General features: G+C 43.1%; 1 protein-coding gene across 2 annotated transcripts; it reads right to left on the bottom strand.

The window, feature by feature from the left end:
• Nucleotides 1-25,125: 25,125 nt before the first annotated feature.
• On the bottom strand, nt 25,126-132,438 carry LOC117518538 (voltage-dependent R-type calcium channel subunit alpha-1E-like). 2 transcript variants are annotated; one of them, XM_034179686.1, is made up of 42 exons: nt 132,273-132,438; nt 121,854-122,044; nt 107,091-107,194; nt 102,509-102,624; nt 102,204-102,257; nt 92,709-92,801; nt 92,364-92,573; nt 92,101-92,213; nt 91,863-91,975; nt 87,758-87,889; nt 87,328-87,397; nt 86,573-86,690; nt 85,204-85,271; nt 84,006-84,097; nt 75,226-76,152; nt 71,158-71,402; nt 70,607-70,718; nt 68,683-68,812; nt 68,189-68,248; nt 67,925-68,031; nt 66,161-66,172; nt 65,912-66,008; nt 63,155-63,315; nt 62,186-62,323; nt 59,552-59,753; nt 59,145-59,309; nt 55,916-56,026; nt 55,752-55,832; nt 55,490-55,675; nt 55,123-55,214; nt 52,328-52,502; nt 52,036-52,163; nt 37,903-37,999; nt 35,461-35,566; nt 35,232-35,339; nt 34,967-35,067; nt 29,938-30,044; nt 29,582-29,750; nt 29,213-29,341; nt 28,881-29,028; nt 27,355-27,524; nt 25,126-26,093 (listed from the first exon to the last, which is right to left on the bottom strand). In XM_034179686.1, exons 1-42 carry the CDS (start codon nt 132,403-132,405, stop codon nt 25,539-25,541), a joined length of 6,426 nt encoding a protein of 2,141 aa, XP_034035577.1. In that variant the 5' UTR covers nt 132,406-132,438; the 3' UTR covers nt 25,126-25,538. The 2 variants fall into 2 exon arrangements, with proteins under 2 accessions (XP_034035577.1, XP_034035578.1); XM_034179687.1 differs by having other exon boundaries at nt 75,226-75,999.
• Nucleotides 132,439-144,179: the final 11,741 nt, after the last annotated feature.

Raw genomic sequence — 144,179 nt, 5'->3', positions numbered from 1 at the left:
GTTTAAAATACAAAACAGGTGTTACAGCCAGCAAGTTATTGGTCTGGATCAGGACAGCCCCTGAGGGACTACCAGAACACCATAGAAACACCTCACATAGCGTTTGTCAGGGTTACATGGGTAACTCTCAAGGTCAAGGTCGGGAAAGTACCCCGCTAGACTTAGTACTAAGAAAATATCCAGGAAAATGCATTAAGGCCAACCAATGTATGAAACAGTGGCACAAAAGGTCACATGGGGGCAGGCAATGGCCTTTGAAGGGATCATTTGATCCGGTGATGTGTGAAGCAGTTGCGGTAGAAATACAGAAAAAAGAAATTAAAGATCAGCAGAAGAACATAAATAACAACAAAAAACGCACTGAAGAAAAGAAGTTTTGGCCTTGTTCAAGCAGGAAGCACAGAGGCTACAGCAGAAAAGAGAAAAAATGACAGAGGAAAGATCCAAAGACACTAAAGCCAGTGCACCGAGCTGGGAAGCAGAGCCACCCCCATATAAACATCATGATATGGGAAAGACAGCTGGACAATTTGTATTAGGAACTCATGAAGAGGACCAAGGCATGGATGTGGAGGGCAAATTCACACTGACACTAAAAGCTCGAGAGCCACAAGGAGACAGGTCCTCAGTCTGTCAAATGGATCATACAAGGTCTCCAAGTCCGAAAGTAAGTGGTCGCTCACCACGACCAGCAGGGGGGGCCACAAATAACAGTGACACAGAGGCAGACGAGGATAAAGAGAGAGACCTGAAGTCTCCGCCTGCACATCGAGGTCCACTGAAAACCGTCCCCTCCCACCATAAGTCAGCCGACTGGACCTTCACAGGCTATAGAGGCTCCGAAGAGTGGCACAAGAGCTTCTGTGACACACTGGATCTGGCCAGAAGAGATAATGAAGAACTAGCTGAGCAGCTTCAGCTAGCAAAGGAAAGAATACAAAGACATAGGGACGCCGAGGAAAGAAGAATATTACAACAATCAACGCCCAATCAAGGGAATCACATTATAGAGCCACCCACCCGAAAAATTTCTGGTGAGATCGTCATTGAGAGTGCAAAAGAGGCCCGACTCAGGCAAAGACAACAATGTGTAGCCAAAGACATAGCGGCTTTAGAACAGAATATAACCGACTGGATGGACTGCCTGGAACCAGTCAGTCGCACTCGATCTGGAAGACAGTATGGAGCCCGCACAGAAGAAGAGGAGGATGAAGACCTCATATGCCCATTGGTGGTTAGAAATGGTCATCATGTGTATACCCCATGGAGCTGGACAGACATGGTGGGGCTGGCCAACAGGCTGCCAGACATCACCCAAGGAGCTGGGAGATGGATAACTGCCTTAGAAGAAGGCACTGCAGGGGTAACCTTGTCTTTAGGTGACATAAAAGCCTTGCTAATGCATGTAATGGGAAAACATGACACTGAAGAATTAGCAGGAAAGGTTGGACTAACACAGATGATGGGCACAAATCAACATGATGAAGTCCCCTTTAATCGCTATAGAAACTCCATGTGGGAAGGACTGAGAAGAAAGTACCCTGAGGTATTGGATCCCTCTAAATTGGATGATGAGGAGTGGACACCTGAAGAGTGCCCAAAGAAGTTCCTGCACCGATTCCAGAAGAGATGGGCGGAGGAAACAGGAAATGCATGGAACCATTCTCCAGCAACTGAAATCCTGTTTAAAATAACTGTAAAAAAGGCTCTACCAGATGAGGTTCAGAAAGCCCTAGATGGAGTCATGGGACTATCAAAAATGAATTGGGCTTTATACTCTGAGCATATTTGTCACCATCTTGAAATCTACAAGAAAGAAAAACAAAAAGAAGAAGATGCAGCAAAATCCCTGACGAAAAAATTGGTGCAGATGCAGTTGGGAGAGCTAACCAAAGTCAAGAAAGAAAAAACAAAGACCCAGGCACCAATGATGACCCCTGTTCCTTCTGAGCCGGCAAGCCTAGGCCCTACGGCAAACACTGCTGCCACCATACAGGCACCTGTGGTAACAGCCACACAGAGCCCCCAGGGAGCAGCAGGGAGCACTGCTGCAGGAGAAGTCTCGGCACCAGTGGAGCATCACTATCACTACCATAGCACTGGCACACCCAGAAATGGACCCACCTACAGTCATGGGTGGAGAGGAGAGTCACGGAACTTTCAAGGTCAAAGAGGAGGGTGGCGAAGAGGATCTCGCCAACCTTCATTTGGAAGCAGATTCCAAAACTCAGCTCCCAGGAACAGTCAAGCGGGACCGCCTAGGGGATCAACCCTCTAATGAGTGTTGGAGCTGTGGACAACCTGGACATCGAATGAGAAATTGTCCGGCCCGACCTTGGGTTGGACCCTCTGCCTATTGGCAATAGGGGGGCCTAGAGAAGACAGAGGGGGAAACGGTGGCATTGGCTATTTCGATGATACCTAAGGAAGAGCCAACCGTCACCGTTAATATACAAAACAGAGATTTCCCTTTCATGGTGGATACAGGGGCAACATACTCTTGCATAGGGAAAATGGGCGCTCATCTCCCCCTCTCTGGGTCTGTAATTAAGACCATCGGCTTCTCTGGGAAAACTCAAATAATACCTTTTACACGCCCACTTCCTGTAACGATTGCAGGAAAAACAATTGAAGCACCCCTGTTATACTCACAAAATACACCTGTGAATTTGCTGGGAAGAGACATTTTATGTAAGCTACAAACCCAGATAGTGTGTACCCATCAAGGACTGCAAATACACTTTCCTGACGAAGCACTCACCAACATTATGGTGCTTATGGACATGGAAAACAAGGTCCGACCTGTGCAACCCATGGTATACTGGCTGAAGTTACAACCAGAAAATTCAAATCTTCAACTGGAATGGGAAAAATGGAAGCCCTGGGCAGAACAACACTATGAAGCAGTATATACACCTAGTTTACCTTTACATGTCACCCTGATGTTCGATGCCAAACAAGAACAAACTGACTATGCATGCTGCTGGGATGTATTGATGAATCAACGGCTGTTTCACATAACCACCGCAGAAATTTATTTAGGCCCCCAAGGGGCCGCAGCTTCTGTCAAGCTAACTTCAGCTGAACAACAATGGTATCAAGTGCCGAATGCCACGCCTCATGTGACCCTTTTAGTCTCAGAAAAGTACGAATCCCATGACCTAGGTCCAATGGTAAAGACAGCCTCAGAAGTTGAAGAATGGCAAAACATGGAAAGTCCACAAGTACATCTGTCAAAAGACCAGCAGTTTATACAAATTAATTTAAAAGTAAATGATGAGGCTATAGCTCAAAAAGTGGAGCTCAATCCTAGACCAGAGGGACAAATGGTGTTATTGACCCAACAAGAGAAATTGTTAGAGCAAATACCACCAGTGGTGTGGTCCAAAAGCAAAACAGATGTAGGACTAGTAAAAACAGCCTTACCAGTAAAAATAAATGTAAAACCGGGAGCAAAACTGCCTCACCAAAGGCAGTATCCATTAAAACCTCAGGCTATTGAAGGCATAAAACCAGTAATTAAGGGACTAATGGCAGCTGGAGTTTTAATAAAAACTGCAAGCCCATGCAATACTCCTATCTACCCTATCCCTAAAAACAATACCAAAGAGTATCGGCTGGTACATGATCTGCGTCCTATCAATGCAATAATAGAAATGGATGCACCTATAGTACCTGATCCGCATACTATACTATCAAGCATCCCTGCTGGAGCAAAATGGTACACAGTAATAGATCTGTGTTCAGCCTATTTCAGTGTGCCTGTGCACCCAGACTCACAACATTTGTTTGCATTCACATTTCTGGGACAACAGCTAACGTATACACGGCTACCTCAGGGACTGAACCTGTCCCCAGCCATCTTTAACAAAGTCCTGGCTGAAGATTTACAACACCTTGACATACCCAGTACATTGGTGCAATATATGGATGATCTCCTTATTGCATCAGAGACTCAAGAACAGTGTGAAAAAGATTCATTAATTGTATTGCATGCATTGGCAGATGGAGGTCATAAAGTAAGTAAGGACAAATTGCAGTTCTGCAAACAAGTAGAATACTTGGGAAGACAGTTGTGTGGGACCACGCGATGTATAGCCCCAAGCCAAGTGGAGGCTATAATCAAGGCTCCCAAACTCCAAACAGTGGGACAGATGCTTTCATTCCTTGGGATGGCAGGGTACAGTCGGCCGTGGATTTGTGATTATGCTATAAAAACTGCACCTTTGCGTGCCATGATTAGAGCAGTGGGGCAAACAAGCAATGCAGCTCTCCTCGTCTGGACAGATGAGGCAACGGGAGCTTTTGAGGCCCTAAAAACAGACATGCAATCTGCTCCCGCGTTAGGTAACCCAGATTATGGGAAACCTTTCCATTTGTATGTTACTGAAAAAGCTGGTTATGCTTGTGCTGTACTAATGCAGGAAACAAATGAAGGAAAACAACCATTGGCCTATTATAGTACAAAGCTTGACAACATTGAAACAGGATTGCCACCATGCTATCAGGGTCTAGCAGCAGCTGCCTTTGCATTTCAAAAAGCATCATCCATAATCATGGGACATGCAGTAACGTTGTACACGTCGCATCAGTTACATGCCCTGCTAACCAGTCAACGTTTTGTCTTAACACAAGCTAGACGCACTGGATATGAAGTTGTGTTGTCCGCTCCAGAAATAACAATACAACGTTGTCACACGGTGAATCCTGCCACCAAATTGACCACACCGTTAGATGGTACTCCACATAACTGTGTGGCAGAGACAGAGAAATTTTTGAGAGCCAGAGAACATTTGTATAATCACGCCATAGATGCAGATCTAACCCTGTTCATGGATGGCTCATGCTTTCGGGATGCCGCGGGATTGCATGCGGGTATGGGGATTGTTAAACTAAACACGGATGGCGAGACCTTTGAATTACTGGAGTCCCAAGGAATTGATCAGCCTTGTTCAGCCCAACTGGCAGAAATCAAAGCCTTAACTATGGCTTGCCAGATAGCTAAAGATCAACGTGTTAATATCTACACAGACTCAGCCTACGCTTATGGCGTATGTCATGTACATGCAAACATTTGGAAACAAAGGGGATTCCTGAGAGCAGATGGCACCCCTGTCACTCATGGAGAAGCAATTTCCCAACTGTTACAAGCTCTCCAATTACCGTCTGAGGTAGCCATCATTAAATGTGCAGGTCATCAAAAGAATAATAACATCATAGCTCAAGGTAACAACCTAGCAGATGACGCAGCTCGCAAAGGAGCACAAGGGGAAAATATGTTTCCCCTGCTAACCATCCAAGATTGTGCCCCACTGGTTTCACTTGATGCACTGATAGTGGCTCAAAGTAGGGCCAGTGGAGAAGAAAAACGAATGTGGGTTAAACGAGGCGCTATTGAGACACGCAGTCAGGGGCCAGCGGACAAGCTGTGGCGCAGTAGTCATGGACATTTTGTGTTACCCACCAATTTATTACGACATGCAATCATTTGGGCCCACGGACCCGATCATTGTTCGCGAGTCCAAATTATGAACAAACTAAAAGCTGTCTGGTGGTCACCATATATGGCAGCTACAGTGGACCGTTTGTTGAATGAGTGTGAGGTATGTGCACAGTACAATGTCCGGAAATCATTCACAGCCCCTTTAGCCCACATTCCGGTCCCTGATGGGCCATTCAGACATCTTATGATGGATTTCATAGACAGGGAGCTGAAAACCGAGTTAAACGAATGAGATATGTTTTGGTAGTGATATGCAGATTCAGCCGATGGATTGAGGCAGTAGCCTCTGCAAATCAAGACCATAAAACGGTAGCCAAATTCTTGTGCCGAGATGTCTTTCCAAGATTTGGCATTCCAGATACTATCTCATCTGACAACGGTAGGGCTTTTGTAGCCAAGGTTACACAAGAAACATTCAAACAATTGGGTATCAAACAGAAGTTTGGGTGTGTTTATCACCCTCAATCAAATGGGGCGGTGGAACGGGCTAATGGCATTTTAAAGAACAAACTAGCAAAAATCATAGCAGACAGCAATGGCAAACTAACCTGGCTGGATGCGTTGCCGCTTGCTTTATTGTCAATGCGCTCACAAACTAACCGACTAACCCATTTGACACCATTTGGAGCTCTTACAGGTCGGCCGATGCCTATTCCATACCTGAGAGGACCCTACGAAGGACCATCGCTGGAGCAGCTACAAGACGAATGGCATAATTATCTGAGACAGTTAACCCAAATACACAAAACTATCTTTTTGCAGGTCAAAGGTGCTACAGAAGACAGAGAAGCAGAGATTCCACTCGAAAATCAGAGCATCCAGCCTGGTGATCTGGTTTACGTCAAAGTGTTCAAAAAGAAGTGGGACAGGCCCCGCCGAGAAGGTCCTTTTAAAGTTATTCTTGCCTCACGTACAGCAGTCAAAGTAGACGGTAAGGACACTTGGTTTCATTTAAACCACTGCTGTAGGGTTGGTGGCCCAGCGCCCCTGCGGCCTCGGCAAGCTCGTCTTGGCAGAGCCGCCGGGCCAAGGGGGGAAGCAAGAGAAGCCAGAGACCCTACAGCAGCACCGAGGGACGGCCACGCCTCCCTGCAGCCAGAAGAAGCACCGAGGGAAGGCCATGCCTCCCTGCAGCCAGGCGAACACCGGCCAAGGCGCTCACAGAGACTGATTGAACAAAGACGACGCACAGCTTCAGAGAGTAGTGGATCCCTGCCAGATAGAGCAGCGACAGACTCAGATGCAGACTCAGAAACAACTGGAGATGCAGGCCAACAGACAGACAGAAATACAGACCGACAGATAGACAGGCCACAGGAGACATCAGACTCGGACAGCAACTTAGTAGATTTACCGACAGAAGAACCACAGGAAGTACAACCCAGACAAAGCACAGATACACCACACATCCCTAGTGACAGCTCATCTAGTGACGGCTCACTCAGTAGCACATCTAGTAGCACATCTCAACAGTCATCAGAGCAATGATTAAGGAATTATTCAAGGGATTGACAATACTACTGGTGGTCAGTATGGGAGAAAATAGACATCCAAAACATACAACGGACTGTGCCGTGGCCATGGCCGCAATAGCAGCTAAACAAGGCATTCCAAACACAGGAAAAACATATAATTTGGTATACATTAAATCAAAAGCCTACAAGAACATAGGAATACAGGGAAAGCTGGGGGATTACATATTAGGCGAAGCCATTAGCATCAAATGTGAAGAGGAGGGAACACTAAACATAGAGGTAATTTGTGATAAAAGAGGATGCAGGGAAACCAAGCAAGACGTAACTGTTACAGTACATGAAGCCACAAAATGGGTAAAAATCAAACCAAGGAAAAAGAGGACAATTAGAAGCCTAGAAACAAGCAGTCACTTAGGGAGATGGGATCCCAGTACAGACCTAGCCCGTACACAAGGGTTGAAGACAAATCTATTTCACCAATGGTTGAAATTTTCGGCTAGGCAGATCAGTGAAAAGCCTTGCATAGCCTGTCACCGGAAAGGTGTGATACCTCAGGCTAAACCCCTACCTGATATCAACAACTGTTATAGGAGTCCCCAACATAACTCAGATCAAGCAGAATGCTATACACAATGTGTTATGAAAATGGCAGTAGGTGATGAAAAATATGCTGCCGACAGTAAACTTTGTCCAGTGCCTCTAAGTACAGAAGGAACCGTTCCACCTATGATTAAAATAGAGAAAGGGATGATACACCCATTCTGTATAGCTAAAGGCTTAGTAGCACAATACATAAGCGATTGGCAGGTAGGGACGACCCAGTCAAAACACCACATACAGTGTATGCAAAAGCAGCAAGAATACAAACCGGCCAAAACAGCATGGAACATTACCGTCTGTCACACCCTGCCAGCAGCAGGCATACAGTGTGAACAAATAGTACCGGCCACAGGGGGGTCTGTAATTGGACTGAATCTCACCCATGCTTCATGGGTATCTACTCCAAATTTAGCTAAGGGAACGGTACCCTTAGCTGACATCTTTTGGATATGCGGACAAAAAAGGAAACTCCTGTCATCGCTGTCCCCGAATTGGAAAGGCCTTTGTGCTCCTGTGATGCTCACAGGAGCAATAACAGTAATTGAAATGCCAAATGCAATACAACCCATGCCACAGAAACTTCGTAAGAAAAGAGGAATAATGACGTTTAAAACAGACTACAACATCACAGTAAGAAACGGGATACCAGAAGGGATACCCCGACAGTTAGAAGCCATAGTCAGTAGCAGAGTTAAAGCAGATGAAGACGCGGATAAATGGGGATGGGCATTGGCTCTGTTCGGGGTTACTCCAAAAATCCGTTCTAGGTTCCAGGAGGTGCAGTGGATTAATTACTTGTGGTATAATCAGCAAAGATACCTGAACTGGACATTGGCAGCAGTAGGAGCCTTAACCGAACAACTGCACGCCACCTCGCTAATGACAATGCAAAATAGATTAGCTATCGAGATGATGATGGCTGATGAACAAAGAGTTTGTATTATGATCAAAGCCACCGAATGTTGCACAGCTATTCCCATGCGTACAGGGGAAGATGGAAATTTGACAGAGCTCTTAATCACACTTGAAGAGATGCAACAGGAACTGTTAAGTAACTCCATAGGAGGGAGAAATGAAACGGACGATTCTGGATACATTGTAGGGAATGGAATGAATATTGGCCCACTGTTTTCACTGTTTGGGGCTCTAAGGAGAGGGTGGATATCATGGAAAGACTGGTTATATCAGATAGGTGTAATCTTGGCACTAACAGGGGTGGCGGTCTTGCTGGTAATATGTTGTGGTATTCCCTTGATAAAATTTCTGGTCAATAAATTGATTTCATCCACAGTAGGACAGCTCCCACTGTTAGCCATCCGAGCCCTAGAAGAAAGCACAAACGAAACAGACAGAGAACCAGAATATATGGAAATGGATGAAATACCAATTATCCTCCCCGACAGCCCCCAGCTCCCTAATATTGTGGCGTACACCCCAGATAGGGAGGACTGGGACGGACCGTGCTTGGTGATATTGTAGACGAGGAAGAAGACATGCACGCACATTTACATTCACACACATGCACCTACAAAAATGAGGGATAGGATAGACAATATCTGAAAGAATGACATGGAGCTGTAATAATGAACGTATATGTATATTACTAGGACACAGGAGTATGGCTGAGAGACCAGACTCCCCTGATCAGGGACCTATGCCTGATCTGCCTCTATGAAGTCTGATTGGACTCTCAGAACTGTTTGGAGAAGAGGATATACAGGAGGGATGGTCGAGCCATGATTGGTCGCCACAGCCGCCATCCATCCAGCAGCTAAACCAGTTGGCAACAGAAGGATCTTCATCGTTCCAGCACCTGGCGATGACGGCTTCACAGAATCTGCCTGCAGCAAGAGTCGGCCCGAGGACTCCACCATCACCTGAAGGACCCTTTGGACTCAGGAACACACCCCTTCCGCAGATGCCATGGAGACAGTCACATGTGCCAGTGGCAACGATACCCTCCAGGGGAGGCAGCCAAGGTCGGCCATATGCAGCAACTGCCCGAGTGCATCCTAGACCCAATTCACTGCTAGGACCTGTCCCCAGCTTTCCAACCCCCAAGGCAGGAGAGATATTCCGATCAGCCCAGTACCTCTGGAGGAGGATCAGAAGGGGTGGACCTTAGTCGAACTCACCGACCAGGACAGAGGGGAGCTTTGTACAGGCTGCTAAATGCCCAGAGTGTCCCAGCCACTTGCCCGAGCGACATCAGCAATACTCCCCCCACACACGAAATGCCTTCCCCCTTGTACTTCCTGTCCCCTGGACTGCACAACCTTAATCTGGTCATGGTCACCCCACTGGACATGGCAATCTTGGTTCGAGAGCTTCGTCTTCCACAAGAGTCTGTTCCAAAAACCTTGGAGCAGCTCCTGCCCCTCACAAATCACATTCCCCATGAGCTATTTGAGGAAATCATGCCACAACTGAGTCAGACAGCTGCATACCTGTTAAGGATACACCGTGACAATGCCAACATCTCTTGTGCTCAGGAGGGCCTCCATACTCAACTGTGTGGTCTTCAGTCTAGTATGGACATGCTAGCCAGCATGATGGAGCATATGGAAAGGGAGCAGCTAGGACTGGCCACCACCACCCTGAATGTGGGCAAGAATTCTCTGGGGGCCCTGTACAACCTGGCCAAGCAGCACAAGGAGCTGGAAAGATCCATCAGAGAACTGCACGACTGTCTGAAAGCCAGAATTCCTGATCCTTCCCCCAGTACCCCTGAAAGGCCAACCTCCCCATATTCCCCAACTTCTCCCAAAACTTCAGACGCTGAGTAAATGCTGAGGAGCGCGGACTGACGTAATGGCACTGAACACGGACTATGATCTTGGTTCTTGAGTTGAATTGCGGACTGGTTTCAGAAATCTGAGTGTAAATAAAAACAAAGAAGGATATATGTTAGTAACGAAGGTCGGGTAAATGTCTGTCCTTACCATCATCTGCGTAACACAGATAAAGCTAAATGCGTACACATAGATATCACATTGCAAAGTTATAAAAAGGGGACCCTTACACGGCGTGTTTGTAGATTTAGTAGTAAAGATGCACCATAGGGACCCCTTTTTCTTAAATTATAGCATGCCTCAAGAGACATGCATCGCCTAAATTTGGCATCTGGCCAAAAAGGGCATTAGAAAACAAGCTGAAAAAGAAGAAAAACAAAGTGGAAAATGTTGAGAAATGGCCTATAATGAAAACCATTATATGATTGACCAAGGCAAATGACTTAAGGACGGACATGAAGGGAAACCATTTATGGTGTTTATCATTTAACGAGACATAGCTGCGCTAACCTTAGAATAGTTTCTTGATTGGTTGACTAAATAGTGGTAACGTAGGGGTTATTTGATGCATTTAAGTAATAAATGTGTGACTCTTTAACAAAATAATATGTAGAACCAAGTATAATGGGTTGGAGCCTCTGGTTGAGTGAGACAATAGATGCCAGAAGATGATTGGTTGCACTGATGTCAATGTAAAGCCTTTACTTTGCCATGATTAAGAGGTTGCTGTAACTTGTTTTATGTGGCCATTTTAAGTGCCTTGAATTACACCAAAACTCAATGTTTGAATGTCACCTTGCGTTGATATAATCCAGCTAATTGATCACCTTGTGCCTTAGTATGTAGGTTCACCTGCACTTCAATATATTTACCGTGTGAAGTAACACTGATATTCATATCCGCACCAGAGTTATCAGTAAGTCGAGTGATGTGTTTTTCTTTTTTTATTATTGCAATGCACAAATGAAGATGTCTTGTCAGTAAACAACCCAAGAGTATAGTTGAAGTAATGGGACTCTTTCGAGTCCCAGAGGAGGGACTGTAGAAGAATTTTTAGGTCCATATTTGAACTGTGATGAACTATCAAGTGTCCTGATCCGAACTGTATGTCCTCTGGTTGAACTAGCAGGTGTTCAACCCAAAAAAAGGGCTCTATTAGTCATTCAGTCTGTCAGGGGCTTTCCAAGGCCTTTTAGGTGCTTTCCCGCAGGCCACGTGCAGGGGCCTCAGGCCAGCTGCACATGTGGATGAGGCCACGTGCGGGGGGGGCCTCAGGCCAGCTGCACCTGTGGCTGAAGGTCTTTTAAAAAAATCAGTTGTAAATCCTTCACGTTTTAATGGGAGCGTTTGTCACATTGAAATAATGGCCTAACACCTGCTTAGGGTTCACTAGAGGACGCTTCCAATAGAAAACCATGTCTTGGGAATGAAATAAATAAAAAAGTTGAAGGAGGAGCGATGCCCGCGGGTCTCCAATAAATAGACGAGCGCGGTTGTCATATTCAGTCTCTCTAGAGGACTCAGTTTGTCTAAGCTCTGTGTCGAAGGCTTAAATAAACTTAAAAACTCTGTGCATTTTATCTTGCTTAAGGCTGAATTATTCTAAAGTGTTGTGTCCTTTTCTAGCATATCACTTGCAATTAGTTTGTGTTATCTAAAAGACGACATCCTGAGAAGACTAAAGACGAGCCACGACATATAGGTCCTTTTTATTTTTTTCAAAAACTATATGGATTTCATTCATATGTTTTTACGTCAGACATGCTTGAACCCTTGTGCGCATGCGTGAGTTTTTCCACGCCTGTCGGTGACGTCATTCACCTGTGAGCACTCCTTGTGGGAGGAGTCGTCCAGCCCCTCGTCGGAATTCCTTTGTCTGAGAAGTTGCTGAGAGACTGGCGCTTTGTTTGATCAAAATTTTTTCTAAACCTGTGAGACACATCAAAGTGGACACGGTTCGAAAAATTAAGCTGGTTTTCGGTGAAAATTTTAACAGCTGATGAGAGATTTTGAGGTGATACTGTCGCTTTAAGGACTTCCCACGGAGCGAGACGTCGCGCAGCGCTCTCAGGCGCCGTCGTCAGCCTGTTTCAAGCTGAAAACCTCCACATTTCAGGCTCTATTGATCCAGGACGTCGTGAGAGAACAGAGAAGTTTCAGAAGAAGTCGGTTTCAGCATTTTATCCGGATATTCCACTGTTAAAGTAGATTTTTTTAATGAAAGACGTGTGGACGGGTCCGCGTGTCGGGACGCAGCCGGCGCGGTGCGGCGGCACAGGAAAAACACCTCCGTGTTGATAACCATTTGTAAAATCCAGGCGGCTTTTGATGGCTTTCAGTGGAGTGAGTATATGAGAAATTGTTTAACAGCTGGACATGTTCCATCTTGTCCTTAAGGCTTCCAACAGAGGTGTTTTTCCTGTGGCGGAGCGTCGCAGCGGCTGCGAGCCGACGCTGCAATCCGCCCGCACGTCTTTCATTAAAAAAATCTCCTTTAACAGTGGAATATCCGGATAAAATGCTGAAACCGACTTCTTCTGAAACTTCTCTGTTCTCTCACGATGTCCTGGATCAATAGAGCCTGAAATGTGGAGGTTTTCAGCTTGAAACAGGCTGATGACGGTGCCTGAGAGCACTGCACGTCTCGCTCCGTGGGAAGTCCTTAAAGCGACAGTATCACCTCAAAATCTCTCATCAGCTGTTAAAATTTTCACTGAAAACCAGCTTAATTTTTCGAACCGTGTCCACTTCAATGTGTCTCACAGGTTTAGAAAAAATTTTGATCAAACAAAGCGCCAGTCTCTCAGCAACTTCTCAGACAAAGGAATTCCGACGAGGGGCTGGACGACTCCTCCCACAAGGAGTGCTCACAGGTGAATGACGTCACCGACAGGCGTGGAAAAACTCACGCATGAGGGTTCAAGCATGTCTGACATAAAAACATATGAATGAAATCCATATAGTTTTTGAAAAAAAATAAAAAGGACCTATACTTTATTGACAGCCCTCGTACACTTTTCTCAATCAGGCATGAACATTTTCTCACTTTTCTCTCGTGTGTAAACACTCTCAAAGTTCAAACCTTAGCAGGAAAATAATACCAAACTGTTTTCAGGCCCAAACATTTGTTTGAGAAATAAAAATAGAACGTTTTCCTATAAATAATTATGATGGCATTTAGAACTAACAAATTAATTTTAACGATCAACGAACGAGGTTGGACACATAAGAAATTATTAATAGTGACTCACCAGTATTTCACAGATCGGGCCTCTGCGTCCTGGTGCTGCGCCTTTTCCCACTCACACCTGGCTGCAGATGTCTGTGTCCGTGTGACAAACACAGTTAAGAGTAGTTGTTGGCTCTCTTTTTTCTTCTGGGCAACAAGATTCTTATAAACAGATACGCAGAACACAGAACACTGTAAAAAAAAAGGCATGCAAAATTGGACTAAATACTCCGCGAGACTCCGAGGCCACGACAGGTGAACGGCGTTATAGCGAGGGACCACTGTATTCTCTTTTCACATGTCAATAATTCTTGACATGTGGATATTTGCTCGCTCAATTAATAAGACACGCCTAATCTGTCAGATTTCTTTATTTGTTAAATGTATTTCTGTATTTATTTTATTGTGACAACCGAATGGAGACGACAAAACCTGATTGCAGCACGAGCGAATTAAGGGAATGATGAAACTACAGTTGTTATTATCAGTTTCATAGTCTACAACGATCACACCACATGAAGTTAAGCTCAGCGCTGCTCTGGCTCCAGGCTCGAAGTCTGGAGAAAAAGGCGAGCAGCGCTGTCTTTGCAGTCAGCGCTGTGACCACGGATCGTGCTCCATAACAATCCCGCAACAGCGGGATTTGTATTGATTATTATGTAGTATAATCAGGAAAGTGTTATTTATGTAACATATGCATTGATTTGTATAATGGCACTGTTTATCATGTTGATCATCTTCATTTTTATGTGGATTCCAGCGCTGGTTCATTTTGGTGTATAATTTACGCCACCTCTCGACCTGGTGTATATTTTCAGCGCAGCGTACGCCAACGACCACATTGATAAATGCCAAGTAGCGCAGCCGTTTTGGTGTACACCCCATATATGCTCAAATATCGCCATACGCAACGTTGATACATGAGGCCCATTAAATGCAGTTCTGCATGTGTGCAAGGTCGAAAAAAATTGAGGAAAAACAACAATGAAAGATTTCTCTGTGACCAAAAAAACACCACAACGAGGTGACCAGTTTAATTATATACACCCGCATATTGATTACATACACCTGTGTGGATCACACGACTTCCCAAAAATAAAATAAACAACCCCCAAAAAGATCCACAAACACAAAGTCAGGCGTGTGTGTGTGTGTGTGTTCGTACATTTATACATTTTAACAACCTGAAAGCCACCAGACCAGCTAGAACAGAACCATGGATTCTTGGACAGTCATCTCTGCATTTCTTCTGGCTGGTTTTATTTCTTTCGTGGCTTACAGTCATTTTGACGCTGGTGATCCCAACTTTATGCTGTGTTTACACATAACGATGACAAGTCACGAATGCCAAGAAGTACATATTCTTGGCCGCTGATCACGAATGTGATGATTCAGGGCAGAGGCGTCAGGTGTCCTCAGGAACTGCTGCAACCTGTTACCACACGTTATGATTAATGGCACGTGTTGCTGGAGAATTATCGGGAACCATTACACACGGTCAAATATAATGTTCCACATTGTTGCATGCTGTTGCGTGTAACAGCGCATCATTAAGTTCTGTCATGTTGTGAATAGGGCGAATTGTCTTCACACACACACACACACACATACCCATATTCATCCAACCATCAGTTGCTGAACAATTCAGATCCCGTTTGCTCCTCAAAATCCAGCAGAAGAAGCAGCAGAAGCAGGAGAACTTTGTGATGGCATGCTTAGTTGGGCTCTGTGCCATGGAGTGGCGCAGAAAGGAGGAAGAGAATGAGAGAGCCAGATGTGTGGCTCCATACGGCTCTCGTCTTGCTCGTTTTCCCAAACATCAGGTGCAGCAGCAGGTGGAAAACCTGCAGGAGTGCGCTGAGGAGCATTGGAACGAGGCTTTCAACTGACTTGGCATCACTGTCCTTCTTCAGCATACTACAGCAATGAAACTGAATGCGGTGCAGCGGGGTTTAATTGCGCGCACTTCAGAGGAGAATGCTGTCAGGCTCTATTAAGGATCACCACTAATCAAGACGAATCAACATGCTCAGTTGCGACCTCCACAACATGAGGCGAAATGAGGGTGGTACGTGACATTTGTGGAAGATTTTTTGACAGCTAAAAACTTGCTCCACGAAAATCACGAATATCATGCACCAAAACGCATGATTAAGAAACCTATTCAGATGCATTAAGTCATGTTAGGAATATCAGGAATGTGCCAAGAATGATGCAAATATTACATTCATAACGTGTCTTGCCTATGTGTAAATGCAGCATTACACTTTGTGTTTGTCCTTTTGTCTGCAAAATGGCTCTTTTGTGCATGTTGAACTGTTTGATTTCAAAAGAATGAACCGACAATCAGATCGTAGTTTGCAACCCTCATAATAACTTCAGTCAAATGTGGAGCTGCACAGAGAAAACCAAAAGAAAAAAGAAAAGAAAAATACAGAAGGTGGGGGTTTTGTTTTTAATGTGATGAGCTTGAACACAGGGTAAGCTCGTGTGATCCCATCTACCACCTATACTGGACACAATTCTGAGCCGAACCACATCCGAACCTTGAGGCTAAATGCTTGCAAAGTGAAAATCTTTCAAATGGATTGTCATCCATCTGGATGTGATGTGTTTTTTTATGCACAGCGCTGATCTGTCAGTGTGTGATGGATCACCGAATGCACGGTTTGAATGGTGACATCTTCAAATATTACACACACAGTCAGTGGCTGTAGCTTTCTGCCTACCAGTGTGAGCCCCGCCCAGCGTGTGACGTCATTGCAATACCTTCTGTTTACCCATAATCCCTTTGGACATCTGTGTTTAAGTTTTATTTTAAAATTATTCAGAATTAGTGCTTAATTTTAAAATTGAAAGATATGTGTAATATTCTCACTTTGGTATGCTTCCCAACAGCAGTGCGCAAGGTGCACAAAGACAGAAGCACTGACTGTTTGGCTATGTTTGGGTTTGTGATCGCCTTTGATTCTATCAGAGGTATTGGTGGTTAAAATCAAAATCGGCTTGTTAATAGCTGAGTGTGTACAGGAGACAATACTGAAAGTTATCAGCTGTAGCTTCCGACACATTTTTTGCTGGCTTATCTGTTTAGCGTTATGAAAGATTACTTTTCAGCTACCTGATTAGCGATTATCGAAGCTAACTTTTTGGTTAGCTGTGCCCACCACAGATCACAAAGCTGTTAAATTCAGATGGTATTTTGTATTCACTGTGGACACATTCAAGGTCAAGTTTAACATCAAAGCCTTCCAGGCTGCATGAACAGTTTCACATTGGTATGACATGAATTTGAAAACTTTGTTCAAAACTGGTGCATTAATGTATTGAGGATATTTATAGTGTTGGTTGCGCTCTAAGCTAATTTGTGTGCATACTATAAAACTTTCTAACTTAAAACTGAAACAGCCCATCCTGTTCTGTCACAGAAGTTTGTCCTATACAGGCCCTGAGGCATCCCTGGATTCTGTAGTGTGAAGTAGATCAGAGTCTATGACTCCCCATATACGAGACACCAGGTTACTTACTTAGTCAGTGGTTGGTCCAGCTGGAGGTAGACCAACTTGATGTAGACATCGTGACTGGGAATCGTCTACATATTGTTTGCCATCTGTGCTACCTGCTATTTAGACTGACTAGGTATGAAGACAGTAAGGGCTATGGCAATCTGACATTTGACCCAATTGACGGTTTTCACCCAAATAAAAACTGAGCTCTGACTGACCTTGCCAGGGCAATTCTGGAATCCAACTGTGTATGTGCCACATTTGGTCCAAATCAGGTTAACAAATTAAAGTATTTGACTTTGAACTTTGTCAAAATGAACTCTTAAGTTTAATTCTGGATTTAGTCTTAATTGACATAAGTTTGGTAGAAATCAGCAAAAGGTCCAAACAGGCAGACATAACTTTGTACCCAGTGATATCATCCAGATATTGACAGTGCTTCTTTGGAGCCGATGCTGATTTTTGCAAAGTGTTTGATTCAGCTGAGTGGGTTGCTCCCTGGAACATCATGAGAATGTGTGAGATTCCCAAGATGTTGCCTTGACACCATAGACACCCTATAGCCAGAGACTGTGAGGGCTGTACAGTAGAGACGAAGACTGATTTTTTTTTTCCAGAGTGTCAAGGTGTTGGGTAGGATTTAGGAAACCTGCGGATTAGGCACATTTGTTGGTAAGGAAAGGTTAACTGACCTTAACTTCATGGACGGTGCTGAGCTTTGCTGAATCAATGGATACCCTGACTGCAGCACTTGAGAGGCTGAGTGAGGAGTCTGAGTGTCTCTGTTTCCAATTCAAAGACCAACATCCAGTCTTTCAATGACTACTTGGACTTAATCATCAGAAGTGTATCTGTCTACATGTGATGAAAGTGGTGAACTGCTGAAGACTTTCACTTATCTCTGGAGTGACATTCAAGTCTCACTTCTTGCCAAAATTGAAGCATCTTTAATTCTTGACCCTTGTATGGACTGACACTGACCTTTGCTACCATTGTTGGTGTTTTTACCCCATATCCGTAACATTCAGTCACAGATAGTCCATTCCTTTTTGGAATCTTTATTTTCAGACTAATAATGTGGTATACTTTTCAATATGATTGGAGCATTTTTAAATGTGGACCCCTTCATCCTTCATTGATCCCTACCTGGCTATAGGTGCCACTCTGGGAAGGCTATCAAACACTGTTTCCTAGCCTAAGGTATATTGAGTCTGGATTGTAAGTGTTGTTTAGTCCCCTGAAGTGGTACCAAAAACCTCTGTGGCCCATGGATGAATGGCCCTGTCACACCTTGACCATTTAGCCAGCATATGTCAACTTATGAAAAGTTTGGCAAATACGCTGGCTACGTCAAATAAGCGACGCAGCTGTCACACCATGAAGATTTAGTCAGCATATGCAGATGTATCAAAAATGCTGCCAATATGCCATTATACAGCAGCTGACACGTCCAGTAAGATCTGTGGTCATCCCAAACATGTCAAATACATGTCAGCCTCTGTGGTGCGAGGTGGTTGGGCACAACTGCGGGATTCAGACGTACCTGCAAATCCAACAGCGTTTAATGAGTGGTCAGGCAGGGTTCGGTACACAACAAGGCTGGCAGTAACAAGCAACAGTGTCCGAAGCATGAGGCAAAAACAGGATCCAAAACACAGGCAAGCAGGTCAAAAACACGGCAAGTCAGGTACAAGAGAAAACTCACAGAAGAAACATTTACACAAAGGCACGAGGCATGAAGATCTTGCAAGGAAGTGAGGGGAGAGGTGCAACTTATAAAGGGGAAGTGAAAAGCAGGAAATACAGGACAGGTGTTGTGGAAGGGTCTAGAATGGGGTGTGGCAAACAGGGGGGAGGAGTGGAGGGAAATGCCCAACACCAAACACCCAGACAACTCCCCAAAAAAAACCCCAATCATGAACAAAAATACCACAAAAAACCCCACAACCCAAACCTGACCAAAACCCCCCAGTCTCATCAAGAAAATATGTCTACATACATCAATATGCATTGGTGATAAGTTCTATATAAGTTAAACATTAGGTTCAAAGCATGTTACTCATAGGTTAGACATATGTTTTGGGTACGCTAGACATCTCGCCGTACTATGACGTATACCAGCATGTTTCATCGTACTCTTAACTTTTCAAAACTTACCCATAATTTATTTCATGTACCCCAGCGTAATTCGCCAAATTTTTCATGGGTCAGCATACGCAGGCTAAAGCATCAAGGTGTGACAGGGCCATAACCATTACTAAAAGGAGCATCCAGTTTGACCATGGTATGTGACCGCTGTGAGGAGCAGCATTTTCTGTCATTGGATATGGTTTCAGCGCAGTCAGCGGACACACCTCCAGCGTTTGAGTGTCTTGGTCATTTTTTTCACGATGTTGAAACTTGAAATGAACTGAAATTGAATGTACTCGACAATGTTTTTATTAATTCAGATTTGTGTGGGTGGTTAATAACACCTTTTCCTGATGTGGGAACACATTCATTCATTCATGCTTAACGGGATTTTAAAGATTGTTTCAGCCATGTCACCCAGAAATCAAACATTGCAATCATTTGAGGACTTTAAGCACTGTAACGTCTGATAGCACAGCACACTGATGACGGAACCATAGCACCCTTCACAGTCACCTTTAGCACACATGATCTCTTTAATAGTCTAACTCTTTTATTGAAGTCATAGATGGCATCATGGCTAAAATTAAATATAATCAGCAGAATAAATTAAACAGAGGTTTATTTTGTACAGTTTATTTTACATATTTTCCAGAAAACTTCTCTGGGTAGGAAATCCAGGTTCAATGTGGAACTCTTTGGGTAAGTTTCCCCCAGGCACAAATGAGGTTGATATCAAGGTTATAGTCCTAAAACGGCACTGTACATGTTAAATATGGTCCAACAGGCTCAACACTGTATAAACTGAGCCTTCTTGTGTCTTCTGTTGTTTCTCTGCTAAATTACCCAATCCAGCACGGTCCGTGTGAGGCCGTGGCAGCTTATCCTGAGCATGACCGAGGACAACGCCGCCTCTGGCCTGCGGAGCCGCCACAGATATCGTACAGTATATTCACATTTCAAAAGCACGTCAATCTCAACATCCTATTACAATAACACAATAGCACATAATATAAATATACAGAAAATGATTTAGGGGAACAATAAGAGTTCAAAAGTGTTGGAATCTTCAAAAATATTGACAGTGTAAACATGAACCATTTCACTACCTGTTGATTTATGAATAATTCCTGCAGCGGCGTTGAATAAACTCAAGTCAACATCATGGCTGCAGCTCTGAAACATGGCGCCCCCTTCTCACTTTCACCGGTATGCATCCCAGACAGAGTGTGAAACCTTTTCCTTTCTTTGGGAAACCTTAGAGGGTTAGCCAGGGTGTCCGTGGTGAGCAGAGATATGCTGTCAATGTGCCGTGAGCTTATTTTAATTGTGTTTGAGTTTTCAAGGTGTTTGAAAAAAAGAAAAAAAACAAACAAAACATCACAACCTTTGGCATACTTTGGTAATCCCTTGATTTCCATGTAGCCTGTAACATTGTTGTACATGCTGTAAAATCCCTGCATGTATTCTGGAAAAGCCAAGGTTGTGCTAAAGTTATACCATAGGTGTGCTGCGGCATGTGCAGTTGTTCTTGCACACATCGCATGCCTGAGCAAATAATATCTTTTTTTTTTTTTGGGTAGCCTACTCTTACAAAAAATTCTTAGTAAAACATAAAAAGTAATGCACAAATGGTTGTACACATTTGTACATATTTTTCAGCCAAATATCCCACGAGGCTGTGATGATGTCATGACGAGACTATGAGTGAAAAAAAAACAGCAAGTCATCTTCTTCTTGTCATTTCTTGCTATGCTATCCCAAACCATAACACACATTTTTGAATGATAAATGCAAAATGCACATTAAACATGAATATTCATACGAATGTGCATCAAATATCACACTCAACTTTGAGTATGATAGCATACGAAATGCACAATGAGAATATGTTGATTCAGGATATCCTGACTAATCACAATACAGATACAGAGACTATTTCACAGTCCTCATACTTTCACATTTATTCAAGTTTCATTCACATACTCAAAAAGCATTTTTCAATGGTAGGAGGAACCTGGAGGAAACCCACACTGACATGGGGAGAACATCCAGACTCCACAGAGAAAGGATCTGGGCATTGTTGGAATTGAACCCAGAAGCTTCCTGCTGTGGGGCAAAGTAGTCTGGGAGCCCAGAGGTTTTTTTTTTTTGTCAGCTCAAGTACAAAAGGTTTGATGCTTGGGATGATTAGACCAAGGGTTACAAATAACTTAAAACCCATTCTTAAGTGTTGCAAATACTCCCACTCACAGGGAGCGCTGTTCAAAGTGCACCTAAAATTCACTATTTGTCACAGGTAAGTACATTTTTTAATTCAACACTACAGTAATCTTCACGGTGGTTTTATGAAGAATCCATCATTCTTAAGTGTCTATTTTGCTGCATAAGCCACTTAAGAATTAATAACACTAACACTTTTGTCATCTTGAGTACATCAATGAAGCGTGCCCAAATCAGTATGATAAAAGTATCATACTGATTACAAAACAATGGGTCTTAAGCAGACATGGGACGAAGTCACTGTCATGTCATCAATCTGGAAGTCCCACGTCAAGTCTCAAGTCAGCTTGCAAACATTTGATGGTCATGACTTGAGACTTGACTTCGGACTTGCTGATTCATAACTTGAAAGTGATTTGATGGTGACTTCGTCCCAGCTTTGGTCTTAAGTGGCAATTTTGCTGCAAAAGCCACTTAAGAACGGGTCAAATCAATCAATCAATCAATCAAATTTTATTTATAGAGCCCTTTTACAACACACAAGGTGCACAAAGCGCTTTCCCTTAAAATCAAACAAGGAAAAGACAGTGTACATAAACAGTTAACATTCAAAAAATAGAGTGCAAAAAATACACCATCACTGCTTAATAAGTATCAAAAGCCAATCTGAACAAACAAGTTTTGAGTCGAGCTTTAAAAAGATCAAAGTTTGTCATGGTTCTTATGTTAGGAGGAAGTTTGTTCCAGAGTCTAGGCCCAGCAACAGAAAAAGCTCGATCACCCCAGTGCTTATACCTGGTTCTTGGGACTTCCAGTAAAAGCTGGTCTGTAGACCTTAAGGCCCTGGTTGTGTTACGAATACACAACAGTTCGGAGAGGTAAGAAGGGGCAAGACCGTTAAGAGCTTTAAAAACAAAGAGCAAAATTTTAAAATCAATTCTAAAAGAAACGGGGGGCCAATGAAGAGAATAAAGGCCACAAACTGGTGCATTTTGTCTCGGGAAGCACTGAAAATTATGTCCATTGCTATTAGAGATTGGAAGTTAATATGTGTATCAAACCTTAAGGTGTGACTAATGATTCACTAAATGAATTTCAAGTTCAATTTAATCACTTTCTCTGAGAAGGGAAAAAAAAGGCAAATTCAGGTACACTCTGGACCCCCTGAAAATTTAGATTCCTGTCCTCCGTGCGCAACAGCGCATTTGCGGGCAACTGCACATGCGCAGTATTGCCGGGACACAAAACTGTCGAGAAACGCAATTCATCAGAACACCAGCTGCGCGTGATGCTAGCTGTTAGCACTGTTAGCTCAGAGTGAGACAAAGACGTGTACGTCCACCGCCACCACTGCTGAAATGGGTGAATTTAAGATCCCGTACGAACGTATTGATGTGGATTCTGATACAGAATTACCGTTTCACATTTGATGGATTATTCAACGCCCTGACCGCTGTTGGAGAAACACTCGCTGCTTCACGGTAAGCCTCGTCGACCGAATTACCTACAGATAAATAAACCGTGCAAACGATGGAACTGGATTAGAATGGGAATAACCCCCTTGTGTCTGATGATGGGCGGACGTTCATGCTGTTATACAGTCGAACATAGCGCTTTACGGGCTCCGCTCCGCGACGCCGGTAAAGCGCTATGTTCGACAACAGGGTTATTCCCCAATTAATCAGTGCTCAGAAAAATGCACATAGAATGTATAATGTTGTGGATGGAGCAGAAGAGCCTTTGTGTGCCCTATGTGGGCTAATACAAACAGACAGCAAATCATGCAACACCTCATAGAAGACGATGGGTGGGAAGTCAAAGAAGGATTATACCTTCCAGTATGGTTCCATGGAGCTCAGCTGCCTGAAGCACTGGTCCTCGAGGAAGAGGAGTAAGACAATGATAATGATGAGGATGATAATAGAGTTCAAGTTGCTTATTCAGATGAAGATGAACAAACAAAATGTTTTCAGTTCATTTTTTGCAGGGGGCTCAGAGGGGTGCCCAAATTTGCCTGTTTTTCCACTTCTCAAAGAAAGTGATTAAATTAAATGTTATTCATTAGTCAGTCATTTAGTACGACCCATGCCCTACAATTTGATACACATATCAACATTGCAATTTTCAGTGCTTCCCGAGATGAAAAGTGACCTCAAGGGGCTTTTGCAGCACAACTGACACTTAAGAATCATTGTTTTGTGATCTGCACGTTACAAGGAATAATCTAAAACATGTTTCATTGATGTACTCCAGATGACAAATAAGTGTTAATTTGGTCATTCTTAACAGGCTTATGCAGCAAAAGACTTAATAACCGTGACAAATAAAGTGAATTTTGGCTTCACTTTGAACAGTGACCCCTATGAGTGGCAGCATTCAGTGATACCTGACTCTTGGCCTAGTCATCCCAAGCATCAACCCTTTAGTACCTGAGATGACAAATAAACCCCACTGGGCTCGTGGACGAATGAGTCTTAACCACTGCGCCTTCGTGCTGCTAAACTCACTTCTCACTATAGGACAAAGCATTCCATCATCAAAATCTGCATTAGATCACACTCATGGGAAACTGATCATCACATGCTGGTTTGTCACTCTTTTTGACCGTGACCTTCCAGGATGCATATCTGTGAACGTGAGAGCTGGGTTTTAACCTGACTGCTGCACAGAAAACACCTCAGTGCCTTGCTTTTCTAACCAATGTGACACAAACACACTGTGCTTAACACACACCTGTCTTCTTTTGTAAAAAAACAAAAAACATCCAAGCAGATGGTTTAAATGACATTTAAGATTCATCATGATCACAAGAAGGAAGGCAAGACATCCTGAAGAAGACAACCCCGGCTGGGGATGGCTTTAGTCCATGCACGCGCGCACACACACACACACACACACACACACAGTGATTATTCAGCACACAAATATGGAGACTGAACATCGTATTATCTTCTGAGCAACAACACGGGCTCCTAAATCCAGTCGAAAGCATCACAGTCTGGAAGACCACAGGTATAACCTGACTTGGAAAGACTTTAGTCCTTCCAATAGTCTCAACAAACCTTCATTTCAGATTCACAAGGAACATTTTATTTTAAAATATTTACCTTATTAAATAAACCCAGTCCCCAGTATCCTTAGGAGGGGAAAAAACCCACACTACACATCTTACTGCATAATCTGTTGCAGATCTTTAGCTTTGTTTTCACACAGAAGAAACTCACCTGTACTGTGCTGCTCAAGATGAACATCCACCGTAACTCTTATCAGCTAAAGCAGAAAAAAGCTGAGCTACTTTAGGGCTGGAATTTGCCTTCCTACATGGAGCGCTTCACTGATCCCCATAAACCACGATACACTTGTAAACAGGAACATTTCAGAACGGCTGCTTACCACTTCGAAATCTGATTGAGGCAGTCACTGTTTCATGGCCGCTGTTACATTTTTGCACAGTAGAGACAAACATCAACCTCAAACCACCTGAATGTAAAGAACCAAACTACATTCACCATGTTACATTTTTAAATATGACCTCTGTGTTCACACACACACACACACACACACACACACACACACACACACACACACACACACACACACACACACACACACACACACACACACACACACACACACACACACACACACACACACACACACACACACACAAAACTTCCCCTTGGATTCGACATGTGGCTTGGACACCTGCAGGTGTTTACCATATCAATAATATTTTGTTCCAAAAAACAATCAAAACACCAACATTCGCGGGAAGGCAACACGTGGGATGCCCACGTTGAGCTACGCCTCTGCTGCTGATAATTTGGCAATTGTTCGCAGCACACATACAACCCACACATTTCTGTCTATACATGTAGGCTCCTTCCAGCTCTGACACACATTCACACAAGAACATGTGGCAGACACACACTTAAACACCCAGGTATCAGGTCTTGTCAGCTTGCTACAGTACTGAGAACATCAGGATCCCAGAGCCAGAGGAGCTACAGCCTTATGGTGCCAGAAGTCCCACATGGACCTCCTCATGTGTATCATGCTCCCTCTGCTCCTCTCTTGACTCTAGCAGCGGTCATCCTCATCTGTGTCACTTAGCAGCTCGCCGGCGGTGGTCGGACTGGCCTGGCCCAAGTGCTTACGGAAATGCCCGTTAGGAACCTGCCAGGAATGTCTGAGCTGAGGGGCGGAGCTTATGACATTGGCTTGACCCAGACTGGTTGCCATGGCTGTCTCAAAAGTAAGGGTGTCCTGCCTGTTGCCCAAGTTGCCGCTGTGGACGCCCTCATGGAATGGAAGGTAGGGCTCTGAGATGTAGCGGTGTGGAGAGGGGTGGCTCGATCCTAAAACCTGACCTCCTGATGATGCCTGACCTGTGGTGAGCGGGCCAGCCTCCTTGTCAGACTTGAAGGAGGTGTCTGTTGGGCCACGGGGACTGGTCTGAGGCTGGGTCTGTCCGTCAGAGGAGGTTGCTGGTGTGGGAGAGGGGTGGGCTTGGCAGACCAGAGGAGAGTAGGAGATGTAAGGCCGCGGGCGAGAGGGTGTCTGAGGCAGCTGACGCCGATTACGAGGAGTACCAGACTCTGATGATGAATGGGCGGGGCTCCCTGATGCATTGATCTGCAAATAAATACATAAATAATGTACGACAATATGACAGTGTGAAAAGCACTTTGCCACTCTTAGGACCCCTTCCATCACAACACAATTGAAGCCGATTGGTGCACAAAGGAGGAATTGCATGCCATTTGTGAAAAATCAGAGCCTACTCTAATGCCTCGCACACCTGTCGCTACAACCATTCACGCACACAAGCGGCAGAAAGACAGAGTGCCCTGTGAGAGCCCATTCAATCCCTCTTGCAGCAGGTGTCGGACAAATTCCAGGTGACACACACGAACATCTAATACTGCTCACGGAGCACTTAGGAAATGTGTGGCCATTCGCGCTGTTAACACAAAAATAGTGAGCAGGCAATCACTTTCGAGCTAGATGTGAAATTTGTCTAAGTGCCCCCACGACTGTGGCGTTGCCAAGTACACGTAGCGTGCCAGAGTGTTAGCTCTCCCCACAACACGTGTGTGCGTGTGTTTCACGCACTCCCCCCGCAGGCGAGGTGCCTCTCATCTGATCGCAGAGTGACACCTTGGTCTGTGCACTGACTAGACAGGGGGTGTGGCTGGCTGCCAACAGCAGCAACTGTTGAGATCTCTGGTCCTGTATTTCACAGCTGCAGAACACGTACCGTGTTTTGACAGACAGGGCCTTACAACTGTCCACCGTGGCGCGTGTGTGTGCTTGCTGTCCTCGTGGAAATACATAAAAACATATATCGCTTTTGCAACAGGCTGGAGAGTGTGCACAGCGCGCACACTGACAGGCTGTCCTGGCTGACATGGACTGTCAGTTCATGTGGACACGCACAAGGTGTATGGAAAGCCAACAGTGCCACAAATACACCACCCTTCACTACTATGTCACCCTAGCAATGGTATCACTTTACTACATTAAAAATGCTACATTTGTAATAAAAATGTGCAGTTTTCTGCATGCAATGTGCTTTTTTTTTTTTCTGATTATTGCAATTATCTACCTTGCTGGTGACCAAATCTAAATAATCATGCTTTGATCTACCATCATCAAGGAAGGTTAACTTTTGGTGTAAAAACCTTTGTTGTCATTTTCGTTATCAAAACACCATCTGCAGCATGAGGAATACTGTTGTTAAAGTTGAACTGAATAAAAATAATGCTGACCACACTGTCATAACAGGCTAATCATTTCCACTTTGCACATTACACACTTCAAATTAAATAGAGGATAAAAAAAAAAACCCTCAAATGCTGTAAATGGAACAGGTACTCGGGCGCTGCTTTCTCGCCTGTCTCTGTAAATTTTGAGCACGTCCTTCACTGGGCGAGCGGGACTTTGTCCTCTCATGCGAAGTATCTCTGCTGCGCTCCTCAGAGTTACAGCGAGAAACGTCAGGAGACAGAAGGTGACGCCGTTCCTTTGAGCGCCCTCTCTCATCTCTGTTGTTAACTCTTGGGCCTAAAAAAAAAATCTATTAGAACTCAGTAAATCAAAAATTGTACACAATATTAATAATCATTATAATGAAAATAGATATACATTTCATTTTCATCTAACACTTTTATAGACATAAAGATAAAACAATTATATTATACACAGTGCTAAACTACATCACATGCATTTATGGCCTATCCCAGCAGTCAACAGGAGAGAGGTGGGGCGCACCCATGGGCGCACCCTGGACAGGCCGCCAATCTATCTTAGGGCTGACAAACTACATACACACTCATTTGCCCTCTCACACCTAAAATCAATTTAGACTTTCCAGAGGTCCAGTACAATTTAGAAGGACAAAAGCAAGGCATACTGTATTTATTTGTCAAGATTGGCATTTTGGGCCTTGCAAAATGTAGGGGTTAATAATTAGTTTATTATACAGCTGTTCTGAGCTGTGTTTTCATCTTGTTGGTCTTCATTTTGCATGCTCACTTCAAGCTCGTTTTCTGTTAATTCCTCCAATTCAAACTCGTCAGTGTAATAAAATTTGCTTGGAGAATGGTCTTCTTCGTCACTATTAATTTCTTTGTTCACTTTTTGTTTTATTTTGCGCAGTGATAATTGTAAACAAAATCACAAATCTGATACGCGATCCGGACCGAATGTCATGGTAAAGGTCTGATATGGGAACATAGACCGGAAATCAGCCAATCAGAGAACGCGTACCATTGCAGCCATATAATAATATGGTGTAGACACACTTATCGAAGGCCACTCATTGCAATAGTGCAATAGAGCATGGGACAATGATAAAACTTGTTCTGAAATCAGAAGGTTGATGGATCGATTCCTCAAGTACCTCTGCATGTCAAAATGTCTTTGGAAAAAGTAATTAAACCTAAATGCGCCATGAAGCCATGTGCCATGACCTTACTTGTGTGAAGCACCTTGAGGCAGCTTTGTTGTGATTTGGCACTATATAAATGAAAATAAATTGAAAATTGAATTGGAATTGAAACTGAAGCAGCAATGTACTCTGTGTTGAATGTGCAATTCATCCTTGAATATTATGGGGGGATTGTATTTAAATTTATTAAGACCTATTAACTTGAAAACTGTAAGTTGAAACAACTGAAAATGGGAGTTATTTTATTACCTGCACTCAACAGATATATGTAACACTAACTTGAAGTTCTGTTATCATATATTGAGCACATAATTTACAAAAATTTAGGTAATTGTCTCAAATGGTAACACTCAAATTAATTATGTTTATCCAAATTACATTATCTTTTTTTTCTAGTGTACTTATTTGAGTTTACAGTGAGGACGTTTACATGCCAATAAGTAACAGTTTTGCAGTATGGGTTAAATAACCTCTGTAGCTCTTCTGCCGAGGTCTGTATGTGCCGTCAGGACTGACTCTCTCCAGAGAGTGCTGCTCCTGCCACAAGCCGTTCACACACTGATCCCCGATGGTGGAGAAGGAGCGCTTCATCAGTTTACTGTCTACTGATAGTCCAGGCTGTGTACATGCAGAACATTCAGGTGAAGAATTATAAACTCATCCATCTAGATATGCAAGCAACAGGTGCAAGTTCTCATCCAATCCAGAAACAAAGAAAGAAGCGGTAAGCCTACTTACTGGATCTCATATGAATTGCAACTATTTTATGACACTTTTAGAAAAGGTTGTCCCAGTTTATTACCTGCCCATCAACAGCTAGTCGAGGCATAGATGATGCTCTTATCGATGCTGTGCGCTGAGGTGATTTCAGCACCGTGGGGTCCTCTCTAGCTTGCCGCATCACTTGATTATACTCCATCACATCTGTCACCTACACAAACACCAGAAAGGTGTAAAACACAGTCTTTTCATTTCTGTAAACTTCAGTCATAAAACTGAGAACACAGCTGATTACAGTAAAATCTCATCATCAAAGGACAAAAGTGGCTAAACTGAGAGTCTTGATTATGCTTTGATAATGTTATTTGATGGATGATCTTGACCAAACCTCTGCCAAATCTTTGGTGATACAGTGTGGAAAAGTTGTAAGAAGTTATGGACGTCTGTTTACCAGTGTGTGCAAATGGTGGTGATGAGAATGGTGGTACGGGAGGTACGGTAAGCGGTATTCATCTTCCTCCTCTTCTTCCTCCTGCTGCTCCTCTTTGGAATGAGCCAGTGGCTGCATGAACATCTCTTGAGGTGAAATGGCGCTGAGTGCCAAAAAGCCTCCTCTGGTGCTTTAGAGACACACACAGTCAAAGAAAGCACATCTACACAAATGCTTCCATAATGAACAGCAATTATAGATGGCAAAATTCAACTGCAGTGACAATAATTCTACAACCAGCAATAATTTTGTATGTCTACCACTACAAATAACCACAGCTCACTGTGAATAAATGTGGAATCAGAGTGAATATTTACAGAGCAGATCCAGTACTCTGTCTGAAGAATGACAAGGACTTGGCATTGCATATAATTTCTTGAGGAAGAGATGATGCATCCATACGCTGGAACATCGGTGCATGTTTCTAGGAGCAAGAACACACACTGGTAAAACATGCCAGATATATAGTGAATATCCAACAAAATGTCACTGAAAGAACAATGACAGTATTACTTAATGCAACTGACCAGTGATCTCATTTATAAAACTGCACAGAATCATGACTACAAATGTAGGCACAAATGCAGAAATATAGATACGCATTGTGTTTACGAGAGTTATGAAGCCGTGTATATGTATGGTTGTCCTTTATAAATCGAAATCACACATGCACGACCTGCTGTCCATGCCCATTTTTGACCACGAATGGATGTAGCCACTCAAATAATTAACTGCATATAAAGCCCCTCTGTACTTGGTGCTGTAAAGGCAGAGTTTTCTCACAGAGAAAAGTCTGAGCAAAAACAGACAGGACTGAAGAAGTGTCATTTTAACAAATGTGAAATTGTTCTTCCAAGAGGCCAAATATTCAATCAATCAATCAATCAACTTTTTTCTTATATAGCGCCAAATCACAACAAACAGCCGCCCCAAGGCGCTCCATATTGTAAGGCAAGGCCATACAATAATTATGAAAAACCCCAACGGTCAAAACGACCCCCTATGAGCAAGCACTTGGCAACAGTGGGAAGGAAAAACTCCCTTTTAACAGGAAGAAACCTCCAGCAGAACCAGGCTCAGGGAGGGGCAGTCTTCTGCTGAGACTGGTTGGGGCTGAGGGAAAAAACCAGGAAAAAGACATGCCGTGAAGGGGGGCAGAGATCGATCACTAATGATTAAATGCAGAGTGATGCATACGGAGCAAAAAGAGAAAGAAACAGTGCATCATGGGAACCCCCCCACAATCTACGTCTAAAGCAGCATAACCAAGGGATGGTCCAGGGTCACCCGATCCAGCCCTAACTATAAGCCTTAGCGAAAAGGAAAGTTTTAAGCCTAATCTTAAAAGTAGAGAGGGTATCTGTCTCCCTGATCTGAATTGGGAGCTGGTTCCACAGGAGAGGAGCCTGAAAGCTGAAGGCTCTGCCTCCCATTCTACTCTTACAAACCCTAGGAACTACAAGTAAGCCCGCAGTCTGAGAACAAAGCGCTCTAATGGGGTAATATGGTACTACGAGGTCCCTAAGATAAGATGGGACCTGATTATTCAAAACCTTATAAGTAAGAAGAAGAATTTTAAATTCTATTCTAGAATTAACAGGAAGCCAATGAAGAGAGGCCAACACGGGTGAGATATGCTCTCTCCTGCTAGTCCCCGTCAGTACTCTAGCTGCAGCATTCTGAACCAACTGAAGGCTTTTTAGGGAACTTTTAGGACAACCTGATAATAATGAATTACAATAGTCCAGCCTAGAGGAAATAAATGCATGAATTAGTTTTCAGCATCACTCTGAGACAAGACCTTTCTGATTTTAGAGATATTGCGTAAATGCAAAAAGGCAGTCCTACATATTTGTTTAATATGCGCTTTGAATGACATATCCTGATCAAAATGACTCCAAGATTTCTCACAGTATTACTAGAGATCAGGGAAATGCCATCCAGAGTAACGATCTGGTTAGACACCATGCTTCTAAGATTTGTGGGGCCCAGTACAATAACTTCAGTTTTATCTGAGTTTAAAAGCAGGAAATTAGAGGTCATCCATGTCTTTATGTCTGTAAGACAATCCTGCAGTTTAGCTAATTGGTGTGTATCCTCTGGCTTCATGGATAGATAAAGCTGGGTATCATCTGCGTAACAATGAAAATTTAAGCAATACCGTCTAATAATACTGCCTAAGGGAAGCATGTATAAAGTGAATAAAATTGGTCCTAGGACAGAACCTTGTGGAACTCCATAATTAACTTTAGTCTGTGAAGAAGATTCCCCATTTACATGAACAAACTGTAATCTATTAGACAAATATGATTCAAACCACCGCAGCACAGTGCCTTTAATACCTATGACATGCTCTAATCTCTGTAATAAAATTTTATGGTCAACAGTATCAAAAGCAGCACTGAGGTCCAACAGAACAAGCACAGAGATAAGTCCACTGTCCGAAGCCATAAGAAGATCATTTGTAACCTTCACTAATGCTGTTTCTGTACTATGATGAATTCTAAAACCTGACTGAAACTCTTCAAATAGACCATTCCTCTGCAGGTGATCAGTTAGCTGTTTTACAACTACCCTCTCAAGAATCTTTGAGAGAAAAGGAAGGTTGGAAATTGGCCTATAATTAGCTAAGATAGCTAAGATATTCCTTCATAAATTTCAGTTTATGTGTGGAGAAAACTAAAGGCCTAATTTTTATGCATAGTTTAGAAAAAAAAAAAGGCTCCAGCTGTCTTAACTGTAGCCATTTTAACCAAGAGCAAAAATATGGCCAGCGATTTTTGCAAAGACCTTGGATCTGTCTGTCCGTTTGTTTTGTGCCCAGCATAAGTCCAGTCCTATTACTGCCAGGGTCTTCAAATTCATAGAGAACATTCTCGGGACACAGACCTCACACAAGTTCAAAGATAGCTACCCCAACCTTGGCCTATTTTAAGAGGTCAGTAGGTCACTTTATGTTTCCTATTTTTATGCTCATACAGCTGACAGCATGAATCATGCAAATGTGCTTTTCTTTGGGGGGTCAGGAGTCTGGGAAGGACATGGTGACAGCCAATCAGAGTAGAGAGGCACCACAACATCACTGGCTGCTCTCTCTCTGGCTGCTAATCCAACATGGCGAAATCCACTCCGAAACCACTGCCTCTGTGTAAATGTAACATGTTTTTCATATATTATGGAAAAGCTAGCGAGAAATAAACACTTCTAAAACTGAAAACATTGTTTCTGTAACCTGATAACATCTCTGGAGTGATTTACAAGACATCTTTCCTATCAAATGTAACTTCCGTTTTTTTCAAAAGCTGCTGTATGCGCACACGCATGCCCTCCTGAAGACAGCGTTAAAACGCAAATAAAATATTGTTTATGATTGACTGATGGATTCTGTTTGTTCTGCAACATCAATATAAACATACACAGGTGAATATATCAATGATACCTGGATAACACAATAAAGCATAAACACTTATTTCCACTGTGGTCCTTATGAAACTGTCACGTGACAAAACAGAGGGGCTTGATTGAACATGTACATACTGTAAATAAGACAACAGGCTCTTAACTGACTGAATAAAAAAAAAACTTACCTTGTTGCATATGGCTAACGTTGACCTATTTTAAGAGGTCAAAAGGTCACATTGTTTCCTATTTTTATGCTCATACGCCTAAGGGTATTTTAACATTATGTTATTTATATTTTAATATCTGTATCTATATTTCAAATGAATGTATACTATCCATTCGTCATCCACCCATCTGTCCATCCGTCTGCCCATGCATACATTGATCATACTAATTAATTATTGATCAATAATTAATGTAGTATGGAAAGAGAATGTGTCATTTAGTGTATACTGAATTGTAGTAGTACAACCACAATTCCAGTGAAGTTGGGATGTTGTGTAAAATGTAAATAAAACACAATACAATGATTTGCAAATCCTACATTTGCACATTTGCAAGTAGTATGTGGCAAGTGGTAATGCTCCGGTCAGGCCGAGGTCTTGGAAAATAAAGCAATACTGAGTTATGGTTTGGTGTATAAATAAAATGAATACTGATAGAATAACTCCATTAATGTCAATTCTGTCATTTGTACAAAGTTAAAATATAACATATATTTTTTAATGTTGAATAATGCACTAATTCTGAAGTTTTGTAACAAACAGACAGATCGCAAAGGATTCTGGGTAAAATGTGCCTCTGCTAAACACTGATTGGTTGAGTCATTCATTATGTAAACCAACACGTTAATGTGACGTGTATCGTGTGTTGGTGTTTATAGATAAATGTGCTTTTGTGAAATATTCCATTTTTTTATTTGTAAAAACAAAAAAACATTTTTACGGAGCCCATAATGCACTGCTGGGCACAGCACATATCCACACTAAAACCTTAAAAATTAGCACATTACTTTAAAACTAAAACATATATCTGATATTTTCACTTCATAAAACTTCAGACATGACATTAATTTAAATAACTTTTCCGAAATTAGTTTGGTTAAAAGTTGAACCATAAGTTAAATATGTACGCCTCTGGATGACTTGGGTGATATTGCCCGTGTATCAGTATGGGGTTAAAAGAAATTTTTGGGACCAGTTCTCCTTTGACTGCGGAGGATAGAGCGGTTTCTTCTTAAAGCAGCTCTTCTCTGTTTTGCAGAGGGTAGAACTACACATGAGCTACGAAACATTTAACAGGTAGGTGGTCAACTGATTTTAAGTTTTATAAATATTTGTAGCTGTTCAACTTTATTTACCACATTATCGGTCTAAAAATTATCGGACAAAAAATTATCACAGGATAATTAGTCCGATAATGGTTTTTAAAAAGTTATCTAAAAAGATAATCCGATAATGAAAACATTATCTTCGATAATTATCGGTTATCGGATTATCGGAACTGTGCCCACCACTGGATTTAGACACTAACTAATTTCAATTTATTTTTCATTTATATAGCACAAAATCACAACATCGCTGCCTCAAGGTGCTTCACATGAGTAAGGTCTAATGTTACCCATCCCCCTGAGCAAGCACACAGGTGAAAACGTTATGGAAAAACTCTGTCTGACATAACATAACTAGATGTTTTTGGTACTAGGTCTCATTGGAAGATCCTTGGGTACCACTGGTATTACTTTGTGCCAAACATTAGAAGCACTATCTACCAGAAGGTAAATAGTTACTTTCAAGAAGTGGAGATAGATCGGTTGTCAGCCTGGGCAGTTCCATGGTGTGGTTGATGTGACGATGCATGGTACCAGTGCATGCTCCATACTTGGCTTATATAAATGAACCTAAGTGAGCAAACAACAGTCATAATAACAGAAATGAAAAGTACCTGCTCCTCCAGTTGCTGCCTGAGCTTTTTGGCCTTGCTCTGCTTGTAGTAGTCCATGATCATCATGGCAGCATAGATCTTGCCTATGGTCATGTCACTGGCTGAAATGAACAAAGTAGATACAATAAAATATTTCAAGGATCCTTCAACAAATGCAGTGTTACTACAACTACTGTGATATCACTCATGCTGTGCAGTTTGTTGTTCTCTTCCTTGACATAATTCCCATACTGTAGTGAACCAGTGGTGAGAATACAGATCTCACCTTTGTGAATAGGAACTAGCAGATCCAGTGTTTTCTGAGACAGATGAGGCCAGATGACACCAATTTCCTTCTGCAGATCCAGATCCATTTGATTTCGATCCTCTCCTCCTTCAAATAAACATGAGCACAGACTCAAAAATATACCATATGTGTCACTGCAGCTGATTTATTTAAGGATACATCATCACTATGCACGTGTGTCTGTGGGGTAAATCATATTTCCTCTCACCTCTGGCTATTTTGATCTCCAGGGCAGTGCGAATGAGGGCCATGAGTGTGGAGGTGAAGTGGACAGACATATCTTCATCCACAGGCATGTTCATCAAAACTAATCTCTGTTGGTAGCAGTGAAGCAGTCAGTCACAAACAAGCACAACAAACAATGATACAACATAAATCACAGCAAGAGTAGAAAACCCAGGGCATCCTAGTGGCTCATAATCTTTTTTTAGGCTCATTAGCTTGAGATAAAGACTTAATATTCTCCAAATTTAAGTGTGTGGAAATGACAAGACAAACAACCATTCTGTGGTGTTTCTATTTGTAGAGTTCAAATCTTTCCGTGCATTATCCCATCCCACACTTTACAGAAACAACCACTCAGGGAGACAAACCGTCCATCCATCCGTACACCCTGAAAGCAGGCATCTACAGTTGTGCTCAAAAGTTTACATACCCTGGCAGAATTTTTGCTTTTTTGGCCATTTTTAAGAGAATATGAATGACAACACAAAAAGCTTTTTTCCACTTATGGTTAGTGGTTGGGTGAAGCCATTTATTGTCAAACAACTGTGTTTCCTCTTGTAAGTAAGAGGACGTAAATGCAGAGGACAGATTTTGTTGTTGTTGGGTATTTTTACTGTGGCTGGAGTGCCAATTCTGCCTCCAACTTCCCATCAAGGTTTTAAATAATACATTCTTAGGATCATAGTGTAAATGCCTTATTCGGTAAACTTAAAACACATAGAATTCTAAAGTATTTCTCAAAGTTATCTGAACCAAAAGGACTGATGTTATAAGAATAATTTGACTGATCAGGCATTAAATTGCACATGATATGATTCAGGCAGGCATTTTATTGCTATTACAGACTCAAAATATATTTGTCTCTGTTGAGAAGAAAAAAGCAGGACTACAGTCAGACTCACTCATAATTCTGATGAGATAATGGCCCTGAAAAAAATTATGTGCCACTTTGGCCTGTCTGGGTTTCCTTGAAAGAGAAGTATAGCAAATGTTGACATTTACAGAGTAATTTCACATAAAGTAGCATATTTTAATGGCTAATATGACATGTTTATTGAAGCTAGTGACATATTGATCGATGCAGAAGGGCCGAGAGGACAAAAATGTAATTATCTGATGCATTCTTATCTTTGACAAGTGATCTAGAAGGACTGAAGTTATATGATGATGCTTCTCAGTTTTCCTCTAAGTGGATGAGACGTCTCAAAACAAAGGACAGATTTCAACAAAAATTTGGTGGAGCAATGCTCCTTGGGTCAGGAAATGGTTGATTATTTTTTTTTTTATCTGTGTCTAGTTTTTTCTTTTAATTTTTTTTTATCTGTGTCTAGTTTTTTCTTTTATCTTTTCTCCTTTTATCAATTTCTTTATCATCGTGAGATTGGATGGTCTCCAGGAGTTTCTACATTTTATTCAAATTGTATATTTGTGTTTTGGCTAAGTTAGGCAGGCCAGTTCTGGGAGAATGCACTAGGGTCCTGGATGGCAACCACCCAGGTAGACCATCGAGCATGTTCTTGCTCTTTTCTCCTTGCTCCACATGGCCATAATGCTGAAGCTAATGTTCCATCACAATGCAAGTGATACACCTCATCTGAGTGTCTTCATGTTTTAATGTTAATAAATGAGAACACAATTAAACAGACAGACTCTTCACTTGGCTTCTCGGATGCTGCAATCAGGGTACCCAGTGATTCCTCAAAGTATGCATCATTTGACTGCTTGTCTGTCTGGATGGTTGCCATCCAGGATCAGGAGAGGTTCTCCTTTGTGGTGTTGTGTGGTGCATGCTTCCTACCTGACCTGACCATCATTAAAAATAAAATCTTAAGCCATGTCCTCTCTGCCTTTTTGTTGCACAGTGGGTTCAGACTTTAATCCTTTAACATACTTGCAGGCTGACAAAGTCTTACAGACAGGTTCCCAACACATGCACACGTACATTACATAATGCACACGGATGGAACACTGGGCTGTGACAGGAGGCACATGCAGACAGGTATATGTAAGAAACAGAGAAGCAAGTGTGAAAAAGGGCATGAGAATCAACAGCAGACACATCATGACAAGATTTAGCATGTGGATGTTTAACAACTTTCTCATTAACATGTTCTGACAATCTCAGAAAAATAAATCCCACCAAGACTCTTCCACCAAATAACAGCAAGCAGACAGCGATGATTTAAATCTCTGCCAATATGTGAAACAAAACAGGCACTTTGAAATTAAACTAATCAAATGCAGATGAAAGAAAAAACACTGCAGGCTGAATCATATAAATAACAGACCCCCCCACCCCTACCCCCAGCATCCCACACCACCCATTGCTCTTCCAATGTATGACACAAAAAAATGAGCATTTATGATGTTTAAAGTTGCTAATTAAAATAAGACAGCAGTGCCAACTTCAGTGTTTTGTCTCTACCTTATATGCCAACTTGGAGGGGCATTTCTTGCCCAGGCCTAGAGGTGGGGACATGTTTGTCAACATCTCATACATGTCAGTGTAATGGATACGACCACTGGGGGCACCAGGGAGCCACAAAGATGGGCATGAGAGAGAGGAAAAAAATGGACAGGGAGGAAGCGAGGGAAGGAAGACACATGATGATGTTGGAGGTAGAGTAGAGTAGTTAGGGAGTGCATTTCCAAAGAATGGAGGGGAATGATGAGTGAAAGATAGGAACAAGGATGGAGGAGATAGGAAAGACAGTTATTCCAAGGTATTGGACACAAGAATAGTAAAGAAGGAAGAAAAAAAAAAACCCACAGTGTATCATTTCTATGCTGCCAATAGGACATAGAAATCTGGTCAGGGAGAAAGCAAAAAAGAGCAAAGGAATGACAGCCTGGTGAGATCTGGTGCAAATATCAAACACATTGTGTGAAAAGAAAGGAAAATACATTTTTATACCAGATCTGGAAGGTAGAAAGAGACAGAATTCCTTCATTTTACACAGCAGCCACATCAAAAGCCAGATCTGCACACTTTAAATTTTGCATGTTGAGTGGGTGCATGAGGTTTCTGTGTCTTAGTACCCTGAGACTGAAACGTCATCATTCTTGGACTCAGGCAGATCTGAGTTGCGTTCCCCAAAGGTCAAGTGGGGCGGAGACAGTGTGTGAAGAGAAGGAAACGGGATACAGGAAGAAGGATCCGGGGGGGGGGGTGTTGACATGGGGGAACCAAACCTTGCATGCCACCCTGTGGGGGCAGTTCTTTCCAAAGCCCAGGGGAGGCGAGATAGTGCGTACAACTTTGTACATCTCCTTATAGTGGATCCTACCACTGGAAAGAACATACACGTGTTTAGTTGTGTGTTATTACAGACTTGCAGACCACGACAACGGAGAATGAAGTGCACATTCTGTGTTCATGTGTAAAATGAAAACAACAAAAGAGCAGTTTAAAGATATCGTAACAGCAGCAGGGTAAAATGTTCCAAACAAGTCATGGGAAATTAAGTGCTAATAATATGTTTTCAGTTCATATTCGCTATGATAATTTATTACAGTAATGCCATAATATGGCCTTCATATTTTGTTTTGTTTTTTAAATAATTTCCAGTTAAATTGCATAATTATGTTGATTAAGTCTGCCTCACAATTCACCGCATGTGTTGGACATGCACGGGTCGCAGAGAGTGCCAGCCCACAGGCCTGTCGCAGCTATCTGGAGAAAAGGTTGTGAAAGATTACCGACGTCATACTTGTCACGTACAGGCTGCATGGCTGCCGTGCACAAGGTGTGGGGAATATTGCGGCCTTCAGCCTGTGCCAATCGTATGTCTGATGCACGTGAACAGTGTGTGTGCAGTGTGTTTCACTCACTCACTCAACTTCAACCAGTTAGTCCAATTAAGGGTCACTTGGGGCTGGAGCCAATCACAGCAGTCATAGAGCGTGAGGCGGAGTACACCCAGGGCAAGACGCCAGTCTGTCGCAGGGCCACAAACAGACAAACCCACATGCACACCTATGGACAATTTAAAGATTCCAATCCATCCAACACGCATGTTTTTGGATGTGGGAGGAAACCGGAGCACCCGGAGGAAACCCACGCAAACACGGGGAGAACATGCAAACTCCACAGAGAAAGGCCACAGGCGGGAAGTGAACCCATGACCTTCTCGCTGTGAGGCAACAGTGCTAACCACTAAGCCACCGTGCTGCTGCCGTGTGTTTGACTTGCAAATTACCACCTCCGTAACAAGGAGTACGGGCTGCCCCTGTGATAAAGGTGGTCTGCAAGAGACGATCACTCCAGTCTAGGGTCTGACACAAGCCAGGTGTACGTATGAAAGGAGGTCCACTACTGTCTCTTCAACCTTGTGTTCCGACATCAGTGATCCTATATTCGCACCTATATTGGTGTCTGTCCTCAGCTTCTATCATCTACCTGTGGAGGTCCAACAGCCATTGGCGCTGTCAGCTGGAATGCGGGACACACTGTGCGTATTCATGAAAATCATTCAGTATTGTTGTTCATTCAGCTGCTCCCTAATCGGGGTCGCCACAGCGGATACAACCAGATCCGCATTGGTATTTGGCACAAGTTTTACGCCGGATGCCCTTCCTGACGCAACTCCAGTTGTACCTGGAGAAACACACACAGCCGCTGATGTTCCAAAGAGGTCTCCAGCCAAGTACTAACCAGATTCTGCTCTACTTAGCTTCTGAGATCTGACGGGATCAGGCTGACACAGAGCAGACCGGCTGCAAAATCATTCAATATTACTACAATAAAAATAGCTTGTGTGGGTGCACCGCTGTCCAAGGTGCTGAAAGAGTGAAAATGCTCACTGTTCATCTATTCCAATGTTGCAGACTGAACAGTCTGCACCTAAAAATTGGTTCACCCTGCCTCCACTGCGCTTGCATAATTTTGGAGCTCAGCCGCTTGTCTAAGACAGAGTCTCTTCACCCAAAGTGATCAAATTGATTAATGTGGTTATTAAGCATCAGATGATAAAGATAAAACCTCTTAAATCATTCCAAAGTCAGTTTTAAGCAGAAACAAGGCAAAAGGCGGTGACGCTTTGAAATGACTGACGTGCAGTGAACGCATCACCTAGCGTAGCTCATGTAGCCGCGATACTCTGATTGCTTCCTCCATCTTTTATGATGAAATAATGCTGAATTTATGTGGAAATGACTGTTGTACAAAAGCTTCAGATATCTGTTGCTGAGGTAGATGATGATTGGAGTGCAGTTTGAAGCAGAAATGAAGTGATAATCTGTGATTATTAGGGGGGACCATTCGGTCTGCGACACCGGCACTCATCACCATGGAAGACAAGCCTGATCGCATCTCCTCTCCTTCTTAAATTAAAACTTATGCATCAGATAATCCTGGGGGGGGGGGGTTTCAGTACTATGAAATATAATCCTGGTGCCGCCCTCTTCTTCCCTTCTGCAATGCTACATGGTACACAGTCACCCCAATATATATATATATATATATATATATATATATATATATATATATATATATATATATATATATATATATATATATATAGGATCCCTAGTTATATAAGATCCCTAGATGTCAGGAAAACTGTAATGAACACTACATAGGTGAGACTAAGCAACCTTTAAACAAGAGGCTATACCAGCACCGCAGAGAGGTCGCCAGTGGACCTCAGTCTGCAGTTCATCTCCACCTGAAAGACACTAACCACACATTTGAGGACAAGGAAGTTAAAATCTTAGCCAGAGAGAAGAAATGGTTTGAGAGAGGTGTCAAGGAAGCATTCTTTGTAAAACAGTTGAAACCCAGCCTTAACCGGGGGGCGGGTCTCAGACACGCTTTGTCCCCTGTTTACAATGGGGTACTCAGGTCAAAGCAGTTTCAGTCTTTTGTTCATGGTAATGAGTCATTCACGTCATCAGGAGAGTCGTCAAGGGAGCCATCAGGGGAGGCTTCCATCCCATCATTAGGAGAGTGCACAATAGGTGCTAATTAGAGCTATTGTTTAGTCACTAGCCTATAGCAGTCGGCTTCTCGGTAGGAGGGGTCTGGTTAGGTTAAAAACTCCAGCTTTTGTTGGCTTCTGGTTTATTCTTCTCTACAAGAGTCAAGACAGAAGTCAGACTACCAGAGCAAGAATTTTAGCTGAGGAAGCTTCTGTGATTTGAAGCTAAACGTCCTCACGTCAAGCAACCCAGTCCAGTCGAAGATTCAAGCTTCTCTACTACAGTCTCAAGATATTGTCTCCGATGCGCTTACCGAGTCTGCGGGCTTGCGCTGCAGTGGGCCACTCACACCGCCCCCCTCTCTGCTGTGTGGAGCTGTGGCAAACTCTGGCAATAGGTCCAGAAACTACGCTCACTGTTTTGATGCGGCCCACAAGGATAGAACTGTTCTCTTCTTCTTTCCCGTCTTCAATCTTGTCCAGTTCATCCGATGTTAAATCTTTACGCCATTGCTTTTGCTGTTCTTCTCGTTTGCTCTCCTCCTCTTTCCATCCCTCAAACGTTTTATTTTGGCCAAAAATATTAAAATTCACTTGGAAATCCATGTCCATATTCATGTTTTTTTTATATATATATATATATATATATATATATATATATATATATATATATATATATATATATATATATACACACACACACACAGTGAACACAAAAACACTCTTTGGTTTCAAATATTTAGAATCTCAAAAGTCACATGAATAATTTTACAATTTTGAGGAAGAATCTGCAAAAGAGAGAAAAAAAAACTTGAGTTTCTGCAACTGTTGATACCAAAATTGTAAAATTATTCATGTGACTTTTGATAGTATAAATATTTGAAACCAAAGAGTGTTTTTGTGTTCACCCTGTATATATCCGGAGTCTTGACACATATTGTGTGCACTGCATTCATGCCACACATAGGGGTGAAGAGTGAGATTTACTTTTACATTGTGGGCCCCACAAATAGCAAGTGTGGACTTGGGTAGTACTTCTGACGCATGGCACCCGTGCAATGACAGTAAGATGCTTGGTTATTACTGGTTGTGCACGTGATTTGGGTCAGGCGTACGATGCCAGTACAGGCCCTCTACTTGCTGTATGTGTTCTTGAGCTTTTCGCAAGACCTGTAGAGTTTGCATGTGCAGCAGTGACAGTCTTCATGGGCAGTTTGTGAGCTTCCACAGTGCTGAACACATGGATGTGACATGCACATCTCACACGTTTGCCATTTCTTCACTGGTAGACTGTTAGTAGCAGCACCTACAGTGAGTTGTGAGGGAGGCTTTACTTAGTAATAGCTTCTAGATATATATGTTGTTGTTCTTTTGGCAGCTTCTATTTTGCACAGAGTAGACTGGCTGCAGCTTCTAGATATAGTCTACTCAACAAAATATAAATGCAACACTTTGTGTTCTGCTATTTTTGCAGTAGTTGAATACAAATAATAATTTTTTTTGTAGGTATGTTTGTAGAAAGAATTGCTTTTTTTTAAACCCCATTGCTCAACTGAGATGTTAACTCTATCAGAGTTGTACTGCCAATATGTAGACCTGAATTCGGTTTCAGTGAGGGATTGCACAATACAGTGGTCCCTCGCTATATCGCGGTTCACCTTTCGCGGTCTCGCTGTTTCACGGATTTTTTTTTAGTGCAATTTTGCATGCTTCTTCTTTTTTTAACTGTCTATTGTGCTTAGTTGCAGACAAAATCTGGCAACAGGTCCAGAGACTACACTCGCTGTTTTGATGCACAGCGCTCCAGCAGCGAAGAAAAAGCACGCGCATTGTGTTCTGCGTGTGTTTATAAGAATCTTCTCGCTCAGAAGAAAAAAGAGCGCCAACAACTACCCATATCACTCGGAAAAAGACACCTGCCCCGAGGTGGAAAAACACGCTGCGGAGCGGCGCCACTATGAAGGCGCGATCAGAGGAATACTGGTCAGTTACTATTAATAATTTCTTATGTGTCCAACCTCGTAGGTTAATCGTTAAAATTAAATTTGTTAGTTCTAAAAGCCATCATAATTATTTATAGGAAAACGTTGTATTTTTATTTCTCAAACAAATGTTTGGGCCTGAAAACAGGTTTTGATCTTTGGTTTCATTCTATACCTAATACTGGACTTATTTTTCTACTAAGGTTTGAACTTTGAGAGTGTTTAAACAGGAGAGAAATGTGAGAAAATGTGTGTAGTGAGGGGTTTTAAAGCCTTAAAACTGTTGTGTGGGCCGCTGAAGAGGAGGTACTGCTGGCCCACTACCACCAGAGGGTGCCCTGCTTGGAGTGCGGGCTCCAAGCACGAGAGGGCGCCAGACCCAGAGGAAGTGACAGCTGTCACTCATTACTCCAGCTGTCACTCATCTACACCACCATATAAGCCGGACTGCAACTCCACCTCCCCGCCGAGAAATCGACTACCAGTACTAAGGTAATTTCTCTGCTGAATTTAAACTGTGACTTACGTCTGATCTGTTTGCAGCCGTTGTCCTGTGGTGCCCTTTCAACTGGGTTGGCGGTCAGTGAGAGAAGCGACGTCTTCGCCTCTCACTCCATCCAGATAAGTGGTTACAGGAGCTGCTAGTGTGTTCCTAGGTTGGAGGTGGAGGTGCTTCCTCCCAACGGTGTTTGGACTGTTCATTACTGAGTGTGCGGACTCACACTCACACATCATCTTTCTGTTTTCTGCCAGCAGTACCAGGGTCGACAGCCGAAGACAGAGGCCACCTGGGGACTCGGGACTTGGCGGCTCCGGTGTTCTTCAGGCTGTTGGTGGTGGAGGCCGTGTGGGACGCGGCTTCTCTCTCGTCGGGCGTCTTCTATCTTCGAGCCTGCCCACACGTCACCTGGTGTTTATTGACTGTGAAAATTAAGACACGTTTCGTTGTGTAATATCACAACATTAAATTGTTACCTTTTGGCTTACTCATTGTCCGTTCATTTGTGCCCCCTGTTGTGGGTCCGTGTTACGACACCTTCCCAACAGGATTTCTCGGCCAATCGTCATGGACTCCGAGGGGCGTCAACTCCAGCTTGAACGGCCAATGGAAGAGCCAGGAGCGCAGGCGTCAGCGGGAGGCGGGTTGAGTGAGCTGCAGCAGATCTTAACCGCCTTCAAGGCCCGGTTAGAATTAGTGACCGAGCAGAGTGTCCTCCTTAATCGGAGGGTGGAGGCTCTCACCGCCAGGGTGGAAGCGCGCGATCAGGGCGCCGCTGCAGCCACTCCTCTGGCTGGTCCTGGGCCCGTATCAGACGTTCCACTGGTCGTTCAACGAACCCCCCCACCGTCCCCTGAAGCATACATAAGCCCTCCGGAACCGTACGGGGGCTGTGTCGAGACGTGCGCGGACTTCCTCATGCAGTGTTCGCTCGTCTTTTCACAGCGCCCCGTCATGTACGCATCAGACGCTAGCCGGGTGGCTTATGTTATTAATTTGCTTCGAGGACAGGCACGCGCATGGGCTACGGCGCTTTGGGAGCAGAAGTCACGGCTCCTAACGTCTTATACTGGGTTCATACGGGAATTCAAACAAGTGTTTGATCATCCCAACAGAGGCGAGACCGCTTCGAACGTGCTGCTGTTGATGAGACAGGGGCGCCGTAGCGCAGCCGAGTATGCAGTCGACTTCCGCATCGCGGCAGCGAGGTCCGGCTGGAATAACGTTGCGCTCCGCGCCGCCTTTGTAAATGGACTGTCCCCGGTCCTTAAGGAGCACCTACTGGCCAAGGATGAACCGCGGGAATTCGACGGGCTGATCGATTTGGTTATACGTTTAGACAACCGTTTGAATGAGCATCGTCGGGAGCAGGCCGGGGGGCGTGACCGGGCACGAGCCGTCCCTCCCCCTTCCGGTTCCAACAAGGTGACGTCGTCCCCACGCTTCACTGCCAGAGAGCTCCGTGTGGCTACGGCTCCCCCTGCTGAGGAGGCTAGGGACACGAGCAGGGCCAAATTAAGATCAAAAATCAGACAAAGGAGGCTGGCCCGCGGGGAGTGTTTTGTCTGCGGCTCTTGCGAGCACATGCAGAAGGACTGCCCTAAAACGGTCAATCTACAACGCCCGTCCTTAGAAACTGGGCTAAGGGTGGGTCATAACACGCACGCGGGAAAACCCCGCAAATCAGCACGAATCCCAGTAACAATCCTTTGTGGGGATTTAACCCTTCATGCCCCAGCACTGATAGACACAGGGTCTGAAGGGAATCTGCTGGACAGCAGATGGGTAAAGGAAGTTGGGCTCCCTCTGGTGGCTCTGCCGGCACCATTGCAGGTGCGAGCACTAGATGGCACCCTGCTTCCATTAATCACACACCAGACACAACCAGTGACTTTGGTTGTGTCTGGGAATCACAGGGAGGAGATAGTGTTCCATGTAACACCTTCTACCTCCCGAGTGATTTTGGGCTTTCCATGGATGGTGAAGCACAATCCCTGGATTGATTGGCCGTCTGGGGTTGTGACGCAGTGGAGCGAAACCTGCCACCGGGAGTGCTTAGGATCCTCGGTTCCTCCCGGCACCACGGCTAATGAGGAGGTCAAAGTTCCCCCCAATCTATCGGCGGTGCCAAGGGAGTACCACGATCTTGCTGACGTTTTCAGCAAAGATCTGGCACTCACTCTTCCCCCGCACCGACCGTATGATTGTGCCATCGATTTGGTCCCGGGCGCTGAGTACCCGTCCAGTAGGTTGTACAATCTCTCACGTCCGGAACGCGAATCAATGGAGACCTACATCCGGGACTCCTTAGCTGCCGGGCTGATCCGGAACTCCACCTCCCCGATGGGTGCTGGTTTCTTTTTTGTGGGCAAGAAAGACGGCGGACTCCGTCCATGCATTGATTACAGAGGGCTGAACGAGATCACGGTTCGCAACCGATACCCGTTACCTCTGTTGGATTCAGTGTTCACGCCCCTGCATGGAGCCCGAATTTTCACAAAATTGGATCTTAGAAACGCATACCACCTGGTTCGGGTCCGGAAGGGAGACGAATGGAAGACGGCATTCAACACCCCGTTAGGTCATTTTGAGTACCTGGTCATGCCGTTCGGCCTCACTAACGCCCCCGCGACGTTCCAAGCTTTGGTAAATGACGTCTTGCGGGACTTCCTGCATCGGTTCGTCTTCGTATATCTGGACGATATACTCATCTTTTCCCCGGACCCTGAGACCCATGTCCAGCATGTACGTCAGGTCCTACTGCGGTTGTTGGAGAACCGGCTGTTTGTGAAGGGCGAGAAGTGCGAGTTCCACCGCACTTCTTTGTCCTTCCTGGGGTTCATCATCTCCTCCAACTCCGTCGCCCCTGATCCGGCTAAGGTTGCGGCGGTGAGAGATTGGCCCCAACCGATAAGCCGCAGGAAACTACAGCAGTTCCTAGGTTTTGCAAATTTCTACAGGAGGTTTATTAAAGGTTACAGTCAGGTAGTTAGCCCCCTGTCTGCCCTGACCTCCACCAAGGTCCCCTTCGCCTGGTCGGATCGGTGCGAAGCCGCGTTCCAGGAGTTGAAACGTCGGTTCTCGACTGCACCAGTTCTGGTGCAGCCTGATCCTGATCGCCAGTACATAGTAGAAGTGGACGCCTCTGACTCGGGGATAGGAGCCGTGCTGTCCCAGAGCGTGGAGGCTGATAAAGTCCTCCATCCTTGTGCCTTTTATTCCCGCAGGTTGACCCCAGCTGAACGGAACTATGACGTCGGCAATCGGGAACTTCTTGCGGTGAAGGAGGCTCTTGAAGAGTGGAGACACCTGCTGGAGGGGGCATCGTTGCCCTTCACGGTTTTCACGGACCATCGGAACCTGGAGTACATCCGGACCGCCAAGCGGCTGAACCCCAGGCAAGCCCGCTGGTCTCTGTTCTTCGGGCGCTTTGACTTCCAAATCACGTATCGCCCCGGGACCAAGAACCAAAAACCAGATGCATTGTCCCGGGTGCACGAAGAAGAAGCCAAAGCGGGGCTGTCGAACCCCACCGAGACCATCATCCCCGAGTCCACTGTCGTGGCCACCCTCACCTGGGACGTGGAGAAGACCGTCCGGGAGGCCCTGACAAGGAGCCCGGACCCGGGAACTGGCCCCAAGAACAGACTGTACGTCCCACCAGAGGCAAGAGCTGCCGTATTGGACTTCTGTCACGGGTCCAAGCTCTCCTGTCATCCCGGAGTGCGTAGGACCGTGGCAGTAGTCCAGCAGCGCTTCTGGTGGGCGTCCCTGGAAACCGACGTCCGGGACTACGTCCAGGCCTGTACCATCTGCGCCAGGGGCAAGGCAGACCATCGGAGGACGACGGGACTCCTCCAACCCCTGCCAGTGCCTCATCGCCCCTGGTCTCACATCGGCCTGGACTTCATCACGGGCCTCCCGCCGTCCCAGGGCAACACCATTATTCTCACGATAGTGGACCGGTTCTCCAAGGCGGCCCACTTCGTGGCCCTCCCGAAGCTCCCGACAGCCCAGGAGACGGCAGACCTCCTGGTCCACCACGTCATGCGGCTGCATGGGATACCATCGGACATCGTATCAGATCGTGGTCCCCAGTTCTCTTCGCAGGTGTGGAAGAGTTTCTGTAAGGAGCTGGGGGCCACCGTGAGTCTCTCGTCCGGGTACCACCCCCAGACCAACGGCCAGGCAGAGCGGGCTAACCAGGAGTTGGAACAGGCCCTTCGCTGCGTCACCTCCGCGCACCCGGCGGCCTGGAGTCACCATCTGGCCTGGATCGAGTATGCCCATAACAGCCAAGTCTCGTCTGCTACCGGCCTCTCCCCTTTTGAGGCATGTTTGGGGTTCCAGCCCCCATTGTTCCCGCTGGTGGAGGGAGAGGTCGGTGTGCCCTCGGTCCAGGCCCACCTCAGGAGGTGCCGCCGGGTGTGGCGGACCGCCCGCTCTGCCCTGTTAAAGGCCCGGACGAGGGCCAAGACCCATGCGGACCGCCGACGTTCCCCGGCCCCCACGTACCAGCCCGGGCAGGAGGTGTGGCTGTCGACAAAGGACATCCCCCTCTGTGTGGACTCACCCAAATTAAAGGACAGGTACATTGGACCATTCCCCATCCTCAAGATCATCAACCCGGCCGCAGTGAAGCTCCGACTCCCGGCTTCACTGCGGATCCACCCTGTCTTCCACGTGTCCCGTATTAAGCCACACCACTCCTCGCCCCTCTGTGCACCTGGACCTCTGCCGCCTCCTGCCCGGCTCATCGACGGGGAGCCTGCTTGGACGGTCCGCAGGCTCCTGGACGTCCGTCGTAAGGGCCGGGGGTTCCAATATCTGGTGGACTGGGAGGGGTATGGACCTGAGGAACGCTCCTGGGTGAAGAGGAGCTTCATCCTGGACCCGGCCCTCCTGGCCGATTTCTACAGACGACACCCGGACAAGCCTCCTGGCACCCGTTGAGGGGGGGGTCCTGTTGTGTGGGCCGCTGAAGAGGAGGTACTGCTGGCCCACTACCACCAGAGGGCGCCCTGCTTGGAGTGCGGGCTCAGAGGAAGTGACAGCTGTCACTCATTACTCCAGCTGTCACTCATCTACACCACCATATAAGCCGGACTGCAACTCCACCTCCCCGCCGAGAAATCGACTACCAGTACTAAGGTAATTTCTCTGCTGAATTTAAACTGTGACTTACGTCTGATCTGTTTGCAGCCGTTGTCCTGTGGTGCCCTTTCAACTGGGTTGGCGGTCAGTGAGAGAAGCGACGTCTTCGCCTCTCACTCCATCCAGATAAGTGGTTACAGGAGCTGCTAGTGTGTTCCTAGGTTGGAGGTGGAGGTGCTTCCTCCCAACGGTGTTTGGACTGTTCATTACTGAGTGTGCGGACTCACACTCACACATCATCTTTCTGTTTTCTGCCAGCAGTACCAGGGTCGACAGCCGAAGACAGAGGCCACCTGGGGACTCGGGACTTGGCGGCTCCGGTGTTCTTCAGGCCGTTGGTGGTGGAGGCCGTGTGGGACGCGGCTTCTCTCTCGTCGGGCGTCTTCTATCTTCGAGCCTGCCCACACGTCACCTGGTGTTTATTGACTGTGAAAATTAAGACACATTTCGTTGTGTAATATCACAACATTAAATTGTTACCTTTTGGCTTACTCATTGTCCGTTCATTTGCGCCCCCTGTTGTGGGTCCGTGTTACGACACCTTCCCAACAAAAACATCTATAATAATTGTAAAAAAAATAACGCTGCTACTTCGCGGAATTCACCTATCGCGGGCTATTTTTAGAACGCAACTCCCATGATAAACGAGGGACCACTGTACCAGTTTTTCATGTCCAACATAATACCAACACTGGAACCTTCAGTATCTGCCGATACCAATCCCATGCTTATTTCCCATCTTAAAATAGCTAATCTGTTAGTAAATCCATTTGTCTGGATGTACTGTGTTTTACAGTTTCAGTTGGTGCCTTGTGAGATGGCTAGATTAGCAAATATTGTAAGAGCCAAAAACAAAACAGGCATATCTCACAACCTGACCTAGCTGTGTAGATTTATTTGGCCAATATGGGACTGGTACCGATCCAAAATACTGGATTGGTGCACCCCTAGCTTCAGGTGTGTGCTTCATCCTACCTGTTCGTGCCCTTGGGCAAGACACTTTATCTGCATGGTCTCTGTCTATCCTGCTGTAAATGGATACCAATCTTGGCTGGTGGCCCATCCAGGGGATTCAGAGACTTTCATTCACTTCAGGCTACAGTATCCTGGGATAAGAACTGACCTGATGGGTCTTGGCCTGTATAGGATTTTTGACTGCGTGCGTAGGTGTGACCTATCAGCAGGTTGACTGGGCAGCATGATAACTACAAAAGTGTTGCTTATATATAGATGTTCCTTTGGCAGCAGCTGACATAACACCAAGACCTCCAAAAAACTGCATAGCTGACCCAGAGATATCCAATCAGACAGCTGGTTTGCACAATCAGAGTTTTGCACAAACAGTCAAAAATTATTTTTGGAATTGTTCCTTGCAAACTCAGCATCTGTACGTTATAACGGACAGATACAGGTGAGACACTACCTTAGATGATACGGACACACTGGAGAGCAGTTCTCTTCAGAGATGAATCTCAAAATGAGATGACAGATGGTGTGCGTGGAGATGTGTGGGTGAGCATATTCCTCATGTCAGGATTTTGAACACATCCACTCAGGCTGGTGGTGGAGTTTTGGTATATCTTATAGCTACTGTACTGCCACTAATGAGCATTTCATCAGTGGCAATGTGCATCGCCCTATTTCACATGGATCCACACATGTTTCATAAGTGCACATCAATAATCTGGTCATCTCTACAGGATGAAGATTGTGGTCTCACAGGTGCAAATGTGTGATTTCTGCTCCACAGCACACTTTTTTTTATGGGGTATATCTAACCAAGACAGGGATATTTGATATCACAGGAGAACAGCCTAAAGAATCCATTTCCTTTATAATGGAATAAAATATTGAGTATTTCATTTGTATATTTATTCAGTAAAATTGAACGAGTTCAGGTTTATATCACAAGCACAAACCAGAATGAATAATATAGTAGTTTGTGCTTAATGTCCTGCACAGGGATGGTGGCCAAGTGGTTACTGCGCTTGGTTTCAGTGTGAAAGGTTCCCGGTTCAAACCTAACCCCTGGCACTTTTCTCCATGTAATGTGGAGTTGCATCAGGAAGGGCAACCGGCATAAAACCCATGCCAGTTCAACATACAGATCCACCTCGGATCTACTGTGGTGACGCCGAGAGAAAACAAGGGAGAAGCCTAAGGGACATGCTGTTAAGCTTAATGTGACACATTTTAAAAACAAGAGCAATTGACCAAAGTACTGTAGAACTAAAAGAATAAAAATAAAACTTTAGTATAACATAAATAATGCAACATGACTAAAATTTCTAACTATTTTGGTTCAAAAGCTAGAGAATAAAAACATATTCTCAAATGTGTTTTTAAAATGTCTTCTGTTCATCAGGTCTTGATGTGAAGGGACAGTTTGCTCCACAATTTAGGAGCAGCTACTACAAAAGGTGTGATCTCCTCTGTTTTTTTAATCTGCCGTGTTCTTCATGAGCTGTATGAGAAAACAGCTCTGGCTTTAGAATGCTAGACACAGAGGATTTAAATGCAAATGATCATCTGTGAGTGTGTCTACATCCATTCGTGGCTAAAGATGGGAGTGGAAGGCAGGCTTGTGCATGTGTGTGCAATGTCACAACACTTGATATTTATAAAGGAGAAGTGCATGTGACTTTGTAACTGGTGAAAAGAATGTGTGTGCACATTTCTGCCTTTGTGTGTATACTCAGTTGTGAATATATGCAAAGTTTTACGCACGAGGCTCCAGGTTTTACAATTTAACTGACACCGATGAGTCAGTAGTTCAACTTGGTTTTACAGTTATAAACCACAGCTGTCTGAATCAGTCAAACACTCTTTGTTAGGTGGTGTCAACGTGTGCAACTGTGGAAGCACCTGAATGTTAAACTCATGCAGAGCCACAGAAAGAAGAATATTTCAGTGTGCTGTGCTTGTTGCATTGTACTACTTTATTCACAAAATGATGACAAGTGTTTTGCAGCGGGACTGTGCAAAATGTAAATGTAGACACTGACCAGGCAGCACGGTCATACTCCCCCCAGATCCGCACAAATTCATCCAGGTGGTGAGGGCCGAGGATCGAAGAATCTCTAGTCAGATATTCAAAGTTATCCATGATCACAGCCACAAACAGGTTCAGCATCTGAAAGGCAAACAGCAGAAGGTACAGCTGAGGACCACATCCAAAGGTGTAACAGAGCAGCTCTGAATATAAACAGCAGGTGATCCTCAAAAAGAAATAACATGAGAATGAGTCATTTTTCTGACACAAACATTAACTTTGAGAAATCAGTTTTCTTCTCTTACCAAGAAGGAGCTGAAGAAGATGAAGGACACAAAGTAGAAATAGGCAAAGTCGGACCCACAGCCCCCTTCTTGGTCAGACATCAGTACTGCAGGAGGCAGTGAAGGGTCTGTCTCACACTGCTGTCCCCCCAAACATGAAAGCATGATCTCTTGCCACGACTCCCCTGTCGCACTCCTGAACACACGTTACACTCAAATCAAGAGCCAGTTATTACTCCAGCCACCCAGATCAAAGATTATTCAAGGTGATGTCCGGGACGGGGGGAATACATACATTCACAGCTCTACAATCACAGTGTTAGCCTTCATTCATTGGTTGGATGATCTCTTATCAGAATTGTTCAGTAAGAGTCAAATAATTTACATAAAACATGGCTCAAAATAGAATCCATTTGATTTGGGAGTGGAACCACATGACTGTGCAGAGCCAAGAAATTGTTTATAAATGTGAGACGAGATCTGCTTGAGAGACAGTTTTCGCAACATCAAATGTGACAGAGGCCAGCATGGGTCGCTGTGCATGTGGCTGTCTATAAGCCTCACACCCGCGACAGTTACCGTTAATGTCTATAAACTGTCCGGAATTAGTTTTGTTCATAAGTGAAACCATGAGTAAAAAGTGCTTTGCATTTCATGTCTCCTGACCACTGTCTGTGTGGTTGTATGTGGAAAGTAAATTACAGTTTTTTGTTTGTTTGTTTTGGCAGCAGCAGGCAGGGTGCATTAAGACAGAAGCTCTGGCTCGTTGTTTGTTTTGGGTTTGTGATCGCCTTGGATTTTACTCTGAAGCCTCTGCGAGGCTTAAACTTGAAACTGGCTTATCAGTAGCTGACAGTGTACTGAGTCAGAACTAAAACTTAGTGGTTAGCTGTAACTTCCTCTAAATTTTTTTAGCGGTTTATTGGTTTACGAGGTCTGTTAGAAAACTATCCGATTTTTTTCTTTTTTAAAAAACTATATGGATTTGAATCATGTGCGCTTGCATCAGCCAAGCTTGAACCTTCGTGCGCATGCGTGAGTTTTTTCACGCCTGTCAGTTGCGTCATTCGCCTGTGGGCAGGCTTTGAGTGAGCACTGGTCCACCCCCCCTCATCGGATTTTCATTGTCAGGGAAATGGCTGAGCGACTGGAGCAGTGCTGAATCAAATTTTTCCAGAAACTGTGAGAGACAACCAGGTGGAAACCATTCGGAAGATTCAGACGGCTTTCAGTGAGGATACTCTGGGCGTCACACAGATTAAGGACCATTACAACCGGATTAAAGACGGCCCACAGTGACGGAGGGCGCACCGCGCTCCGAGTGGCCATCGACAGGCTGAAACGACCAGATCATTTCTAAAGTGAAGGCTGTGTTGATCCGGGACGTCGTCTGACTACTAGAGAAATTGCAGAAGAGGTGTACATCAGCACTTTTGCGGCACATTCCACTGTTACATGAGATTTTGTAATGAAAAACGTGCGGAGGAATTCACGCGTCGGGACGGAGCCGCGTAATGGCGCACAACAAAAAGCACGTCCGTGTTGGAAACCATTCAGAAGATTCAGACGGCTTTCGGTGGCTTTTCAGTCGGGTGAGTATCCGAGAAATTGTGTAACAGCTGGGCATGTCACAACTTGTCCTGTGAGACTTCCAACACGGACGTGTTTTTTGTTGTGCGCCATTACGCGGCTCCGTCCCGACGCGCAAATTCCTCCGCACATCTCCTGTAACAGTGGAATGTGCCGCAAAAGTGCTGATGTCCACCTCTTCTGCAATTTCTCTGGTAGTTAGACGACGTCCCGGATCAACACAGCCTTCACTTTGGAAATTACCTGGTCGTTTCAGCCTTGTCGATGGCCGCTTGTCGCTGTGGGCCGTCTTTAATCCAGTTGTAATGGTCCTTAATCTGTGTGACGCCCAGAGTATCCTCACTGAAAGCCGTCTGAATCGTCCGAATGGTTTCCACCTGGCTGTCTCTCACAGTTTCTGGAAAAATTTGATTCAGCGCTGCTCCAGTCGCTCAGCCATTTCCCTGACAATGAAAATCCGATGAGGGGGGTGGACCAGTACTCACTCAAAGCCTGCCCACAGGCGAATGACGCAACCGACAGGCGTGAAAAAACTCACGAATGCGCACGAAGGTTCAAGCTTGGCTGATGCAAGCGCACATGATTCAAATCCATATAGTTTTTTAAAAAATAAAAAGGTCCCATAGTTTTCTAACAGACCTCGTAGCGTTATAAAAATTAACTTTTCAGTTTGCGGATTAGCGGTTATTGATGCTAACGTTTTGGCTAGCTGTGCCCACCACTGGTTAGTAGTAAATTCAGCTGAATTTTTTAGCTGTTAGTGGATTACCATTCATCAACACTAACAGTTAGGTTAACTGGAGCCACCATTGGGTATTGCGAAGTACCAACTATAAGGCACTTGAACAAATGTAACATTATTGTACAAAATTCTTCAGCAGATTATTGACTGAGTCTTACTTTTGATTCCACAGCTGACCTGAAAACAACAAACAGAGGCCTCAAGTGGCCACCAGACCCTTTGGGACGTGCATCAAGGCTTCACAAGCAACTCGATAGGCCTGCGTGACTTAATTTTATTTTGCATGATGAAAGTTGCCAATTGACCCAGAATAGGATTTTCAGCTTATCAGAACTCAGGAGTTCAGAGCCGAATATGCAAGAGTATTTAAGGAGTTATTTCAATGACTCACTGACTCCACTAACATTATGCATGTCCTGGAAACTGCAGTGGACATTCACATGAAGTCTCAAGCTACAGGACTACAGATTGAAAAAAATCCTACCTGAAGAGTAGCATGAGTGCACCAGAGAAGGTCTTGAAGTTGTTGTGCTGGTTAATGTGAGTCTCTTCACTCAGCTTAATGTTGCCAAACACCTGATTCAAAGTTCACATGTGTCAAACAGTTCAGATCTGCTGACTGTCACATATGGGCACAAAGAACATGCTATCAACACATAGATATACAAAATGCATGCATCCATTCAAAGGTTTTAGTGCTGTGTGACAAAACAGTCCTTTAACACGGCCCCTGTGTACGTGCCTTTACTTTCTGAGAGATGCTTTGATTCAAAACTGTAAATGTTGTATTTTAACAACTGCATGCAAATAGAGGAAAAGGTGATTGAAGAGCTGCCTCATCCCGTTCTGACCTGCATGCCAATGATGGCATAGATGAAGAAGAGCATGGCAATTAGCAGACAGACATAGGGCAAAGCTTTGAAGGACTGGACAAAGGTCCACAGAAGAATCCGGATGGTGTACCCTTGCCTCAGCAGTTTGATTAGACGGGCAGCTCGGAACAGCTTCAAGAAACTCATGTTGAATGTGTCGACAAACTAGTAAAGACAAACAACTTTTTAAAATTCATTTTCACAACAGATTTTATTATATACAGCATATATGTATATTTACCTGCAAATCTACCACTATCTCAGTGATGCTACCCAAGACTGTGATGAAATCAAAAATGTTCCATGTGTCTCGAAAGTAGTTCTGTGGAGAAACAAAAAGATGGTAGAGCCATTTTTTTGAACACTAAATTAGATGACAGGCTCTTTAATTACATTCAGACTCACCAGAAAGCCAAAGGCCAGGATTTTGAGGACACACTCAACAGAGAAGAGAACTGTGAAGGCTGTGTTTAGATGCTTCAGTACAGCCTCATACGCTGGCGGGGCAGAATAATACTGAAAACACAAAGGGTCAAAAATGACAAGGAATAAGATTGAAATGCAGAGTACTCCAAAAAGTGTTCACTGCAGCTCAACCTCATGATACCAGCAGCCGAAAGTTCAGATCTACAAGTTGATGGAAAATTCCTCCAAACCCATAAATAGTGCCTTCGTCTCTGCACTTCTCATCTGACGCACTAAAAAAGGAGTCATTCCTCCAGGGGCGGCAGCCACAGTTAATGAGGTCATGCTAAATAGCAGCCCTTGGACATTATAGATCAATATTTAATACAGGCTGAGTCACCCTGTGTCTGTCTGTCTGAACAACCGCCGAAGGCACAGAAAAGCTCATGTCTGACAATAAACAGCAGCAAAAGTGTGAACAGCTCCAAAGGGTAAATGTCACAGCATGACAAAGTCTGAACTGAAACAATGATATAAGTACACATAACCTAATTTCTTTTTTTGTTGGTGGGGGGCATTTTGTTTGTATGTTTGTTTCAGTACTCCTTTAAGGCACTTGGCCAATTTTCATTAAACTTGCAGTGTGCGCATAGGTTGACCCCAGAATTGCCGTTAAGGAGTTGGTTTTATTCAAGCTAAAGGTCACTGGCTCAAAGGTAAAATGGTGATTTATCTGTCTGTTTGTTCCCCTCCCAGGTCCTTTGGCCAGTTTCCACCAACTTTGATATGTGGATGACAGTCAATCCCAGAACTGCCTTTAAAAGGGTTTGTTTTGGCAAAGGTTAGAGTCATTGGAGTCAAAGGTAACATAGATGTACTTGCTTGTTGGCCTACTCCTTCCATGTCCTTTTCTTTATCTCTTAGCAAACTACAAACCCTGGCAAAAATTATGGAATCACCGGCCTCAGAGGATGTTCATTCAGTTGTTTAATTTTGTAGAAAAAAAGCAGATCACAGACATGACACAAAACTAAAGTCATTTCAAATGGCAACTTTCTGGTTTTAAGAAACACTATAAGAAATCAAGAAAAAAAGATTGTGGCAGTCAGTAACGGTTACTTTTTTAGACCAAGCAGAGGAAAAAAATATGGAATCACTCAATTCTGAGGAAAAAATTATGGAATCACCCTGTAAATTTTCATCCCCCAAATTAACACCTGCATCAAATCAGATCTGCTCATTGACATTGACCCTATGTGTCTTTTTGCAAGGAATGTTTTTGCAGTTTTTGCTCTAAGGCAAGATGCATTATCATCTTGAAAAATGATTTCATCATCCCCAAACATCCTTTCAATTGTCCAAAATATCAACATAAACTTGTGCATTTATTGATGATGTAATGACAGCCATCTCCCCAGTGCCTTTACCTGACATGCAGCCCCATATCATCAATGACTGTGGAAATTTACATGTTCTCTTCAGGCAGTCATCTTTATAAATCTCATTGGAAAGGCACCAAACAAAAGTTCCAGCATCATCACCTTGCCCAATGCAGATTCGAGATTCATCACTGAATATGACTTTCATCCAGTCATCCACAGTCCACAATTGCTTTTCCTTAGCCCATTGTAACCTTGTTTTTTTCTGTTTAGGTGTTAATGATGCCTTTCGTTTAGCTTTTCTGTATGTAAATCCCATTTCCTTTAGGCGGTTTCTTACAGTTCGGTCACAGACGTTGACTCCAGTTTCCTCCCATTCGTTCCTCATTTGTTTTGTTGTACATTTTTCGATTTTTGAGACATATTGCTTTAGGTTTTCTGTCTTGATGCTTTGATGTCTTCCTTGGTCTACCAGTATGTTTGCCTTTAACAACCTTCCCATGTTGTTTGTATTTGGTCCAGAGTTTAGACACAGCTGACTGTGAACAACCAACATCTTTTGCAACAATGCGTGATGATTTACTCTCTTTTAAGAGTTTGATAATCCTCTCCTTTGTTTCAATTGACATCTCTCGTGTTGGAACCATGATTCATGTCAGTCCACTTGGTGCAACAGCTCTCCAAGGTGTGTTCACTCCTTTTTAGATGCAGACTAATGAGTAGATCTGATATGATGCAGGTGTTAGTTTTGGGGATGAAAATTTACAGGCTGATTCCACAATTTTTTCCTCTGCTTGGTCTAAAAAAGTAACCGTTACTGACTGCCACAATCTTTTTTTCTTGATTTCTTATAGTGTTTCGTAAAGCCAGAAAGTTGCCATTTGAAATGACTTTAGTTTTGTGTCATGTCTGTGATCTGCTTTTTTTCTACAAAATTAAACAACTGAATGAACATCCTCCGAGGCCGGTGATTCCATAATTTTTGCCAGGGGTTGTAGATATCAATTGTTAGTTGTTGTTTTCATTACTTTGAGCATCTTGTCTTTATATTAGGGGTGCCGGAAAAAAAAAATCAATTCACGTCCGAATCGCGATTCTTATTTATTACGATTCTGAATCGATCCAAAATGTCAAAGAATCGATTTTTAAAAAGCATTTTTAAAAACATTTTCTTGCTTACTCACTGCGTGTACTGTTTGTCAGGCAACAGCTTCTGTACTACAGCGTCCCCGTGAGGGGAGGGTCTGGCGTGGTTCAAACATTTGTGAGCTGCAGCTTAGCATGGCGGACGAAGAGCTAATTCAGCCAGCACCGTCTTTGCTGAAGGCAAATGTTTGGGCGCATTTTGGATTTTATTATTTTCTGCGTAAGAAGGAGCTTGACATGACTTATGCAGTGTGCAAAAATCTGCAAAATTAAAGTCAAGTACTTCGGAAACACTTCAAATCTGCAAACCCACATGCTACGCCATCACCCGGAGCTAAAAGAGGGGAAAAGCAGCCGACTACTGACCAAAGCTTTGCTAAACTGCCAGCCAACTCTGAACGAGCACAGCAGATAAGTAAATTTACATCTAGAAGCACTTGATTAACCTTGTAAAGCTGCATTTTCTTAAACATAAACATTTTTTAAGTAATATAACTATTTCTCAGAGCTCTTTGAATCGAAAATCGATTCTGAATCGAATTGTCACCCCAAGAATCGGAATCGAATCGTGAGTTGTTGTACAATTCACATCCCTACTTTATATATATATATATATATATATATACACACACACACACACACAGAGTATATACAATACTATGGTATATATGTGCCTCATTTGGTCTGTATTTTCCTGTCATTACCTTCATCATCAGTACGATGGTGTTCAGGGCAATCATGGCCAGAACAGTGTACTCAAATGAGGGCGACACCACAAAATGCCACAAACGATACTGGAACGTGTGCCGGTTCTGCGGCATGTAGCGGGTCAACGGTTTGGCACTGATAGCAAAGTCTATGCAGGCTCTCTGAAACCAGAGAGAAAGAGAGTAATAAGGATGAGAAAGGAAACTGAACAGCACATCAGACAGCATGCTGCTTGGTAATATCTTTTGCTTTTATGTCTATGACAAGGATCATTGTTTTTTTGTTTTTTTTTTGCTGCTTCAGTATGTCTTTTGTATTGTTGCTGTTGTGAACAAGACAGATGTTTCAGTTTGTCTCAGAGCCATCCATCTGAAAGACTTTATCAACAGTGATCATCTCTAACCTCATTTTTCTCCAGGCTGCACTCCTCCATCATCTTATCTCCCTGCTCCTGGAATGTGATGATGATGAGCGCCACAAAGATGTTGACAAAGAAAAAGGGAAACACAACAAAGTAGATGACATAGAAGATGGACATCTCCATCCTGTTGCCGTGGCTTGGACCTCTGTCCTCCTCTGTCACGTCTACCGAGTGCTGCAGAACCCTGGAAATACAAATATCACCTAAAGTGTGTGAAGAATCACCCACTCAATAACAACATGAACAGAAACACTTCCACTTGAAGGCCAGAGACCAGATTCCCAGAGAGACCAGATCAGGCAAAGGTGATGTACAAACACTGCAAAAACAAAAAGTTGGCTCCTTCTTTCAGCTGCTCCCATTAGGGCTCACCACAGCAGATCATCCATCTCCATCTCAACCTGTCTTCTGCTCTTTCCTCTCTCCATCCACCTGCATGTCCTCCCTCAGTACATCCATAAACCTCCTCTTTGTCCTCCCTCTTCTGTTCCTGCCTGGTGGCTCCATTCTCAGCATCCTTCTCCCGAAATACCCTGGGTCCCTCCTCCATACATGCCAAAACCATCTCTCTGTCCCTGACTTTGTCTCCAAAACTACCCTACCTGAGCTGTCCCTCTGATATCTTCATTCCTAATCCTGTCCATCCTTGTCATTCCCAAAGACAATTGCAATTGACAATTTTGTTAGTGCCACCTTCTCTAGGTCATACAACATAGCTGGTCTTACTGTCATCTTGAAAAACTGTTCTTGCAGATTTCCTTCTACCACAAATCACTTGTGCCACCTTTCTTTACCCACTCCACCCTGCCTGCACTCTCTTCTTCACCTCCATCACACTCTCCAATACTTCTGTAATAGTTAACCCCAAGTATTTAAACTCATCTATCATCACATCTACTCCTTGTAACCACACTATTCCACTAGGCTCCCTCTCATTCACACACGCATCCCATCTTGCTCCTACTGATCTTCATTCCTCTTCTCTCGAGACCGTACCTCCACCTCTCCAGGCTCGTCTCAACCTGCTCTCTACTCTCACTGCACATCACAATGTCATCTGCATACAGCAGTCCATGGAGGCTCCTGATCTTGTCCATCAACCTGTAAATCACCACTGTAAACAAGAAAGGGTTTAGAGCCCATCCTTGATGTAATCCCACCACTTTAAATCCATCTGTCATTCCTACCGTGCATCTCACCACTGTCAAACCGTCCTTGTACATATGGGAAGGTATTTTTTTTTTTTTTTATTATAAATTTACTGTGAGAAACTAATGATTCAGGTGCAAAACATTAGCATAATTTCTTAACCTTTCAGTGTCCCTTTTCAGTGTAAACTAAGAGCATTTTTAGATGCGCAATATTATACAGCAATACAACAACAATAAAACACAGATTTTTTTTCTCTCTGTTTGAGGTGTAGCTCCATCCAGAGATGGGTGTGGTGTCTGTTTCTGTAACCCTCCTGTCCTGTGCACCAACATTTCCTGTATATTCATCTTGTGAATTGTTTTGTAACTTGTGTCGGTAGCATGGCCCAAGCAGAGGGTCACCCCTTTGAGTCTGGTCTGCTTCAGGTTTCTTCCTCAAATTAACAGAGGAAGTTTTTCCTTACTACTGTCGCCTGTGTGCTTGCTCTGGGGGTTGGTAAGGTTAGACCTTACTTGTGTGAAACGCCTTGAGGCAACTTTGTTGTGATTTGGAGCTATATAAATGAAAATAAATTGAAATTGAAAATTAAATTTCATTGAACTTGAAATCATTGCGATGAGAAATATTATTTTCACATTTTAATTATAACATGATTGTCTCTCATTGCCGCATTTATCAAGTCAGTAATAACATATAAATGTTGTGTAACTGACATGGAGCATGTCTGTGTTCAATCTGAAAATTATGGAGGGGGGGGGGGGCATCTACAAGTTACAGCATTTGAACTTATGAAAACTTTTGAAAGCTGTTAGTGTAGAATCCCCCCCAAAAAACTCCACACACTGTCAATGGCCCAATATTACAGTCAAAACTAGAAAAAAAGGGAAAACTGCTACACACACACACACACACACACACACACACACACACACACACACACACACACCTTGATTGAGGTGATAAAAAAGTTCATAGGTTGAACAGTTTATTTTTGTACATTGAAATATATGTTTGTAATTGTTTTTAATAAAAGTTAACTTTTTTGCTTATTGTTTTTGTGTTACTAAGAACCTCCTTTTTAAACATGATGAGCAACGGTGGCGATTAAGAAGAGCAGAGACAATTTTGGTGTTCACAGCATTTACCTCAGTGGAAATTAATTGGCACTTTGCTGTTTGGCAGACACCATTAACTACAGCACATGAAAATGAAACATTGTTGTAACCTTATTGTGAAATAATGAATGACAAAATCTTCAGCACAAGTGATCACTCCTATTAAATTTCTTTTCTCAAAGGTCAGATTTAGCCATCTTAAAAAAAACAGCAGATGTCAAAAGGTTATTATAATGCTCCCAAAAATTAACAAGTTCTCTCATAATGGAATTGAATGTGTAGGAAGGATCTTTCAGATTGTTCTTATCCATGGGAAGAATTAAGTTTTATTTCAGTGATCCACACTCACTGCGGCCAACCCTCTCCGGTGGAGACAGTGAAGAGGGTGAGCAGGGCCCAGATGACGCTGTCGTAGTGGAAATCGTGCCTCTTCCAGTCTCTTCTCTTCACCTCTTTCTTGTCCTTCCCATAGTCGATGTAGTACCCTCTGAGGGAAAAACCGGTGACACCAGAGGTACATTGAAAACAAAAATGACAAATGACAAGAATAGCAAGGTTTATGAAAGTCTTGTAACATTTCTCTCAGATTCATTAGAAGTTTGTGTCTCAATGCACTTAGAACAAACAACCAGCTGAAAAACAAAACACACTGATGCTTGTGCAATTGACTGAATGAAAATCTTTGTGTCCATTGGCTGATTTCCGCTTAACTTGATATGTGAATGACATTCAACCACAAAAGTGCCCTTAAAGGGTTTGTTTGGGCAAAGGTCAAAGTTATTATGATTAAAGGACACAATTTAGATTTTCATCTGTAACTGCCCAGATGAATTCAAATTTACCAAAGGTCAGTCATTGCGGTCAAGGTTTTTTTTTTTTTTTTAACTCCAGGTTGTACTTGCCACATATATGGAGTCTATATGTGGCCCTGCGACAGACTACAAAGACAAAGAGTTTTATGTTGCGATGTTAATGCTGTTGTCCGTGTGCAGCCTTTAAAATGCAGCCTTAAAAGACCAATTCAATGCAGTTCTCAATGTAACTGACATCTCGCAGAGCGGCAAAGTCTCTGAAATTTTGCAAGATTTGTGGGATTTGAAACCTCAATAGGGCGAATAGCCTTGACCATCTTCACGCCCACATATGATTAAAAATAAAAATGTACTTACAAACAAAAAAGGAATAAAAAAACAAAAACAAATGGAAAGTGTGATGCGCCTTGAGGCAACTTTGTTGTGATTTGGTGCTATATAAATGAAAATACATTGAAATTGAAAGTAATATAGTAAATTTGAAAGAGAAAGTAAATCAGTTTTACTGGCAGTCCTTCTCTGTGTCCTTTGAGCTGTCGGTACAGTAGAAAAATTTCCCCTTGAAAAGCTGCACAGCGATGACAGCGAAGATGAACATAAAGAGCTTATAAACAATCAGGATGTTGAAGACGTTCTTCAGAGATGTTACCACACAGTCGAACACCGCCTGTAGGAGAAGAAACAAAAAACAAAACACAGTGATTAGGAATTGAAGGCTCCCATACTTCAGGATGACAAGCCAATAATTCAATTAAATTAATATAAATATACAGCACCAAATCACAACACAAATCAACCCAAGGCGCTTCACAGTCTTTAAGTCAGTAATCTGATATTTCAGATGCAGCAGATTTCATAAACAGATTTCATGTCTTCCCATTATCCTTATCACAATGCCCTTTCAACCAAGGTAAAGGTTTTGTAAAATATTCAGAAGTAGTACCAACTATCTACACCTTACATACAATATTATTCATTATGTTATATTACAATAATATTATTATCATCATGCTCATTATTATAAAAAATGATAAAACACATGCTGTAAATCCAAGCATGACCTTTTTGGCAATGCACATTTTTTTTGTCACCTTGACTTTTATCTCCTCTGATGTTGAACAGACAGCACCAGATGAGTCATAACGACATCTAAGCACATTCAGACAGTTTAATTCTCTGCTTTCACTTCTCACCCTCTCCTCATCTGTTTGCTTACCTCACTTCTTTTTTATATATATATATATATATATATATATATATATATATATATATATATATATATATTTTCTCCTCTCTGCAAAACTTCATTCTACCTCCTCTTCTGTGTAGTTGCCTTTTGGCTGTCATACCTTTTCAACATATTAGTACCATATTAATATCAAAATTATTTCATTTAGGAGATCTGGGGCTCTCAGAGCTGATAACATCTCTTCGTGCTCCAATGTTCACAGTTTGTAAGCTCGCGCTTTGTCACCTCATGTGTCTGGTTGTCTTGCTTCTTTCACACGTTCAATATACTATACAGTGTTAGAAATTGTCAGAAGGAACACAAGCGGATTCATATTTTTAAATGTTTAAAAATGTGTTCATGTTTCAGGTCTCTGGAGAAAAGCACTGGTATTTTTGTGTCTGCACGTGCAGTTTAATTACACAGTATCATGCTGCATGCACACATGCAGCCTGTTCAAATGACAGTATTTTCCAGACTATAGGCCACATTTTTATTTGACTAGTTTGGGAGGTCCTGTGACTTACAGTCCAAAGAGATTTATATATGAAAAAAATTGGGTAGTGGTGCAGCTTAGGTAAAAGTTCCATAAAAAATATTAATTTTGTGATAAAAGCATGGAATTTGGCACACACATTCTAAATTAACTAATGCTTATTTTCAGATATGGAGCCACCCTGGAGCTGACCTCTAATGAGCTACAGGGGTCAATAAATAATTACACAGGGGTCAAATTTAAAAATGCTCCAATCATGTTGAAAACTATACCACATTATATGTCTGATCATAACAATTCCAAAAAGGTATAGTTTGGACTATCTATGACTGAATTCCATGGAGTTATGGGGTAAAAACAGCAAAAATGGTGACAAAGGTCAGTTTCAGTTTGTACAGGGGTCAAAAGTTAAAGGTACTCCAATTTTGTTAAAAAAATGATGCAAATTATTGGTTGCGTTAATAGAATTTTAAAAAGGAAAAGTTTGCAGCATGTGTCATGCTTAGTTATCATGTTACAGGCTAACATTTGTCATACATCATAGAATCCACTGGACGTCGACCTTGTTTGACCTTTACTCTGGAGACCAAGCTTTCAACACAGTCAAAACTATACCATTTATTAATCCTTTTATTTCAACCAATAATTTGCATCACTTTTCACCGAAATTGGAGCAACTTTAACTTTTGACCTCTGTACAAACTGAAACTGACCTTTGTCACCATTTTTGCTGTTTTTACCCCATAACTCCATGGAATTCAGTCATAGATAGTCCAAACTATACCTTTTTGGAGTCGTTATGAACAGACAAATAATGTGTTATTTCAACACGATTAGAGCATTTTTAAATTTTGACCATTGTGTAATTATTTATTGACCCCTGTAGCTCATTAGAGGTCAGCTCCAGGATGGCACTATATCTGCAAATAAACATTAGTTAATTTAGAATGTGTGTGCCAAAATCCATGTGTTTATCACAAAATGACAATTGTTTTGCTGTGCCGCCCCACTAAGGGATGCAATGTGACACACACACACACACACACACACACACACACACACACACACACACACACACACACACACACACACACACACACACACACACACACACACACACACACACACACACACACACACACACACACACACACACAAAAACAAAACAACAACAACAACAACAAATCACAGTTTGGTACGTTTTCAGTATAGTATAAACAAGAAAACCGCATTAGAGATATTTTTCTTCTATTCTTTAGGTTATTGTGTGACTGAATAGTCTATCCAGATTGCTATAAAAAAAATTTTTTTTCTTGAATTCTTCTGAAATATACATTTCAAAAATAAATGGAACTTATACTCCTGTGTGACTTATATATGTTTTTTACTCTTTGTGATGTGTTTTTGTCAGATGTGACTTTGGTTTTGGTGAGACACAGTCTGGAAAATACGGTACATCAAAACCTTCCAGCAGTCATGCCAAGTACTAGCAGAAAAACACAACTAACAGGAATGACCAAAAAGGTGAGTAGCTCTGACCTTGAGTTTAGGAAGACGTTTGATGGTTTTCAGTGGTCTAAGGACTCGTAAAACTCTTAGAGATTTGATGGTTTTAATGTCCCGTCCTTTGTTATTTCTGTAGGAAATACAGGTTGAACACAGTGGGAACATTGCTCCGTGGTACAGTCTATACTCTTTAGCTACAACAACACAATACTTTATGCCTTTAATTGATGTTATATGTTCTGTTATTATTACTGAGACAGGTAGATATTTAATGTTTTTTACCCCATCACATTGCTGCTGGCCAGTCCCACAGAAGACAGATGGAGAGAGTGCATAAGTAGAAAATCAGTTTACAGTGCAAACAATGTCCATAGACTCAATCCTCATGTAGTATTGTCTACTCAACAAAAATATAAACGCAACACTTTTGGTTTTGTTCCCATTTTGTATGAGATGAACTCAAAGATCTAAAACTTTTTCCACATACACAATATCACCATTTCCCTCAAATATTGTTCACAAACCAGTCTAAATCTGTGATAGTGAGCAGTTCTCCTTTGCTGAGATAATCCATCCCACCTCACAGGTGTGCCATATCAAGATGCTGATTAGACACCATGATTAGTGCACAGGTGTGCCTTAGACTGCCCACAATAAAAGGCCACTCTGAAAGGTGCAGTTTTATCACACAGCACAATGCCACAGATGTCGCAAGATTTGAGGGAGCGTGCAATTGGCATGCTGACAGCAGGAATGTCAACCAGAGCTGTTGCTCGTGTATTGAATGTTCATTTCTCTACCATAAGCCATCTCCAAAGGCGTTTCAGAGAATTTGGCAGTACATCCAACCAGCCTCACAACCGCAGACCACGTGTAACCACACCAGCCCAGGACCTCCACATCCAGCATGTTCACCTCCAAGATTGTCTGAGACCAGCCACTCGGAAAGCTGCTAAAACAATCGGTTTGCATAACCAAAGAATTTCTGCACAAACTGTCAGAAACCGTCTCAGGGAAGCTCATCTGCATGCTCGTCGTCCTCATCGGGGTCTCGACCTGACTCCAGTTCGTCGTCGTAACCGACTTGAGTGGGCAAATGCTCACATTCGCTGGCGTTTGGCACGTTGGAGAGGTTTTCTCTTCACAGATGAATCCCGATTCACACTGTCCAGGGCAGATGGCAGACAGCGTGTGTGGCGTCGTGTGGGTGAGTGGTTTTCTGATGTCAGTGTTGTGGATTGAGTGGCCCATGGTGGCGGTGGGGTTATGGTATGGGCAGGCGTCTGTTATGGACGAAGAACACAGGTGTATTTTATTGATGGCATTTTGAATGCACAGAGATACCGTGACGAGATCCTGAGGCCCATTGTCGTGCCATACATCCAAGAACATCACCTCATGTTGCAGCAGGATAATGCACGGCCCCATGTTGCAAGGATCTGTACACAATTCTTGGAAGCTGAAAATGTCCCAGTTCTTGCATGGCCGGCATACTCACCGGACATGTCACCCATTGAGCATGTTTGGGATGCTCTGGACCGGCGTATACGACAGCGTGTACCAGTTCCTGCCAATATCCAGCAACTTCGCACAGCCATTGAACAGGAGTGGACCAACATTCCACAGGCCACAATTGACAACCTGATCAACTCTATGCGAAGGAGATGTGTTGCACTGCATGAGGCAAATGGTGCTCACACCTGATACTGACTGGTATCCCCCCCCCCCAATAAAACAAAACTGCACCTTTCAGAGTGGCCTTTTATTGTGGGCAGTCTAAGGCACACCTGTGCACCTATCGTGGTGTCTAATCAGCATCTTGGTATGGCACACCTGTGAGGTGGGATGGATTATCTCAGCAAAGGAGAAGTGCTACCTATCACAGATTTAGACTGGTTTGTGAACAATATTTGAGGGAAATGGTGATATTGTGTATGTGGAAAAAGTTTTAGATCTTTGAGTTCATCTCATACAAAATGGGAGCAAAACCAAAAGTGTTGCATTTATATTTTTGTTGAGTGTATATAATATAATATAAATACTGACGTGAGGGCGAAGGCCACCAAGGCTCCCACCACAACAATAAAGTCTAAGATGTTCCACAGGTCTCTGAAGTAAGAGCCATCATGGAGGATCAGACCCTGGTCAATCATCTGAGGACAACACAGGGTTCCAAAATGAGCAATTATCACTTTTAGTGTCAGATTTTAAAGAGATTTCCTCTCCTCAAATGTGTGAATGTGTGTGACTGAGCATTTTAATATCAGTCCTTAAACGCTTATTTCATACCACTTTTACACGACAACTCACCTTTATAATCATTTCAAATGTAAAGACTCCAGTGAACACATAATCAAAATAACGTAGAACCTGTCAAAACCAGAGTGAGGAGACAGACAAACGGTCAATTTCACAAAATCAGATACAAAGCTCTTCTGTACTTGTGCTGGTTTAGACGCATAGTTTTTAGAAAGTTGTTCCCTGAGATGATGGTGATGCAGCATGGGGTAATTAGCCTGGTTCCATCATAAACAACCAGGCTCAGCGTGTCTCAGACTCAACCATCAGCATCTTAATTGCCCCCCATCAAGTAACATTAGCAGCCTTTTACAACAATCATTTAAGAAAGTGTTTCTTTTTGGAAATGTCATTTTCTTTTTATGGTTTTTGAGCTGCTTATGGGGATACAAGGAGCTGTGGAGCCTCACGGCACAGATATACAAGTAGAGTGATTTAAATCAAATTTTTGAAAATGGTAAGAGAACTAGCTGAAATACTAGATACATAAATGTGCATGTGCAAACCTTATTCCAGTTAGAGGAGGTTGCCACAGGATCCTCAGCAGCCAGTGCTATGCTGCTTGCAGCAATGACCAACAGGATGGACATTTCAAAGTACCTGAAGTTCACCACATAGTGACACGCTCGACGCACTCTGGGGAAAAACACAAGACAGAAGAGAAATTATGTAAAGCACAAGAAGGGTAATGTTGTATTGTAATTTGAGAAGTGTGTGTCTGTGTTTGTGTGTTCCACTACTCTTTTAAGGTGCTTGGCAGTTTCCTCCAAACTTGCTGTGTACTTACAAGTTGACCCCCAGATTGCCTTTAAGGGATTTTTTTTTGGCAAAAGTCAAGGTCAGTTTGGTCAAAGGTTAAAATTATGATTTTCATGTCGATGTCCACTAACCCTGGCACACACACATGTTGGCGGTTCTGGAATGGAGGTGACATCAAATTTACCATAGGTCAATCATTCGGGACAAGGTCCTCATTTAAGTTTTCCATTCCTAGCAAGGAATTGCCCAGCAATGTAAACCAAAAGCCAGTCTTTAGGGTTTGTCAAGGAACACGGAGTCGTGGCACACAAAGCTGATGGACTCACAGACTGTGGCATAGGAGTAATCAAAAAAGCTTTGTTTAGTAATCGGGCAGAGGTTCGATACACAGTATGACAATCAGCAATGTGGAGGTGACAGACAGTTGTTAGGCTGAGGCGAGGTCCACAAACAAGCAAAGTTCAAAACATGGTGAGACATGGTTCAAACTAGATCGAGGTCCAAAAAACAAAGCGGGGTCATACATGGCTTGGCAAAGAAGGAACAATGACTAGACAATGACAAAGATAACAAATCAAAGGGCTGGAACAAAGGCAGAAGCATAAGACAAAAAGCACAACACACTGGCAGTGACAAATATACCACATGAGGCTAAAATACCCAGTGGAAAATTAGGGCATGATGAGAGACAGATGTGGAGAACTTTCAGGGAAAAGGGGCGTGGTCAGACGGTAACAAGATGAGGGAGGGTCAGTGACAGATGGGGCGCGACTGACAGGCGCAGAGGCAAGAATGACCCGTGACAGTAACACAACCCAGAACCCACAGCGGCCATAATAAAATATCTAAAGCAAAGACAAGCAAAACCAAAGGTCTAATAAAATACCAACATGAAAGGAACAAAGAATCAAACCAGGAAACAAAGGTAAGAACTGAAAAGTGACCATCAAGGAAAGTAAGGGCTGAAACCGAAACTCAAACGGAACTCAACATGAGAATAAAATATAACAGATAACAATGACCGGGTTCAGACAGTAGTGCAATGGGAGGAAAAGCGCACACCGACAGGGACAAGACATGACATAGACCCAGACAAGGGGCAGATCATGACAGGTCATAGTGATGTCTTCCTGTCTGTTTGTTGGCCTACTCTTTTCAGGGCCTTCTGATGATTTTTACCCAACTTGGTACATCAAGGAATTTTGGTCCTGTAATTACTGTTAAAGAATTCATTTTGGTGAAGGCTGAGGTCAAGAAATTTGATTTTCAACCCAATATGGATCAAATGTGGGACACACGTAGATGGATTCCAGAATTCCCTTGGCAAAGTCAGCCAGAGGTCAATCATTTGGACAAAGGTCAAGGTCACTGGCGTTAAATGTCAGACATTTTGCACCATTACTATGTTCATGCCCAAGGGTATTATTACCTAGTAACTAACAACGCGAGAACCAAACTTAAAAAATAATACATGCTGTTTTGGATTGTAGAGCATGAATGTGGCCCTGTGAATGAAAGGACTTCAGTAAAAACATAGTTCAGTATATCAGTGAAGACTGAATGTTCTACATGTGTCCCAGTGGTGGTAAATTGTGAGTATGTGTGATGTTTGGATTGTATTTTCTCCATGCATCAACATTTAAAGCAATACACCTCTGAGCCACAACTTACGGGTTGTCAGGTTTAAAGACGAACATGCTGTTTGGGGTCACAGTGATGACAGGCTTTGGCTCTTCTTCCTCTTCCTTTTCTGACTTACATGTTTCACATTCCTTACTGTTGACTGGAAGAAGACAGAACAAGAAAGGCATGATGATAAGGTAAGGACATTAAAGATCCTTAGACAATCAAATGCTTCTAGAGAGCTTTCACAGAAACTTTCACCAAGCACAAGAAGAATTCCATGCTTTCCTCTGCATTTGTCCAATTTGAAGAAAAAAAGACAAACAAAACACACATACTAATGATAACTCAGTTGATCAGTCACCTAGAGGAACATTTCAGCTTCATCAGCAAAGAAAAGCACTTGTGAATCATAAAACACGCTAAATTAAACTTTTCTCAGACACTGCCCAGTGCCCGTTTCCAGACCACAAAACCTGAAGCAGGAAATATGTGATCGACTTGTCAGCAAGGGAAAATAAAATCACTAACAAAGGACCAACTAGTGCTTATCACTATTAAAAACAGTTGAAACAACAGTGGTGTCAGTGAATCTCTACCTGTGATAGCTGAGATCTCTAGAGGTGACTGCTGTTTCAACATCTCAATGGTCACACTGGAGCTGAGCTGAGACTTATCCTGGTCCTGCTCTGTCTGTAGTTCCTCTTTGTTAGTCTCTTGGATAGCAGATGGATAAACGGCTAACTGCTCATGAAGATCTTCATTCTTCTGAGAACAGAGATTATCAGGATGGCCTTGGTTGTCTGGTGGATTGGTATCACCTCCCTTCGTTTGGCCATCCTCTCTGTAAAATCAGACACAAACAGTTTACTGGACACACAGGAGCAGAGTGACATGTTTACCTTCTGAGACATCTGCTCCACGAAGGAACTGCAAAAATTCATGTCCATGCATTTAAGAAAAGGAAACACACAGGTGGTGCAGGATATGTCCAAGACACTGTTCTTGGACATATTCTGCATCACCCTCAAATACTTCTCTGCCAGTCGAGACTTCCTCAGACAATAAAGTGTCTCTTCTCTTGGCACCCTGTCATAGGTTTTCTCTAAATCCACAAACACATGATGTAATATCTTCTGGCCTTCTCTATACTTCTCCATCAGGACTGTCAGAGCAAACATTGCATTTATAGTGCTCTTTGAAACCACTTTGCTGCTCGCTGATCTTCACATATTTTCCAAGCCTGGCTTCTACGACTCTTTGCTGTAACCTTATATTGTGCCTAATCAACTTTATGCTCTTGTAGTTATTGCATCTCTGCACATCATCTTTGTTTGTAAAAATCAGAACCAGCACACTTGTTCTCCACTTCTCACTTAGCCTCTCAATTTCCAAGATTTGTAATCAATCTCAATCAATCTGGTTAAAAACTGTATGACAAAGCACTTCCATGGCTCCACTGGTATATCAAACCATCTTTTTACTCTTCATTTTCTTCATAGCTGTCCTTTCTTCATCCTCACTAATCCATCAGATATCCTGATTCACTCTCTGCACATCATCCATCCTCTCCGTCTCATTTTCTTCATTCATCAGTTCCTCCAAGTACTCCCTCCACCTTCGCAGCACACTCACTGGTCAGCACATTTCCACCTGCATCCTTTGCCATCATGCCCCATCTCATTGTACTCTTGTCTACTGTCTTCATCTTTTTGACAATTCCAGTCCTTTTGTGTCAACATCTTCTTTATACTTTACTGTACTGTCTTAGGGCAGAATGATGGTTTCATCGTTAGCACTGTTACCTCACACTAAAAAGACACTGGGATCATATCCAAATTGGTCCTTTCTGTGTGGAGATTCCATGTTCTCCCCTTGTTTGTGTGGATTCTTAGGTGATTTTTAGGTGTTCTGGTTTCCTCCCACTTCCAAACACACGCAGGCTAAGTGAAATGGTGACTTCAGATTGACTGAGTATGAATGTGTTTGTCTGTCTATATGTAACTCTGCGAAAGACTGGAAGCCTGTCCGGGGTGTACCCTGTCTCTTGCTCACTGAGCACTGGGATAGGCTCCAGCTCCCACGTGACCCTTAATTAGAGTAAGTGGGTATAGAATATGAATGTATTTCCTTATTCCATCAAGTGTTCTGGTCTTGTTTCCTCTGTCCATGCATCACACCCAGTACATTTCAAGCTGTCACCACTTCTGTTACAGGTGTCCAGTCATCCAGCATGTCCATCCAGTCTTTACCTCACCTCCTACCTGAATTCAGTCTTGCATAAAGTACTTCAAAGTGATACTTGAGTGAAGGTTCAAGTATGTTACCATAAAATTACTTTGATTCGAGAGTCACACAACTTTATTGATCCCTAAAAGGGTAATTCATATCACACCCAATTACTTCAAACAAAAAAGACAGTAATTGATCCACAATTATTACTAGCTGACCGTAGTAATGGCACACATCAGAATGAAAACAACAGCACATATATATTTGATTGTTTATGTACGCTAAACTTTGAAACAGCCAGGCAATGGGAGTATGGGTTGCAACAGTGTGGAATGGGGGCGCTGCAGCTATATGCCGCGCAGTCTCCCGGAGTGGCAGTGTGGAGGCCTTAGGGACAGAAACACAAGGGAGGGGGTGGTAGGGGGAAGGCATGCGTCATATGTGCAAATTAGTTCATATCTGGTAAAAGTTAAAGTCTCATTTAAAAATATTAATTGAGTAAAAGTCTTAAAGTATCTGACATTTACTGTACTTAAGTATCAAAAGTAAATTTCTCATATAAAATGTACTTTAAGTAAAAGTATTGAGCAACTGGTGTTGGTCACAGGATGCATGACCAACAGGTGGATAGCTGTAAATAAAGTTGCCATTCTTTTTCTGAAGATCCACATGCACTTTTCTGTTAACTACAACAGCCTGGCTCTTGTGAAGCAGAACAGTCATTTATATCTACACAGGTGTGACAAATTTAAGGAAAGTAAAAAAAAAAAACAAAAAACAAAAACAAAACAACACAATGCAAGCATCACCACCACCAACCACTGCAAAACAACCACTCTTTGCGCTCTCAAATCCAAAACGTGGTGCCACTTTTACACAGTGCTTCTCCACGAACATTAAATAAATGAAATGAAACAGACACGCTGGCTAGTTTTGTTGATACTGAAGTTTTCCCCTTAACTCCAATCGTACACTGGACTCCAGTGGGTGCTGATCTATGTGTACGTGTGTGTGCGCATTGTCTTTTAAACTTGTTTTATGTCAAACACGGCACTTGTTGCTGCAGGGGTGGAAACCGCTGCGCTCCGGCTGTAGGACTGTCTCTCTTCCTGGTGTGCCAGCTTACTTTCACCTCTGCAAACAGGTTTTGCCCAATCAAATTTCTTCTACTTTTATATTGTAGTTATGAGTAACGAAGATGCTTTAAGTGAAAAACGTATACATTTTATTGAGGAAATGTAGTGGAGTAAAAGTGAAAGTCGCCAGAAATGTAAATAATGAAGTACAGATACTTCAAAATTCCACTTAAGTACAGTAACAAAGTATTTCTAGCTTGTTACGTTACAACACTGCCTGAATTACATACAACTGTCTTGCTCCTTCAGCACTCTTTTTCACTTTTAAATCATCCCGCAATCCACCATCCAATGCTGTCCAGCTATGCTCTGCCCTTCTATCACCTCATAGTCTACAATTTCTGCATAGGACATAATGCATCTCACTGCACCTTCCTCAACTCTTATACTCTATGATGCAACATTATAAGGGAAACTACACACTACCAGCACTGTCTCTTCTCACTCCTGCCATCAAGCAGATGATACGGAAGCATGAGCTCAAGGACAACAAGATTGACAAACAGCTTCTTTCCACTGGCCATCAGGCTTCTGAATGCGCCATGCACTTTCCGAGGAATGTTTAGGGTTATTGTCTTGTTGAAAGATCCAGCCCCGGCACAACTTTGTCACTGATTCTTGAACATTATTCTCAAGAATCTGCTGATATTGACTGGAATCCATGTGACCCTCAACTTTAACAAGATTCCCAGTACCTGCACTGGCGACACAGCCCCACAGCATGATGGAACCACCTCCAAATGTTACTGTAGGTAGTAAGTGTTTTTCTTGGAATGCTGTGTTAAAAATGTAGAGAATAAATTAAGACAATAAGCAAATTTCTATTCTTCTTCAATTCATACTGGCTACACTATCTTTTATCTTTATTAGCTACATTTTTCACATGGATGGATGAGCTAATTTGTGAAATCATCTGTTAGGTGCACAAACAGAAAGAATACATAATTGGACATTTGCTCCCTGAAGCTGAAGTTTTCCACTTCTGAGATTGACTTTACATGCAGTGAAGTCTTAGGGCATTTTAGATTTGGATTGAATTGCTTTGTGATTTTTCAGGAAAGAATGTTTTCATTTCAGTGAAAAACAGGTAACCTGTCCAGCAGTTGTGACCACATAAGCGTGAGTAAGACGTTCTCGTCAACCTCACATGAGCAAACCCACTCAGTACTCAGTGATGTAATTCCATGAGAGAATATTTGCAGGAAGGTTCTCCTGACTTCAATCTTTTTTCCTCTTTTTTTTTCTTAAAGGTCAAACATGTCTTTTATAATAAAAGTTGGATATTCCTCTGAGTCTTACCTGCTTCTTTCACTTTGGCACAACTCTGATTCATTCTTTTCAGTCTCCACTTCTCTCTCGACTTGGACTGGATTCCTTGTCCTGTCCCTGCTGACTGAGGGAGTAGCTGAGAGACTTCCATCTCCAGATGAAGTTCCTTGATTTGTGGTCCTTGTCTCAGAATCACAGGTATGCCGCACCCTCCTGCCCTTGATCCCAGAAATTTCAGGAGTAGACATATTGCCTATATCTGCTGGCCTGAACTTCTTCACGGCCTTATGCTGAAGCTTGCCATTGAGTCTGGGGCTCCGACACCCACTGACTGTGTTGTGACTCTGATTCATGTCAAGTTTTCCATTTTCAGAGATGGGCTCTGAATTAGGTGACTCTGGTATGGTAATAGGCACATCTGAATGGGGTATGTCAGTGGGATCTCGAGACTCTTGAACGAGAACTGCCATTGGGGGTTCAGGTATGTCACTAGAGAAGGTGGGTTCTAGAGAAACATCCATAGAAGATGCTTCAGGCTCATCCACTGAGCCTTTCAGTGTCTTCACTGGGGAGAGCAGTGGGTCTTCCATTTGTTTAAGGCTACTGGAGGGTGTTGTCTGCTTCATTTTGTGCTGCAGTGACAGAGGCCTTTGTTGTCCATGCTGGGTTGAAGCAGGAGGCCCATCCTTCTCCTCGCTGTGGCTGCTGAACAGGATCTCTCGGCTGGACATCTGGCGGTGTCGCCGCAGCTGGCTGGTCCTCTGCTCCCAGACTGACATGGTCATCCTTTTTCTTCTTTCTCTCCTGGACATGAAAGAGTTAGAAGGTTTGAGTGGTGGGGGTAGGCGGCCCTCCCTGACACTGCCCTGGGCCTCCTCCAGGGAGTAGGAGTAGGTAGGTCGGCTGCGGTGGATGGCTCTTTTCCTGTACAGGTAGGGCCGCCTCCTCCGGCTGCCACTGTCAAAGAAGAGAAGACACGCTGTCAGTATGGAGAGGTAAACATCAGTTCAGTATACTGCCTTTAAGATATTGCACAATATGATAAAATTTTATGTTGTATATTACCATTTTAGAAATTTTATTATTTTTATTTTATTTTATTTTAGAGCAGGGGTGGTGGCCAAGTGGTTAATGCGCTTGGTTTCAGTTCAGAAAGCTCCGGGTTCAAATCCCACCCCTGCCACATTTCTCCATGTAATGTGGAGTTGCGTCAGTGAGGGCATCTGGCATAAAACCTGTGTCAGTTCAACATGCAGATCCACCTTGGATTTGCTGTGGCGACCCCAAGTGCAAACAAGGGAGCAGCTGAAGGGACTTACTACTAGAAATTTTATTTTAGCACATTATTTCCCTGAGTCATAAAATGTAGTAATACAAGTTAGGGGTTGCACAAACTAGTTGACCGGTTGATTTTAAACAATGCTGTGACTAAACCTGAAAACCTTGTCACTCTGCACACATGGAGAGAACCATTGTGGCATTCAGTATTACAACATTGATGCTAAAAGCCAAAACTGTGGCTTAACGAACCACAATGGTGAGGAAAGTGTTTGACGCCTATATCAAATTTAAGTACCAGACAAGATGCCATCAGCAACCAGAGGAGCCTCTTCAACCACAGACTGCTTCTTTCCAAGTGCAGGACCAACAGACTGAAAAACTCCTTTGTCCCTCAGGCCATCAGACTGTACAACGTCTCACTCAGGAGGAGGAGGAGTAACAGGAAGACAGAGGACGGGAATAAGAGGAACAGTAGTAGCCAGTAAACCAGTAGCGAGCAGTATTTCTGTTATTTATATTTATATTTGCAAATTGCTTTTTACTTTCACTTTTGATACTCTTTGTGCTGCTCCACAATGCTACTGGAACCTCAATTTCCCTGAGGAAGTTTTCCCAAGGGATTAATAAAGTTCTACATCTAATCTAAGATGCGGCACAATGCCACAATCATAATCTGCCCGCTGACTCACGTGCAGAGCATTAGCATGCTATTGACAAGACAGTGATCCAATTAAGTGCACAGAGAGGATACTGAGAAGATAGTCTTTTGCAGAGTTGGGACGAAGTCACTCTCAAGTCATAAATTGGCAAGTCTCAAGTCATAATGACCACCGATTGTTTGCAAGCTGACTTGAGACTTGCCGGTTCATGACTTGAGAATGACTTGACAGTGACTTCACCCCACCTCTGGTCTTTTGCTTCACATACTACTGGATCAAACCAAGAGATCAAACAGTGGCAACAACAAAGAAAACCATGTATTCAGTCATGGATTTCCTGACATCCAGAAAACAGATACTAAAGAACGTCTGACTATTGAGTTTAAAAAGGACAAAATTACAACCTATAACAACTTTGCAAACTTCATAAAGTATGACCGCAGATGAAAACATGGTTTCTGTAAAAGTAATGTGTTTGAGTCCTCTGCATTTTCATTATTTTTTTATTTTTAAGCAAAAAACAGATCACCACTAATGTATTCTTTTTCCCTATATTTTCATTAGTGATGTCAACAACGGATACTTGACTTCGACTCAACTTGCATGACTTATACAGTAGTGTTCAGAATAATAGTAGTGCTATGTGACTACAAAGATTAATCCAGGTTTTGAGTATATTTCTTATTGTTACATGGGAAACAAGGTACCAGTAGATTCAGTAGATTCTCACAAATCCAACAAGACCAAGCATTCATGATATGCACACTCTTAAGGCTATGAAATTGGGCTATTAGTAAAAAAAAAGTAGAAAAGGGGGTGTTCAAAATAATAGTAGCATCTGCTGTTGATGCTACAAACTCAAAGCTATTATGTTCAAACTGCTTTTTTAGCAATCCTGTGAATCACTAAACTAGTATTTAGTTGTATAACCACAGTTTTTCATGATTTCTTCACATCCGCGAGGCATTTATAATCTTGGTTTGGAACCAAGATTTTGCTTGTTTACTATTGTGCTTGGGGTCATTGTCTTGTTGAAACACCCTTCAAGGGCATGTCCTCTTCAGCATAAGGCAACATGACCTCTTCAAGTATTTTGACATATCCAAACTGATCCATGATACCTGGTATACGATATATAGGCCCAACACCATAGTAGGAGAAACATGCCCATATCATGATGCTTGCACCACCATGCTTCACTGTCTTCACTGTGAACTGTGGCTTGAATTCAGAGTTTGGGGGTCATCTCACAAACTGTCTTTGGCCCTTGGACCCAAAAAGAACAGTTTTACTCTCATCAGTCCACAAAATATTCCTCCATTTCTCTTTAGGCCAGCTGATGTGTTCTTTGGCAAATTGTAACCTCTTCTGCACATGTCTTTTATTTAACAGAGGGACTTTGCGGGGGATTCTTGCAAATAAATTAGCTTCACACAGGCGTCTTCTAACTGTCACAGCACTTACAGGTAACTCTTTGATCATCTTGGAGCTGATCAATGGGTGAGCCTTTGCCATTCTGGTTATTCTTCTATCCATTTTGATGGTTGTTTTCCATTTTCTTCCACGTCTCTGGTTTTTTGTCCATTTTAAAGCATTGGAGATCATTGTAGATGAACAGCCTATAATTTTTTGCACCTGCGTATAAGTTTTCCCCCCCTACAGTCAACTTTTTAATCAAACTACGCTGTACTTCTGAACAATGTCTTGAATGTCCCATTTTCCTCTTGCTTTCAAACAGAAAAGCATGTTCAACAGGTGCTGGCTTCATCCTTAAATAGGGGACACCTGTTTGTTCCACAAAATTGACAAACTCACTGACAATGCCACACTACTATTATTGTGAACACCCCCTTTTCTACTTTTTTTTTACTAATAGCCCAATTTCATAGCCTTTAGAGTGTGCATATCATGAATGCTTGGTCTTGTTGGATTTGTGAGAATCTACTGAATCTACTGGTACCTTGTTTCCCATGTAACAATAAGAAATATACTCAAAACCTGGATTAAACTTTTTAGTCACATAGCACTACTATTATTCTGAACACTACTGTACATCTGAAGTTATGCAACCTGAGTACAAGTTAAATATTTTAGTACATCTATGTATATTTAGAGGACTAAAACCTTTTTATTTACCCTTTTCAAGTTTTTAAGTATAAATTACTACTAAAAACAAACAAAGATAAATAAATAAAAAAAAATATATATATCAACAAAGGAATGGATATTACAGTAGATACGGAGTACTTTGTTTAGGATGTTCAAGGACTTCATGAACAAGAAATTTAATGTCAAGATGAAGAAATATATTGGACCAATGAGGATGTGAGATGATCAGGAATTGCTGTGTCAATCAAATTAAAATAAAGAGTATAATCTAGAATGAACTGAGTGAAATAGGTATAAAAATGCAGAATCAAACAAATGAGAGTCTGGTGTTACAGGACAGAACATGAAGACAACATTTTAGAAAAATGAGTTTGGAAAAGTTTTCCATTTACATTTGTGAGAGATTCAGAGAGCTGAACGGACAGAGTTACTTACTGGAGCTTGGACTCTTGTGTGGTCCGTGTTATCAATGAGCGATTGAAAACAAGACATTAGTGCTTTTGTGAGCAGAGACAAAACAGGCCGGGAGACACACAGCAAATAATACTCAGAGAAAACAAAGAGGTTATGCTTTCAAATAATGTTATTTTGTTTGCCAAATTAACTGATTATCACAAAACATGGTGAGAAGGTTGAGTGGAATCTAGTGTAGAAGCCCAATTTTTGTAGAAGACCTTCAAAGAAAAAAACAAAAACAGTCAAGATAGGAAAATAGTCACTCGGTTTTGATAGATACAGATGGGAACCACTCAGGTCAGGTCCATGGGACCAAACACCAAGGCAGACAATCAGTAGTTTTTGAATAGGACCATTTATCTTCCACAGCCAGGTGGTATATATGTATTTCGTTGGCCTTGTCCAGTCCTCAACATCGAGACATCGATGTGCTGGATCATGCCCAGAAAAATGCGCCACATGGTCAAAATTGTGTAGTTGATGTTACATCACAATGCAAGTGATATTCCTCAACAGAATCTCCCTAAGTAACCATTCATTTGACACAAAGTCATTCCAGTGGTACCCAAGGATCCTACGAAGAGACCTAGTATCAATGAAATCTAGTTGTTGCCTTAGGTCACCAACCAGTGAACCTCCTATTTTGGGCCATGTTGGCATCTATTAACAATCACAATGACCATAACATAAAATAACAGAGAGACAGGCCTGTCAAGTTGCTTGTGAAGCCTTGTTACAAATCTTAGGGTGCTGGGGGCCACAACAACTGCTGTTGCTTGTGCAGAAAGGGTTGAGACCATTTTTAAGACTTTCCAGTCAGCGTGTGGGTGTAGTGCTATAGTATAACCTAATGAACATCTTCAAGTTTAACATTTACATGCTACACGGTACATTCTGTTTGCATCAGAGTCTGTTAAAATAGAGAATTGGCTTGCATCAGCTGATACATTCATGAAAACATTCTGTTTTGGTGTGTGTCTCCATTAAAGCCAAGCGACACATTGACAGACAAGATGGTAGCAGTTTTAGAACAATCAAATCAACATTCATAAACGTCAACAATAAGCACAACATTGATAAGAAGACATCTTAGGTAGACAGACAATCTGAGTGAGTGTATGACAGAGATAGGAGAGAAGGAAATGAGCTTCATCAGCACACACAGGAAACGGTTACATATTGAGATGTCCTTTAAACCAAAGCAGCACATTGGGATGCAGCTCTGAACACCACTGCCACCTCTGAGCACATTAGCATTATTTTTGGACATGCAGCGAAATTGAGGAATTTCATGTGCTGAGCATCAGAATGTTTTATTCAGAATACTCAGAAAAGTTCGGGTGAAAGCAGACAGGCTTCAAAATGGAAGAAAAACGGTCTTCGCCGCGTGCTCACATTGCATTTGCACTCTGTATTTTTCTTCCTTTTATCATGCTTGCAGGACGCATGCATTTCGGAAGTGAAACCAACTGTTTTTGCCAGTCGAGGTCTGTCAGGTGATTTTATTGGAGGTTAGCAGGGGCAGGTGCTGTTGGGATTTTATAACTGACACCAGAGAGGAGACCAGGAACCCTGAAAGTTCAGAGTGTCATCTCTGAATACAGATGCTGGCTCACTCTTCTTTACGGACTCAGACAAGAACCTGACCGCCGGCTCAGGTCAGTTCAATCTCAAACAAACCTTGAGCTTTCTATCCATTTTCAGGACCTTTCAATGGGGTTTTATAAAAATGGCAAGGTTCCAAGGGTGAGAAAAAAAAGGGAAAGCAGAAAAGATCAAATGTAGCCCTGGAATATCTTCCACATGCCCATGCAACAAACTGCTCAATTTGAAATACACAGCGTGCATGCGTAGCCAGCATTCTTATGCATGCACATGCATCTCCACCACCTCTAACAGGCCACCATCTCAGAGAGAAGACAATCTATTCTGCAAGCTGTAAGCCTCAGCATCCCTCTATAAAACAAATTAACTGGTCAAATACTACAAATAATTTTCAAAATGATACTCCGTCCCAGAAACAAAATCCACTTCCATCCATGCTAATCTATATCAAAATGGACACACTGTTATAATATGGACACCAAGTAACCCTGTCTCCATGACAACAATGGATCCACCTTCTACTCTGTGGTGAGCGGTAACCATGGAGATCTTCTCAAATTTAGGGCAAATTGCAAGCTTGGGGGCAGGTCAAGGCATGATATTAGACCTTCCAACAATAAATCTGTGGTGGGACAACCCTAAAAGCTGACATTTACATAAGTGCTGCAAGCCAAACAGCAACACAACGGGGATGACTTTATCCATAGCCCACAGACTCCATTAATAAGTGTTCTGCGGGCTGTAATTTCATTAGCAAGGCAAAGCTAAACTCCACCTAATGACAGGCTCCCTACTTGTTGCAGCAGCACTCCTACAGTGCATCCAGAAGGTATTCACAGCGCATCACTTTTTCCACATTTTATGACAGCCTTATTCCAAAATTGAGTAAATTCATTTTTTCCCCTCAAAATTCTACTCACAACACCCCATAATGACATTTATTTATTTTATTTTTTGCAAATTTATTACTACTACTAATAATAATAGTAAAGTAAGTCCCTTCGGCTGCTCCCTTGTTTGCACTCGGGGTCGCCACAGCAAATCCAAGGTGGATCTGCATGTTGATTTGGCACAGGTTTTACGCCGGATGCCCTTCCTGACGCAACTCCACATTACATGGAGAAATGTGGCAGGGGTGGGATTTGAACCCAGAACCTTCCGAACTGAAACCAAGCGCATTAACCACTTGGCCACCACCCCTGAAGAATCAAGTGTACATAAGCATTCACAGTATTTGCTCAATACTTTGGTGATCCACCTTTGGCAGCAATTACACCATCAAGCCTTCTTGAATATGATGCCACAAGCTTGGTGCACGTGTCTTTGGGCAGTTTTCCCCATTCCTCTTTGCAGCACCTCTCAAGCTCCATCAGGTTGGATAGGGAGCGTCGGTGCACAGCAATTTTCAGATCTCTACAGAGATGTTCAATCAGATTCAAGTCTGGGCCACTCAAGGACATTCACAGAGTTGTCCTGAAGCCACTCCTTCAATATATTGGTTGTGTGCTTAGGGTCACTGTCCTGCTGAAAGATGAACCGTCGCCCCAGTCTGAGGACACGAGCGCGAGCAGGTTTTCATCCAGGACGTCTCTGTACATTTGCTGCCTTCATCTTCAGTCCCGACTAGTCTCCCAGTTCCTGTTGCTGAAAAACATCCCCACAGCATGATGCTGCAACCATCATGCTACACTGTAGGGGTGGCGCCTGGTTATCTCCAATCATGAGACCTGGCATTCACGCCAGCAAGTTCATTCTTTGTCTCATCAGACCAGAGAATTTTGTTTCCCATGGTCTGAGAGTCCTCCAGGTAACTTTCGGCAAACTCCAGGTGGGCTGCCATGTGCCATTTACTAAGGAGTGGCTTCTGTCTCTACCATACAGGCCTGATTGGTGGATTGCTGCAGAGATGGTTGTCCTTCTGGAAGGTTCTCCCCTCTCCACAGAGGAATGCTGGCGGTCTGACAGAGTGGCCATCAGGTTCTTGATTACCTCCCTGACTAAGGCCCTTCTCCCCCAATTACTCAGTTTAGGCGTGTGGCCAGATCTAAGAAGAGTCCTGGTGGAGCCGAACTTCTTCCATTTATGGATGATGGAGGCCAATGCGTTCATTGGGACCTTCAAAGCAGCAGAAATGTTTCTGTACTCTTTCCTAGATTTGTGCCTTGAGACAATCCTCTCTCAGAGGTCTACAGACAATTCCTTTGACTTCACACTTCGTTTGTGCTCTGACATGCACTGTCAGAGCACAAACGAAGTGGGACCTTGTATCTAGACAGGTGTGTGCCTTTCCAAATCATGTCCAATCAACTGAATTTACCCCAGGTGGACTCCAATTAAGTTGTAAAAACATCTCAAGGATGATCAGTGGAAAAAGGATGCACCTGAGTTCAATTTTGAGCTTCATGGCAAAGGCTGTGAATATTTATGTACTCATGACTTCTTAGTTTTTTATTTTTAATAAATTTAAAAAAAAAAAATCACATTGTCATTATGGGGTATTGTGTGCAGAATTTTGAGGCAAAAAAAAATAATTAATCCATTTTGGAAAAAGACTAACATAACAAAATCTGAAAAAAGTGAAGTGCTGTGAATACTTTCTGTATGTAGATCCTGCCCAGGGGGAAGGAGAGAGAGAACAAGTGAGACAGAGGGAGAGGAAGAGGTCATCAGGCAGGGAAAGCGCTTGCAAACAAGACTTACTCTGATGACATAAATGAAGACAGCGGCCCAACCTCCTTCGCCTTCTGCAGAGCGTGCTTCTGGTTAAACGCCGCCTCTGCTTCCTCTTCATCCTGACAAAACGAAGAACGAGTACTGAGTAGCTCTAATGTCTGTGATTTCACACAACCTAACACACTAACTGTAGTGAGAGGCACTTAGAAAGGAAGCAGACAGGCAATACTGTACTAAGACATTTTAGCAATATGCTATATTTATATGCTTAAAACCTTTGAAAAAATATTCCATATCTAATATTTATAAATATGTTAATATTTTTCACATTGAAGCTTTTATTTAATCCATTTGAAATGACAAAAGTAGAATTTTTGTTTGGGTCATCTACTGTGATTTATTTAGGTTTTTTTTAAGAGTTTGTATGTAAATCAGGGTCTTTTCAAGCATTTCATTAGTGAATGATCATCAGTGGTTGTGTCATCATGTATCCCAGCTGTTTTTAGTTTTTAAAATTGAAAATCTTTTTTCAAAGTTGATAATTTATTAAGTTCTTTAAATAAATTTCAAAAACACACACTTATGACATTTCTTTGGATACACAGTTTATATTTGTAATTATCTGTTGAGGGGCTCATGAAAGGAAAATACATCAAGCATATTTTTAGCAAAACTCAAAGGGCACGCAAAACCTTTGCATGAGATTGTAATAGGATTAAACCAGTATTACAACCAGAGAATAAAAGAGACTAGTTGAAATTACTTTAGTTGTTTAAATTATGTCTTCTTCTTATTATTATTATCATTATTATTAGTCACATCTGTAAGTTGTGCTTTTCAAGAGAAACTGCTGTCCTTCCATCTGTCCTTGAGCATCCTAAAACTCAAGAACCATAAAACTATCAAAATCAAAACTGTTTATACATTAATTCTGGAAGGTCAAAGTTCTGCCTTAAAAAAAAAACATTTATAAATGTGTTATTTACAGAATTTTGGGCTTTAAGTGGGAAATGTATAGAAGCCCTGAAATGCTCAATTAGATGGCAACAAAAACTGCTCAAATGTTGCGGCAAGACCTCGACCGTTTATTCATTTGGAATGTTAACTTCTGGTGAAAGTAATGTGGGCTGTCTCCTAAAAAAAAACAAAAACAAAAACCCAACAACTTACAGTTGTGTCCATTGCCCTTATAGGCAATTTTCTTGTTATTATTATTATTATTTACCTTGGTAAGTTCTTGTGCATTGGCAAGGTTATCCACAGCAATGGCCAAGAAAACATTCAGCAGAGTGTCTGGTTGCAGCCGTGTTAAGGTCATGGTCAGGGCTACTAGCCTGAAAAACAATATTCTTTTTGGGGAAAAAAAAATAGATGATTATTTAAAATAGTGTCAAATTGAAAATAACAGCTTTGTTGTGTTAGTTTGGGACTTCATCTCTGCCATCAACACCCACTGAAATTGTCATGCAAAACAGAAACTTGGCAGCATGGTGGTTTAGTTGTTCGCACCGTTGTCTCACAGCGAGAAAGTCCTGAGGTCAATTCCCACCTGGTTCTTTCTTTGTGGGGTTTGCATGTTATCTCCATGTTTGTGTGGGTTCCTCTAGGTGCTCCAGCTTCCTCCCACCTCCCAAGACATGCAGGTTTGTTGAACTGGAAACTTTAAATTGACTGTAGGTGTGAGTCTGTGTATATGTGGCCCTGTGACAGACCAGCAGCCTGTCTAGAGTGTACCCCGCTTTTCACGCAAGGATTGCCTGGTTAGGCTCCAGCCATCTCCCCCAACCCTTATCTGGAATAAGCGGGTGTAGAAAATGAAAGAATAAACACAAACTTAAGCTGGTTGTACAGTACATGGTGATACAATATAGCAGCGCCATATAAGCACAATGCAGAAACACATTGCTGATGAACCACAGAACACAATGTGCACCTTATACTGTGTGTGTTTTCTGTGCAGAGAAGCAGGAGATGGGCATGCTGTTCCATCTGTGGTCAATGTTGTACTCCAAAGTGAAAACAAACAAAAACAAACATAATGAGGCCACATTTGATTAATCACTCAAAATAGTACTGTGTGGACAAGATACAATGATTTTCCATGTTTAATTAGTTTGTGTGCACATGATAAGTGTTTGCACTGTGCTTGTTGACTGGGCACAGGGAACTGAGATGGACAATATCAGTCATTATATGGATAATAACAAACACAGAAACATATTTATTGAGCACAGAGAGGATTTTGTTTGGTCATGTGAGGCAGCACCTTGTGTTTTCCAATACCTTGTCTAAATGGGCTGAAAAACATGACTGATATGAATCAATTAATAAAGTTATATTAATTATTTACAGACAGACAGACAGATCAATCATTTGTGAACTCTACACATTTTCACTCACTATCGACTTCTATCACTTACTGCATTGAAGAAAAAAATAATAAAAAAGGCATCCTTCAGTAATACATATCTACATCTCTTTACAAAATGAATATAATTTTTTATTAAAAAACAAATATCATACTTAACTCAGGACCCCTGCTGAAAAAAGCTAATTATTGTGATATTGGTTGACCTGGGAGTGAGGAAGGATACAGTTCCCGAACAGCGTGAGGACTATAAAGTAAACAGAGGACCACATGCCGGACTTAACCCCTCCTTGAGAGCGAATGCCGTTGTACATCACCTCGTTCCAGTCCTCCCCTGTCAAGATCTGAGAAAACAAAATGCGTGTGAAATTAATAACCAAACCATACAAATCCAAAACAATTCATGAAAAATTCATGTGCACAGAACTTGACCTGTGTATGTAATCAAAATCATTTTCAATGGGATCAACATATTTTAGTATTCCTGAAACGCATACAATGCAACAAACCACAAGTCAGGAAAATACAGAGTGATCCCCCCCCACCCCCAAAAGAAAACACAACCCATAGAAATTGTAATAAATCCTACAAAGGTCCTACAAAGACATGTTGGGAAAGACGATTGTTCCAATCGTCTTTCCCAACATGTCTTGTGCAAGCAAGGTAAAGACATTTTGCCTGGATGTCTATTTGGCCAACAAATCATCCCATTTGGAGTATAATTTGGAGAGAACATGACTATTAAGTAAAGCGACCAAATAACTGAAACCTTGCAGAATGATCATACACAGACTGACGTTTAAGTTCAGCAAGTTTCAAGAAATCTGACCCTGCAGTATGTGTTGTCAGTGTTTTTAGAAATTTATGATACTGAACCGAAGACCGAAGTCCCAAATTCTGTGTAAGGATTCCTGTAAAAGCACTGTGGTCCCTTTGTGTGATTGAGTAGAGTGCAGTAGGTTAGCAAGTTTATTTCCAGACCTGAAAGACCGTCATGATGGCTGCCGGAAAGGTGTCAAAGTTTGTTGGAGTGTAATCTTCAAAGATGAACCTACAAAAAAACAAACAAACAAAAAAAGGTTGTTACAAAACTGAGCTGGTCAGAGCATTTATTTTTATGGTTTTGATCTAAAAGTACTCAGCCAGTGTGTGCACGAAAACAGGAGCTCACCACAAGACAATGCGCTCGCTCTTCAATAAAGAAGGTTTAAGTGGGTGTCTTATTTGTGACAGTGCATTTATGTTTGATATAAAAGCTTTGTTGTGTGGAAGTGAAAATCTGCTTTTTCTGTCGCACTGATCTCCGTCTGCCTGCTTTGTCCCTGTCAATTCACTATTTGTTCATATATTGATTGTTGAGTCATATGTGATGTTTTTTTTTTTTTTCTGAAAGTACAATCTAATACTGCACCTGCCACCAAAAAGCTGCATGCCGAGGAGTGCAAAGACAACAATGAAGAGGAACAGGAGGAAGATGAGGGAGATGATGGACTTCATGGAGTTCATCAGGGAGATGACCAAGTTTCTCAGAGATGCCCAGTACCTGTACAGACACAAAAGGTGTTAGTACAAAAGGTGTTAGCACAAAGCAAGTGCTAAACCAGGAGAATGTGGTTAGCAACAAAGCTTTACGACTTGATTGCCTTGTTGTCTGTCTCTGTTTTATACTATAGTTGTGCTACATAATAAAAGATGCGAACATGGCCCAAAATAAGACATTTGCTTGTCCTCACCTGTATGTACAGTATTTATGAGAATACAAAATTTCATGAATATGCAGTAGTTTTTATGATGTTACAGAATTTTTTTTGACTCACTCACTCACTCACTCACTCACTGCCCTGCCAAAACAGGATTCCCAGAAGATACCTACAGTGTAAGTATCAAGTGTTTGCCACATGTTGTGACCAGTGGTGGGCACAGCTAACTGAAAAGTTAGCTTTGATAACCATTAATCCCCTTACTGAAAAGTTAGCTTTTATAATGATAAACCGATAAACCGATAAAAAAATTAGCAGAAGTTGCCACTAACCACTAACTTTTAAGCCCCTGTCACACATAGCCAGAATGTGAAGGAGGTAGGCCGATGTGGCAAAAATGGTCATAATCTGGATGCAATTGGAATGAAAATAGACGCGGTCAGCCGTGTCTGAACACAGCCAGACTGCCTCGTCCACACCTGTCAGATAGCATCCAAAGCGTATGTAGATGACACAGACTGCTGTCAGATGGCTATAAAAGGTGCTGAAGACTGGCCAATATCCAGATGTCTGGATGGCAAACACAGGACCGGAGTTGGAGGCAGCGCTCTACTCTCCCTTTGCACAGGACCTGTATTGGACATCAAAGAACAACCAACGTATGAACCAGATTCACGCCATATGTGTCCAAGCCGGCATCTGTGAGGTCACCCACTCCCTTTGCTCATCCTCTTTTTCCCAGGCTCACTGACCTTACATGCATGTGTGTGCGTAAAAGTGCTGACATGAGGAAATGATCGCTCACTGTGTGTATGTGTTTTCATAATGGCTGAATAAGCCGCTGTGCACATGTGGCGCACATGCTCAGCTGTCAGAGCATGGCAAACTTTAATTTCTTTTTTCTTTTTCCACAACACAACTCTGCATCATGATTTCTGGTTGGATTGTCCCATGGGATTTATGTTTGGCATTGTCGTTTCCAGAATTCCACCACAAGCTGTGATCCTGGCTCCTAACACATGGTGCTGCGAAATGCTCTTGGAGGTGAGATTCATGTTTCATATGTTGTCATGGTGAAACAGTTCCACGTCATATGTCCGACAGAATTAAATGTGATCAAGCAATAATTTGTATATTACAGCGGTGAGATCCGTTCAGCTCTGAGCATCTGACGTGATGTGTGACAACGTGCACACCTGCCCGCCAGCCACCGTGGTGTCGCAGATCTGATGAGCATAATATTTCATGTTATTTATGTCACCCATGGGGAGGAATATTATCTGTACTGTAAGGTATATTATGACTATAACAGCCTGTACAGATCTGCAGCGCCGTGCAACACATCGACCCGCAGTGGACACGGTGCTTTTGGTTTGATTGTGCTGTGTTCACATCCCCTGCACATGGATAGCTGCGTGCCACAACAGTCCTTTGAACTCTGGGGGGGTGACAGTGGAAGTGGACATTATAAGTGCAGAAGTGGCATGTGCAGGTTATGCCAGCAGGCTTTGCGATGCCCCATCCATCTTGAGGTTCCCTCATACATGCTCAAATTGTGTCGGATCCTGTTTATGCCGCCTTCAGACTATGTAAATTCCAGTCAGATGGTGCTCAGACTGCCGTCGGATAGGTGTCCCACCTTGACGGCACCCGGAGTGTTTTAAATGTGCAAAACACTCAAGACAACCGGCCAACTAGGACCAACTGTGTGGAGTTTCGCAGACTGCTGTCAGAACATTTTGGGACTGAAACCCGACACTTTTGGGATGTGGGCCGATTCATCATTCTGATGCCATTCGGCATCATTCTGGCTATGTGTGATGGGGTATTAGTATTGACTCAGTCGCGGCCACATTTGTCAGCTACTGATAAGTCAGTTTCGGGTTTAAGCGCTGCACAAACAAAATGAACGCACGAAAAATACATAAATAAAAAAATAAAACCCCAAACACAGTCATCATCTTTATCAAAAGCAGTAAATCGCAGTATTAGAAGTCACAGTTTATCTCTATATTATATATTTATAAACAGTTAACGGAGCTGCATTCACAACCACAAAACAAATGTATGAAAAGTAACTAAATAAAAAGTAAAATCCCAAACACAGTCATTGTCTTTATAAAAAGCAGTAAATCGCAGTATTCCTTGGGCACCACAGTCTTGTCTTGGGGGCGGGCACTAAGGGGGTAAAATGTGACGCATGTGACAAAATTTCTCTACTTCTCTCTACTTCTGGGATAACAAAAACAAAAGTTTTGGGGTAAATTACACACAAACAAAGTGAAAATGCAAAGAAAAAGTGATGATGCGGTGGAAAGTGGACATGTATTGTGGTTTGTTTATGACCCGGTGTCCCGTCGAGATGAGGTGAACGTCGAGATGAGGTGCGTCGCGCTACTGCGCATGCATACATCGCTCTACCTCAGACTTGAAGATGTCACCCGTCGAGATGAGGTGCCTCGTGCAACTGCACATGGGGAGATGATGTAACTCACTCGACGTGCAACTGTGCATGTGCATTTTGTTTTTTGTTTGTTTTTGTTTTTTCCGTTAAAGTTTTTTTATTTATTAATTGTATTCAGTGTATTTATAGCCTAGTAAGTAAATCATTTTCTGTATTTTATGTTAGGAGCATAAATGTATGTATATGTATATTTTGCCTGTCCAAATAAGCTAACTCCAGGTTAAAAATACTTATCATTTTATAGTGAGTAGATTTTATACTTTACTACGATCGGATGAACAATTTATACATTTACTTGCCCATCAAAATAAACAAACTTCGTCAAGTAATTTTTTCAGTGCACACGTGCAGTTACGCAAGGCACCTCATCTCGACAGAACACCGGAGCACAAACATGATGAGGTGGATTTGCAGGTGAGAGACCCCAGCTACTCTGGTTAGCTGTGTAGGCTAACACTTACCGACACAACGTCTCCCATTTGCCTCGTCTTCCCTTCTCCACTGGGAAAAAAAACACTTTTCGCGACTGCTTTGGTGATTGCAGCCGTAAACAAAAAACAGTACACCATTTTTCCATATGAAGTTATGCTGTGTATACAGTATATATATTGTACAATGGGAGCGGCTGTCCCCATAAGTGGTCACCTCGTTTCTGCTTAAAACTGCACTCCAGTCATCATCTATCTCAACGACAGATATCTGAAGCTTTTGTACAACAATCATTTCCACAAAAATTCAGCATTATTTCATCATAAAAGGTGGTGGAAGCAATCAGAGCGTCACAGCTAAACGAGCTGCTAGCTAATGCGTTCACTGCGCGTCGGTCATCTCAAAGTGTCACAGAATTTCACTGAGTTTCTGCTTAAAACGGCCTTGTTTCTGTTTAAAACTAACATCAGAATGATTTAAGGAGTTTTACCTTTATCCTCTGATGGTTAATAATCCCTTTAATCCATTTGATTGCTTTGGGTGAACAGACTCAGACGTGCTGCTGTGGTCTGAAATGATGCATGCGCAGATGCAAAAGGAGGACCGATTTTTAGGGGCGGACCATTCAGACAGGAACTAACATGCATGATTTTATGGTTTACAACCATTTTTGACCGTTAAACTTTTACTCGCTTTACCAGCGAAAAAGAAAATGCTAGCTGACTGAAAGTTAGCAGAACTAAATTTAGTGGAAGCTAATTGGTCCACTGAAGGTTTTCAAAGTTAGCTGAAAAGTTAATCCACTAATGAAAACGTTAGCTTCGCTAATTAGCGGTACTGTGCTCACCACTGGTTGTAGAGTTAATGCATACATAAGGCTGCACCACACCCAGACATGCACACTGTCTGCATCCTGCACTAACTTCGTAATCTTGAAAATCCTCAACAGCCTGAGGGCACGAAGGACACTGATGCCAAAGGAAGTTCCAGGCCTGAAGAAACCCCACAGCACTTCAAAGATACTTCCCACGATAACCTAGAGAAAAAGAATCACAAACAAATGCAGCCTAAAAACACCTGCACACTAATACCGAAGGCAGAACATAAAAAATACCGAAACAGAGAGAGTGGAGAAAGAGAAGCACTGAAAAGAGTACTGACACCACAGTCGAAGCAGTTGAAGGAGGAATGGAAGTAGAGTCGTGGTCCCAAGCTGTACATCTTCAGAAACATCTCAGTCAGAAACAGAGCAAGGAAAAGGAACTCTGCATAGTCTGAAACAGAAACATAAGAAAAAACAACAGGTGTGATCATACAAAAACACACAAAGATCAGAATTACACCTTTTACGATTATTTAACATCTATTATAGCAAGTTAAAAATAATATTTTTCACGCTGCCAGGGAATTCATGTGTGACTCACAGAGGAAGTCAGACAGCCAGAGAGGCTGGTTGTGGTGAACAATTGCCACACACAGTGTATTGAGTGCTACTAGGCCCAGCACAGTCCAGTAGAACGTCTGAGTCTTCACCACACGGCGGATGGAGATGCGTAAGAGGCGCTCCTTCCGGCGAAAATACGCTGCAGGACCTCGTTTGGCACTCCGGATACTCACTCTTGCTATGGGGGAGCCTTTGGGTTGGTCAGAGAGAAACTGGTTTAAACAGCTGTTTGTGTGACGCTTGGAGTGAGTGTGTACAGCTGGAGAACAACTCGAGTCCACAGCTTTCCACACTTTGTGTGTCTATATTTATGGAGGCGACTCACCCACAGAGATGTCACCATATTGTTCTTCTCCTGTTTGCCCTCGATGGACCACATCTATCCCTCTCCTCTTGATGGTGGTGGCTCTCTTCAACACTGCAGATGGACAAAATCCTTTGTCATCGTGATGATAATAATAATATCAATAATCATAGTCATTTATACTTTGTTAATCCCTTTAGGGAAATTGTGTCTCTGCATTTAATCCATCCTAATCACAAACAATCTCATCACACTCAGAGCAGTGGGCAGTCACTGAGCGGTCCCCAGGGACCAACTCCAGAGCTTCACACACTGCCCTGTTCACTGGTGTATAAGGACCACAAACCCAATAAGCATGTTTATTTTATAGTGGGAGGAAACCGGAGTGTCCACAAGAAACCAGCACAGACATGGAGAGAACATCCAAACTCAACAAAGAAAGGAACCAGGCATGGTTGGATTCAAACCCTGGACCTCCTTGCTGTGAAGCAAGAGTGTTGATCACTATTCCACCATGCCACCCAATTGAGAACCACCTGAGTGCAGTCTTAGAACTGACAGGAAACAATGTGAGTTGACAAGAGTCACCCGCAAAAGTATTGACAAGGAGTGTTGAATAAAGATGGTTCAGTTGATTTCAGTTCTTGTTTGTATGTGGGTGTTTTCATGGAATGCAGCTCTTTCACAGCAATTGTGCCTGTGATTTGCATGTTCCAACACAACAGTGGGACTAGCACTGATCTGGTCATGGTCTCGACTTCATCTCAACTCCTCAAAGTCATCTAGTCTCAGTCTTGATACACTCTACACTTGTCATGACCTGAGGTGGTCTTGCCCCCATACCTGTGCTTCAAAGTTTTCTGCTGTATGGCAACTTTAAAAGGCTTATTCAGGAATTACAGGAGAAAGAAGTACTGTGCTATTAATTTTTTTTTGCAATCGATATAAAGTGCACCAAAGATACTGAGTTCTGTGAGAACATTCTGCCCACTGTGAGACTGGCATTAACCCTGATGTTCAGTGTCAGTGAGATGAAACTTTACTTTTTGGTTGAGCGCAGTCAGCAAATAATGCAGACGTTTGAAGGCAGCATTGTAAACTATCTTGGAATTTATGCATTAGTAATGAAGAACTATTTGAAGAGTTTCAGTCAGGTTTTAGAATTCATCATAGTACAGAAACAGCATTAGTGAAGGTTACAAATGATCTTCTTATGGCCTCGGACAGTGGACTCATCTCTGTGCTTGTTCTGTTAGACCTCAGTGCTGCTTTTGATACTGTTGACCATAAAATTTTATTACAGAGATTAGAGCATGCCATAGGTATTAAAGGCACTGCGCTGCGGTGGTTTGAATCATATTTGTCTAATAGATTACAATTTGTTCATGTAAATGGGGAATCTTCTTCACAGACTAAAGTTAATTATGGAGTTCCACAAGGTTCTGTGCTAGGACCAATTTTTATTCACTTTATACATGCTGCCCTTAGGCAGTATTATTAGACGGTATTGCTTAAATTTTCATTGTTACGCAGATGATACCCAGCTTTATCTATCCATGAAGCCAGAGGACACACACCAATTAGCTAAACTGCAGGATTGTCTTACAGACATAAAGACATGGATGACCTCTAATTTCCTGCTTTTAAACTCAGATAAAACTGAAGTTATTGTACTTGGCCCCACAAATCTTAGAAACATGGTGTCTAACCAGATCCTTACTTTGGATGGCATTACCCTGACCTCTAGTAATACTGTGAGAAATCTTGGAGTCAGTTTTGATCAGGATATGTCATTCAAAGCGCATATTAAACAAATATGTAGGACTGCTTTTTTGCATTTACGCAATATCTTTAAAATCAGAAAGGTCTTGTCTCAGAGTGATGCTGAAAAACTAATTCATGCATTTATTTCCTCTAGGCTGGACTATTGTAATTCATTATTATCAGGTTGTCCTAAAAGTTCCCTAAAAAGCCTTCAGTTAATTCAAAATGCTGCAGCTAGAGTACTGACGGGGACTAGAAGGAGAGAGCATATCTCACCCATATTGGCCTCTCTTCATTGGCTTCCTGTTAATTCTAGAATAGAATTTAAAATTCTTCTTCTTACTTATAAGGTTTTGAATAATCAGGTCCCATCTTATCTTAGGGACCTCGTAGTACCATATCACCCCAATAGAGCGCTTCGCTCTCAGACTGCAGGCTTACTTGTAGTTCCTAGGGTTTGTAAGAGTAGAATGGGAGGCAGAGCCTTCAGCTTTCAGGCTCCTCTCCTGTGGAACCAGCTCCCAATTCAGATCAGGGAGACAGACACCCTCTCTACTTTTAAGATTAGGCTTAAAACTTTCCTTTTTGCTAAAGCTTATAGTTAGGGCTGGATCAGGTGACCCTGAACCATCCCTTAGTTATGCTGCTATAGACGTAGACTGCTGGGGGGTTCCCATGATGCACTGTTTCTTTCTCTTTTGCTCTGTATGCACCACTCTGCATTTAATCATTAGTGATCGATCTCTGCTCCCCTCCACAGCATGTCTTTTTCCTGGTTCTCTCCCTCAGCCCCAACCAGTCCCAGCAGAAGACTGCCCCTCCCTGAGCCTGGTTCTGCTGGAGGTTTCTTCCTGTTAAAAGGAGTTTTTCCTTCCCACTGTAGCCAAGTGCTTGCTCACAGGGGGTCGTTTTGACCGTTGGGGTTTTACATAATTATTGTATGGCCTTGCCTTACAATATAAAGCGCCTTGGGGCAACTGTTTGTTGTGATTTGGCGCTATATAAAAAAATTGATTGATTGATTGATTAATGAGATCATAAACGCATATGAGGAATGACTGACGTTTTAAGCCTGACGCAGAAAAAGTAGGACGTGGTTCTCTATCTTTATCATTCTGAGAACCCAACATATCTCAACAATGCATCCAGTGAGTCAAAATTTCACACATTCGTGAAATTTTTCTGGGTCAGGCTCAAAGCTTCTCAGCCACCCCTCATATATTGTCAGTATATACATTTCCTCCCTTTAGATCTGGTAGCTGCAAAAACCATAGTTAAATATTAATAACTGCATATGTAGCGGCTGCACTCTGCGTTATGTTGTTATGACTCCGCCCATTCACTCCCCTCGGGACACAAACTCATGATCCTCGGCATGGAAGTTGGACTATAACCAGAAGGCTAAAACCCAGGGCTCTGGCCTTGTGACCAGAGAATCCTTTTGAGCTTTTGGAGTGAGGTTTACTAACTACATCTGCACAGCAACACCTGCTGGCCTCTGTTACACTCACCCCACTAAACTCACTCCCATCCGGGTCACGGCACCACCTTGCTCCCCTCAGGACACGATCTCACGATCCTTGGCATGGGATTCAGACTCTAATCAGAAGGCTAAAACCCAGGACTCTGACCTTGTGACCAGAGAATCCTTTTGAGCTGTTGGGAGTGAGGTTTACTAACTACATCTGCACAGCGGCACCTGCTGGCCTCCGTTACACATAGTTAACTGCTAATAAATACATAATTATATAGCAATCTCAATGAAGCAATAAAAAGAAAAAAACAAACAAACAAACAAAAAAAAAACAGTAAAAGCAAAACAATGACAATAGGCAACTTAGTTAACTGGTTTGAAGACCAAGAAGAAGTGGGTCTTCAATAAGAAACATGATAAATTGTTTAACTGCCAATATTTTTGATGTTGTCAGAAGTTTTCAAGATGGTCTGCAGTGCCCTTGAGCAGATAAATTTGTTTAACATCTGCAAACATAAAGGACGTGTGGAAGTATGTGGGGAGTGAAAGTTACACCATTAAAAAAAAAACAAAAAAAACCCCAGCTATGTATACTTGCGTATGTAAGTGGACCATAAATGAACCTTAAGCCCCCGTACACTGTGTGATCCATTCATCTTCCATCTGCGAAACATGCAATAACATACACTATACCCTGAGCACAGAGACAACACATAGTGTATGGGCAGCTTCACAAGCATGCTGTGCAGCCTTTCCAGGACATTTGAGTTTGGCAGTGGTACTCCAGTCTGATCTAAAATAGCTTTATTCACATAGTACTTGAACTATCAAGACAGTTATCCTAAAACTGAAGATTTGGTGGGTTGGTGGTTTAATTCCTGTTTGTGTATCAGAATGTCACTGACCAAGAAACAGAAGAAGACAGCAGATTCTGGGGTGACTACAAAGTAAAAAGCTTCTTGGACCTCCAGAAACATCAGACTGTGCAAGAGAAAAGTCTGGACTCCAGCAATGCAAAATGACTGCAAAGCGAAACTCACAAGCTGAAAGGTTAATGATGGCTCAACAAGGCTGCTGAAATCCATGCCCTCGCCAAAAAAAAAAAAAAAAAAAAAAGACACCAGAGACTTTTTCAATGCCACGAAGGCGTCTACATTCCCTTCACCGAAGAACAAGCACGTCTTCAAAGCAAGGATGACCTGAGCCTGCTGAAGACCAAAAATGCGATCAGTGTTCTATGTAACGAGCACTTTGAAGACCTCTTGAACACTCAGTTGTGGAGGAGAAGGAAGTGCTCAGCCATGTTGTGAAAACACAAAAGTGTCTTGTACCAAGACAAGACATTGTTGAAGAATTCAATTAAACCCCAAATCTGGAAGAAACTCTCCTCACTATTAAAGGCATGAAAAACAACAATGCACTTGTTGAAGACAACATTCCCATTGGATGCCAGTCCGACACAGGTTACTTCTCCAGCCAAGACTGGAACCCATTTACAGCCTGGGTTAACTGGTACAATGTTTAGCTTAAGTGTCTTGTCAAAAGGACACAGACAGGTAGTGTGAGCGTGAATCAAAACCATGTCTACATATTGACAGGTCAGCTCCTTATCCACTGAGCTACCTGCTCTACTGGTGGTTAAAGGCTCAGCAGCGATTTGCAAGTGTGCATAGGAAACACAAGATGGCAGTGTTGTAACCCACTGGAATTAGTCAATAACGTCTGAAGAAGACTATGAGCTTCATGGGGAAAAAAAATACACATCAATCAAGTGTTGCCAAATGTTCAGTGAGTTCCATGTAAGTCTCCAGAGCCCAATTTACATAAAGAGACACACATGACATGCATGACCAATGAACACACAAAGATGCAGCAAATGATGAGTGAAGATCATATGCGAGACAAGCTAACATCTGCCAATGTTCAGCTGAAAGGGAATGTCGAGCTCGTTAGCGCAGGAGTTCAATAAGAACAAAATGATGCCCTAATGATCTGCTGGTTTATTTTATGACACAACCTCAATCAAGGCAAATTATCCTCTGAGGCAGATTTACAGTCCATTTTTTAATTTGACTCCTGAAACATTCGCTGTGACATGTGCTGCTTTGACACGTTTTAATCTTTCACTCACGGCTGTGATTAGCTCACAGTTTCACTCTGAGGTGTCATAAAAAAAATACCCCCCCCCCCCCCCCCCCCTCCCCCCACCCCAAACCCCCCACCCCCCCCAAAAAAACTTTCTGCAATCATTATTAGCTTGGAGAAATTTTTTTAAATAAGTGACTGATAAAAGACTCAGAAACACGCAGATTCACAAAACACTACAGCAATTTCACACACAGCAATGTTTGCTAAGGGCAGGAACACGGCTCCGTCTAAGCTAACACACACGGTGCTGCCTGTTCAGACCACTGGTTGCTAAGGCAACCACAGTGCACCACCTTTTATTTTAATCAAAGCTAACAAGAGCATTTGGATTCATTTCCAACACAACAGATGGACCCACTGTATGTTTTTTACGGTACATCCAGTCACAACATCTTTGTTCTTCAAGTGATGAAACACACTGGAGCAATTGCTTTAATTGTTTTGTGCGTTATCATTTGCAAGCATTTAATTGTAGTGTGTGCATGCACGCTTGCCCCTGTGGTGAAGTTGCGGAGCAGAAGACAGGACGACTCCTGCCCTAAGAATCCCTTGCACTCTGCTGTGGGAACCTCCTGAGACCTGCCTATCCATCAACATTAAATTAAAGTCCTGCTGGTTCAGTGAGGAGGAAAGTTCAAAGCCAGCATAAAGGGTCACAGCAGGTACTTTGCTACCTGGGGCCCCATGCCAAGTGACATGCTTGGCAGTACAAGTCCTAATTCTGTGACTTTGAATGTTGTAGAGATAGGTGTAATTCCTTGGCTTTGGAAAAGTCTCGGCATTCAACCTGTAAAATGCAGTGAGGGACTGGATTAATAAATGCACAAGTCCATCCATGGTGTGAATTACAGGGGTTCCTGGGGGAGGAGTAAAAACAACAGTTTATGATGATTCAAAACATTTACATATCCCTCTTGCTCTGTATCTCCAGGGTTAAAAATAAGTCAGCAGGCTGCAGAGCCTTCATCTGCCATACTCCAACTGCAGTTTGCCTATTGATGTTAGACAGTTCACTTCCACTGAATCTTTGAAAGCTGATCTTAAAACGTATACACTTTCTAGTGCCTATCATTAGTTTTTTTTGTCTGTTTTATTTTAATTATTGTTGTTGTTGTTGTTCTGCATATTTTATTTGGACCTGAAATTTAAATTTTACCTGTTATTATTGATGTAGGATTTTGTTTTATTGTTGTTCTTATGTTTATATAGCAAATATGTCCAAAAAGACATCTCTACAGAACAAAAGTTAGCTTCATTTTCCACTTTTAACAAAGAACTGACTCTCTAGAGATTTCTGAGGCTGGATTGTCTTAAGCTGAATGGCTGTGTTATCACTTGACTTGGTGTCAGGCACCAAAAGCCCTCAAATCCATTCCACAAAATACCTTGAATTAACAATCCTAAACCTGAAACATATCAAAGTGACAAACTGTTTTGCTAGCTAAGCATGGTGGCAGGAAATGTCAACAGCCAAAGTATACTTTAATCAATTTATAGGATCCCACATCTCCAGAAGTAACCCTCAAAGCATTCGTGTTCATGTCTTATTGCTAAAACAGCCCTCTCAACCAAGCCAGATGGCCAAAAGAACAGAGGCCACACAACAGTCGACATAGGGATGGAACCACAGTGCCCCTTTCGGAAGGACACGGACCCCTCAGTAAACAAATATACTTTCCACAAAGAAAAGAAAAATTTTACCTTCTTTTCCTGTGTTTTTTTACTCAACCAAAGCCAAAATTTATATTTCAGTTTAATCGTTTATACATTTCTTTCATGTGATGTTATGATTATTCCTTTTAGATAAACTGTGGGTGCATGTTTAAATGTTATTTGTTGATTATTAATAAACTAGCGCATTGCAAGTGGGGATCTATGGACTCTAGATTGGGTAGTGTTTATTAAATAGGTAGCTGACATTTTTCAAGGGTTGTAATAAATTATGCAAAGTTTCTATGAGGAAGACATTTTAAAGGAAGAACTCAACCCTTTTATTTCCTGTTAATTACATAATTTTTTAATGTTAATTTCCTGTCTTAATGAAATTTACAAATTGTTAAGGTTCTTGTGATCATATACACACACTATTATTATCATCAACACCATCATTACTGGGAAAATATTTATTAAATTTACTATTGATTACATTCAATATATTTTATTTAATTTGTAAATATCAATTCACAAAAAGGAAAAATGGTAAAAGAAAGGGAAAAAAAATCACTTGAAATGGGTTACTCAACAAAAATATAAACGCAACACTTTTGGTTTTGCTCCCATTTTGTATGAGATGAACTCAAAGATCTAAAACTTTTTCCACATATACAATATCACCATTTCTCTCAAATATTGTTCACAAACCAGTCTAAATCTGTGATAGTGAGCACTTCTTCTTTGCTGAGATAATCCATCCCACCTCACAGGTGTGCCATATCAAGATGCTGATTAGACACCATGATTAGTGCACAGGTGTGCCTTAGACTGCCCACAATAAAAGGCCACTCTGAAAGGTGCAGTTTTATCACACAGCACAATGCCACAGATGTCGCAAGATTTGAAGGAGCGTGCAATTGGCATGCTGACAGCAGGAATGTCAACCAGAACTGTTGCTCGTGTATTGAATGTTCATTTCTCTACCATAAGCCATCTCCAAAGGCGTTTCAGAGAATTTGGCAGTACATCCAACCAGCCTCACAACCGCAGACCACGTGTAACCACACCAGCCCAGGACCTCCACATCCAGCATGTTCACCTCCATGATCGTCTGAGACCAGCCACTCGGACAGCTGCTGGAACAATCGGTTTGCATAACCAAAGAATTTCTGCACAAACTGTCAGAAACTGTCTCAGGGAAGCTCATCTGCATACTCGTCATCCTCATCGGGGTCTCGACCTGACTCCAGTTCGTCGTCGTAACCGATTTGAGTGGGCAAATGCTCACATTTGCTGCCGTTTGGCACGTTGGAGAGGTGTTCTCTTCATGGATGATGCGAAGGAGATGTGTTGCACTGCATGAGGCAAATGGTGGTCACACCAGATACTGACTGGTATCCCCCCCCAATAAAACAAAACTGCACCTTTCAGAGTGGCCTTTTATTGTGGGCAGTCTAAGGCACACCTGTGCACTAATCATGGTGTCTAATCAGCATCTTGATATGGCACACCTGTGAGGTGGGATGGATTATCTCAGCAAAGGAGAAGTGCTCACTATCACAGATTTAGACTGGTTTGTGCACAGTATTTGAGGGAAATGGTGGTATTGTATATGTGGAAAAAGTTTTAGATCATTGAGTTAATCTCATACAAAATGGGAGCAAAACCAAAAGTGTTGCGTTTATATTTTTGTTGAGTATATATGTTTATACATATGTGTATGTGCATATATGAGAAGATATAGGAGTATGTGCATATGTAAATATGTAGGTATGTATGTATATACGTATAGATACATTCAAATATCATTGGTGTTAAAGATATGTAGAAGTGTGTGTATTTATAATGTTTTGTTTATGTGGGTATTGACATGTCTGGAATAAATAAATAAATAAAATATGTGTGCGTAACAGTGTCACTGTACCGACTGAGGCGGTCACCTTATTTTTTATGGCTGATGCCCAAAAGCTCTGACAAAATAGAATCTGACAAAACTAAACATCACCTTAACCCTGCCCTATACCATGTCCTCTGACCTTTGAAAGCTGTCTTCTTTGGTTAATTTTGGCTCCGTCACCAGGTGGAGGCCTCAATAGACCTGCACACACTGCGGTACAGTACAACCCCCACGCTCGCAGCTATTCTGTTTCGTGCATGTTGCTGAGCTGACACCAGTGGTTCTGAAAAGGTGTGTGTATGTGACACCTCAGAATGAGAAGCTAGTGTGGGGGCAAAGTACTACATTGCTGCACCAGCACTGTATGAACATACATAAAACTGACTCCAATTCATCTTCACTGAGAGTTAATTTTAATGCTCCTGAAAAAGTTTTTAAAAACACCAAAAATACTGCACAAAAGGGAATTATACAATAAATAAAGCATAGTGCATTGAATTTTGATGGTTTCATGAAACAATTAAAAGGAAAGAAAATAAACTGAAAGACGTGCACAATGGAATCAGGAAAGAAAACTTACCATCAAGGGCAGATGGTCCTGCATTCTTATTCTCCTCAGCAAGCATGACCTCCTCTACAATGCAAAAAAAGCAAACCAAAAATGAGCAGATGATGTGGTGGAGTGATGGAGGTAATTACATCATTTTGACACTGCATGAATATTTTAAATGTGGCCAAACAAAAAGCTGATTTGTGGAGTAAAGCTCAAACAGATGAATCTTGCATTCCACAATTTACAGGATTAATCATAAGGCTGAAAGCAAAATATAAATTTCCTTTTCTCATTGACTGCCAAATCCTTGCTGTGATTGAACGTAAAGCCACCTGCTCTGTCTATCCACGCCCGGTATCCGTTGAGCTCTCGCTCAATCTGCTGTTGGCGTCTCAGTTTCATGAAAGCCCTACGGTTTTCCACCCTCTCTCTCTCCTTGGCAAACTCCCTGCAGGGAAAAATAAAATAAAATCAATCTTTACTGTATGAGGTTTTGCATGCATGCATGCATTTATTTATGTTTGTATGTATGAATTGCAGTTGTATGTAAGACAGTTAATAGGGAATGAGCTCATGTTGTCAAGAATAAAAGGTCATAAAATCATTCATTCACCCACAAGTGGTGATGAGAGACAAAAGAAAGGGGAAAAAAAATGGCATTTCTGTCTCTTGCTGTGGAGATATCTCATTAACCTTTCTGCAAAACTAATTACATTGTATAGACTTTGACAGCAAGTGCAGAAACAAAACTGCTTGTTTTGAACACTACAGTGATGAGTCAGACTGAGCAATCAGACAAACTAAGACTGTGTAACTGTGATGCAGTTTCAAAGTATGCCTCCACAGGCAGTTTGATGGGGATGTAGCCCCTCAGGAATTTGAATAGCCCCATGATAAGCTCACCAGAAAAGTGACATTTGCCATTGAAAACTGTTTTCAGCCTCATTTTCCCACAGGCTGAGAGAAACAATATCACATGGATGATCTGGTCTGATCGTGCCCTCAGTTTCCATAGCACCCATGTGATATAGTCTGTGCACTGCAAGGATTAACAACAATTCCACACTACTCACACATGGATTACCTGAGGCCAAAATACGGCCATAGGGTATTGCGAAGGTGGTGGGTCAGTCCATCTGTGCTCAACATAAGTCCAGTTCTATTACTGCCAGTCTTCAAATTCACAGTGAACATTCTTGGAACACAGACCTTGGAGAAGTTCAAAGATGGCTAACCTTGGCCTATTTTAAGAGGTTAAAAGTCACACTGCTTCCTATTTTTATGCTCATATAGCCAACAGCATTAATCATGCAAATCTACTTTTTTGGGGGCAGGGGTAGCAAGTAGGTCGGGATTCTGGGAAGGACATGGTGACAGTCACAGTACAGAGGCACCGTGTCATCACTGGCTGGTACTCTCTGGCTGCTAATCCAACATGGCAGAATCTGCTCCAAAACTGCTGTGTTTCTGTGTAAATCTAGCACATTTCTCATACATTATATAAAAGCTAGCGAGAAATAAACACTTCTAAAGCTGGAAACGCTGTTTTTGTAACCTGATAACATCTATGGAGTGATTTGCAAGACATTTTGTGGATGTCAGCGTGCATGCACATCACACGCAGTCAAAGGTAATTTCTGCTTTTCATAAGATTATGTATGCGCACACGCACGCCCTCCTGCAGACGCCATTTAAAAGTAAATAAAACATTGTTCATGATTGATTGATTTTATTCTGCAACATCAATATAAACATACAGAAATGAATGTATCAATGATACACAGATAAAGCATAAACATTTATATACACACACACACATACACAGTTTGTACTGGGATACCAGTTAATCAAGAGCAAAATATAGAGAAGACAATAAGATCTTAATAGTTAATGTAAATAGCAACTGTACCTATAGATATGCACACACAAGAACAAATCAAGCAGCAAAATTAAGACTAGAAAAACAATGGACTGGCATGGTGTGCTGTCGACCACAGGCCAAACATTTGAAGTAAAATTCACATTAATAACAAATAAAAGGGTTGAGTTCCTTTTCTCTTAACTGACTGAATAAGTTTAAAACTTTTCTTGAAAAGGTCAAGCAGTCAAAAGTTCACATTTTGTGCTCATACGGCTGAGGGTATTTTAGCATTGTGTTATAGTTTATTTTTATTATGAAGCTTGTTATTCACTTTGTGTTTGATAGCATAATTTAAAGTGGATTGTTTCCTTGTCAAAGAACCTCACAGCAGCCCAACATTCAGAGAACAGCACCTCAACAACAGCACTCTCTATCCTGACTCTTCTTGTTAGCTGTGCAGCGTTTTGAATATTATGCCTGCAATGTTACAAAAAAAAAAAACCCTTTAAAAGTTAATATACAGTCTGCTTTAAATTTTAAGTTGACTTCACTTTAAATGGTAAGTTGAAGTAACTTTTGACTTTTTCCTGTTTAGTGGTGACAAGAAGTAGTTTACTCCCATGCTGTTTGTGCCTCATGTAAAAACATTAATTAGCTCATTAGCTTCTACTTGCCAACAAGGTGTTTGTGTCATAAATAACTAATGCGCAAATTAAGTTACTTTTTCTTCTTGTTTCATGATGCAGCAACAAGAAGAATGCATTTTCTTCGGGATGCATTTTTTTGACAGATGTGACCAATACGTTGGTGCAACATGTAGTAAGTCTGTGTGGGCCTTTGCGCCTATCCACAGTCCATGGAACAGCACACCAGGCCATTTTCTTCTATAATTGCAGGTATTGAACCCACATGGGTGTGACACCATGTTGTTTCTTCCAGGTCAAGCTGAACAAGCTTGAGAGTCTCAGAATATAGTCGCTGTTTCTTCATATTGAAAAGAAGCAGCTGAGGTGGTTTGGGCATCTGGTGAGGAGTTACCTCTCTAGGGAGGTCTTCCAGGCATGTCCAACTGGGAGGACGCCCCAGGGAAGACCCAGGACAACCTGGAGGTATAATATTTCCCAGCTGGCTTGGGAACATCTTGGGATCCTCCAGGAAGAGTTTGAGGACATAGCCGAGGATAAGAAAGCGTGGGATGAGCTGCTTCATCAATTGCCTTTTTTCAGGTGATTGCATGGGTATTTCCATGTGACTCGCTGTATAGTTTTTGGTCACTTTTCAAGTAATTTTTTGTGTACCTCCCACACATACTTTTTAAGACACCATTCCTTGCATGCATAAAGATTTAAGTAGTCTTTTAATTACAGCATGACTCACGTTACATTAAAACTCCTTTAGTTTCTGAAAAAACAACAACATTATTTTATAGCTACTAAACTGAAAATGCAAGGGAAACACTGTAAAAAACATGGGAAGGTGTAATGAAGCAATTAGCAGAAATCCTCAGTATTTTGCTGCACCACCTTACTGAGAATAATCTTTTTGAGCCACTGCAGTCTGCATGTAGAACGCATCATTGCACAGAGCTCTCACTAAAGTGGTAAATGATCTTCTCCTTGCAATGATTTCAGACACCACTACAGTTCTGGTGCGGTTAGATCTTAGTGCTGCGTTTGATACGGTGGATCACTGTATTCTACTCAATAGGCTGGAGAATCATTTCGGGATTACTGAGAATGTCCTTGCATGGTTGACATCATACCTGACCAGTCATTCTCACTGTGTCTTGTACAACAACACTACCTCCAACCTTGGTGACATAAAATATGGGGTTCCACAGGGGTCTGTCTTAGGCCCCCTGCTTTTCTCCCTTTATATAGGGCCCCTTGGACATGGGATTACCTATCATTGCTATGCTGATGACACTCAGTTGTACATGCCGATAACTGCTGGTAATGTCATACATATAAAATCCTTAGAAGATTGCCTTGCATCAGTGAAAAGCTGGATGTCCAGCAATTTTTTACTTTTAAACTCAGACAAGACCGAAATGATGATTCTTGGTCCAGTGAGACATCGGCATCAGTTTGACCAGGTAATGCTTGACCTAGACTCACGTGTCATACATCACACTGACAGGTGTGATGTATGACAAGTGAGGAACCTTGGGGTGATTTTTGATCCCCTATTGTCCTTTGACCACCACATTAGAGAAATTATCAGGACTGCTTTCTTCCACCTGCAAAATATAGTAAAGATTTGTCCCATCCTGTCTATGGCTGATGCAGAGACCCTGATCCAGGCATTTGTTGCTTCTAGATTGGACTACTGCATTGTTCTATTTTCTGGTTTACCACAGTCCAGCATAAGGGCTCTCCAGTTGGTTCAAAATGCTGCTGCCAGGCTCTTGACAGTAAGCAAAAAGTTCGACCACATTACACCCTTTTTTGTGTCTCTTCACTGGCTTCCTGTCTCTGTGAGGTCAGATTTTAAGGTTCTGCTATTAACCTACAAAATTATTCATGGATTAGTGCCTCCCTACTTAGCTGACCTAATTAAACCCTATGTACCGGCCCAGGTTCTGCGTTCTCAGGGTGCAGGACTACTTTGTGTTGGTGAATAAAAAAGTAATTTCACTGACGAACTCATCCCATCTGCTCAAAGTGATGTTAATCAGTGAAGTCACCTGCTAGAGTCAATGGCTACAAAGAAAACCTGCACCCTCTTGGCCCTTTCTGGAATACTTTGGACACTGGCCTAAGCAGTGGGTCACCCCTCTGAGTCTGGTCTGCTTGAGGTTTCTTCCTCATTATCATCATAGGGAGTTTTTCCTTATCACTGTTGCCTGTGTGCTTGCTCTAGGGGTTGATAGTTAGACCTTACTTGTGTGAAGCACCTTGAGGCAGCTTTGTTGTGATTTGGCACTATATATATATGAAATGAAATAAATTGAAATTCTGTGGTATATTGTGCTAAGTGCCACTGATGCTTCAACAATCTATGAGCTGTTTTCTACAATATCAGTGAGAGGTTGAACTGAAGCAGTAACCTACCCAGACAGGACACCCAGGACCAAGTTAAGGACGAAGAAAGACCCAATGATGATGAGAGGGATGAAGTAGAGCCAGTTCCAACTGGGACCCAATGCATCATCGGCCTGAAACATCAGAATAAGTTTAAACAAAAAGTAAAAACCAAAAAAACAAACAAAAAAAAAACAAACAAACAAAAAAACTAAAGTCAGGCTGGAGCAGATTCATGCTGTCACTGGATGACCTGATGGAAATACAAAAGTGTAGGTGTTTGGGTTCCTGGTGAAGAGTTAAGTTCAAGAGCCTGTCAGCACAGAGCAGACATTCATCTGCTGTGGTGTTAAACAGGACACAGAGAACACATTCTGCAAGAAGCTAATACAGAAGCAAAGAACTGCATCAAACTGCAAACAACGCATAAAAAAGTATCAATATTTGATGTGTTTTATGGTCGCAGCCATCAGTAACTGTATGCATTTTTTTATCCTTAAGACTTAATTTTGAATTTATATAGTCCTTAGATTGCTTGATTTTATGTCTGGTGTTTTATTGCTTGTTGTTGATGTTTTTTTGGTTTTAAATTGTTTTTTAATTTGGTGAAGCACTTCATATACATGCTTGAAAAATGATATTCATTCATTTTCTATACCGACATACTCCATTCAAGGACCATGGGAGGCTGGAGCCAATCCCAGGGGTCATAGAGTGTGAGGCAGGGTGTGTCCCGGACAGGACACAGTCTGTTGCAGGACCACATATAGCTTGACAAACACATTCACACACCTGTGATCAATTTAGAATCCTCAGTTCACCTAATCTGCATGTCTTTCGAAGTGGGAAGAAGCCGGAGCACCAGAGGAAACCCACACAAACATAGGGAAAACATGCAAACTCCACACAGAAAGGACCAGGTGGGAAGCAAACCCATGACCTTCTTGCTGGAAGGCAACAGAGCTAAGCCATTGTCTAAATGTGATATAAATAATAATAATTTATTATTATGCACAAATACATTCATGTCTTCTGCACATGTGTAAGTTTCACTTGAGTAACCAGTCATTCCAGCAAATCACCAGCCTTCATTCCTTCCAACAAAAAACCCTGAAAGAACAGAAAGCCAACTGCAGTTTAATCTGAGAAAGATAAGTGTATCTTTCTCAGATTATTGAAGTAAAATAGCAAAGTATATATGCTTTGACAAACGGGGTGTGACATAGGCTATTGAGCACTTTAGTGGTAGTTGTAGTAATTCAGGGAAGAGGCACTTTTGTGTTGCATCATCTGCAAGTGTACAAAAAGGTTGGTGTCATAATTTTCTATTCTCTTCTTTTTCCTTTGAACTTTTTATCTCTTCATTTTTTGCAAGTAACAGTAGCGTAGTAGTCATACTTTAGTCGCACCCTAATAGTTCTCTGGAATCCAGGATAGGTGGGAAGTGATAGCTTTGTTGGTGAAGATGAAGTTTTATTCAGTATCTGAAAGAAACCCGCCCTGCAGTAGGTAATCCGCTTGTAGCAGCTATAATGTTTAGAGGCAGTTATGTGGGTTAAGAGACACACAAGAAAAAGAAAAGTTGATCAAAAGTGTCCAGCATACCAACACCACATTAACATTTCAAAAGTATCAGGCATTTGTTGAAAATGTGCGGGCTTTGAAACAGTTAAACTCACCAACAATAGCATATGTGACTTCATTTCCATAAAATTCAACTACAGAAATTTGAGCTTGACCACTGACCTGAACTGTTACCTATTCTTCCCAAAGTCAGACAATTTCTTCCCATCCATCGGCCCAATACAACTGCCAGGTTTGATCATAATTGTATTTGGTGGTCTTAGTGGTGGACACAGTTAACCGAAAAGGTCACTTCAATAACACTTAATCCATGAACTGAAAAGTTAGCTGCCGCAACGCTAAATTAATACACTAATAAAAAAGGTAAACTACGCCACTGCTAATCTCCAATTTATATGAATTTCGCTTTGGCTAAATTCTGATTCTCAAAAAAAAAAAACAAAAAAAAACCACAATCAGAAAAATAGTCCCAGAGAGCTTGAAGTGTTGAAGTGCAGGTATATCTAGTGATAAATCTTTCTGGAATATTATAGCATCATAAGTGAACTGAACTGCAGAATTACACAATGCTACCCAGCAGCTGCTGCATCGACCAATCACGTGTTACACTTACACATTGATGGCCAGACTAAAATTACGCAAGTTGGAGTTGTGTATAAGCTCCAACAGGAACAAATGTATGATGTCAGGGTTTACAAACATTTTTGACTATTAAACTAAAACAAAATGTCAATCAGGGGTGGGTGGCCAAGTGGTCGTTCACCTCCGTTTCTGTGCAGAAGGTTCCTGGTTCAAACCCCACCCCTGCCACATTTCTCCATGCAATGTGGAGCTGCATCAGGAAGGGCATCTGGCGTAAAACCTGTGCCAATTCAACATGCAGATCTACCTTGGATTTTCTGTGTTGACCCTGAGTGCAAACGAGGGAGCAGCTGAAGGGACTTAAACTTAAAAAAAAAACAAAAAAAAAAACAGACCTAAAGTTGGTGGAAGTAAATTTAGCAGAACCTAATTGGTCCCCAAATGGTTTTCAGTTAGCTGAAAATATAATCCACGAATAAAAAAGTTAGCAGATTATCAGAAATGCATCCAGTAGTGGTTCTTAAGTTATCCTGTTAAACATATAGTGCAATCATAGTTATATAGAGACAAAGACAATCACAGGGTGCAGCTCAGGCGGCATCACAAATGATAAGATTAAAGTTGTGAGACATTTTATGTCTTGGCAGAAGTATTAGCTGTGAGTGTTGTTCTATTTAATGGGATAACAGCTCATTAAAAAAATCGACCATTATAATATGTTGTGCTTCCAAACGCCCATTAAATCGAACATAACAATAAATTGTGCTTCTAACACAGGAGTCACCAACCCTGTTCAAGCACCTGCCCCGCATGTGTTCTAACTCTCCCTGTTCCACTCCCAGGCAATTAACTCTATCAGGTGTTCTCAGACAATCAAGAGACAATCAGTTATGGTTAGGGTGGGGGAAAGGAGTAGGATTAAGTTCTGGTTAGGGTTGGGGGTAGGAGTAGGGTTAGCAAATAGTGGGTTAAAAAAAACCCCCGTCACAAAAATTTGACTCATTTCGTGATGGGAGGATGAAAAAAAAAAGTGAGACTGGGCTGGACCAAACAGGTCTTCGCACACTGCCCTTTCCTCGGCCATGTCCTCAAACTCTTCCTGGGGGATCTTGAGACATTCATCAGCCAAGTGGGAAAAATAATCCCTCTCCCAGGAGTCTCCTCCCAGTTGGATGTGCCTGGAAGACCTCCCTAGGGAGAGAACCAGGGGCATACTCGCCAGATGCCCAAACCACCTCAGCCGGCTCCTTTCGACATGAAGAAGCAGCAGCAGCTCAACTTCCAGTCCCTCCCAGATATTGGAGATCATCATCTTGTCTAAGAGTGTAAGCCCAGACACCCTAGGGAGGAATCTCATTTCTACCGTTTGTATCCATAACCTTGTTCTGTTGGTCATTACCCAAAGTTCATGACCAATAAGAGAAGACTGGCCTGGAAATCGACTGGTAAATCTAGAGTCTCGCCTTCTGACTCAGCTCCTTGTCACCATGGCGGTCCGGTAGAGTGTCAGTAAAACATCAGATGTAGTCCCAATGCATCTATTGATCTCACGTGCCATCTTACCCCAACTCGTGAACAAGAGCCCAAGATACTTCAACTCTTCCACTTTGGGCAGTAAGTCTCCTCTGATCCAGACGGGAAAATCCACCCGTTTCTGACAGGAGACCATGGTTTCAGATTTGGAAGTGCTGATAACCATCCCGCTCATTTCCCACTCAGGCTCAAATCACTATCTATCTATGGTCATGCTATAGTCATACTTACTAACAGTTGTATCTTCATTCGGTAATAAAAATGCAAAAAAAAAAAAAAAACAAAACTTAAAAATATAATTAAAAAGGAACTGAACTGTTGAGCCTTCGCAGCTAATCACAATTACCACCAATTAAAGTTAAATAAAGTGATATTACTGTTACAGCTGCACTGTAGCAGGTGTCTGAGTGATTATTTCAAAAACCTAAAGATGAATAAAACTCTAAAAATGCTGTGAGTCTGCACCATTCAGACAAAAACAGGTGTGTACAAGCAGAAACAAAATCCTCCTATAAATGTTGTTCTCCATGGAGATGAGAAGCTTTATGTACAGCATTCTGACCTAATTAGAATATTGATCGCTCTTTTGCTTGGCTGCAGCATGAGGTGAATGTGACCGGACTTAAATTTTGGGGATGAAATGTCAGCATGAAATCATGCTGCTGGTTGTCTGCTCATGCAAGAAGGCTGATGAAGCTAAGTGCTGTATCCCCTCGCTGTCTACATCTGGATCACATTATTAGTCTAAATGGAACTTTGATTCCAGTGTGCGGGAAGCTTACCACTTTGTTAATACGCATTTGAACAGATATAAGGTGTTTTACAGAGATGCTCATTTTTAAATTAAACTTCTTCAGGTTCTGGCCAGTTCGTTCTGTCATGTGCTGGGTAAGCATGGCACAGAAGGAGGTTGAACACAAATGCAGACTCAAAATACTGAGGTATACGTTAAAGGCTTTATCTCAGAAATCAGGGTTCAGTACACAGGAAGGCAGTCTGAGAAGCAGCAGTACAGGCAGGGGTCAGGCAGAGGTGTAGTCAACAACAAGCACAGTTCCAAAATACCAGGAGACACAATACATGGGCTGAGGCAGGAGAAAGGTTAAAAAACAAAGCACAGTCAAAAATGGTTAGGCAAATACAGAGCAAAAAACAAAGGCTGGAACGTGGACAAGAAATCACAACAACTGGGAGAGAGTGGAGAAAGTGAGGGGCTTAAATAGCAGGTGTAGTAATTAGCGAAACAAGGCACAGTTGTCAAGGAAGGTTCTGGAAGGGGTGTGGTCAGATGAGACAGAGGTGAGACAGGAGTCAAGAGAGTGCAGGAAGACAGAGCAGACAGAATTACAATGAAGGTGAGAGAAGCTGGTGCAAGATAGTACAGTAAGACAAATGCAAAGTGAACAGGACCTGACAAGATGGTGAACCTAACCACAGTGATCAAAATAAAACACCAACACAAAAGATGAACAAAACCCAAGTCCCAATAAACAAGAAATAAAATAAAGAAAACCCGACATGAAGGAACAACGTATTAAACCACGAAACAAATGTAAGAACTGAAAAGAGCTAAACAAGAAAATAAAGACTAAGACCAAACCACAATAAACAGATAATTCAACATAAGACAAAAGAAAAGCAAACAGGAAATAAAACTAATGAATATACAAAGGTAGGACTGAAACTAGATACATGAAAGATAAACAGGAAATAACTGAAACAGAATATAAAACCACTGACAAAAGTATTACACACAAGATAATCAGAACCGAAGTATGACAAGACTAGATTAATAACTAAAATAAAATGACCAAATAAAAACAATAGGGGACAAAACATGACTGGGCCAGACTGGGGCTGAAACCTGACAATTTCAAATCAGTATTCCACAAGGACACCTGGTGGCTGAAGAACTAGGAACTGCAGTATTAACATGCTGCTCCTGTGATAAAAGATCTTTTTGTCTCCTTTCCAGGGATTACTCTCTAAGTTTGAGGTCACTGTCAGGTATTCTGTTGATTCACTGTATGTTCATTACACAACAAGAACATGATAAGACTACAGATATGCTACAAAACAGTTCAGATAAGCAAAAAGTGAAGTTTTTGATTTCCTCGCATAATGAACTTTTGTTAAAGAAAATGCTAGAATACATGACAAACCAAGCTAAACTATTAACTGGTGTGTAAAGTAACTTTATTTCTTTTAGAGTTCTTGAAAAAGTAGTCCCACAACAATGCATGACTTGTCTGTCTGATAATAATCTTTTTAAACCATTACAATCAGCATTTAGGACCCACCATTACCAAGAAACGACAGTACACATTGAATGATCTTCATTTTTAAATGGTCCATGGGCCAAGCAGGTTTTCGATATCGCTTAAGGGAGCTAAACAGCACTTACAATCCAGCCTCAGTGTACCATGGCCTACACAAAACTGGATGTACTTTTGACCGAAATTGGAGTAGCTTTAACTTTTGATCCCTGTACAAACTGAAACTGACCTATGTCACCATTTTTGCTGTTTTTACCCGATAACATTCAGTTCTAGTGAGTCCAAACTATTCCTTTTTGGAATCATTATGATCACACATATAATGTGGAATACATTTCAATATGACTGGAGCATTTTAAAATTTTGACTTTGGTGTAATTCTTCATTGACCCCTACCTGACTACAGCTACCACCCTGGGATGACTGTCATACAAAAATGTAGACCATGGTACACGAAGGCTGGTTTGTAGGTGTTATTTAGACAATAATGATTAGATTATAATTGACTACTACTCATGGACTAAATGTATTCTATTTCTGATTTGGTATTGTAGAATTTCAACTAATTCACAATACTGCTGCTGGAGTTCTGACCAGTTCAAGGACACTGTTTTTGTTGTTCTTTTGTTTCTTTTTTCTATTTTTGTTTCTTCTGTTTGTTACAAAATTCTTGTATAATCTGTAAAAACCTTGTAACTTTTAGAATGGCCTAAGTAGTTGGACACCCCTCTGAGTCTGGTCTACTTGAGGTAGATCATCAACAGAGGGAGATTTTTCCTTGCTTTTGTTATGTTATTACAACCTTATTCCAAAATGGAGAAAATTCATTTTCCCCTTAAAATTCTACTCACAACACCCCATAATGACATGAAAAATGCTTTTTCTTAAAATGTTTTGCAAATTTATATATATATTTATATATATATATAAAATCACTTCCTGCTGAAAGATAAACCGTCACCCCACTCTGAGGTCAAGAGCGCTCTGGAGCAGGTTTTCATCCAGGATGTCTATGTACATTGCTGCATTTATCTTTCCCTCAATCCTGACTAGTTTCCCAGTTCCTGCTGCTGAAAAATATCCCCACAGCATGATGCTGGCACCATCATGCTGTGGGGATTCCAATTAAGCTGTTGAAACATCTCAAGGATGATCAGTGGAAACAGGAAGCATCTGAGCTCAATTTTGAGCATCATGGCAAAGGGTGTGAATACTTATGTACACGTGATTTATTAGTTCATATATATATATATATATATATATATATATATATATATATATATATATATATATATATATATATATATAGGAAAATATGTATTTGAACACCCTGCGATTTTGCAAGTTCTCCCATTTAGAAATCACGGAGGGGTCTGGAATTTTCATCTTAGGTGCATGTCCACTGTGAGAGACATAATCTAAAAAAAAAAAAAAAAAGAAAAATCCAGAAATCACAATGTATGATTTTTTTAAATAATTTATTTGTATGTTACTGCTGCAAATAAGTATTTGAACACCTGTGAAAATCAATGTTAATATTTGGTACAGTAGCCTTTGTTTGCAATTACAGAAGTCAAATGTTTCCTGTAGTTTCTCACCAGGTTTGCACACACTGCAGCAGGGATTTTGGTCCACTCCTCCATACAGATCTTCTCCAAATCTTTCAGGTTTGGAGTTTCAGCTCCCTCCAAAGATTTTCTATTGAGTTCATGTCTGGAGACTGACCAGGCCACTCCAGGACCTTGAATTGCTTCTTACAAAGCCCCTCCTTAGTTGCCCTGGCTGTGTGTTTGAGGCCATTGTCATGCTGGAAGACCCAGCCATGACCCATCTTCAATGCTCTTACTGAGGGAAGGAGGTTGTTTGCCAAAATCTCGCAATCATGACCCCATCCATCCTCCCTTCAATACGGTGCAGTCGTCCTGTCCCCTTTGCAGAAGAGCACCCCCAGAGTATGATATTTCCACTGTTGTGTGGGCCGCTGAAGAGGAGGTACTGCTGGCCCACCACCACTAGAGGGCGCCCTGCCTGGAGTGCGGGCTCCAGGCACCGGAGGGCGCTGCTGCCTAACGGGAGCAGCCAGGATGACAGCTGTCATCCATCACTGGAGACAGCTGATCCCAATTAACACGGAGGTATATCAGCAGGACGGCATCTCCACCTCATTTGCCGAGATATCGCCTAACCAAAGAGGTAACGTACTCAGCCAATTGTGTTGTTGAACATAATACTTTGTTGCTTTTGCGCAGATAGTGAGTGGAACAGCAGGAGACTGTATTGGACCTGTTGATAAGTACTCACATTCCTGCACTAACCTGTATCATTGTTAACGAGAGGTGGAGGTGGACTCTCCACCCTCCGTGTTGCTGGGTGCAGCCGCATCCACACCTGACTGTTTTTGTTCCTTGCCAGCAGTACCGGATCCGACGAGCGGAGGCAGTGGCCACCTGGGGATTCGGGACTTGGCGGCTCCAGTATTCCCGGGGTTCGGTGGCAGAGGAAATCGGGGTGGTTCCGGTTCGACTTGGACAGACGTCTCCTATCGTCGAGCCTGCCCACACGACACCGTTGTTATTGGACTTAGTCGCAATATTATAATCGGCTGTGTTGTTGTGCCTGTTTTCACAACAGTAAAAACAGTGTTATTTGACTCCTCCATTGTCCGTTCATTTGCGCCCCCTGTTGTGGGTCCGTGTTCCTACACTTTCACAACAGGATATCTCGGCCAGAGTCATGGATCCCGAGGGGCGTCAACCGGCTGTTGAACGGCCAATGGAAGAACAGGACGCGCAGGCGTCCGCAGGAGGGGTAATCGGTGAGTTGCAGCGGATCCTCTCCGCTTTCACGACTCGGTTAGATTTGATGACCGAGCAGAACGTCCTCCTGAACCGCAGGGTGGAGGCTCTCGCCGCGCAGGTGGAAGCGCGCCCTCCGGGCGCCGCTGCGGCTCTCCCTCCCGTAGACCCTGTGCGTAACATTGACGTTCCACTGGTCGTTCAACGACCCCTCCCACCTTCCCCGGAAGCATACATAAGCCCCCCAGAGCCGTACGGAGGCTGTGTGGAGACGTGCGCAGATTTTCTTATGCAGTGTTCGCTTGTCTTCGCACAGCGTCCAGTCATGTACGCAACCGATGCTAGCAAGGTAGCTTATGTAATAAACCTGCTTCGCGGCGAGGCACGCGCTTGGGCTACAGCGCTTTGGGAGCAAAAGTCACGGCTCCTTCAGACATATGATGGGTTTGTGAGGGAGTTCAGAATCGTGTTCGATCACCCCAATAGAGGAGAAACCGCTTCAACCGTGCTACTGTCGATGAGACAGGGGCGTCGGCGCGCAGCTGCCTATGCAGTCGACTTCCGCATTGCGGCTGCGAGGTCCGGCTGGAATAGCACTGCCATCCGCGCCGCCTTTGTAAACGGACTGTCGTTGGTTCTCAAGGAGCACCTGGTGGCTAAGGACGAACCGCGGGATTTAGACGGGCTAATCGATCTTGTCATACGGTTAGACAACCGGTTAGAAGAACGTCGGCGGGAACGAGACGAAGGGCGTGGCCGGGCATGCGCCGTCCCTCTCCCTTCCAGATCCGACCGCGCTCCGCCTTCCCCACGCTCCACGGCCCCTGCGCTCCGTGGGGCCACAGCTCCCCCTGCTGACGAAGCTAAAGACACGAGTAGGGCAACATTTAGGGCACCAGATGCACAGAGGAGGCAGGCCCACGGAGCTTGTTTTGTTTGTGGCTCGACAGAGCACCACGTCAGAGACTGCCCCGAGCGGTCAAACTCCAAATGCCCGCCCCTAGAGACTGGGCTAGGGGTGGGTCGAGACATTCACGTGGGACACACCCACATTGCTACACGACTCCCAGTCACGATCCTGTATGAGGACTCAACCCTGAAGGCCCCAGCACTGGTGGACACGGGCTCTGAGGGGAATCTGTTGGACAGCAGATGGGCCAGGGAGATAGGGCTCCCTCTGGTGGCGCTCACCTCGCCTGTACAGGTTCGGGCACTAGATGGCTCCCTACTACCACCGATCACGCATAAGACGCCACCTGTAACTCTGGTGGTGTCAGGAAATCACCGGGAGGTGATCGAGTTTTTTGTGACTCAGGCCACCTCCCGTGTGGTTTTAGGATTTCCCTGGATGTTGAAGCACAATCCCCGGATCGATTGGCCGTCCGGGGTAGTGGTTCAGTGGAGTGAGACCTGCCATCGGGTGTGTCTAGGTTCCTCGGTTCCTCCCGGCTCCCAGGCTAAGGAGGAGGTCAGAGTCCCGCCCAATCTGGGGACGGTGCCGGTGGAGTACCACGACCTTGTCGACGTGTTCAGCAAGGATCTGGCTCTCACACTTCCCCCCCACTGTCCGTATGATTGTGCCATTGATTTGGTTCCGGGCAGTGAGTACCCGTCCAGTAGACTGTACAACCTCTCACGGCCTGAGCGTGAATCAATGGAGACCTACATCCGGGACTCATTAGCTGCCGGGTTGATCCGGAATTCCACCTCCCCGATGGGCGCAGGTTTCTTTTTTGTGGGCAAAAAAGACGGCGGACTTCGTCCATGCATTGATTACAGGGAGCTGAACGAGATCACGGTTCGCAACCGATACCCGTTGCCCCTGTTGGATTCGGTGTTCACGCCCCTGCATGGAGCCCAAATCTTCACCAAGCTCGATCTTAGAAATGCGTATCATCTGGTTCGGATCCGGAAGGGAGACGAGTGGAAAACGGCATTTAACACCCCCTTAGGTCACTTTGAGTACCTGGTCATGCCGTTCGGCCTCACAAACGCCCCCGCAACGTTCCAAGCATTAGTTAATGATGTCTTGCGGGATTTCCTGCACCAGTTCGTCTTCGTATATCTAGACGATATACTCATCTTTTCTCCGGATCCTGAGACTCATGTCCGGCATGTACGTCAGGTCCTGCAGCGGTTGTTGGAGAACCGGCTGTTTGTGAAGGGCGAGAAGTGTGAGTTCCACCGCACGTCTTTGTCCTTCCTGGGGTTCATCATCTCCTCCAACTCCGTCACTCCTGATCCGGCCAAGGTTGCGGCGGTGAGAGACTGGCCCCAACCCACAAGCCGTAGGAAGTTGCAACAGTTCCTAGGCTTTGCTAATTTCTACAGGAGGTTCATTAAGGGCTACAGTCAGGTAGTTAGCCCCCTGACAGCCCTGACCTCACCAAAAGTCCCCTTCACCTGGTCGGATCGGTGCGATGCCGCATTCAAGGAGTTGAAACGGCGCTTCTCGTCTGCACCTGTTCTGGTGCAGCCCGATCCTAGTCGCCAGTTAGTGGTTGAAGTGGACGCCTCGGACTCAGGGATAGGAGCCGTGCTGTCCCAGAGCGGGAAGACCGATAAGGTCCTTCACCTGTGTGCCTATTTTTCCCGCAGGTTGACCCCAGCCGAACAGAACTATGACGTCGGCAATCGAGAGCTCCTCGCGGTGAAAGAGGCTCTTGAGGAGTGGAGACATCTGTTGGAGGGAACGTCTGTGCCATTCACGGTTTTCACTGACCACCGGAACCTGGAGTATATCAGGACCGCCAAGCGGCTGAATCCCAGGCAAGCCCGCTGGTCACTGTTCTTCGGCCGTTTTGACTTCCGGATCACCTACCGTCCCGGGACCAAAAACCAAAGATCGGATGCTTTGTCCCGGGTACATGAAGATGAGGTCAAAACGGAGTCGTCGGATCCCCCGGATCCCATCATCCCGGAGTCCGCTATCGTGGCCGCCCTCACCTGGGACGTGGAGAAGACCGTCCGGGAGGCCCTGACACGAGACCCGGACCCCGGAACCGGACCGAAGAACAAACTCTACGTCCCACCAGAAGCCAGGGCTGCAGTTCTGGACTTCTGTCACGGTTCTAAGCTCTCCTGTCATCCTGGGGTGCGAAGAACCGTGGCAGTCATCCGGCAGCGCTTCTGGTGGGCGTCCCTGGAGGCCGACGTCCGGGGTTACATCCAGGCCTGTACCACCTGCGCCAGGGGCAAGGCCGACCACCGCAAGACATCGGGATTGCTACAGCCGCTGCCCGTGCCTCATCGCCCCTGGTCTCACATCGGCCTGGATTTTGTCACGGGTCTCCCGCCGTCCCAGGGAAATACCGTCATTCTCACTATAGTGGACCGATTCTCCAAGGCGGCCCACTTCGTGGCCCTCCCGAAGCTACCAACGGCCCAGGAGACAGTGGACCTCCTAGTCCACCACGTCGTCCGTCTGCATGGGATACCATCAGACATCGTCTCCGATCGCGGTCCCCAGTTCTCCTCGCATGTTTGGAGGAGCTTTTGCCGGGAACTGGGGGCCACGGTCAGTCTCTCGTCCGGGTATCACCCCCAGACCAACGGACAAGCAGAACGGGCCAACCAGGAGATGGAGCAGACCCTACGCTGTGTGACAGCCGCACACCCGACGGCCTGGAGTACCCACCTGGCCTGGATCGAGTACGCCCACAACAGTCAAGTGTCATCAGCCACCGGCCTCTCCCCTTTCGAGGTGTGCTTGGGGTATCAACCCCCGTTGTTTCCGGTGGTTGAGGGGGAGGTCGGTGTGCCCTCAGTCCAGGCCCACCTACGGAAGTGCCGTCGGGTGTGGCGTACCGCCCGTTCTGCTTTGTTAAAGGCCCGGACGAGGGCGAAGAACCATGCAGACCGGCGGCGGGCCCCGGCTCCCACGTATCGTCCTGGGCAGGAAGTGTGGTTGTCCACCAAGGACATTCCCCTTCAAGTGGACTCCCCAAAACTGCAAGAACGATACATCGGCCCTTACAGGATACTCAAGGTCATCAATCCCGCCGCAGTGAGGCTCCAGCTTCCGGCCTCACTGCGGATTCATCCAGTATTCCATGTGTCCAGGATTAAACCCCATCACACCTCACCCCTCTGCACTCCGGGTCCGGTGCCACCTCCTGCCCGGATCATCGACGGAGAGCCGGCTTGGACCGTGCGCCGGCTCCTCGACGTCCGACGGATGGGCCGGGGTTTTCAGTATCTGGTGGACTGGGAGGGGTACGGCCCGAAGAACGCTCCTGGGTGAAGAAGGGCTTCATCCTGGACCCGGCCCTCCTGGCCGACTTCTACTGTCGCCACCCTGACAAACCCAGTCGTGCGCCAGGAGGCGCCCATTGAGGGGGGGGTCCTGTTGTGTGGGCCGCTGAAGAGGAGGTACTGCTGGCCCACCACCACTAGAGGGCGCCCTGCCTGGAGTGCGGGCTCCAGGCACCGGAGGGCGCTGCCGCCTTACGGGAGCAGCCAGGATGACAGCTGTCATCCATCACTGGAGACAGCTGATCCCAATTAACACGGAGGTATATCAGCAGGACGGCATCTCCACCTCATTTGCCGAGATATCGCCTAACCAAAGAGGTAACGTACTCAGCCAGTTGTGTTGTTGAACATAATACTTTGTTGCTTTTGCGCAGATAGTGAGTGGAACAGCAGGAGACTGTATTGGACCTGTTGATAAGTACTCACATTCCTGCACTAACCTGTATCATTGTTAACGAGAGGTGGAGGTGGACTCTCCACCCTCCGTGTTGCTGGGTGCAGCTGCATCCACACCTGACTGTTTTTGTTCCTTGCCAGCAGTACCGGATCCGACGAGCGGAGGCAGTGGCCACCTGGGGATTCGGGACTTGGCGGCTCCAGTATTCCCGGGGTTCGGTGGCAGAGGAAATCGGGGTGGTTCCGGTTCGACTTGGACAGGCGTCTCCTATCGTCGAGCCTGCCCACACGACACCGTTGTTATTGGACTTAGTCGCAATATTGTAATCGGCTGTGTTGTTGTGCCTGTTTTCACAACAGTAAAAACAGTGTTATTTGACTCCTCCATTGTCCGTTCATTTGCGCCCCCTGTTGTGGGTCCGTGTTCCTACACTTTCACAACATCCACCCCCATGCTTCACGGTTGGGATGGTTTTCTTGGGGTTGTTCTCATCCTCTAAACATGGTAAGTGGAGTTTATTCCAAAAAGCTCTATTCTGGTCTCATCCGACCACATGACCTTCTCCCATGCCTCCTCTGGATCATCCAGATGGTCACTGGTGAACTTCAAACGGGTCTGGACATTTGCTGGCTTGAACAGGGGGACCTTGCTGCCCTGCAGGATTTTAAACCATGACAGCATCATGTGTTACTAATGTAATCTTTGTGACTGTGGTCCCAGCTCTCTTCAGGCCATTGACCAGGTCCTCTGTGTAGTTCTGAGCTTTCTCAGAATCCTCCTTACCCTTGCTGGACAAGATGCCAGTCTATCGCAGGGCTGAATCGGTATATCTTAATCTATTTATATGTATTTTTACATTTTATTGTGCATCATATGTGATATATATTTTTACTTTTAAAATTATATTTTTATGTAAAAAGGTTAGCGTAAAGCACTATGAATTATGTTTACCTGAAAGTGCTACAGAAACATTATTACGGTAATTATTATTTGATCTGTGTTTTGACTTGTGTAAATACAAGCAATAAATAATTAAGTCTAAATTATCACCTAACCTTCTTGCTCATATATAAATAGCAGTGGTATATATTTTTTTATTGCACATTATGAATTGTGCATGATGCATGTCATGTTTTAGAAGCAGCAGCAGCAGCAGCAGTTTAGTGTAATCATTAGTGTTCATGCCTTGCAGACTGACAGATGCAGGAGTTTGCAGACATCCACTCAGCGAGTGAGCACCCGTCTTCATTATAGTTAATGGGGTGGAAAATTGTTGCAAAATGCCGCTTTGCCTGAATAATTTGCATTATTCAGAATGAGAAGATCATTTGAGTGATGCTGTCTATGTGTGTGTGTTTCTGTGATTCCTTACATTGTAGAGTACAGTGGTCCATCCTTCCATGGTGATGCACTGGAAGACAGTCAGAACGGCAAACAGGATGTTGTCAAACTGTGTGATGCCGTCATTGGGGCCAATCCAGGTATCACTACAGTTGTACTTGGATGGACACTGACGCACACCACACGGGAACTCATACTCAGATGAATCCACGGTCTCATTTTCTGAACAGACAGGCAAAAATACAAAAGTAAAAATCAATCACCCACAGTTCAAAAAAGAGATTTAGCAGCTTTGAAAGTCGCAATATTTGGACTAATATACTTAATATGTACCAAGTCAAAAGGGTGTTTTGTCCTGACTGGACACCTTTGACTTATATAGGTGTGGGGTGCAGCCTTATTTAGTAGTTTTGGGACAATATTTATGCTAAGTCACTCTTTTCACCAATGTGTACTGATTCACAAGGAATTCCGTAGGTTTATACGTATAAAGAAAAAGTTGGGACAATATGGAAAAATGCAAGTTAAGAAAAAAAATGCAGTGATCCTTACCTTTACTACTTCTATTTCATTGCAGACAGAAAAAAAATAAGATATTTCATGTTTTATTTGGTCATCTTCTTTTCATTTAATATTATTCATTCCTGAATTTAAGGCCTGCAACGCATTCCAAAAATGTTAGGACGAGGCAATTTATTATAAAGTTTAAATCATCACTTTGACAGGTGGCTTCATGAGCCAAGTCATGGGAAGGATAGATGAACATTTCCAAATCACTGAATATGTCTTGGACTTCATTTACATCACTCATTAAGAAATACAAACCGTATGGTACTGTTTTGTAAACCTGTGTCAAGGAGGGAGTTCTCAAAAGTTGAGTGACCATGCTGTAAGAAGACTAGTGAGGGAAGCCACCAATACACCCATGACAGATCTGAAGGGGTGAAGGTGATGGTCAAGTGGTTAAGCAATGGGCTTTAGACCAGAGGGTCCTCGGTTTAAACTCTTGTCTGGCCAAAAACTCACTAAAGGCATGTGGGCAAGGTCCTTAATCCAGAAGTTGCTCCCAATGTGCAGTGAACGCCTTGCATGGCACCACCCTTCCATGCAAGGTGCTCACTACAGTCCATTCCATGTGGTTATGACTCTATTATAAGGTGACTTTTGTCTGTTGCATTACCAGTTACAGTTAGTCTTACCAGTTACAGTTAGTCTTGTCTAATGATCTTGCTCCTGTGTGTAATACTTTTGTCTGTGGTTTTATTTTCTGTTTCAGTTATTTCCTGTTGATCTTACTTTAGTCATGGGTCTAGTTTCAGTCCTGCCATTACATATTCATTAGTTTTATTTCCTGTTTGCTTTTCTTTTGTCTTATGTTTAATTATCTGTTTATTGTTACACATAGTTCCATTCTGGTTTAGTCAGGCTTTATTTTCTTGTTTAGCTCTTTTCAGTTCTTACATTTATTTCATGTTTTAATTATTTGTTCCTTCATGTTGGGTTTTCTTTATTTTATTTCTTATTTATTAGGACTTTGGTTTCGTTCAGTTTTTGTTTTGGTTAGGTTCATCTTCTTGTCAGGTCCCGTTCATTTTACATTTGTCTATCTTGCACCAGCTTCCCTCATCTTCATTGTAATTCTGTCTTCCTGCACTCTCTTGAGTTCTGTCTCACCTCTGTCTCATCTGACCATGTCCCTTCCAGAACATTCCCTGACACCTGCCTCTTGTTTCCCTAATTACTGCACCTGTTATTTAAGCCTCTCACTTTCTCCACTCCCTGCCAGTTCGTTGTGATTTTTTTTGTCCACATTCCAGCTTTAGTCTTTTGCTCTGTTTTGCCTTGCCATGTTTCACTGTGTTTCACTGTGTTTCATCTTGACCTCGCTCCTACTAGTCAAAAATTGCATACAACCCCTGAACTGTCTCAGGAAAACAGGCTGTAAAATCCTTATATTCCTAATCCTTAAATTTAGGAGGGAAAAATGTCCCCGTTCCAACTTCTTTTGGAATATGCTGCAGGCCTTAAATGCAGTAATGGATGTAAATAAATCAAATCAAATCAAATCAATTTTATTTATATAGCGCAAAATCACAACAAACAGTTGCCCCAAGGCGCTTTATATTGTAAGGCAAGGCCATACAATAATTACGGAAAAACCCCAACGGTCAAAACGACCCCCTGTGAGCAAGCACTTGGCAACAGTGGGAAGGAAAAACTCCCTTTTAACAGGAAGAAACCTCCAGCAGAACCAGGCTCAGGGAGGGGCAGTCTTCTGCTGGGACTGGTTGGGGCTGAGGGAGAAAACCAGGAAAAAGACATGCTGTGGAGGGGAGCAGAGATCAATCACTAATGATTAAATGCAGAGTGGTGCATACAGAGCAAAAAAGAAAGAAACACTCAGTGCATCATGGGAACCCCCCAGAAGTCTAAGTCTATAGCAGCATAACTAAGGGATGGTTCAGGGTCACCTGATCCAGCCCTAACTATAAGCTTTAGCAAAAAGGAAAGTTTTAAGCCTAATCTTAAAAGTAGAGAGGGTGTCTGTCTCCCTGATCTGAATTGGGAGCTGGTTCCACAGGAGAGGAGCCTGAAAGCTGAAGGCTCTGCCTCCCGTTCTACTCTTACAAACCCTAGGAACTACAAGTAAGCCTGCAGTCTGAGAGCGAAGTGCTCTATTGGGGTGATATGGTACTATGAGGTCCCTAAGATAAGATGGGACCTGATTATTCAAAACCTTATAAGTAAGAAGAAGAATTTTAAATTCTATTCTAGAATTAACAGGAAGCCAATGAAGAGAGGCCAATATGGGTGAGATATGCTCTCTCCTTCTAGTCCCTGTTAGCACTCTAGCTGCAGCATTTTGAATTAACTGAAGGCTTTTCAGGGAACCTTTAGGACAACCTGATAATAATGAATTACAATAGTCCAGCCTAGAGGAAATAAATGCATGAATTAGTTTTTCAGCATCACTCTGAGACAAGACCTTTCTAATTTTAGAGATATTGCGCAAATGCAAAAAAGCAGTCCTACATATTTGTTTAATATGCGCATTGAATGACATATCCTGATCAAAAATGACTCCAAGATTTCTCACAGTATTACTAGAGGTCAGGGTAATGCCATCCAGATTAAGGATCTGGTTAGACACCATGTTTCTAAGATTTGTGGGGCCAAGTACAACAACTTCAGTTTTATCTGAGTTTAAAAGCAGGAAATTAGAGGTCATCCATGTCTTTATGTCTGTAAGACAATCCTGCAGTTTAGCTAATTGGTGTGTGTCCTCTGGCTTCATGGATAGATAAAGCTGGGTATCATCTGCGTAACAATGAAAATTTAAGCAATGCCGTCTAATAATACTGCCTAAGGGAAACATGTATAAAGTGAATAAAACTGGTCCTAGCACAGAACCTTGTGGAAAGATTCCCCATTTACATGAACAAATTGTAATCTATTAGATAAATATGATTCAAACCACCGCAGCGCAGTGCCTTTAATACCTATGGCATGCTCTAATCTCTGTAATAAAATTTTATGGTCAACAGTATCAAAAGCAGCACTGAGGTCTAACAGAACAAGCACAGAGATGAGTCCACTGTCTGAGGCCATAAGAAGATCATTTGTAACCTTCACTAATGCTGTTTCTGTACTATGATGAATTCTAAAACCTGACTGAAACTCTTCAAATAGACCATTCCTCTGCAGATGATCAGTTAGCTGTTTTACAACTACCCTTTCAAGAATTTTTGAGAGAAAAGGAAGGTTGGAGATTGGCCTATAATTAGCTAAGATAGCTGGGTCAAGTGATGGCTTTTTAAGTAATGGTTTAATTACTGCCACCTTAAAAGCCTGTGGTACATAGCCAACTAATAAAGATAGATTGATCATATTTAAGATCGAAGCATTAATTAATGGTAGGGCTTCCTTGAGCAGCCTGGTAGGAATGGGGTCTAATAGACATGTTGATGGTTTGGAGGAAGTAACTAATGAAAATAACTCAGACAGAACAATCGGAGAGAAAGAGTCTAACCAAATACCGGCATCACTGAAAGCAGCCAAAGATAACGATACGTCTTTGGGATGGTTATGAGTAATTTTTTCTCTAATAGTTAAAATTTTATTAGCAAAGAAAGTCATGAAGTCATTACTAGTTAAAGTTAAAGGAATACTCGGCTCAATAGAGCTCTGACTCTTTGTCAGCCTGGCTACAGTGCTGAAAAGAAACCTGGGGTTGTTCTTATTTTCTTCAATTAGTGATGAGTAGTAAGATGTCCTAGCTTTACGGAGGGCTTTTTTATAGAGCAACAGACTCTTTTTCCAGGCTAAGTGAAGATCTTCTAAATTAGTGAGACGCCATTTCCTCTCCAACTTACGGGTTATCTGCTTTAAGCTGCGAGTTTGTGAGTTATACCACGGAGTCAGGCACTTCTGATTTAAAGCTCTCTTTTTCAGAGGAGCTACAGCATCCAAAGTTGTCTTCAATGAGGATGTAAAACTATTGACGAGATACTCTATCTCACTTACAGAGTTTTGGTAGCTACTCTGCACTGTGTTGGTATATGGCATTAGAGAACATAAAGAAGGAATCATATCCTTAAACCTAGTTACAGCGTTTTCTGAAAGACGTCTAGTGTAATGAAACTTATTCCCCACTGCTGGGTAGTCCATCAGAGTAAATGTAAATGTTATTAAGAAATGATCAGACAGAAGGGAGTTTTCAGGGAAGTCTTCAAGTCTTAAGTCTTCAATTTCCATACCATAAGTCAGAACAAGATCTAAGATATGATTAAAGTGGTGGGTGGACTCATTTACATTTTGAGCGAAGCCAGTTGAGTCTAATAATAGATTAAATGTAGTGTTGAGGCTGTCATTCTCAGCATCTGTGTGGATGTTAAAATCGCCCACTATAATTATCTTATCTGAGCTAAGCACTAAGTCAGACAAAAGCTCTGAAAATTCACAGAGAAACTCACAGTAACGACCAGGTGGACGATAGATAATAACAAATAAAACTGTTTTTTGGGACTTCCAATTTGGATGGACAAGACTAAGAGTCAAGCTTTCAAATGAATTAAAGCTCTGTCTGGGTTTTTGATTAATTAATAAGCTGGAATGGAAGGTTGCTGCTAATCCTCCGCCTCGGCCCATGCTACGAGCATTCTGGCAGTTAGTGTGACTCGGGGGTGTTGACTCATTTAAACTAACATATTCATCCTGCTGTAACCAGGTTTCTGTAAGGCAGAATAAATCAATATGTTGATCAATTATTATATCATTTACTAACAGGGACTTAGAAGAGAGAGACCTAATGTTTAATAGACCACAATTAACTGTTTTAGTCTGTGGTGCAGTTGAAGGTGCTATATTATTTTTTCTTTTTGAATTTTTATGCTTAAATAGATTTTTACTGGTTATTGGTGGTCTGGGAGCAGGCACCATCTCTACGGGGATGGGGTAATGAGGGGATGGCAGGGTGAGAGAAGCTGCAGAGAGGTGTGTAAGACTACAACTCTGCTTCCTGGTCCCAACCCTGGATAGTCATGGTTTGGAGGATTTAAGAAAATTGGCCAGATTTCTAGAAATGAAAGCTGCTCCATCCAAAGTGGGATGGATGCCGTCTCTCCTAACAAGACCAGGTTTTCCCCAGAAGCTTTGCCAATTATCTATGAAGCCCACCTCATTTTTTGGACACCACTCAGACAGCCAGCAATTCAAGGAGAACATGCGGCTAAACATGTCACTCCCGGTCCGATTGGGGAGGGGCCCAGAGAAAACTACAGAGTCCGACATTGTTTTTGCAAAGTTACACACCGATTCAATGTTAATTTTAGTGACCTCCGATTGGCGTAACCGGGTGTCATTACTGCCGACGTGAATTACAATCTTACCAAATTTACGCTTAGCCTTAGCCAGCAGTTTCAAATTTCCTTCAATGTCGCCTGCTCTGGCCCCCCAGAAGACAACTGACTATGGTTGCTGGTGTCGCTAACTTCACATTTCTCAAAACAGAGTCGCCAATAACCAGAGTTTGATCCTCGGTGGGTGTGTCGCCGAGTGGGGAAAAACGGTTAGAAATGTGAACGGGTTGGCGGTGTACACGGGGCTTCTGTTTAGGGCTACGCTGTGGGAACTAACGGCGGCTAAGCTACCTTGGTCCGCACCAACTACAGGGGCCTGGCTAGCTGTAGAATTTTCCACGGTGCAGAGCCGAGTCTCCAATTCGCCCAGCCTGGCCTCCAAAGCTACGAATAAGCTACACTTATTACAAGTACCATTACTGCTAAAGGAGGCCGAGGAATAACTAAACATTTCACACCCAGAGCAGAAAAGTGCGGGAGAGACAGGAGAAGCCACCATGCTAAATCGGCTAAGAGCTAGTAGCTGCGCTAAGCTAGCGGATTCCTAAAAACACACAAAGTGAATAATGTGTAAATAATTTAGAGGTGATTCAGCAGAGGGAGTGCTTTAGTTAAGGCACGTGAAGATTACACTGTGAAACAAATCGTTATCTACAACCCCTGGCAATAATTATGGAATCACCGGCCTCAGAGGATGTTCATTCAGTTGTTTAATTTTGTAGAAAAAAAGCAGATCATAGACATGACACAAAACTAAAGTCATTTCAAATGGCAACTTTCTGGCTTTAAGAAACACTATAAGAAATCAGGAAAAAAATAATGGCAGTCAGTAACGGTTACTTTTTTAGACCAAGCAGAAGAAAAAATATGTAATCACTCAAATCTGAGGAAAAAATTATGGAATCACCCTGTAAATTTTCATCCCCAAAACTAACACCTGCATCAAATCAGATCTGCTTGTTAATCTGCATCTAAAAAGCAGTGATCACACCTCGGAGAGCTGTTGCACCAAGTGGACTGACATGAATCATGGCTCCAACACAAGAGATGTCAATTGAAACAAGGGAGAGGATTATCAAACTCTTAAAAGAGGGTAAATCATCACGCAATGTTGCAAAAGATGTTGGTTGTTCACAGTCAGCTGTGTCTAAACTCTGGACCAAATACAAACAACATGGGAAGGTTGTTAAAGGCAAACATACTGGTAGACCAAGGAAGACATCAAAGCATCAAGAAGAAAACTTAAAGCAATATGTCTCAAAAATCAAAAATGCACAACAAAACAAATGAGGAACGAATGGGAGGAAACTGGAGTCAACGTCTGTGACCGAACTGTAAGAAACCGCCTAAAGGAAATGGGATTTACATACAGAAAAGCTAAACGAAAGCCATCATTAACACCTAAACAGAAAAAAACAAGGTTACAATGGGCTAAGGAAAAGCAATCGTGGACTGTGGATGACTGGATGAAAGTCATATTCAGTGATGAATCTCAAATCTGCATTGGGCAAGGTGATGATGCTGGAACTTTTGTTTGGTGCCATTCCAATGAGTTTTATAAAGATGACTGCCTGAAGAGAACATGTAAATTTCCACAGTCATTGATGATATGGGGCTGCATGTCAGGTAAAGGCACTGGGGAGATGGCTGTCATTACATCATCAATAAATGCACAAGTTTACGTTGATATTTTGGACACTTTTCTTATCCCATCAACTGAAAGGATGTTTGGGGATGATGAAATCATTTTTCAAGATGATAATGCATCTTGCCATAGAGCAAAACTGTGAAAACATTCCTTGCAAAAAGACACATAGGGTCAAAAAATAGTCTGGATCTTAATCCAATTGAAAATCTTTGGTGGAAGTTGAAGAAAATGGTCCATGACAAGGCTCCAACCTGCAAAGCTGATCTGGCAACAGCGATCAGAGAAAGTTGGAGCCAGATTGATGAAGAGTACTGTTTGTCACTCATTAAGTCCATGCCTCAGAGAGTGCAAGCTGTTATAAAAGCCAGAGGTGGTGCAACAAAATACTAGTGATGTGTTGGAGCATTCTTTTGTTTTTCATGATTCCATAATTTTTTCCTCAGAATTGAGTGATTCCATATTTTCTTCCCTCTGCTTGGTCTAAAAAAGTAACCGTTATTGACTGCCACAATTATTTTTCCTGATTTCTTATAGTGTTTCTTAAAGCCAGAAAGTTGCCATTTGAAATGACTTTAGTTTTGTGTCATGTCTGTGATCTGCTTTTTTTCTACAAAATTAAACAACTGAATGAACATCCTCCGAGGCTGGTGATTACATAATTTTTGCCAGGGGTTGTAGTTAACTAGATCAATCGAACTGCGCAGATTAAACAGCTAACAGATACAGCAAAACACCGCTGTGCTCCGGAACAGGAAGTGATACAATACCGCAGTGAGAGCCAACCACCAGTAGAGGCAAGCAAGCTCTTGCTTATAAAAAAAATAAAAAAAACATTCCTTAGGCTGCCACCTCAGCCAAATGGCTCCGTGTTACCCTGCTAAAACCCTGATCAATCACAATGCAAGCTGAAGCACTGTAGACAGTCTCACAGTGGGACGTGGCTCCGAGACCCCCAAGGACTTGTAAATGAAAGGGACCCTTTGATCATCACAGCCCTGTCACTGTCATAGATAGGAGAACAACCACTACTTCCTTTTCCTCTAACTCTGTGTTTATGTGTGAACAAATGTATTGTGTTAACACTGTATGCATAATTTCTTCTTGCCCTGATGTGGATAAAAGCTGTGCTCAGAAAGCCACACTTTACACTGTTCCAATCAGAGCACACTCTCTGGTTGAAATAGTGTCTAAAGCTTTGTATTAAAGCCTATTATTTGACAAACAGTCAATGTCCTGACTCTTTCTTCTTCCACAGACAAGCCTGAAAATCCTTTGGCTTGGACAGTTGGCGTCACGAACAGGATGCTCGCTGGACCGTCGAACCGGTTCGGATGAATGGCCAAACAGATCCAATGATCTGCCTCTTACCCGGTTTAGGTTTTACGGAAGATGAGGACCGACCGGTTCGATCGTCAGTGCAGCATTTCCACGAGTCATGGGTGTTGTATTTAACAACACGGGTGAGAAAGGCTGTCATTTTTGTTGTGGAAGTTAAAATTGATTGTTTGTCAACAGGCATGGTAGGTTAAAATGAAATTATTTTAACTGAGTTTGGGCCCTGGTAGGAAATAATACTACAATGTGTTATTTCTGAGTGTAGGAGAAGTTTATTCTCTGAGTTTGTAGGAATTCTGAGTTTTATAGGAAATACTAACCACTGAGGTGTGTTATTTCTGAGTTTGTAGGAAATAAAAGTAATTTATTTCTGAGTTTGAAAAAAAAAAGAAATGGGAAATAAATCAGGAAACAGAAAAGCAATATTTATCATTTTAGTTTCCACAGTGTCCTGTGGACAGCGCATCGCAGGACAGACACCGCATCATGTGGAACAGAGCTTGCGTGGGTAACGTGACATTCAGATCTCCGGTTGCGTGTTGTGATCTGATGATCCGTTCCATCTGGGGCAGCCTGTCAATGTGCGCGCCGTGCACTCGCTTACTGCAGCCCGTCGCAACAGCGATATGCTTTTCTGTATGTCCACGTGAGGACCACAAGCAGACACATGCGCATCACACTGTACCATACTGCATCACAGTGGACAGTTCATGTCTGTCCAAACGTGGTACGTATTCTCCAGCTGGGACAGTCCAGAACCAGAGATCTCAACAGCAGCTGCTGTCGGCAAACATGTCCCCTGTCAGTTCAGCACACACACCAACGTGTCACTGTGTTTCTGTGTTACTGAGCTGTCAGTTAGTCTCTGGTCAGCCGCTGACAGGCACCTCGCTGTGCCGTCTGCGCTCAGACCTGCCTGTCCAGCCCCCATGTGATCATGTCTGTGTAGCATACATATCAGCATTTTATGCAAGTATGCCCCTCCCCTGGCACGCTACATGTGTTGGGAGAGCGGGGGATGTGAACCACATGTACGCCACATGTGTTTTGGGGGGAGGGAGCGCGACATGCTCACACGTGCGATACACATACAGGTCACGTCTGTCGCTTTTTGCAAAGCCACAGTCGTGAGGGCACTTCAACAAATTTCACATCCAGCTTAAAAGTGATCCTCTGCTGACTGTTTTTGTGCTAACAGCGGGAATGGCCACACATTTTCTAAGTGCCAAGCAAGCGGTGTTAGATGTTTGTGTGTGTCACCTGGAATTTGGCCAGCACCTCCCACAAGAGGGATTGAATGGGCTCTCACAGGGCACTCTCTGTCTTTCAGCCGCTGGTGTGCACAAATAGTTGTTGCAACATGTGTACGAGGCGTTGGAGGCAGCTCCGATTTTTCACGATTGGCATGCAATTCTTCCTTCGTGTGCTAGTCAACGTAAATCGTGTTATGCGTGAAGGGGCCCTAAATTCTACACACTGTAGCATTAATTTATGGATTAAAACACTGCATACATTAAGTATATGCACGATTTGCACAACTTCATATTGGGTATACAACAGTACAGCTGCAGGTATGACAGCATGTGAAGCTATAAATGTGTGTTTGTACCCAATATTCCAAGCTGAGGGATGCAGGTGTAGTGAAGTTTGCCGCTGTAAAACTCCAGACCAATGATGGCGAACATAAGGATTGCAAAAAAGAGCAGCAAGCCAATCTGTAGCAGTGGAACCATGGCTTTCATTATAGATTTCAGGACGATCTGCAGACCTGCAGGGAGAGCACACAATGTGAAACAGCTCATTTAATTGCACATTAATTTGGATTCACACTTCCTGCAGACTTATCAAATATTCAGTTCATAAAATTGTAATGCTTCATCCAAACCTTACGGTGAATGGAAACTGTTGAGCAGTTGAGTTACATATCAGGCTGACATGAGCCTTAACTTTAATAACTTTTACCCTCCTACTATACTATTCATTCATTCTTTTGTTTGTTTGTTTTATTTTGTTGGAGAAAAGGTTTGGTTGTTTAAGAGTTTTTTTCCCCCCCATGGTATTGGGTTTGAACAGCAAAAATGTAGGTGAGTGCATAGAGTTACTTCACAGCGCATATAAACAATACCTCAGAACCAATAAATGCCATTTTGTAACTCACATTATTCAATGAGTACATAATGATGATGAAGTAATGATATGGTGGTGAACTTTGATGCACCAGATCCATCAAAAAGCAACTTTGTTTTGTTTATGTAACATGCCACAGATGTGTCTGCAATGTGCTGGTTGGTGAATAGCTGGTTTTACGGATTGTGGAAGTTTAGCAACAGCTGTCGTTGAATTTACACATAGCTTGTCTGCCAGTTCCTAAACACTGGGTATGTTGTGTGGTTGTTGTTGGGCCTGCCTTCATGTCAGCATCAGCTACAGTTAAGCTGCATCCGTGACAGTGACGTTGCCCAGTACATGGGCAAACAAAGTAAAATATACCACAGGATCAGAAAGTAAAACAGAAATTACAGAACATACAGAAGGTGTGGCTGGGGGATGATAGAAAAGCTTTTCTTCTGTACTACGTCTTGTATAAAGTACCTCAAAGTAATACTTGAATGAAAGTATTTTACCATAAAATTACTTTGGTAAAAGTAATTTCTCTCCTTTTAAAAATATTACTTGAGTAAAAGTCTTAAAGTATCTAATATTTACTGTGCTTAAGTATCAAAAGTAAATTTCACATAAAAACAGTGAAAAAAGTAAAATCCAAAACAAGTAGAGAGTGAAACAGCGATGAAAAGAAAGGGGGGGGGGGTGCTCAGCGCCTATAAAAGGATGGCACCGCTTCTGGCGGAGCAGTTGGTATTGATGACAGGATGAGTCTCTTTCTTTTTCTGAAGATGCAATATTTTTTCTGGAAGACCAACACACACTCTTCTGTTAAACACAAAAGCCAGGCTCATGTGAAACAGAACAGTCATTTATAGCTACATATTTGTGCCAAATTTAAGGAAAAGTAACAAACAAACAAACAAACAAACAAAACAAAGCTTTCCAAGCGTCACCACCACCAACCCTGCAAATCAACCAAACGCTTTGGGCTCTCGAATCCAAAATGCGGTGCCGCTTTTATGCAGCGCTTCTCCACAAACATTACAAAAAAAAACAAAAAAAACAGACATGCCGGCCAGTTTTGTCGGTACTGATGTTTTCCCCTTACGTGTGTGGTAACTCCGATCATGCGCTACACTCCATTGTTATGTGTGTGTCAGCATGTGCGCATCTGGAGTCCAAAGCGCAGATGGTTTTCACCCTCCACAGTCTTCCTCTTCCTCAGCGGGGTGCAGATTCAACCTGTCATCCTTTATATTTTTTCGGTCTTTTAAACTTGTTTTATGTCAAACACGGCACTTGTTGCTGCAGGGGTGAAAGGCGCTGCGCTGGTGCCCATATTTTACTTTTGTCTCATCAGAGGAGTTCATTTGTTTATTGGGGAAGCATGGACTGAGGGGAGAGTCATGTTTGTCCACACGGGCGGGAAACGAGAGGTTGTCTGTGCTACGGTTCCACAGGAACTGACAATCCTGAACTCCTGACAGAACACCCACTGAGAGGATCAGTGACCAGGTGGCCATCCTCTCCCAGCCTGACGGCGCCAGCTGTAGAGGACTGCATCTGCTGCGCTCCGGCTTACGTTCACCTCCGCAAACAGGCTTTTCCCAAATTTCTTCTACTTTTATACTGTAGTAACGAGTAATGAAGATGTTTAAGAGAAATGTATTCTTTGCTAGAAAGGGTTCAGTTGGTGGCGAATGCATGTGTAATCATTTGTGGACAGCAGCACTTTGGTCAAAATAAAGCTGTTCTTTGGGGAATCTACTTTGTTGAAGACTTCTCATAGAATCTGAACAATTATTAGTGCCCCTTCACACATAATGCAATTGAGGCAGAATGGCACACAAAGGAGGAGTCAAATGGCTCTCATGGGAAATTGGAGCCGTGCTCAAACACCTGTACTGCAGTCGCAACATTCATTCGGGCACAGCACATGCACCCTATATTGGCGTGCCTCTCGCGCCAGAAATCCATTCGAATGGTGGGCATGATGAGGTCGCACTGCCATCTGATTGTGTTCGGAGCATTTGAACGGCATATCGTACGCAGGTCAGACATATTGTGCCGCGGCCGAGCACCTGGACAATATCATCCACCGTGTGGAACCGTGGCTGAATGACCCAAAGGAGGCAGCCTTCACACCCCCAATGTCATCGAATATCAAAGGAATAACCAGTCGACCCGCTCTCGGTCAGAGTCAGCTGGAGTCCAGGTGCCACCCACGAGCATCCAACACCACTCACAAGGCAATTAGAAAATGTGTGGCCATTTGTGCTGCCAGCATGAGAGTAGAGGGCAGCAGACCACTTTTGACCTGGCTGTGCAAATAGCAGCACATTTTCTAAGTGCCCCACGAGTGTGCCGTTACCAAGCAACACACGTCATGCAAGGCCCCCCCACAACACATGTGGCATGCGAGTGTGTCATCGTCCCCCACGCCATGATCGACCTGTCAGGTGCGGCTGAGTTGGGTGCAGTGTGATCCCTGTCCAGCGAATCGTGCATCTGGACGGCTACAATTTCCAGCTGAGACTGCTGACCGCTGTGCACTCGCAACTCAGCTGCAGGACATATGTCTTTCCATCACAACATGAACAACACACCAGCAATGCACATGTGGGCGAGCTGTCATGCTCTCATCAGTTCCAGCCGACAGCGGCTCAGTGCACGACATGTTAAATTATAAACATAGAACAGGACAATTAAATAAATACATACAACAATAACTACATACATAATTACATAACAAATACATTAAAAAAATCACATAACAAAGGAACAGAGAGTGAGACTTTTTCTTTGAGCTGAGTTTGTTCGGTCAGGTGGGCGTGACTGCGCCAGCCGCTGCTGTCGGGATCGGTGGACCCACAAGTCACAACTGGAGAACCAATACTGTGTTATGACGGACATCATCTTACAACACTCCACTGTGAGGCGCGTGCTTGGGCATGATGTCCTCATGTGGGAAATACATAAAACACATCACCTTTGGAACAGGCAGGAGCGACCGTGTTAGCAAGCACATCGGCAGTGTGTACCATGTGAAAGGAACCCATGCGATCATGTGTACACTCAGATGGCGATCTGAGTGTCATGCCAGGTATGGCCCACATGATGCAGTGTCCTTCGGAGCGCCGCTCGCTGGACACATGCACGGGGCTGGCTGGACATGCAGCGCCAGCAGATGTGGACATGATAAGGGCGCACTGCTTCATTCATGTCATTTCATGACTGTACGTCTATGACCATTGGTCATATACAGAGGAACAGAAGGATCATACTTGTATTGTCCACTTGATAAGAGGGATTAAATATTAGAAAATTTTGTGTGTTTTTTTTCCCCGCAGCAGTGGCGGGATGTGGTGTCACACATTCCAGGTGCATGCACTGTGTCTGTGCGCGTGCACAACGGGCACGAAACCATTGTCGCAGTATCGTGCACGCTTGTCCATGGTTCCCCATTTAATTTTTTGTTTGCAGATTTTTCGGCGGTTTCTGCTTCTTTCGCCCAACTTCGTGTTATGTGTGAAGGGGCCCTTAACAGAGCACTATCACTGTCTCATGAAATGAATTTGTTTTCCTTGGTTGGTTTGTCTGTTTGTGAGCAAGTTATTCCAAAACTGTTTCATTCTTAAGAAACGTTGGTGGAGTAAACAATCTAATCAAAGGGAGAAACCATTCAGTTTTGTTACTGACCCGTGTCTGGTTGTAAAACATTTTTGTTTCTTCCTTTATTGTTTTTTTTTTTATCAGGGATAGTGAATTTTTAACAACTGGATCAATTTCTAAAACCTAAGGACAAAGGTTGAGAGACTTTTCATTTTAATGTCAGTTTTAGATTATCCCTCGGAGTCGTTTGACATGTCTCTGCTTAAAATTAACATGACCGAATTAAGTCGTCATCCCATCCCATCAAATCCATCAGACTCTGAGTCTCCATTTGAATGCGTGTTGAAAGTGCGGACGTCTTTGTCCTTCCTGGGGTTCATCATCTCCTCCAACTCCGTCCTCCTGATCCGGCCAAGGTTGCGGCGGTGAGAGACTGGCCCCAACCCACAAGCCGTAGGAAGTTGCAACAGTTCCTAGGCTTTGCTAATTTCTACAGGAGGTTCATTAAGGGCTACAGTCAGGTAGTTAGCCCCCTGACAGCCCTGACCTCACCAAAAGTCCCCTTCACCTGGTCGGATCGGTGCGATTGCCGCGTTCAAGGAGGTGAAACGGCGCTTCTCGTCTGCACCGTTCTGGTGCAGCCCGTAGTCGCCAGTTAGTGGTTGAAGTGGACGCCTCGGACTCAGGGATAGGAGCCGTGCTGTCCCAGAGCGGGAAGACCGATAAGGTCCTTCACCTGTGTGCCTATTTTCCCGCAGGTTGACCCCAGCCGAACGAACTATGACGTCGGCAATCGAGAGCTCCTCGCGGTGAAAGAGGCTCTTGAGGAGTGGAGACATCTGTTGGAGGGAACGTCTGTGCCATTCACGGTTTTCACTGACCACCGGAACCTGGAGTATATCAGGACCGCCAAGCGGCTGAATCCCAGGCAAGCCCGCTGGTCACTGTTCTTCGGCCGTTTTGACTTCGGATCACCTACCGTCCCGGGACCAAAAACCAAAGATCGGATGCTTTGTCCCGGGTACATGAAGATGAGGTCAAAACGGAGTCGTCGGATCCCCCGGATCCCATCATCCCGGAGTCCGCTATCGTGGCCGCCCTCACCTGGACGTGGAGAAGACCGTCCGGGAGGCCCTGACACGAGACCCGGACCCGGAACCGGACCGAAGAACAAACTCTACGTCCAGAAGCCAGGGCTGCAGTTCTGGACTTCTGTCACGGTTCTAAGCTCTCCTGTCATCCTGGGGTGCGAAGAACCGTGGCAGTCATCCGGCAGCGCTTCTGGTGGGCGTCCCTGGAGGCCGACGTCCGGGTTACATCCAGGCCTGTACACACCTGCGCCAGGGGCAAGGCCGACCACCGCAAGACAAGGGATTGCTACAGCCGCTGCCCGTGCCTCATCGCCCCTGGTCTCACATCGGCCTGGATTTTGTCACGGGTCTCCGCCGTCCCAGGAAATACCGTCATTCTCATATAGTGGACCGATTCTCCAAGGCGGCCCACTTCGTGGCCCTCCCGAAGCTACCAACGGCCCAGGAGACAGTGGACCTCCTAGTCCACCACGTCGTCCGTCTGCATGGGAACCATCAGACATCGTCTCCGATCGCGGTCCCCAGTTCTCCCTCGCATGTTTGGAGGAGCTTTTGCCGGGAACTGGGGGCCACGGTCAGTCTCTCGTCCGGGTATCACCCCCAGACCAACGGACAAGCAGAACGGCCAACCAGGAGATGGAGCAGACCCTACGCTGTGTGACAGCCGCACACCCGACGGCCTGGAGTACCCACCTGGCCTGGACGAGTACGCCCACAACAGTCAAGTGTCATCACCACCGGCCTCTCCCTTTCGAGGTGTGCTTGGGGTATCAACCCCCGTTGTTTCCGGTGGTTGAGGGGGAGGTCGGTGTGCCCTCAGTCCAGGCCCACCTACGGAAGTGCCGTCGGTGTGGCGTACCGCCCGTTCTGCTTTGTTAAAGGCCCGGACGAGGCGAAGAACCATGCAGACCGGCGGCGGGCCCCGGCTCCCACGTATCGTCCTGGGCAGGAAGTGTGGTTGTCCACCAAGGACATTCCCCTTCAAGTGGACTCCCCAAAACTGCAAGAACGATACATCGGCCCTTACAGGATACTCAAGGTCATCAATCCCGCCGCAGTGAGGCTCCAGCTTCCGGCCTCACTGCGGATTCATCCAGTATTCCATGTGTCCAGGATTAAACCCCATCACACCTCACCCCTCTGCACTCCGGGTCCGGTGCCACCTCCTGCCCGGATCATCGACGGAGAGCCGGCTTGGACCGTGCGCCGGCTCCTCGACGTCCGACGGATGGGCCGGGGTTTTCAGTATCTGGTGGACTGGGAGGGGTACGGCCCGAAGAACGCTCCTGGGTGAAGAAGGGCTTCATCCTGGACCCGGCCCTCCTGGCCGACTTCTACTGTCGCCACCCTGACAAACCCAGTCGTGCGCCAGGAGGCGCCATTGAGGGGGGGGTCCTGTTGTGTGGGCGCTGAGAGGAGGTACTGCTGGCCCACCACCACTAGAGGCGCCTGCCTGGAGTGCGGGCTCCAGGCAACCGGAGGGCGCTGCCGCCTTACGGGAGCAGCCAGGATGACAGCTGGTCATCCATCACTGGAGACAGCTGATCCCAATTAACACGAGGTATATCAGCAGGACGGCATCTCCACCTCATTTGCCGAGATATCGCCTAACCAAAGAGGTAACGTACTCAGCCAGTTGTGTTGTTGAACATAATACTTTGTTGCTTTTGCGCAGATAGTGAGTGGAACAGCAGGAGACTGTATTGGACCTGTTGATAAGTACTCACATTCCTGCACTAACCTGTATCATTTTAACGAGAGGTGGAGGTGGACTCTCCACCCTCCGTGTTGCTGGGTGCAGCTGCATCCACACCTGACTGTTTTGTTCCTTGCCAGCAGTACCGGATCCGACGAGCGGAGGCAGTGGCCACCTGGGGATTCGGGACTTGGCGGCTCCAGTATTCCGGGGTTCGGGGCAGAGGAAATCGGGGTGGTTCCGGTTCGACTTGGACAGGCGTCTCCTATCGTCGAGCCTGCCCACACGACACCGTTGTTATTGGACTTAGTCGCAATATTGTAATCGGCTGTGTTGTTGTGCCTGTTTTCACAACAGTAAAAACAGTGTTATTTGACTCCTCCATTGTCCGTTCATTTGCGCCCCTGTTGTGGGTCCGGTTCCTACACTTTCACAACATCCACCCCCATGCTTCACGGTTGGGATGGTTTTCTTGGGGTTGTTCTCATCCTCTAAACATGGTAAGTGGAGTTATTCCAAAAAGCTCTATTCTGGTCTCATCCGACCACATGACCTTCTCCCATGCCTCCTCTGGATCATCAGATGGTCACTGGTGAACTTCAAACGGGTCTGGACATTTGCTGGCTTGAACAGGGGGACCTTGCTGCCCTGCAGGATTTTAAACCATGACAGCATCATGTGTTACTAATGTAATCTTTGTGACTGTGGTCCCAGCTCTTTTCAGGCCATTGACCAGGTCCTCTGTGTAGTTCTGAGCTTTCTCAGAATCCTCCTACCCTTGCTGGACAAGATGCCAGTCTATCGCAGGGCTGAATCGGTATATCTTAATCTATTTATATGTATTTTTACATTTTATTGTGCATCATATGTGATATATTTTACTTTTAAAATTATATTTTTTATGTAAAAAGGTTAGCGTAAAGCACTATGAAATTTGTTTACCTGAAGTGCTACAGACATTATTACGGTAATTATTATTTGATCTGTGTTTTGACTTGTGTAAAACAAGCAATAAATAATTAAGTCTAAATTATCACCTAACCTTCTGCTCATATATAAATAGCAGTGGTATTATTTTTTTATGCACATTATGAATTGTGCATGATGCATGTCATGTTTTAGAAGCAGAGCAGCAGCAGCAGTTTAGTGTAATCATTAGTGTTCATGCCTTGCAGACTGACAGATGCAGGAGTTTGCAGACATCACTCAGCGAGTGAGCACCCGTCTTCATTATAGTTAATGGGTGGAAAATTGTTGCAAAATGCCGCTTTGCCTGAATAATTTGCATTATTCAGAATGAGAAGATCATTTGAGTGATGCTGTCTATGTGTGTGTGTTTCTGTGATTCCTTACATTGTAGAGTACAGTGGTCCATCCTTCCATGGTGATGCACTGGAAGACAGTCAGAACGGCAAACAGGATGTTGTCAAACTGTGTGATGCCGTCATTGGGGCCAATCCAGGTATCACTACAGTTGTACTTGGATGGACACTGACGCACACCAACGGGAACTCATACTCAGATGAATCCACGGTTCATTTTCTGAACAGACAGGCAAAAATACAAAAGTAAAAATCAATCACCCACGTTCAAAAAAGAGATTTAGCAGCTTTGAAAGTCGCAATATTTGGACTAATATACTTAATATGTACCAAGTCAAAAGGGTGTTTTGTCCTGACTGGACACCTTGACTTATATAGGTGTGGGGTGCAGCCTTATTTAGTAGTTTTGGACAATATTTATGCTAAGTCATCTTTTCACCAATGTGTACTGATTCACAAGGAATTCCGTAGGTTATACGTATAAAGAAAAAGTTGGGACAATATGGAAAAATGCAAGTTAAGAAAAAAAATGCAGTGATCCTTACCTTACTACTTCTATTTCATTGCAGACAGAAAAAAAATAAGATATTTCATGTTTTATTTGGTCATCTTCTTTTCATTTAATATTATTCATTCCTGAATTTAAGGCCTGCAACGCATTCCAAAAATGTTAGGACGAGGCAATTTATTATAAAGTTTAAATCATCACTTTGACAGGTGGCTTCATGAGCCAAGTCATGGGAAGGATAGATGAACATTTCCAAATCACTGAATATGTCTTGACTTCTTTACATCACTCATTAAGAAATACAAACCGTATGGTACTGTTTTGTAAACCTGTGTCAAGGAGGGAGTTCTCAAAAGTTGAGTGACCATGCTGTAAGAAGACTAGTGAGGAAGCCACCAATACACCCATGACAGATCTGAAGGGTGAAGGTGATGGTCAAGTGGTTAAGCAATGGGCTTTAGACCAGAGGGTCCTCGGTTTAAACTCTTGTCTGGCCAAAAACTCACTAAAGGCATGGGCAAGGTCCTTAATCCAGAAGTTGCTCCCAATGTGCAGTGAACGCCTTGCATGGCACCACCCTTCCATGCAAGGTGCTCACTACAGTCCATTCCATGTGGTTATGACTCTATTATAAGGTGACTTTTGTCTGTTGCATTACCAGTTACAGTTAGTCTTACCAGTTACAGTTAGTCTTGTCTAATGATCTTGCTCCTGTGTGTAATACTTTGTCTGTGGTTTATTTTGTTTCAGTTATTTCCTGTTGATCTTACTTTAGTCATGGGTCTAGTTTCAGTCCTGCCATTACATATTCATTAGTTTTATTTCCTGTTTGCTTTTTTGTCTTATGTTTAATTATCTGTTTATTGTTACACATAGTTCCATCTGGTTTAGTCAGGCTTTATTTTCTTGTTTAGCTCTTTCAGTTCTTACATTTATTTCATGTTTTAATTATTTGTTCCTTCATGTTGGTTTTCTTTATTTTATTCTTATTTATTAGGACTTTGGTTTCGTTCAGTTTTTGTTTTGGTTGTTCATCTTCTTGTCAGGTCCCGTTCATTTTACATTTGTCTATCTTGCACCAGCTTCCCTCATCTTCATTGTAATTCTGTCTTCCTGCACTCTCTTGAGTTCTGTCTCACCTCTGTCTCATCTGACCATGTCCCTTCCAGAACATTCCCTGACACCTGCCTCTTGTTTCCCTAATTACTGCACCTGTTATTTAAGCCTCTCACTTTCTCCACTCCCTGCCAGTTCGTTGTGATTTTTTTTGTCCACATTCCAGCTTTAGTCTTTGCTCTGTTTTGCCTTGCCAGTTTCACTGTGTTTCACTGTGTTTCATCTTGACCTCGCTCCTACTAGTCAAAATTGCATACAACCCCTGAACTGTCTCAGGAAAACAGGCTGTAAAATCCTTATATTCCTAATCCTTAAATTTAGGAGGGAAAAATGTCCCCGTTCCAACTTCTTTTGGAATATGCTGCAGGCCTTAAATGCAGTAATGGATGTAAATAAATCAATCAAATCAATCAATTTTATTTATATAGCGCAAAATCACAACAAACAGTTGCCCCAAGGCGCTTTATATTGTAAGGCAAGGCCATACAATAATTACGGAAAAACCCCAACGGTCAAAACGACCCCCTGTGAGCAAGCACTTGGCAACAGGGGGAAGGAAAAACTCCCTTTTAACAGGAAGAAACCTCCAGCAGAACCAGGCTCAGGGAGGGGCAGTCTTCTGCTGGGACTGGTTGGGGCTGAGGGAGAAAACCAGAAAAGACATGCTGTGGAGGGGAGCAGAGATCAATCACTAATGATTAAATGCAGAGTGGTGCATACAGAGCAAAAAAAGAAAGAAACACTCAGTGCATTCATGGGAACCCCCCAGAAGTCTAAGTCTATAGCAGCATAACTAAGGGATGGTTCAGGGTCACCTGATCCAGCCCTAACTATAAGCTTTAGCAAAAAGGAAAGTTTTAAGCCTAATCTTAAAAGTAGAGAGGGTGTCTGTCCTCCCTGATCTGAATTGGGAGCTGGTTCCACAGGAGAGGAGCCTGAAAGCTGAAGGCTCTGCCTCCCATTCTACTCTTACAAACCTAGGAACTACAAGTAAGCCTGCAGTCTGAGAGCGAAGTGCTCTATTGGGGTGATATGGTACTATGAGGTCCCTAGATAAGATGGACCTGATTATTCAAAACCTTATAAGTAAGAAGAAGAATTTTAAATTCTATTCTAGAATTAACAGGAAGCCAATGAAGAGAGGCCAATATGGGTGAGATATGCTCTCTCCTTCTAGTCCCTGTTAGCACTCTAGCTGCAGCATTTTGAATTAACTGAAGGCTTTTCAGGGAACCTTTAGGACAACCTGATAATAAGAATTACAATAGTCCAGCCTAGAGGAAATAAATGCATGAATTAGTTTTTCAGCAATCACTCTGAGACAAGACCTTTCTAATGTTAGAGATATTGCGCAAATGCAAAAAAGCAGTCCTACATATTTGTTTAATATGCGCATTTGAATGACATATCCTGATCAAAAATGACTCCAAGATTTCTCACAGTATTACTAGAGGTCAGGGTAATGCCATCCAGAGTAAGGATCTGTTAGACACCATGTTTCTAAGATTTGTGGGGCCAAGTACAACAACTTCAGTTTTATCTGAGTTTAAAAGCAGGAAATTAGAGGTCATCCATGTCTTTATGTCTGTAAGACAATCCTGCAGTTTAGCTAATTGGTGTGTGTCCTCTGGCTTCATGGATAGATAAAGCTGGGTATCATCTGCGTAACAATGAAAATTTAAGCAATGCCGTCTAATAATACCGCCTAGGGAACATGTATAAAGTGAATAAAACTGGTCCTAGCACAGAACCTTTGTGGAACTCCATTAATCCTTAGTCCTGTGAAGAAGATTCCCCATTTACATGAACAAATTGTAATCTATGAGATAAATATGATTCAAACCACCGCAGCGCAGTGCCTTTAATACCTATGGCATGCTCTAATCTCTGTAATAAAATTTTATGGTCAACAGTATCAAAAGCAGAACTGAGGTCTAACAGAACAAGCACAGAGATGAGTCCACTGTCTGAGGCCATAAGAAGATCATTTGTAACCTTCACTAATGCTGTTTCTGTACTATGAGGAATTCTAAAACCTGACTGAAACTCTTCAAATAGACCATTC

Source organism: Thalassophryne amazonica, chromosome 10, assembly GCF_902500255.1.
Source record: "Thalassophryne amazonica chromosome 10, fThaAma1.1, whole genome shotgun sequence".
NCBI lineage: Eukaryota > Metazoa > Chordata > Actinopteri > Batrachoidiformes > Batrachoididae > Thalassophryne > Thalassophryne amazonica.
Note: the sequence above shows the minus strand (reverse complement) of the source record. Positions and strands in the feature narration are given on the sequence as shown.

Bases quoted from the DNA above. Each gene is read 5' to 3' on its own strand.
- LOC117518538 (XM_034179686.1), bottom strand. From the start codon at position 132,405: ATGAAAGCCATGGTTCCACTGCTACAGATTGGCTTGCTGCTCTTTTTT. The intron at 107,195-121,853 runs GTAAGGAATCAC...CTGATGTTTCAG, and splicing joins GGACCACTGTACTCTACAAT to GCCGATGATGCATTGGGTCC. The intron at 30,045-34,966 runs GTACTTTTCATT...TCTTGCTCCTAG, and splicing joins GGCAGCAACTGGAGGAGCAG to AAACATGCACCGATGTTCCA.